The 121033-nt window shown below is 41.3% G+C and overlaps 3 protein-coding genes across 4 annotated transcripts; 1 reads left to right on the forward strand and 2 right to left on the reverse strand.

Annotated features, from left to right (window-relative positions):
* Positions 1-15410: 15410 nt before the first annotated feature.
* anapc10 (anaphase promoting complex subunit 10) lies at positions 15411-42832 on the reverse strand. Of its 2 annotated transcripts, none has more exons than XM_007899174.2 (5): positions 42530-42832; positions 34937-35084; positions 34225-34315; positions 28158-28278; positions 15411-16123 (listed from the first exon to the last, which is right to left on the reverse strand). In XM_007899174.2, exons 2-5 carry the CDS (start codon positions 35049-35051, stop codon positions 15893-15895), a joined length of 558 nt encoding a protein of 185 aa, XP_007897365.1. In that variant the 5' UTR covers positions 35052-35084; positions 42530-42832; the 3' UTR covers positions 15411-15892. The 2 variants fall into 2 exon arrangements, with proteins under 2 accessions (XP_007897365.1, XP_042197210.1); XM_042341276.1 differs by lacking the exon at positions 42530-42832 and adding an exon at positions 37819-37900.
* A 264-nt stretch (positions 42833-43096) lies between these two features.
* On the forward strand, positions 43097-64121 carry abce1 (ATP-binding cassette, sub-family E (OABP), member 1). Its single transcript, XM_042338064.1, has 18 exons — positions 43097-43460; positions 46346-46510; positions 49377-49462; positions 49674-49771; positions 50802-50919; positions 51382-51519; positions 54124-54193; positions 56277-56373; positions 57014-57103; positions 58379-58500; positions 58622-58843; positions 59136-59195; positions 59303-59361; positions 60314-60424; positions 61032-61174; positions 61269-61391; positions 62394-62505; positions 63646-64121. The coding sequence occupies exons 2-18, from the start codon at positions 46408-46410 to the stop codon at positions 63691-63693; spliced, it is 1800 nt and encodes a 599-aa protein (XP_042193998.1). The 5' UTR covers positions 43097-43460; positions 46346-46407; the 3' UTR covers positions 63694-64121.
* Positions 64122-69675: 5554 nt separating this feature from the next.
* Positions 69676-95965, reverse strand: otud4 (OTU deubiquitinase 4). The gene is given in 22 exon segments (XM_042339961.1): positions 69676-71574; positions 73147-73187; positions 73543-73815; positions 74132-74153; positions 74528-74731; positions 76506-76561; positions 77081-77195; positions 79213-79345; positions 80112-80310; positions 81546-81661; positions 83978-84075; positions 84615-84679; positions 84791-84911; positions 85787-85844; positions 87794-87854; positions 87857-87946; positions 88890-88971; positions 89359-89431; positions 91170-91216; positions 92219-92269; positions 92987-93070; positions 95737-95965. Coding segments are annotated over 22 exon segments (3576 nt in total). The 5' UTR covers positions 95944-95965; the 3' UTR covers positions 69676-70194.
* Between the last annotated feature and the right edge of the window lie 25068 nt (positions 95966-121033).

A 121033-nucleotide genomic window follows, 5' to 3' on the forward strand; every position in this document is an offset into this window, starting at 1 on the left:
CAAACAGTCATGGATTGAAAATTACCAATTTATTATTTTTTTGGAAGGATTATTATTAGGCGTGTGGAGTAAGGAAACTTGCCCAAGGTTTCGCCCTCTGCCTGGAATTGAACTCAGGTCTCTCACTTGCAAAGCAAGTGCTCTAACCACTGAGCTACAGGACAACTCTCCATCTGAAACTCTGTAGTTGTGTGGCACATCACACCTCTGTAATAGGGTCATACCAGATCTTGCATTTGACACAGTACCTTCATGTCAGAAGGACGTTTCAAAGCGCTACACAGGATTTACTGTAAAGTGTAATAACTGTGAAAGCAGCAAATAATTTACGCACAGCAAAGTCCACAAACAGCCATGAAGTGACTGACTAATTTAATCTGGCCGATTGTTGGACAGGACACTGGGATAAATTCCCATCTCTTTTTAAATAGTGTCATGGGATCTCTAACATGCACCTGAACAGGCAGATAGGACTTTGATTTAATGTTTCATCAGTTGGATGATACCTCTGATAATGCAGCACAGCCTCAAGTACTGCATTAGAGTGTTAGCTTAGACTGTGAATTCAAGTACTGACGTGCTGCTTGAATCCACAGCCTTCTGACTCAGAGACAAGCGTTCTACCAACTGAGCCAGGTTGACACGTGGCATCTTTAAAAGGTGAAATTAAATAAAGACTCATTTTTCCTCTAAATGCTGGAGGTTGTAAAATGAAACAAATGCTCACTACGAGGTCCTGTATTAAAAAGTCATGTGATTGCTTTATTTTAAGATATAAATGAATGTGGGCTGATTCCCAGACTCTGTTCCCAACGCTGCATGAACACACATGGAGCCTATCGCTGCTATTGCCGTTATGGTTACCAGATGAGTCCTGATGGGAAGACCTGCTCCAGTAAGCTGACATTTCTTTGGTTAATAGTTCCTATTTCTATGTAACAATAATAAAATAATCCTGATAATCTTTGCATTTAATACAGCAACTTTTACATCAGGAGGTCTCCTCAGAGCATTTTAAAGGATTCACTGTGAAGTGTAGTGACTGTGTATTTTGTGGGTGAACGCAACAACCAATTTGCTCACAAAATATCCCACGAACAGCCATAAAGTTAATGACCAATTTTTAACTGGAGGAATGTTGGCCAGGACACTGGAAGAAACTCCCCTCTCTTTTCAAGTAGTGCCATGGGATCTTTAACGTCAACTGGACAGGCAGACGGGAGCTTGGTTGAACGTTTTCATCCACAGAATAGTACCTCCAACAATGCAGTGCTCCCCCAGATCTGTGTTGGAATGTCAGCCAGAATTATGAGCTCAAAGACCTGAATTGGGTCTTGAACCCAAAACATCTAATTCAGAGATGAGAGCACTGCCAACTGAGCCAGGTTGATAAATTTCCTCTTCCCAGCTTCAGTCTGCTGCCCTGGGGGCATCTGCTAGTGAAAGGGTGCAAAAGGGGGAAGAGACGGGAACTTCTTCCAGAAGAACATCAATGCCTTTTGCTGTAGATAACTATCAGGAGGGGCTGGGCACTGTCCAGACATTACTACCCTCTGATTTTCCTAACCCCCTCAGCAAACCATTGCTTCACTCACACTCAGTGCAGCTCCAAACAAACCTACATTCATCCTTCACTTCGACCTGTTAAGTTAGTGTTCTATCGCCAAGTACAATCCCACGGTCCAGTGGACTGTCCGATGGAGCACTAAAACACCCTAGAATCTAAACTAAAACATCGTAGAATCTATATCAAATGCAAGGATTATCATTATTAATATAACTATGATGGCAACACTAAAGGGATGAGTGTAGGTTTGAGCAGAGTTGCACTGAGCGAAGAAATTATTTTTTACAGCTTTGGGAATTTTTTTTAATGAAAATGTTGATATTTGTTAAAAAAAAGTAGTCACAGAACATGTCGAGAGAACTGAAGCCTTGTGTTAAAAACAGGCGTTGATTTTGACATCAGATCCAAGGGCCACAAAGTAGGAGACTTTAGTGACAGCATGTGCTTGTCACACTGTGCCCTGGAGTGCTGAGGATGGATTTAAACCCTGCATTCTCAAGGAGACCACCTAGGCTCAGCCAAGCCCTGATGAAAGCAAAGGGCAAAGCTAGCGACTCCGTGCCATTCTTACAGCTCTCTGATTTGCAAAAGTCCTTTTAAGTACTTTGGAAACAAATATGCAACCACCATAGTTTTACATAAGAAAACTGGAACAACAGAAATTAAGCCCTTTGAGCCTATTCTACCAACTGGCCTTTGAGAATCATATTGTCTCATCTAAACACAGGTGCAGCATGTGGCATTCCAGCATTCTGGACATTAGCAGTGTTTGCGGTTTCCTATTCCAAAATTGTCCGAGATTCTACTGAAATATTGACGGTTGTGAATCGCTGATAGGTGGAGTGCAAAAGTAACAATATGCACAGTTCAAGTACATGGCTTTGCATGTGAGCTTGGCATCATACCAGATTTTTCAAAATACAAGTCTTTTAAGTCACACATGGATACGTTTGCGGGTGTGTTTTTTTAAGTGTGATACCCTTTCCTTGCAGAAACAAACTCATGTTCTCGAGCCTGGTGTCAGTACAGCTGCCGGCAGCTGGTGAATGGAGGAGCTCACTGCTTATGTCCCAGAGGTCTCCAGCTGGCTTCAGATGACAGAACATGTGAAGGTGAGCCTTGGACTAGTCTGTCAGCACAGTCAAGCCTAGTCAACTTCATCAAAAAAACTCCACATCCAGGAATCATCGCTGATTGTTTTCGCTAACATGAAATTTTATTCCTGGTAATCTGTTTTTACACCACAAGTTTGACTCCAGGGGCAAAACCTTAGGGAAGTTCCTTTACTCCACATGCCTGTTTACCTAGCCGTAAGTTGTTAGTCATTTGGTGGATCGCTTTTGGAGATAATAATCCCTTAATAAAAAAATAGTAATAATTTGGTCACTCAATCCATGACTGTTTGTGGGACACTGCTATGTGCAATTGACTGTGTTTCACCCACAAAAAAATATACAGTCAATTCACTTTACAGTATATTCTGTGAAGCACTTTGAGCTGTCTCTTTATCAAAGGCAAGGTTTATTATTATTATATTCTAAAATGGCCAGTTTCACCAAATTCAGATCTCTCAAAACCCCGCATTGTGCCTCATCTTCTGTTTCCTCCACACACAGGAGGTCCAACCGGGGTGTGAACAATTGCGGAGGTTGAGCAAGTTAACCTGATGATGTTCTTCATTTGCCACAGGCAATTTTCAGGAATACCAGCTCCTCTTCTGCCCAGACTTTGGGATTCCAGAACTGAAACGTACAAGTGGTTCTGTACAACCCAGTTATTGCATACCCCAATATACTGAGCTAATATGCTTGGTGAGTAAGGATGTACAGGAAGGACAGAGAAATAGAATTAAAGAATGTTCCTATAGACTTAATGGCAGAGCTTGGATGCGCACCACCTCAGTGAGCCTTGGCATGTCATAACCCACTCTGCCTTCCCCCATCTCCGCAACACCGCCCGGCTCCGCCACTGCCTCTCCCCTCAGGGCACCAAAACCCTCATCCATGCATTTAACACATCTACGTTCGACCACGCCAACTCCCTGCTTATCGGCCTTCCAAACTCTTCCCTCCATGAGCTGCAGATCAGCCAGAACTCTGCAGCTTGTGTCCTCTCCCGCACCAGGCTCCATGACCCTATCACCCCCACCTCTGCCTGGCTCTACTGGTTCCCCATCCCCCAGAGGATAGTTCAAAATCCTTGTCCTCACCTTCAAAGCCCTCCACAGGCCTTGCTCCTTTCTAAGTCTGGGGCCTGCTAACCCCATATCAACTTGTCCGCTCCCTCCACTCAGCAGGCTCCAGCCTGCTCCATTCCCCTCCCCAGACCGTCCCCACCATCAGCAATTGGGCCTTCAGCCTCCCTTCCCCCACCCTTTGGAACTCCATCCCACAGGCTCTTCGCCTTGCTCCATCCCTTGCCTCCTTCAAGGCACGGCTTAATATCCTCCTCTTCGACCGTGCCTTCGGCCATCCTCCTACCCTTCACCCCCCAAGATCCCAAACCCTGCTCAGGTCAAAATCCCTGACTGTCCAGCACCTTGGGATGTCCTTCTGACGTGAAAGACAATATACAAATGTAAATTGTTGTTTCTGTTTTTGCCCAGTAGGCCAATAATCTCTGATTGTTCCTATGTTCAGCGCTTTACATTATTGCTTGCTTTTGTCTTTTAGACATAAACGAATGTCGAAAAGGAATGGATATGTGTCCCCAAAGCAAAATCTGCAAAAATACTTTTGGAAGCTATTTGTGTGTCTGCAGGGATGGCTTTGTAATTGGAAATGAAGATGAGAAAATCAAATGTAGAGGTACAACAACAATAACTTGTATTTGTACAGCACTTTTCACATCACTTACCACATCAAAGCACTTCATAGAGTTTGCGTCAGACACGAAGGAAGATGAGTGGGGCAGGGAGGAAGAGGGGAGATGGCCGTAGTTCAAAGAGGTAGGTGTTTAGGAGGCTTTTAAGGGCAGATACAGAGGTGGTTAGGTGAAGGGATTTAGGGAATGGGTAGACGTATAAATGGTTGGGTTCCGTACAATAAAAGATTGGACCTGTAATTTTTTAGCCTGTGATCTGTTATCTATAACCTGTCACCTGTAATCTATGACCAGTAATCTATGACCTGTAGAGCTCATTTATTTATTTCTTGACTCATTGTGGATTGCAAAATGACAAGGTAACATCACAAAACAGTCTCTAATAAGTTTTATATATTTCCAAAAATCTGTATCACACAAGTCACTCTCCGAACATGCTGTTATGGACTCATCTTGAGCAGTCATGTGTTGTAAGGTGTCTTAAACTCCAATAATCCTTTGTGTAAAAAGATTTCCTTCAGCCATCCACTTTTGTCTTCTAATGATCATCCTCAATTTGCATCCACTTGCTACTGACTCACCAAACAGTGAAAATAGTCTCCCTTTTTTTATTACCACTATCAAAACCATTCCTGAGTTGGAAAAGCTATATATTACCATCCCTTCGCTCGTTATCCTTCCCTTCTCCAGTGAAATCAGTCCCAATTTTTCGAACTAGAACCACTCTCGTCATAAAGATATTTATCGTTCCATGTGGTTGGTCATCACATATCCTCTGTTTGCCTCTACTGGATACATATCTCACCTCACGTGAAGCCAAGATAAAAAAAGAAAGTGCCTTAGGTTCCATTAATCCTCCACTGGAACTAGGAGTGCTGAGATGTCTGGTTTGAGTTTAAAATCTGCGCTGCTCATTTTTTGCCTGATTTGCTTTCCAGATAAAGACGAGTGCCTCCTGGGAGCTCACAGCTGCAGCAGACACGGTCTCTGCATCAATACATATGGCTCATACACTTGCAGGTGCCAAGAAAACTTCCAAGGAGATGGATTTGTCTGTAAGAGCCAGCAAATGCCCCACACATTGCGAGCATCCCTTTTTCGCTACAGAATGTTAAAAAGAAAAAAGATTTCACGGGATCCATAAAACGTCAGTTTGAAGTCAAGTTGGAAGAGAAATTTAAAACAAATCAAACGAGGAATATTAATGGTGACAGAAAAGAATGCAAATCGCACGATCGCTGAAAGAGGTTAAGAGCGCAGTACGTATTACCCTGAAATATGCAAATCGAAATGATTATACCTTAGTGTAATAATACATTGTTTTCCAACAAAAACAACAGTTCAAACCTACTTTTTATGGGTTACAAATGTGTTGAGTCATTCCTGTGCTGACTTGTACAGCTACATGCAGAAACTCCGTAGTTCTGTTTCTGGATATTGTGAAAACAGTGAGATTAGATTGAGATTCACTGTTTGAGAAACACTGTATAATGGTATACATTATGTTGAAATGCATTAATCTCAAGGAATATACAGACTTGATTTGGAATGGCATTCCTCTGTGCAGAAAATGCTTATGTTTCCATCTTTGTTACAAAAATTACACGCAGGTCTTCAGGCTCTCATCTCGTCCCAAAGAAAGAGAAAAGTTTAGCCAACATTTTATTCACTTTAGCTTCTCTAGCCAACCTGCACTTAATACTCTCCAGATTTAGATAATCAGAGTGCGCAATCCACTCCAGACACAGGGAGATTTTCTGGTGTAGGTGGCATACATATGGCAAACTCTCAGTTTGGTTTGGATACTCTTCACTACAGTGATGAGTTGATGCATTCTTCTGACCAAAGATAAATTCACTTTAACCAGTCGTTTCCCAACACACCCTTTCTTGTCTGTTTCTGCTTTATTAGTGCTGTCATAATTAATGCTTGTTTGAATCTTGTGTTCTAATCCTTTCCAAGCTGCAAACATGCTGTCCCACATATGCTTTCTCTTGCAATGAAACCATGATTTCTCGTAGTGGAGCTTAATTTATGCCATTCACATACTTTACGGTGTAGCTTCTGTTTTGCTGTCTAATCTGCAACATTCGTAAAACAGCTAATTGCAGTTTGCAAAAGCTGTCAAAGTGAACGAAAGGCTGGAGAGTGAAAAAGCTATCACTGCATTTTGATCTCTGTCTTTTACTGTGCAGTTAGTACACTTAATAATAATAACATAATTACATTTGATATAGCTCCTTGTCACGTCGTTGAGACTGCTCAAAGTGCTTCACCAGATATACTGTAAAGTGCAGTGACTGTATTTTGTGAGGCAATGAGGCAGCCAGTTGCGCACAGCAATGTCCCACCAACAGCCATGGAGTAAGAGACTAATTTCATGTTCACATCTAGACACTGCCTGGGGGGGCAGGAAGGGGGTCAGGCTGAGCTGTTGACAAATAGCCATTATTTTTGAATATTGCAAAATAAAACAGGGGTGGGGGGATTAAAGGTGGCAATTGGCAATTCCTGTCCCTTTTCTGAATATCGCAAATTAGACCTCACTATCTCTTAACTCTAATTATAATCCTCGTATTTGATCTAGGTCTTATCACATTTTCAAGACATCTCAAAGCACTTCACAGGATTTACTTTGTGTATTTTTTGTAGCTGAACATGTAAATGGATATAATTCATCCAGGACTGCAACGCTGTAGAACCTCTTACCTCCCCTCGTCTTACCATTCTCCCAAAGCCTACAGGATTTTTTAAAATTAATTTGAAACGCCAGACAGTACTATCGATGGCAAGTTATGCGGTTTTAGCTGGTTAGACTCCAGCAGTACCTCAATGCACACTCTGGGGTCTCCAAGCTTTGCCTCTTGCCAACCTGTACCTAATACTTTTCGGAATTAGGTAAGCAGGATGCTTCCCTCCAGGGAGAGAGTCCATTCCAACAGTCTATCTCTGGGATTTCCGTGGTGGGCGGGATGCATGGAACTCTGTTCGGTTTGGATACTCTTAAGAATGGTGAAGGGCTTTCCGCATTTGTCAGACACCTGGCTGACCCCAAAAAAAGCAGCTTGGCATCAAATCATCACATATTAATGTTAATACTGGGATATGTGCATCTATTTGGAAACCTCAGTGAGAGGTGTAAACAAATGTAACATGTTTTTTATTCTGTTCCAGACTTTGTTAAAAACATTGGCCAATAAACTTCTGAGTAGGTACTAAAATGTCGTAATAAAAAAACTATTTTATGTATTTACAAAATCTGTGAATAAACTTCTGCGACAAAAGAAAGCACTGAACGTAAAATGGATTTGGCCAATGTTGAGGTAAAAGGAAACTCTGAAAGAGGTTTGAAAAATAAACCTTTCTTCCTTGTGTCTGTTAATATTTTCTCTCTGAACAGTGAATGCCGGTGTTATCACCAAGGAAACATTTGGGGGGAACCATGTCCGATAATGTGAGGGAGTTTTAATTTTGGCTGCTTCAGCCCTGGGGTTGTTATCAATTCAATTGTAAAGGTCACAGTTATAGGATACTTATTGGTAATATATTACTAGCAACATTTGCTACTAAACACAGAGCTTAATATGAGAGATGCTTTGTATGGAAGCTTTAAAAATAGGGATCTAAATTAAATTGCTAGCTGAAATATGCCTTTGCAATGGCTTGCATTAGCAACATAAATAATATTATTTTTAGCAAGCAGCGTAGATTTATATTTGATAATATCCATATTATAAGCCTGAGCAAGAACTTGGACAAAAAGTTATTTTTTGAAAAATGAAACATACTCAGGTGGAAGAAACATTATCTGCACTAGCCCTGGGCCAGAGAAGCACATCTCCTGTTGGGTAATCACAGATAACAGCCAAAGCCAAGTTGCTCCACCCACAGTGAACGGCAGATTGGGGCCCAAAGGAGCAAAATGAGAGGGGAAGAAACTAAACACAACAAATGTTACATTTATTTCAGTCTGGTCATGAGGTTGAAGTATTTTGAGTGAATTTAGCCGACACCACGACAGCTGCTTATTAAGGAAAGCAGATCCTTTTTATTCACCTCATAAAAATTACACTGCAGTGTTCGATCTGAGTGTGACATGTTTGAGAGGATTGATTGTTGAGGCATTTTAGGAAGACGGACTGGTGTGGCATTGGGGAGGGGAATGATTCAAGTTATTATTTCTAGGGCTGTTATACAAAAGTAATTTGTTGCTGCTGTTGGTGTTATTGAGATGTGGCTATGCAAACTTGCAAATTAGAACAATGACCACCAGCATGAAGGACTCACTGCTTGGTTCATTGGGATATCAGGATTTCATAAGAAATTCCACTCAAATAAAGCTCAAAACATCTCTGCCTCAATCAATCTGTTCAATCCCCCTCCCTCCCCCCAAAAAAAATCACACTCTCCTCCTTAGAGGATTATGGTGTTCAGTTGTTTCTCAATACATCCCTTTGGGAATTTGGTACTGATTTGCACTTACACTTCTGTTATTTCAAACGGGCACGGTCATTTGGTTTAGACAGGCCACATGCTCACCACATGAGATTATATGGCATAGAAATGTAAGAGCCACAGCAACCAGCCCTAGGCAGTACAGCGTAAATTACACAGGAGGCATTCAGATCATCAAGTAACATTTCACAAATATCAATATCAGTATTAAATTCAGAACAAATCTACGCAAACGCTATTTCAGTGAGCTAATAGTGAACCTGTGGAACAGGCTCCCTAGGGAGACGGTTGTAGCGGGAAGTGTTGATACTTGCCAACACTTACATCTAGTTGTGGAGTCCTGTAACTCAGTGGTTAGAGCACTCGCTTTGCAAGTGAGAGACCTGAGTTCAATCCCAGGCAGAGGGCGAAACCTTGGGCAAGTTTCTTTACTCCACACAGAGCCTAATAATAATCCCTCCAAAACCAAAAACAATAATAAATTGGTCATTTTCAATCTACGACTGTTTGTGGGACATTGCTGTGTGCAATTGGCTGCCGCGTTCGCCTACAAACATACAGTCAATTCACTTTACAGTATATTCTGTGAAGCGCTTTGGGACGCCTAGAAGACGTGAAAAGCGCTATATCAAATGCAAGGATTATTATTATTATTATACGTGCATGCGATTGCCAGGAAGGTGGAAGACGAACTAGATGGACTTTAGTCTTTTTTTCATCTAGCATTTCTTATGTTATATAATAAGTTCCTCTTTGGCAAGCCTCACCCTTCTCTGATGCTGTTCCTAAACACTGCAGTCAAGATGCAGCAATCTTAGCCATTTTTTTGGACAGCCGGGTATCTGACACATGTGGAAACCCATCACCATGCTTAAAGAGTATCGAAACAAAGCTGAGAATTCCATGCATCCCACCTACACATGGAAATTCCACCAATTTATTGCTGGAATGCAATGCGCACTCTCTCCCTGGAGGGACACATCCTTACACACCCAATTTCTGAAAGTATTAGGGCTCAGGTTGGCAAGAGCCAAGGCTTAGGGACCCCAGTGTGCGCGTTGGGGTACAGCTGGAGTCTAACCAACTAAAAGCACATAGGTTAAATATAAAATCTTCCTCGGAATTCTGTCCCTGTATACCCACACCTCTCGTTCATTCATCCCCTTTCTCATCTGACAAGATGTTGGCGGCTACAAAGAGTAAGGATGATCCCAGTTCACTCAAGCTCCCCAGGGCTTTGTGGATTCTCCATCCAGTGAACATGAACCTTCAGTTGTATTTGACAGGCAAAGCATGTGCTGGCAGGGTCAGTGTGAGGAAATTTGGATTCAGCCAGCAATTAATGAGCACACTTGGAGTTTTGCTCACAGCCTTGGAAAAGGGATTTCAATCGCTGAAATCTATGTAGGAAACTGAATGTGTGACAGCACTGGAAATAATAACTTGAATCATTTCCCTCTTCCCTCCCATATCACAGCACATTAGAAGCTCATTACAATGAGTGTTTATCAGATCTGAAGTTCAAAATATTCCAGTCAATGCCGCAATTAAATAGACCTGTAGACTCAACCCAGTAATTTAAAAGTATTTTTCTGGATCCAGTGTTCCCAAGATAGTCAGCCCATTTGCTCTGGTTAACATAATATTCCAATTACAGCTGGCGGTGACGGTATGTAATGTAATCTTCCGAGTGATTAGTACAAGGAAAGAAATGTGCNAAAAAAAAGGGATTTCAAAGCATTTCCCCCACATGAGCATTGAAAACCTGGCACACAAACCCAATCTGTGACATCTTGTCATCGCACGGGGAGAAACCAGCCAGAAATTATAAAAGAATTGAAATGTTCGCAAAGCTTCTTTCATACTATACTCTAGGGGGGGAAACACTTCCCAATGAAAAGTGAAAGGGGTAGATGATCCATTGTTTTCCTATGAATTTGATATCACTTAATATAATGCTACAGGTAAATCTAGTGGACAAGCATCAGGAGTTTTTACACGTGTGTGTAAAAAAAAATCTATCAAAAGCACAGCCTCTCTTCTGTTGCATCTGTTATGTGAGATTGAACAAAGGGCATCACTTGGGAGTTCGGTGGCTCCAGCTGCTGTGTGAATGGTGTGAACACTGGTGTGTACCAATTCCCACTCTAATGTGGTGAACACCATATAATAACACCCTAATTGATTAATTAGGGCATGAAACAATGCACTGAGCAAACCTAAACACCAGCAATCACCACTTGCCAAAATACCTCCAACTCACTATGCTTTGGGGATTGCAGAAGAATTTATGGTTTTGTGTGCTTGCCAAATTCTCTCTTTTCTACCTTACTTTCCCTGCTAAAGGCACTGAATCTGCTGGGCAGCGACTCAACATGGATCAGCAGCCTCCAGTACCTCCTGCAAATGGCCATCCTTCACCTGTGATCCTGGACAGTTGCTTTGGGCTGGCTATTTGACCACAGCTGGCGTGACACAAAGTGACACAGACACACTGAGCCCCAAAGTGACTGATATCACTCTAACACAAACGCTCTAAGGCTATGTCTAGTGCCAGGCAGATATCTACTAACGCAACACAAACTGGTGATTGAACTTGCGACCTACTGGTCTATATAGCTTAATGCTTTACCAGACTATGTTTTAACCCTCTCCCCCCATATTTTCTCTACCCTAAATTGAACCGTGGGAAATTACAGAATATATTTAATGTCAGAGTTTGTTAGTGCATTGGTACTGTGTGTGATATTGTGATGGAACACAGGCTCATATTTTATAGCTCCTGATCTCAGGTACTGGCTTCAATATGAAGCCAAGGCAACACAGAAAGGCATAGAGGGGGGGAAAAAAAATCACTCCCATCCATCTCAGAGGTAGCTCAAAAAATGAACTGATGTAGGCTTCAAGCAGGTTATCTGCCCAACCTTTTCTCCAGGAATGATTTAAAAGGGAGAAAGGAGATAAAATGATTCAGGAGAGCTTATGTATAATGCCCTGTCCAGTCAAATGACAAACCAGTAAATACTCAAGAGTTCCTGTAGCTTAGTGGTTAGAGCATTCGCCTCGCAAGCGAAAGGAGCTGGGTTTGATTCCTGGGCAAGACAAAATGTTTGGTAAGTTTCTCTATTTATCTCTATTACCTAGCAGTAAGTAGGAATGGTTGTTAGTCAATTGGCAGATCAAAAAATTAGTAACTGAATTTTCAAAGTATATTCCGTGGAGGGCTTTGAGTTGTCCCAAAAAGATGTGATAAGGCACTATATTCAAAGATTATTATTACTCAGTCATACGAATAATTGCCACTTGGGCAAGATACTAATGGCATGTGTGGACCATATCCTAGTGCAAGAAAAAAAAATCTAGCTCATTAGGAGAGAAAAATAATGGTGGTGGTGGGGAAATCTTAATTTTATAGCATCATTTCAAAAAAGCTAAAATGTCCTTTTTTAATGTAATGGTTAAGAATCCTACTGAACTCCATGATTTAATGGTAAAGACAACTGCCAAGGCTCCATCGTTATACAACAACTTCGATTTATATAGTGTCCTTCATGTGGGGTGGCGTCTCTGACCGTTTAAAGGGCAGAAAGTTTCAGGTTTGAATCCTATGCTGGGTTGAGTTAGCTGATTTTTGCAGACACTAAATCAGAAAAGCTGCATTTTTTAATGAATTGCCAAAGAACCCTCAGTACTTGGAAACATATGCTTGTGGCTAGGTAAGTATTAAAATAAGGAAACACTAGAACGCCAGTGAACTACGGAATTCATCTCTTCCCTTGCTTCTCCCAGTCATTAAATTCTGAAGATTGTTTCTCAAATGAAATAGGGCAGCTTTATTTGAGCAAAACCGTTAAAGTGAACAGCTAGTGATTTTTGAGTATGACGAGCTAGTGTATAAGTTGTCACTAAGGGTGTTTTGGGCCTGTCTTGTGCTAATTTTTTTTTGCTGTGGAGCCTCTTACCTACAGCGTATTATGATGTATAATTGTGTGTCGGCAACCAAAAGTAAACAATCAGTACACAAGAGGTTTGGATGAAAAAGGTTCTTCAGCCCATTTGATCTCATCCTTCCAGATCATCCATCATACTGTCCTCCCATGACAGCATCAAGCTGTTTCTTAAACAAGTCATTCAAGCACCCTTCCAGGTAACCTGTTCCAGTCATTATTTACCCACTAGGTAGAGGCGTCTTGTTCTGAAATTGCTCTTTGCAACCCTCAACATATGCCCTCTTGTTCTGCTGTATATCTGAAAGCTCCAGCATTATCACATTCAGTCAAGGAAATGCTTCATCCATTCTGTCTATAATTTCACTTGCCAATGTAGCAGACAATTACCACTTCCATGTCCCTTTCTTTCAATCAGATGAAGGTGTAGAAATGTATGACACAGTAGGAGGCAGTTCAGCCCTTATTTCATGTCAGTGTTTACTCCTCCAAGAAGCCACCTATCCTAATCCAAATTCCCCACTCGTTCCCCCTACCTTAAAAAGAGATGCAAGCTCTGCAGTACTTATTGTATTTTCTTTTGGTTACAAAGATCTTATAAATATAGCCAGATAAACATTTTTTGACATTCCGTTTATTCTGAAAAACAGTGCATTGTTTGTATCTCCAAAAATAAGGCAATAAATAACTGATTTAAAGGTCACAAGCAGTCAACATGTTTAAACTAAATTTGAATTCTGGGTCCACAAATTTCTGAGTTGAAGCTTAGGAAACTCTGTAAAGATGTAATCATTAAATCGAATGCAAATGTTACAGAGCAAGAGTTCAGGGGAGAAGAATCAAGTCTGGATGGAACTACTGGATTCATTTTAAAGTTAGACATAGGCTTAGTGATGAGAGATGTGTAAGGAATATTAAGCAGAAAGTACCCTTATTAAGTTGGTAGTATCCTTGCCTCTGAATCAGAAGGTTGTGAGTTCAAAGCCCTTCATCAGAACTCTGAACTCCTAGTCATGGTGAGTGCAGTGGAACTTTCTCCTGGATTCCATGACGCTATTCAAAATATTATTTTTTTTAAAAAGGCACCTTCATAGATGAAAGCAACAAAACTGTATGATTTTTTTCACATCAACAAAGGATATGCGATGCAATGTGCAATGTGGTGTGTGCACTCTAAAACCTGCACTGCTGGTTACAGGAATGCATGCATAACAACACACTGTAACAAGGTGGATTTCCAATACTCATCTGGAACAATAATAATAAAAAATAAAACCAATAATAAATTGGTCATTTCAATCCACGATTGTTTGTGGGACACTGCTGTGCACAATTGGCTGCCGCATTTCGCCCACAAATATAGTCAATTAACTTTACAGTCTATTCTACGAAGCGCTTTAAGACATCTAGAAGATGTGAAAAGCGCTATATCAAATGCAAGGATTCTTACTCGCAATGCACGCACCCCTCACTATCGCCAAATACACATTTGATATCTATAAATTAATTTAGCCCAAAAATATTTTTTTTACAGATGGATTTTTGCTTCGAACTGGTATTTATCTGTGAAAAAAGGTAGGAAACTATTTTGGGACCTTAGAAATGCACTACTATAAGGTCAGTATTTTAGCAATATAACCAGTTTACATTTATTGTCCATCCCATTTTGTGTTATTTTGGAGAACAAGGCTGGGGATATGAAAAGACAGAAAGCAAAATCTAACTAGAGGAAACCACAATTGAAATTGGCAGAGCTCATTTACAGTGTATGTGTTTAATATTAAAGAGGAATTTAAAGCAAGTTTTCAATTCATATGACAAGCCTCAAGCAGGAACATAAAAACATGAATACCCAGCCAAATAAGTCCGTTCTTTTTATTGGATCAAGGCATTCCATTTCCTTTAAGATCCTTACTTTTATCCATTTAAATATACTAATTACTTCTCTATCTTCAATGGCATTGAATTCCACCTTTTCGTAGCCTGTTGTGTGAACATTTTACTGAGGTTTTAAATATATAGCTCTAGCTTAACAAGTGGTTTGGTTTTGAATCAACCAAATTTTGATTTTGAATGACTGGTGCTATTTAGTTGTTGGGCTGAGTGGTATGAAAATGTCATGTATATGAACAGTGGGTGGAAGTTGGCAGAACTATTTGAAATGAAAGGAGTATGACTGCATTGGGATAATTTGAGTCCAACAACATTCCTCTCAGAATGTCAAATGCAGTTTTGAGTCCTATAAATTGTGCATTTGTCAATACCTAGCCGAATTATTGGACATTGTGCACATATTCAGAAACCCCAAATGGAAGTTTAGTGGAGACATTTTGCATCAACTATTCCGTTCTGGGGTTTCTTTTCCAATTCGCATCTTTCATTTGCAACAACTTAATTCTGTGTTGTTTTTGTTAGTGATCATTGTGGCTGTTGTGGGGAAAATTCCCCTTGCAAAGCTGGATGCGTTTTCCTTTGAAATAGCTCACAAGACTAAATATAGGAGACACACATTAAAGGATTTCATTCACTGTAATCCTAAAACTCTTGGCAGGATCTATCTACTGTAGTTATGATTTCCACTAACATTTGGAAATGAGAAGTTCAATGCTAACCAAACATTTTCTTAGCATTTGCTTTTATTGATATCATAATATCTCCCCCCAAAGTAGGTTTGTGTACCAAATTTGATTCAGGCTTACCTTATTTAGATGATACAAGACATCCCAGAAGAACTCTGGGGCTATCTAAAAACAGCATAGTGGCAATGTGTGGCATTCCAATTTAAATTCTCTTTAACTTGCACAGCATTTATTCCATTAACCATGGCATTGATTGGTAATTATTATAATCAAGAGTAGTTTTATTTTTTTTAATAAAAACATCTGTATTTGCAGAAGGTTAACTCAATCTCCAAATTAGCGACCCCAGGTGCAATAATTCTGATCAGACATTAAACCAATACATTATAAAAGATTTTATAGGTGTAACTAAACCATTTTCAAACTACGTGATATGTACACTAAAAAAATTCAAGCCACATTGAACAGCTTGTAACGTTTCAAAACAATGTACTGTCCAATGCATTCAATGTGATTTTCAGTCACCTAATGCAGCGGTACATCATGAAATCTATTGTGGTACATCTGGGAAATTTGCCGATTGAACTTTCTTCCACTGGAGTATAGACTTTAATTTGTCTCATGTGAGTGTCTCTTCCATTCTGATGATTGGCCAGCACAGCAATCTGTATCATAAAGGTGCGGATGGGCTTCTTGTTAACATCAGCAAGAGGAATGTGAATCCAGCCACTGGGCTCAACCAGTTCTAGTTGCTGTAAATTAAAAGAAAATAAACTATCAAAAATGTGTTGTCATTTGTTCTCAACATAAACCGCAATTTACTATAATAAGCCATAATACATTATCTGTAACAGCTTCTTGAAATAAGGGGAAATTAATCTTTCAAATTATCTTTTTGATAGTTTCCACTCTCACACCTACTACATTTTTGGCAAGGTTTTGAGTCCACCTTTCAGATGAGTTGTGAAACCAAGGGCCCAGGCATTGCTCAAAAAGAAAAGGGAGCTTCTGCTAGTGTCCTGGGCAACAATTCCCCAGATAAAGAATACAATGGATTGGTCGCTTCATGGCCGTTTGTGGGGCACCGTTGTGCGCATTGGTTGCCGCATTCACCTACAAAATACAGTCTCACTGCATTCTACAGAAATGACTGAGGCGTTTTGAGAGGTTTTGATGTGATAAGATGCCATATCAATTGCAAGTAATATTACTACCATAAGAACAGTTACAATCTCATGCGCAATAAGAACACTGGATAGCTCTCTTTGTCCCGTAGACAATAACACACAAATGATGAGTTGGAAATGATCTTTATAAATTTATTGCACATAGATTGCGTGATATAGCTCATGCTAAATCTTAGCAACTTGTTCTTCCACTCAGTGCCCTGAAACACAATCAGAGGCTCCCCCATCCTCATTGAGTAAACAAGCAATCTAAGTGAAGCCAAACACAATACTTTGTGAAATGATGTATGGACACCACATGTAAACAAAATTGTATTATAGATGAAAAGCACCATAAATATAATACATCTGCCTTTAATTTATATAAATTTAACAACACAGTAAAACCAGGAGTTTGTTTCCAGAGTAAATTTAGTTGTTTTATTTGAAACTAATAGTTGACAAATTCACTTTGAGGAACAAGAGACACTATTAATCAATCGATAATCAAAAAAAATGTCTTTCGAGTTAATCTGAAGATCAGTTGCTACACTGCCAGGGCTGTCCTTAGCCTGATTTGTCTTTGTCCAACTGAAAATAGATGGTGCAACTCACTGAAGCACTAACATATGCCACAAAGTGGGAGCAGAACATAAATATCTGCAGCCATTCCCGTGTCGTGAGATACTGAAGTCAGCAATATTATCACTGCACAAAAAGAACAATCATCCTAACACTCTCCTGTATCTACCAACAAAGACCTGTGGGCTATTCTTATCTGGAGATATACATTTATATGGCACTTTTCACATTTGGAGGACGTCCCAAAGAGCTGGACAATTAAAGGTTTGCACCCAAGCTGTGCGGTACGGGAGGATGGCTGAAAGCACAGTCAAGGAGGAAGGTTTTGAGGTAGAGCTCGAAGGAAGTGAGAGAAGGGGTGAGGCAAGGGATTCCCAGATGGAGTTCCAGAATGCGGCAGATGTGCTGAAAGCCTGAATGCAGATGGTGGGAAAGATGAAGCATGCCAGTACCCGCTGACCAGAGGGAGCTAGCAAGTTAGTTGGGTCTGAGAGCATGAAGAGATTTAAAGGTTAGGATAAGAATCTTGAACTTGATCCACTGGGGGATGGGGAGCCAATACAGCCGGACGAGGATGAAGGTGATATGCTCGCTGAGTCTAGAGTGGGAAAGGATACGAGCTGCAGAATTCTGTATAGTCTACAGCTTTTGAAGGGCAGGTAATCCAGCCTGGATGTCATAAATACATGGACAAGGGTCGTGGGTGGCCAGAGGGGAGATAATAATAATAATCATCCTCGCATTTAATATAGCACCTTATCACATCTTCGAGACATCACAAAGTGCTTCGCAGGATATATTGTAAAGTGAATTGACTGTATGTTTTGTGAGCAAAACACAGTTGCCAACTGCTCAGTGTCCCACAAACAGTCATGGATACAGTGACCAATTCATTATTTTTTTTTGAAAACATTTTTAAGGAATTATTAAGGTGGTGGCGGATTAAGGCAATGGTACAGAGATGGGCAAAACCTGAGAGATTTAAGACTAGAGTCGGAAAAAACACCTAGGTTCCTCACAGGCTCAGCGAGGTGGAGTATTCATCTGTTTTGAACTCCCCCCCCCCCCCCCCCCATACTTTTCTTCTGCTGATGCTCTCCTGTTACTGACTACAGTGTAAATAGACTCTCTACATTTATCCCATTAAATCTATATCATCAGATTTCCACCTTTCTCAGCTTCAACAAACAGTCAAAACTTTGAGATCTCCAGGTGACTATAACTTCTCACCCCTGGTACTATTGTGAATCTCCATTGTACCCTCTCCATTACTGTGTCGACCCTTCTAAAATGAGGTACCTAAAACAACAATAGTCCAATTGCAGTTTAACCAATGATCTGTACAAACTAAATATTTATGCACAAACTTAAAATGACCTTTCTTTTATATCCTAAAGATGCCATAGCTATTGTTGGAAGAAACATAGAAGAAAAAAAAAGTCACAGGGACTTTAGGATTAATAAATTCAAAATCTTAAAGAGTTAAATGTTTTAAAACTTTTTCCCAAAATTCTAGTTGTTTCCAACAAAAACAGAGTAGACTTGTATTTTTCTATTAGAAAAGAGGGGAGTGCATTGTGTGTATATAGTGTTCAAGTACAGCATACATTCACTGGGCTAACATCCCATGAGTCTCCAACAAAAACTAAATGCATGGCACGGAATTAAAAATTGTTTAGCTTGGCTGCATGGACTTTTGACTGTTTTGAACTATAATAAATCACCATGCACCAGGCTGACTATGGAAAATATTCCAAGCAATATTGCCATTATATCCTATTTACATATTCACCTCAATCTTTAATTCAGATTGGAGTAATTTAATATCAACCCAAGGTGTTTGAGGAAGAAAAACTAATAGGTCTCTCGAAAGTATAAAATTTGAATGTGCATTCAGGCTTTACTATTATCTAAGATTTGGTATTTCCTCTGATTCAGGCATGAAAGCATGATGCCAAGTAAAAGTTGCATTTTATTCTTAGTTACTTAAAGAATAGTAAACATGCAGAAAACATTAGAAAAATGAAATGCAAATTTAGATGTATGCAACTTACATAGTTTTCCAAGGTCATTTGGGAATGCTAAATTGAACTGAGCTTTCACAATGCAGACAATAGTAACATTTTCCAAGTGGTTGAACACTTACTCTAAAATTGTGGAGAGCCAACAGCAACCTATTATGCACCAGCATAACCTGCCACCCACATCGCTGAGGAAACAGCTTTCAAACACATGCATTAGGCTCAGAACTTACTAAATCCTTTAACACCCATTCAAATTTTTACAACACTTCATTTAGTTGAAAATGCTAAAAAAAACTTAGCTTTCAGTTGTTCCTGCAATGAACCTACTGTTGATGGATCAATTGTGAACTCAGCTGCTATCTAAGATATGCAACCAAAAAATGATTTTAAAACAAAAGTGCCTAGTGCATTATATTCTTCGCCACAATTGTGAAACACATTGAGCGATAAAAACTGTTGGAGAAGTTCCCAGTGTGCATACAGTATTCATTAATCTTAAAATGTAATATATTGTTGTGCAACATAGAATTAGAACCTTTTCTTTTCAGCATTTTTCTCCAAGATTCTGTAAGCTAAGTCCAAAACACCAAGTAGACAAAACAGTAAACCCCATGACAAATACACACTCTGATAAATGTACAGAGAAATTGGGTAAATTAATAATGCACTATATTATGAATCAATTACCATATAGCTGGCCACTTCAAAAGAAAATTGTGAGACATCCCATCTCAGAATTCTCGGAGAAACTTGCAAAAAACCATGCAACAACCTGCTGTCAGATCAGAGAGCATCAACCTCTGCAGGGAAATTGATTTCACTACATGCAATGATATGAAGTGAACATCTTAACTGCGACAGGGTCATTCCTCAGAACAAAAAGAACCTTTAATTAGTATACATTATGGTATTCCTGAGCGGGGGGGGGGAAGGAGAGAAGATCGGTGGTGAAGATACACAGCAAGAATTGTCACACACACAATAAAGGCTGTGAAATGTTGTTGAAGATGTGGAAGTTTCTCAAGCTCAATAATGTCAGAAATATGGAGAAGCCATTTTGCATAAATTGTTAATTTGTACATCCTGAAAACTACAAAGGGATTAAGTTGTTGGGTCCAAAGAACAAAATCTTGCAAACACTCCTATAATGTTTCTGAGCTCCAAATAAACCACATACATTTAGAATCTGAATTTGACATTCAGTCAATACAAAGAATGTAATTTTTGCACAATGCAACTAATCTAAAATAAAAATAAAATTCACAAGTATTAGTTGTGAACAGATTTGTAAATACAGCAGCACAAAATTAAAATATAGTTCATTAACTTAGCTACTCTGGATGTTGTACTTCAAACAAATAAAATACACAAATGTACTTGAAATTTTACTGCTCCGTAATTAAGTTTTGAAGAAACATTGTTTAATATTGAGTAAACAAATGAAAATACAGGAATTTCAAAAGAAAATACTGTAACAAGATGTAGGTTTTGCACTGACGTTGTAATTATAGTTGTATGGTGGTAATTTTACAGTATGTTGAGAATTACAAAGTGCTATTGAAAGCAGATGCGAGAAAAAGTTAATGTATTACAAAAATATATAGAAAAGCACATACACTCCCTGCTGGTAGATAAAATAAATGGGATTTACAAATGGATTTCAAGGGTTACTTCAAATATTAAATTCTTGTTTTTTTTCCCCACTTCAACACCTGTTAGAATAATTTCTGCAGAAGTCTAATCTTACTTTGCTTATTTTTAAACTTTATATATTAAGGTAAAATGTGAAATCAATTGGTTATTAATGGCAACATCCAGCTTCATTACCATATCTATGGCAAAGCTCCCTTCTTCAAGCTCGTCCTGAACAGCTCATTTTGCAATTTTTACAGCTGCAATTGGATGCTTAAATAGAAGTTTAAGCTAATATAGAAATTGCTGAAATATATTGCTTTTGAAACATTAAATAGCATCAGGATGTGGTACCATTCTATATATAGTTATAAGATTTTACTAAAACAAGAATTTATTCATTCACCATACCAAAGCATGCTAGTTGAGTAAAAAGGGTGAGGTACCAGAGGTAATGCTCCATCTTTTTAGCAAGCATACAACTTATTTGATGCTACTATGCTATAATAAAGAATCTTTAGATTTTAGATAGCGCATTGACATTTAAGCATAGTGGTTTTATGCTTTTGTGGGTGAACAGCTAAGCCGTGCACAGAAGTCTCCTACACTCATGAAGTGAATGCCCAATTTTATGTGGAGTATTGCTGGCCAGGTCACCAGGAGAAACTCCCTTCTGTCTTCAAATAGTACCACAGGATCTTTAACTTTCACCTCAACAAGCAGACAGGAATTCAGTTTAATGGTCAAAGGACAGCAATTCTGACAATGCAACACTTCCCCAGGCACTGCATTGAAACGTCAGCCTAGATGCTCAAAGCCCTATTGTAGGGCTTGAACCACCGATCTTCTGATTCAGAGGCAAACATGCTGCAAACTAAGCCAGGCTGTTGGCTAATATTTGCTGCCTATCTCCTTCATAAGCCTTGTTTTGGTGGTGTGAAAAAGAGAACACCAACTTGTCCAGTTGAAGCCACAGATATAATAGACAGACACCTTTTCTATACTATAAAACAAATATTTATCTTCATGCCTACGATGCCTAAATTCTAGAAATTAAGGGGACCTATTAGAGGTATTTATTCTAAATGGGGCTGAAAAAGCAAACCAGAACAATTCTTTACAATGCACCAAGTCAGTAGAACAAGAGGTAATACGTTTAGAGTTGCAAAGGCCAATCAGGAGATACCAAGAAGTATTTCTTTAACCAGAGTAATTCATGACTACAACAGGGTGCCAGGAATGGTGGTTGAGGTCAGGATGCTGGACTCCTTTTAAAGAACAGTTTGAAGCTGTGATGGGAAGATTGCAGGGTGGGTATTCTGGAAGGATGAGATCAAATGGTCTGAAGGGCCATTCCTCATCTAAACCAATTTTATGAACTAGCATACTTAGCACAGTGCAGATTAAAGTCTAGAAATCGTCAGTGGGGAACAAGGAAGCTGAAAGAAATCTAGGGATGCTGGCTTGTCAAACTAGTTGAGCTTAAATCTCCAAAGGTTATACTCAAGCTGTACAATGCTCTGGACGGGCCACACCTGGAGCACTGTATACAAAGGGAAACTGCCAAGGCCCTAGATGCAGTGCAGAGGAGAGCAGGAGAATGTGTTTCATCACCAGCATCACAGGAATGAGCTATGAGCAATGATTAGATGAAATAATAAGAATCCTTGCATTTATGTAGCGCCTTAGCACGTAGCTGAGACGTCTCAAAGCACTTCACAGGATATATTGTAAAATGGATTGACTGGACTGTAGATTCCCTAAACAGAAGCATACATGATTCTAAGAAAACAAACCCAGAACAATACTTTCAGACATGCAAAGACAGCAGAGCAAGAAGTCCCAGGTCCAGGTTTGCAAAAATAGCAATTTTAGGACAGAGATCAGAAAGTATTTATTTACTTAGAGGATAATTAGTGACTGGAATGGGTTACCAGGAAGGATATTTGCAAAAGCTGGACTCGTTCAACAGCTTAATGCTGTAATGGAAGGATGGTAGGCTGAGTGTTGTAGAGGTAAGAGATCAAATGGGCCTTCTTCATCTAAACCCCTCTGATGATTTTGGGAACCTTAGCCTCATTATTGGTAAATTTTGTCTCTTAGCAATTCATAGTTGGTTTCAAACAACTGTAGCTTCAAGGTTTCTTTCTCCGGGTATTATACAGACAATGTTTTTTTTAAAAGAAACAGTTTTTTTTAAAAAATTCGCTGAGGGAACTCAAGTGTATGATAGAGATGAGACACTACACTGAGAAAGCATTAGAGATCTGCTCAGCTAATGTCTGCCTTTTTGTATTGAACAAGAGTTTCATAACTACACTCTCAAATAGCAGGCAACCTACTAAGGTAAATTTTATGAGAGGATATTATGGCTTACATTATCCAGAGCCCAAAAGAAGACTCTTTACATATACATTTCAAGAGGTTCCTTTTACTGAAATTTCATTTTGCAAAACAAGCATCTATCACGTAAATACTACTTTATGGAACAATGCTGAAAGAATTATATTGACACTTTTAGCGGATTATATTTATACAATGGACTGGACTACTTTATGAAGAAAGAAAAATCCTGCACATGTTAAATCTAGCTATGATCATGAGTTGCATCGGTACGGTTAGCACAAAACCAAACAGTGAGATGTTGTTTATGTAATAAAAGTGGTAAGTAATATTTGTAATGAAATTTTAGTACTAATTTTCACTCACATGACATTGTCTGCCATTCCTCATTGCTAAGGTGTTTAAACAGGCTTCCTGACCCTGTGAGATCTTGTATTGCTGGTTATTATAAATAATCTATTGTACGAGTAACTGGTTGCTATTAATAAAAAAAACTAATAAACTTTGAGTAAGTAATTTATAAAATGCATAAATACAGAAAATGTAAATACATTTGGCAGATACAGCCTGCCCAGAGCAATTTACAGCTTGAACATGCCTTCTAGGGATCTAAACTCAACTTGTTGGACAATTATAGCCAGCATCCTATTTGCCCTATTTATTGCTGCCTCACACGATTGATACCACCAACCCTAGATCTTTTAGCCACAAAATGGAAGGAAGAAAATGGCACTTTACAAGAAAGTAAATATCCCTTATATTTATCATTGGCTTTAATATTCATAAGTGTAACCAACAAAAATGATGTTTTATGTGTATACCACCTACACAATGCCTCCTCATACCAACAATCTGATAAATGTACTTAGCCTGAGGGAGAGTAGGCTTGTCCATGTGACAAAATACCAAAGCAATGCAAAAATCTACCTACATATGGGAACATAGGAACAGAAGTAGGCCATTCAGCCCCTCAAGCCCGTTCCACAATTCTATAAGATCATGACTGATCTATACCTCAACTCCAATTACCGACCCTTCCCCATATTCCTCGATACCCTAACCTAACCCACTTCAGTCTTGACAATTTGAATTTGATCCAGCGTCCACAGCCTTTTGGGGGAAGAGAGTTCCAGATTTCCACTACACTTCAAATGAATAACTGCCTCCTGATTTCACACCTAAATGGCCTAGCTCTAATTTTAAGATTATGTCCCCTTGTTATGGACTCCCCCACCGAGGAAATACTTTCTCTGTATCGACCATATTGAATCCCTATATTAGTTTAAAAACCTAAATTAGATCTAAACTCAATGGAATACAGACCATGTTTATGCAACCTGTCCTCTTAATGTAACTCTTTAAGCCCTGGTATCATTCTGGTAAAACTGCACTGCAACCACCTCCAGAGTCAATATATCCTTCAGCGCCTTGGGACGTCCTCCTGACGTGAAAGGCGCTTTATAAATGGAATCTTGTTGTTGTTGTTGTTCCTGAGGTGTGGTGTCCAAAACTGAACTTAGTACTCCAGATGGGATCTGACCAAGGCTCTATACAGTTGAACCATTATTTCCTCTACTTTATATTCCATGGGCCTTAAGATAAAGGCCAACATCCCATTGGCCCTTTTGATAACTTTTTGTACCCGTGAGCTTGCTTTTAGTGATTTGTATAGGTGCTCCTCACAGTTCTTAGTTACTCACCATTTAGAAAATTCCATCAGCCACAGTTTTGCCCCTCATTTAATCTGTCTAAGTCCCTTTGTAACTTCCTGCTCCCATCTACAGAATTTATTGTGCCTCCTAACTTTGTGTCATCTGCAAATCTTGATACAAAACTCTATTCCTTCATCCAAGTTATTTATATACATTGATGAAAAGCTGAGGCCCCAGTACAGACCCCTGGGGAACACCATTTGTCACGTACCAGCAATCAGAGAATGTTCCTTTATCCGTACTCTCTGTTTCCTGCTCCATAATCAATTACCAAGTCACGTCACAAGGTTTCCTCCGATTCCATGCACTTCCAGCTATGTATGAAAGGAGGGAATTCCCACATGGCTCCCATTCTTATGCAATGGAATAGGATTTGGTCAAAAACATAAAGGGGAAGGAAAGTTTGAGGTCGGAGGAATACTTTCTGTTCAAATTACCGAGATACTTGTGAAAATTACATACACCTTACAGCGCAAAACAGACCATTTGGCCTAACTAGTCCATATCAGTGTTTATATTCAACATAAGCTTTCATTCATCCTAATCCCCTCTCCTAATAGCCCAACTGTCAAGGATCAAGTCTTGAGAGAAGACATCTCAGGGGGACCTAATATGTGTATAATTATTTTTTTTAAAAATGGGATTGAAAAAATAAACCCAGATCAATGCTTAAGAATGCACCAAGACAGTAGAACAGGAAGACATAGGTTTAGAGTTGCAAGGGCAATTTCAGAACAGATCCCAGAAGTTTTTTTTAACCTAGACATAACTACAGACATAACAGTAATAACTACAACAGGTTGCCAGGAAGAGTGGATGAGACCAATTAAGAAAACAGCTTAATGCTGTGATGGCAGGATGGCTATTCTGGAAGGATAAGATCAGAATGTGCAAAGGGTCTTCTTCATCCAAACCGAACTTGTGATCTTGTGGAGTCACCATTTTATACCGGTAGAATTTGTTTAATAAAACAGATAAATAGGGAATATCTCCACTTTAAAAGACTGGGGACTGCCTCGTCACAAGTCACTCACTCTAGAAAAAAAAAAATCAGAAGTGGACATCATGCAACACTTTTCTGAAACTAAAATAAATTCTAACTTTGTGAAGTAATCCCTCCAAAACAAAAAACAATAATAAATTGGTCATTTTCAATCCACGACTGTTTGTGGGACATTGCTGTGCGCAATTGGCTGCCGCGTTTCGCCCACAAATATACAGTCAATTCACTTTACAGTGTGTTCTGTGAAGCGCTTTGGGGGGTCCTCCCGACGTGAAAAGCGCTACATCAAATGCAAGGATTATTATTATCATTATACGATCAATTCACTTTACAGTCTATTCTGTGAAGCACTTTGAGACGTCAAAAAGACGTGAAAAGCGTTATATCAAATGCAAGGATTATTATTAAGTGTAAGAATTTATGTTAGAACAGTGACGCCTAGTGGTCATTTAAAGTCAACACCCAAACTCAAATGGCTTATGTTACAAAATTATTGGCAAATCACCAATTAAAAAATTAACTTCAGTATACCAAGGCGCCACCCACAAACTATGTTCGCTGATAAAACATTGGGTTGTAAAAAGGTATAGAGTTGTAAAAGGACAAAAAAAACACATATGTTTAAGGGAAAAGATACTTGTACACATACATTGAAAGCGACAATTCATGATACACAGGTAACACTCCCTCACTCATTGTTTTCTAGAGTGAGGAATTTGTGACCAGGTAGTTCCCAGTCTTTTAAAGTGGAGATATTCCCCATTTATCTGTTTTATTTTAAAAAATTCTACCGGTCTAAAATGGTGACTCCACAAGATCACAAGTTTGGTTTGGATGAAGAAGATCCTTTGCACATTCTGCTCTTATCCTTCCAGGATTAAGCACCAAGAGAGTCCTTTACCAACAAGGCCTAAATAAAGTGTGAAATCATTTAAGAAATATTGCAAATTAAACCACGGTATTAATATTTGTCAATTTTTAAAGTTACCAGAAAGTTCAACAACAATTTGCATTTATATAGTGCCCCTCACCCAGGGTAGCGCCCCAGTGTGCTTGACAGTAGAGGAGTATAGCGCCTAGCGGGGGAAGTGACTGTTGGCACTGTCGAAGCGGAAGATCTTCAGGCGCAACCTGAAGGAGGGGGTAAGGCAGAGAGACAGGAAGAGTGTTCGAGAATATCAAGGCGTAGCGCTGAAAGCGTGGCCGCTGATGGTGGCGTGGAGGGCAGAAACCAGTGGTTTGTTGGACGTAAAGGGTTTCCATTTAAGAAAAATCCACGAAACAGTAAATCATGTTAATTTTGAAGTGAATTATAGACTAATTGACCTTTATGTACATCTTTCAAAAATGTAAACGTCTGCATTAATTAGTTGGCCATAAACTCCCAGTTAAGATATCAGCCACTGTCACAAGTTTAAATTCTGAGGCTTACATTTTTTCTTCTTGGAAATTAATAGTTGAAGTACCATTCCTTTAATATTCCATGCTTGACAAATATATAAAAAGAGTCAGTCATTCAATAGATTCTGAAGACAGTGTGGCTAGTTTCTTGCAATAAGAGCGAAAGGAACATTATAAGACAGGGTCTTGGGACTACACCTACAGGAGCAACATTTTTGGCTTAACTTTATAATCTAAAATGCTGCATCAAAAGTTATACTTTAATTCTCACCTGGACTTTGAGTATCGAAAGGAAACTGCAAAAGAAGTGTCCTTTATTTAAAAGGGAGCAATTTCCCTAGTTAACGAGTGAACATAGGATGCTGTTGGATTCAAATACTCCTGGGTAGTTTGCAGAATGCAGCACTAGCTACCAAGAAATCGGAGAATTTCTAAAACTTAATTCTTTGAGTACATGCCAATACTTTTGTAAAGTTATTCTAAAGTGCTTTGCTTGATTCGCTTGAATCTACAATTACTCTATGTTCTTGTGTTGTAAATTTAAACAAAATTATTTAAAACATCTCTGTGCGATAAATCTACATCTTATTCAATTAGCTAAAGCCTGTCACTAAAGTAAAACTGTCTGCTTACCGAAAGAAATGGAGGCGTTGAATGCCCATGTGCCACTATATTAAATATTAAAGAGTTGTGTTGCTGGAAATTGCCATTAAGTAAGATTGCATCACCCAAGAGAGGCACAGTTCTAGGTCATAGGAGACTCGGTCTGCTTAGGTAAGCTGTGAACATATTCATTTAATATTGTTACAGAATTACAGTTATAGAAATCCTTTGCAATACGTCACACCATTACAAATGCTTTACAAGCACATATTTGCTGAATCTAAGTTAATATTTGCCAGAAAGATGCTATAAATTCATACCCGCATTTCTTTTAGGTCATGAAAGTTGTTTCCCACTCTGACAGAGACTTTACTTGGAGTGTAGCTTTCATCAGATTTGTAGTCGGCATATATACACAAGGTCTTCACGGTTGTTTTTCGTCTATTAAAACAAGCAAAATAATCCTAGTAACTGAGATTATCAGAAATATATGACATTAGCAGCTCATTGCTGCATATAATGGGAATAGTTGTATTTTTTCTTTTCAATGAAACCTATCAAAAGCAAACTAAAATCCACTCATGTGGCACACTTGAGAAAATTACTATCATCTCTATATACTGCTATATATTTGCCAATCTCTTATACTTGAACAAGTTCATAGTTGGACTCATTACCACTTGATAGAACAATCTTACTCTATAATTCCCTTCATGCCCTAGAAGCTTCCCAACTTTCTAATCTTCCACTACCCCTCTGCTCACCTCCTCCGCTCAGCTAACTTAGGCCTGCCACACATCCCCCACCGCCTCTGCACTGGTGGCCAAGCCTTCAGATGTTACCCTCCCTCTACCATTCTATGTCTCCCTTTTCTTTCGTGAAAGGCGTTACATAAATTTGTTGTTGTTCAAACCTGCCTCTTTAGCCACGGATGGGTATGTTCATCTGCCCTTCCCCTTGCTTGGTGTCCGACCCCATCTTTGTAAAACTCTCCAAAATTTGGAGAGCTTTACAAAGATGGGGTCGGACACCGAGCAAAGGGATTCAAAAGGCGCTTTAAAACTGTTGATGTTAATAAACTGTTCAGTGTAAATGTAAATATCAGGTAAACTTAAAATTCACAGGGCAGCAGACATACCAGGTTTACCTTCCTCCCCAAGTCTGCCACGTACATACTGTTTTTCTTTTAAAATGAAATGACTGTACAGCCCCATAGACTGCTATCTCCAATTCCAGAGCCTGTTTTTTTTTCTATTTTAGCAACAGTTCTCATTCTGAATTAAATACATGGCACACAAATTCCTATTTATCAGTGTATACCCTATTTATGAAATTGCTCTAAAAGTCAAAAGTACATAATTGTAAAGGGGCCCACAATTGAAAGGCTGGATCTTATTTTGAGAAACTGGGTGGTCTGTGGCAATTTTCAGTACCTGAAGCATTCATTACTAAACTGACAAATTATGACTGATAACATTGACCTCCAGCCCCACCCACTCCTGTAACTTGCTGAGAATCAAATTGAATTTTCTTTCCATAAAATCAATACTCCTAAAACTGGGCTGCAGACTAAATACATATCCTTAAACCCGCCACATTACAGCATGGGAAAACAGGATTATGTAGCAACTAATGTTACCAGTAATTTTAGACTGAATATACATTGACATCATTGGAATCCTGTTAACACTTACCACACTGAAATTTTTTACAATTTTTTTCAGCTGGATATATTTTTAGGTACTGTCCCGCACTCGAAGAAGGTCTCAATTAATAAATGTGATGTTTATTAAGAGAACTATAACCCACAGAACAAATACTGAACAAATAGTCATGACATACAGAAAAGGAAATGAATAACTTGAGAATTTGTAAGGTCATCAAGGCAAAAGTAGAAAATAGACATGCAATTATCCCAACAATAAAATGCACCAAGGGAGTACGATAATTACAGGAAATTTTAATTGCACTAAATTAAAAGAGGGAAAAGAGGGAAAAGATCTTTGAAAAAGTCAGTTCACAAAGCTAATTCATAACTGCTTCTTAACAAGATTTTGTGCGTTGGGGAGCAGAGAATGGAGTAAGAGACCATATTTGATCTTATATTTAGTATTGACAGAAAGAGTGGTTGGACTCCTTAAACATAGTTTGATGTATTGATAGGAAGACTGCCGGGTGAATATTCTGGAAGGATGAGATCAAATGAGTTAAAGGTCCTTCTTCACCTAAACCAATTTTCTGATTAGTGCAAGCCTTCATCTTCTGCCATCACCTCTCATGGAAGGTGTGATGTGAAAGAAATTATTTGAATGCAAATTGCTGTTGTGCTTGAGGATATCTTTATTAAAAACAATCTTATCCTTTGAACCTTCCCTTAATATTCTGGTATGAAATGAAACAACTTGATTTTTTCCCTCCCCAAGCACTGGAGGTAACTTTACTTATGAAGCCTTATACCACTAGGACAACCAAAAAATGCCTACCTTTATAAGCAAATCACATTTCTTTACTTTTAGAGGTCATGCATATTAGTATAAATCCAAGTACAAAATGCAGGGTATAATCATAAAATAAGACTTGTCGGGTAACCAATCTATGTAGTCTAAACATTGATAGTGCAGTGTAGCAGTTCCAAAGGAAAATAACATTTTAGGATGTCGGTGAGCTCATACATTTTTGAGTACCGTGTTCAATTGCAGCTACTGTAGGTGTGAAAATATGAAGGTAGTGGAAAAGATTTAGACGGCAACTCAACTCTTCTGGCTTATGGAAAGTGGCTAAAGGAAGGCATGTCTATTTTAATTTTAAAAAATGTTTTTGCATGTAAAGTAGAACCACAGAAATTAACAGAACAGAAAGTTTAAATGATAGGATTAGAATAGTGAGATAACATACCAAAAAAACAAAAAAAACTGCAGACATGAACATAAGCTAAAGAAACTTTCATTTAGCTTGCCGCAATAATAAAATAATCCTTGCATTTAATATAGAACTTTCATATTTGCAATGAACTTGTGGCATAGACTGCCACCTAGTGAATTAAATACCAACTCGGCTTAAGAGCTGTACTGTAATGGAAAGTGGATCATTCCCAACTCAACAATGACTAGAAGGAATTCAGGGCAGGAAAAAGTCCACTTGGATCCTAATGGTGTTGACCCATTTCCAACGGTGAGAGGAAAACCTAGTTCTCTCATTCCCTCCAAGAATCAGAGATGTAAATACCCGCATGATTGAAGACCTTATTAGATAAGCAATCCCTTTTCATTCTAGGCATCTTCCACATAACACTGAAGTATATTTAACCAGTGGCTGTGAAGGCAAAGTATGGGTTCTTACCAAGAATCGACAAGCTAAATGCAACAATAGACCTACCAAAATGTACATTATATGGGGCTGCTACATCTGAATAATAAAAGTACGAGTTACAGACGTTATAGCTTCACAAATATTGGGGTTGAAAAAGGGAAATGGTAGCCAAATTGACATACTGCTTCTCCTGCAAAGTGCCCACTGCTTATCACACAAAGCTATAAGAAATTGGCTCCAACTTCAGGCACATATGTTCCACATATGCTGCGGAGAAATGATTGGCGCTCATATTTAAAAGTGGGGAGATGTGGGGTTGAGAGAATCCTCTGCAATTTCTGCTCGATTAACTATGGAATTTAGGAAGCCTCCATGATGTTTCCCTCAGGTTGGGATAAAGTCTGTGACGCGCCACATGATCAGACATTCTAATGAAAGTACTTCAAATAAAAATGTAAAGTAGAACTACAGAAATTAACAGCTCCGAAAGTGGCCATAGGGCCATTATGTCTGTGCTGGATGCTTGAAAGAGCAATCCATTCAGTCCAATTTATCCACCTTAACAACAACAACTTGGAGTTATACAGCGCCCTCCATGCTGGACAGCATCTCAGAGTGCTTCACAGTACCTTATCTACCACCTTACCTCTGAAAATTGAATATCTTTTTAAGATATCTATCAGGTTCTCTCTTGAAAATACAACTGCGGAACAACAAATTATCAAATTAACCGAATTACAACACGACAACAACAAATTATTTATATAGCTCCTTTCACAGCAGGAGAACGTCCCGTTGCAGGATTTGGACCTGAGCTAGGGGCGGAGGCAGGAGGGTAGGGTTAGGAGAATGACCGAAGACGCGGTCAAAGAGGAGGGTCTTGAAACTAGCCTTGAAGAAAGCAAGGGAGGGAGTGAGGCGAAGGGATTGTGGAATGAAGTTGCAAATGGTAGGAGCATTAAATTCAAGAACAGAAATAATGTCACAAAGGGTCACTACTTTTATAAAATACTGGAGTGGATATTCCCCTCATGATTCCCTCCCCCCTCATTTGATTCCCTGAGAATACTGTGTGGAATATAGCTGGAATAAGAAAGAATGGCCATAACCGGAAAATAGGAATAGGACTATAGAAAACACTATTTTGTATCCTGAAATTCAAACAATTGGAAAAAAGAATTTCAGGTGCTGTTGACTATACTTTTACTATGCCTCATATTCAATGTCTCCAATCATGCCAAGTCTTCCATGAACTTCCACAGATAGGAGCTAGGTAATGCTATTCACCCTCCCTAATTGTATGAAAATACTCTTATTAATTACACAGCAAAACAGCATTTCCATCATAATAGAAAACATAGCTTTCCTTCTAAACTTGTTCTTGTTGAGACGCTTCACTGCTTTGAGGAAGGAAGAAAATCAGAAGCAGACACATACCATCCTGGCAGGCAAGTGCTCCAAGAACTCCGTATAAACACTATCTGGGTGGCCAGGCACACAGGCACCACAAATGTCAAGTTCTGGAGACTATATTTTTAGTACTTTTTTTTAATTTAGAAGGGGAAAACTTGATGACAGAGTTTCTCGTTGGAGCCAGAATGTGCGAGAGCATTAAACACCAGGACAGTCACTGACCCAGGATAAGTCCTACAATTCAGATCCCTCAAACTCAGTGACCCGATGACCAGAAAAGAGGCTATTGTTTCACGAGGAAAGTCAGCTAGAGATGAGTGGTATACCGCACATCCATTACAGCAGTCACCCATATTAGACCCACATTATAAGCAGATATTCAGATCAGGTGTAACTTATAACAGGATAGCCCTGTAGCTGCAAAAAGGTTAATACCTCAATTATTTTGATATCTATACAATACAGGACTTGGAACCCCTTACATTTTTCACATTCGTTTTCAAATGTTCATCTTTCAAATTTAAAAAAAGCAAGTACATTTCATTGCAATTGTTTGTGCATTCAGTGTACACCCACAATAGAATGAAGTGTAAAACTTCAGGCTTCAATGATCTTGGAGGAACACAAGTTTAATTAGTTTGAGCTGGTACTCCCCCACATTTTGCACCAAATGCACCCAAGGGTAGACAAGCAACCTACTCTCATCCGGGTACTCTTTTGAGGTGGACACCTGTACATTTTCTTGGCTTGAGGCTTCAGAGCAAGCAGCCTTTTGAGACTTTCATGCCATAAAATTGCAATAATAAAACTTGCATTTGTTATATCGCCTAGAACACTGAAATGTCAAGTGTGTCATAAGGAATTGTAAGTGAAGGAAATGGGCAAACAACAGTAAATTTACATTCATCAAGGTCCCAAAAATGGTATTGAAATGAATGGACCATTTCTCAATGATGGTCAGTGAACCAGAAGATCCCCCACTTCTCTTTTTGAATTGCATTGTGGGATATTTAACATTCACGTCAACAGTTGGCTGAGATCTTGGTCTAACAGTTCATTCAAAGAGCAACATCTTCAAAAAGGCAGCACTTCCCAACACTGCACTGGAGTTGGTCTTGATTACGAGCTCAAGTCCAGTTATAGGGCTTAAATCGACTACCTGATCCAGAGATGACATTGCGACCTTTACATAATGTTCCGTGACTGCTGCTGCTACTACGTACGATGAAGCAGTGATTAACACACATCAGTCATTTGATAAGCGTCTCATTGGGATATTTTCAAATGAGTTGGAACATATTGTATACCGTCAATCACATGTTCACATACTATAATAATCTATTACATTTGATATAGGGCCTTATCATGCTGTTGAGACGTCTCAAAAGCACTTCACAGAAGTGTAGTGACTTTGGTCCGTGAAACCCTTCAGCCAATTGTGCACAGAACTACTAACTGTAATTGCTTTAAAAATGAAATGGAGGAATACGAAAATGTTAGTTTTCTCTAAAAAAGCTGCTTTCAAATATTGACTTCCTCAGAATGATGGGAGCATATTTTTGAAAAACAATTTATAGGAAACACAAAACACACAGGTTGACATGAAGACAAACTACATCAGATTTAAGTGAAAGCTTAGATTTTACCCAACTTATACACTCATACCTGAATTGAATGTTGACAAGATGAGGCTGAGACCCATCTGACTGCCAATAGGTTTCCAGATTATCATCACGCAACTGATCCACACCAAATCCTGATGAATTAAAAATTATAACTCCATTATTTTTGTGAAGTATATAGTTTAATAGCCAATCCTTGTTAGCATTACTAGTGAATCCCGGATTTGTACTGAAAAAAAAAAAAAATTAATTACATTTGATATAGCACTGTTCATGTTAGGAGGATATTTCGAAGCACTAACCAGGATATACACGAAAAACCTGCCTGGCCAGACCAATGGGGTCGGGGTGGGGGAAGAGGTTGGAAAACAGAGAAAGAGAAAGAATTCCCAGCTAAGTGCAATTGCATTGCCAGTACCATCTTTCTTCGGTTCCGGCTTTTTTCGTTGCTGCCAGTACCAGCATAGCAATTGTTAGCGAATAAGCCATCTTCTGCTCACGGGATTAAATCGGGTCACAGTCAATATCCCTGGACACTGAAGACTAAGGATGGTGATGCAGGGGTGGTGTGACCACATGGTGGTCTAAGCTAGTCAGGTGCTCTCAACGTTATCAGTGATTCATACTAGTATGCTGCAAAGTTATCATCATTGCTCATTTATCAGATCATAAATTCATGAGTTGAATCAAAGTTAAGATTAGAGATGAAAACTCAAAATGATTTCACAAACTAGACAATTGATCTGCAAGCATACCCGGTTTACAAGAGGAAAGGGACCAAACCGCCTGAGAGCCTATTTCTCGCACTGTGCCAGTTCTTTCCAACTGCTTTGGATCTTCACCGGGTGGAGTCTTACTTGGGGTGGTCATCTTTCTTCTGCGTTTCCAATGTGTAGTAGATGTCTACACAAAATTGAAACAAAAAATTTAAAAAGTCAAAAGCGTCTATAAGAGTCACCTTTTCTTAAAATCATCACAGTAGAATTAGGAAATAATGAATAAGAAATATATGTTGGTTCACCAGCCCACTAACGGTTTTGGCAAAGAAAAATGTGGTAATATACATACACCTCTTTCGCATTATACTGTACTGACATTCAGCAATTGCATCCTATACCCGTGATTTCTCCCGCACCAGGGTCCCTGACCCTATCACCCCCATCCTTGCCCAACTCCACTGGCTTCCCATCACACAGAGGATACAGTTCAAGATCCTGGTCCTCACCTTCAAAGCCCTCCATGGCCTTGCTCCCCCCTACCTCTGCGACCTCCTAACCCCCTACCAACCGGACCACTCCCTCCGTTCAGCAGGCTCCAGCCTGCTTCACATCCCCCACCTCGCCCACCGCACCATTGACAGATGAGCCTTCAGCCATTCTGCCCGCACCCTCTGGAACTCCATCCCGCAGTCCCTCCGCCTCGTCCTGTCCCTTGCCTCCTTCAAGACCCATCTCAAGACCCTTCTGTTCAACTGTGCCTTCGATTACTCTCCTTTCCCCCACCCCTACCCTCCTGCTTCCTCCCCGATCCCAACCCCCAGCTCAGGTCTGAAAACTGACTGTCCAACACCTTGGGAAGTCCGCCCGACATGCAAGGCACTATACAAATGTAATTTTGTTGTTGCTATAGATGTTAGTTATTTTAAAACCAACATTTTAAACTTGGCTACAGTTCACAACATAATAGATAACACTATGGAAACTTAGAAAGGGTAGCTAGTCTACAGTTACTTACTCTACACTTACTTACTCTATACGCCTGATAATAATCCCTGAAGAAGAAAAAAATAATAAATTGGTCACTTCAATCCACGACTGTTTGTGGGACACTGTTGTGCGCAATTGGCTGCTTCATTTCACCCATAAATATACAGTCAATTCACTTTACAGTATATTCTGTGAAGCGCTTTGAGACGTCTAGAAGACGTGAAAAGCACTACATCAAATGCAAGGATTATTATTATTGTTATTAACAACAAATAAAATCTTTGTGCAGTCATGTTCGGACACAGGTTACATCCTGAAAGCATCAACATGCCAAGTATTTTACAATTCAATAGCCAGTGTGGAGGGAATTCACAACCGAGACTACAGCGCCACCTATTGTCCATCTAAAACTGCAAAACAAAATTCAAGAATTGGCTAAACCTTCCAGGTATTCAAAATTTGAACGTAGCAGGACTGGGCGCGAAACAAAAAAATTAAAACAAATTTCCATTGACCAAAAATTTCCACAGGCCACATGTAGACCTTCACTGGCATTCTCCTAGTCACACTGGCAACATCACGCTTGCTGCCCTTTACGGAGCCAAGGATATAAACTTTGACTCAGAGTTTTTGAATCCCTTGAATCCGCAATCAGAAGATAACGTATTTGATACCTTCTGCTGGTAGAATTCAAACAATTACAATTCGGGTACAGGCTCACTCCCACCCCCAATTAGTCTGGCTATAGTCCCTAATAAGTGTACTGTATTTATATCACATTAGTAGAAACACCAAGACATGGACCGATTGGGCTGAGTGGCCGTTTCGGTGCTGTACGTTCTTTGTAAATTCATTCTAACCCAAAAGTTAGATAGCTAATATAACAATGCAAACTTTATCCATAATTCCTGAGGAAAGCACAAAAATTACACTTGAGGACAATTTTGTGAGTTTTCCTACAATTTCTTTTAACTTTTACATAGTCTGTACAGTGCAGAAACAGGCCATTCAGCCCAATTAATCCTTGCTGACACTTTTACTCCAATAGTCTCCACCCACTCCTTACTCCCTTACATATTCTTGTATTTCCTTTTAATTGCACCTAATCTTTCCTCCATATTCCAGAGTTCTATATCCTTATGAACCTATGAGAAAGAAGTTCCTTCTAAATTCTCTTTTAGATCTCAAGTCGCTATTTACTTGGGTTCCCTGGTTACAGAGTTATCAACAACTGGGAACAGCCTATTTATGCTAAACTTACTGAACCCTTTTATAATTTTAATGACTTCTCGGAGTTTCATGCAACTTTAGTAATCAACCAAGAAATAGCATTAGATCGTCAACTCGACTACCTTGAATACACTTGGTGTAATTTAGTTTTCCATGTTAACTATCGGCCATTTTCTTTTTAAAAAACTATCCCCTTCTTAAGCAAATTTTTATTTTATTTTTTGACCTCTATTACAGGGAAGGTAGTTGCTGAGGGACAACTGAGGAAGAACCATTTTGACAGGCATCTTATATACAAAAACAAGGTAAGGGGACTCTTGCCTAAGACATTTTTTATTTATCCTTTAAACTCATATATTTCCAACAAAATTTGCCTCTTGCTAAGATAATACTCTGAAGTTTGATGCAGACAAACTTATAAGGCCAAGTGGACTATAGGTGATTGTTTTTCTATTGTATAATATTGAAATTATCCAAATGAGGAATGAGATCTGGAACTGAACTACAAATCACAGAGTACATTCGAGCAGTAATAGTCTTAAGTGGAAGTGCCATCTAGATCTCGTGAGATTGATGAGGTCAATGGACCCTGTCTGAATATATTTGTGAACCTCCAGTCTATGCCTCTCACAATTTTAAAGGCTTGGATTATATTCCTCCTCAAACTACTTTTCCAGTGAAAAAATAGAATGTGTATGAACCTCTCTTCATAATTTGTAACTGTGTTCCAGAATTATTATTGCTGGTCTTCTCCAAACCTTCTCATTCACTTCAGTATCTTTTTGAAGGCAAGATGTACAAAAGTGCAGCCAGCATTCCAAATGCAACTTCAACATCAATCTAAATGGGCTGGAATAAATGCTTTTGATAGTCACATACGCTGAAGATTCAACCTGTTATTCAATTAATTTTGTTGATTCCAACTTCACGTTGTCTCAAAACCTAAGGAATAAGAAATAACCACATAAACAATCTTGCTTGGCTCCTGTAATTGCTTAACTTGCAAAGCTGAAGAGTGAATGAAGCTGAACAATTCAAGTTCAAAATGTCCCAGGTTTGATCTCTGCAGACAATTAGCTGATGTAAGGCAGGAGAGGCATTAGAGGGTACCAGTTACCACTGGAACCATATTCCATTATAAAATCAGAATAAGGGGGTAAAATTTGGGGATAGAGTGGGGTGGGGGAAGAAAATTCTCTCTTGTAGACATTTTCTTTCCACAAAGCTGCAGCTCAAACCAACATCAGGCAATGCTACTGTGTGTGTCAGCCTGGCTCAGTGGTAGCACTCTCTGAGTCAGAAGGTTGTGTGTTCAAGCCCCCACATGAGACTTGGAATCACAGGCTTCGCTGACACTCCAAGGCAGGAGTATCACGTCTTCATAATGTTGAACAACAAAATTACATTTGCATAGTACCTTTCACGTCGAGAGGACGTCCCAAGGTGCTGGACAGATAGTTTCAGACCCAAGCTGGGGGTCAGGATCGGGGAGGGTAGCGGGCGCGGGGGGGGGGAAGCAGGGTGATCGAAAGCACGGTCTAAGAGGGTCTTGAAGGAGGCAAGGGAAGGGGGCTAGTTTGAGGGACTGCCAAATGGAGTTCCAGAGGGTGGGGGTCGGGTGGCAGAAGGCCTGCCTGCCAATAGTGGGGCGAGTGAGGCGGGGGATGCGAAGCAGGCCGGAGCCCCCTGAGCCAAGGGAGTGAGCAGGACGATAGGGTGTTAGTAGGTCACAGAGGTAGGGGGAAGCAAGACCATGGAGGGCTTTGCAGACGAGGACCAGGATCTTAAACTGTATCCTCTGTGTGATGGGAAGCCACTGGAGTCGGGCGAGGATGGAGGTGATAGGGTCACGAAGTTTGGTGCGGGAGAGGACACCGGCTGCAGAGTTCTGGATGATCTGCAGCCTGTGGAGGGAGGAGTTGGGGAGGCTGACAAGCAATGAGTTTGCGTAGTGAAGCCTCGATGTAATGAAGGCGTGTATGAGTGTTTCGGCGGCCTGCGGCGTGAGACAGTGGCGGAGCCGGGCGATGTTGCAGAGGTGGGGTAAGGCAGAGCGGGTCAAGACGCAGATGTGGCGTGGGGTAGAAAGGATAGTTGAGGGACAAACAAGGTGACAAGGTTCTGGACTGGCTTAGCAAGGTGGAGTGTGCAACCATGGATGGTGATGCTGTCAGCGCCTGAGGTGAGGAGGCGCTGACAGGAGTCAATCAGGAGCCTCGGTCTTGTTGACGTTCAACTGAAGAAACTTTGCTCTCATCCAGGACTTGATGTCCAACAGACATTCTGTTGAAAACCTAGCTTTGCATTAAAGACTAGGGATTTCTAAATTAATAGCAAATATGCTAGTGTTAAAAGTTGTAAGCAAAGTTCATTTATAAATACAATTTATAAAAACGTCCTGAGAGCAATTGAAATGGTAGCCCTTAACTAAAGATCGTTTTGTGTGTGCATGCATTAGTCGAGTACTGTCAGCCTAGTTCAGCAGTATATTGTCAGAGGTGCTGTCCTTCAGATTAAACTGATATCCTGTCCGTTTGTTCAGATGGACATTAAAGATCCCATTGCACTGTATGCTTCTCCTGGTGTCCCGGCCAACATCAGACATAAAATTGATTATTCATTTCATGGCTGTTTGTGCAACAATGCTGTGCATAAATTGGCAGCCACATTCACCTACTAATACTGTAACAAATGCAAGGATTATTATATTATTATAATTTCACCCACAAAATATACAATCATTTCAATTTACAGTATATTCTGTGACGCGCTTAGAGATGTCTCGAAGATGTGATAAGGTGCTATATCAAATGCAAGGTTTATTATAATACATATTCACTGCAAGTTCCAGTAAATTCTGTGAAATTTGCACTGTGAAATATTTTAACATGATAAGGAGCTATATCGAATGCAAGGATTGATTTACAGTAAACTCCTGATAGATAACTCGTCACTTCAAAGGGAAAGAGATCAACAACGAGGCCCATAAAGGGATGGTGTAGCTGGTGTGGGCACTCAGTAGAGGATGGGATCGCATGCTCTGATGCATCGCACAGACAGCTAGTCTATCTGAGAGCCAATTGTACAGTAAAACTTGCACAAGTCTTATGTTTATAAATCGCATAAACACCTAAATCACACATTCACCCAAGTGACATTCAGTTTCCTATCAAAACCACTTAGATTTCTTTACATTACTCATATTACTCACCTCCTAAGTTGCAACAACACTTCACTGCTCTCAATTATTGGAGCCCTTGAATCGCTGAAATTACCCATCAATGCATGTGCACTTACTAGCCAGTGGATAGCAGCATTGAATCGCAGAAAGCATTGACTTGATCAGTCAACACATGCACAGAAGAAATTCATTTTCTGCAATTTAATGCAAATCTAATGTTTGCTGGTAAGTGCGCATGCGATGACGGGTCAAGACGCATTGAATCAGGGAAATGTAGTCTTAACCCTTCCAACCTGCCCACTCCCTACGTTCCCTAGGCGGCTCCCTTACATTCAGCGGGCTCCGGCCTGCTCCACATCTCCCGCCCGACCATCGGTGGCCGGGCTTTCAGCCTTTCTGTCCCCACACTCTGGAACTCCATCCCATGTTCCCTTCGCCTCGCTTCCTCCCTTGCCTCCTTCAATAATAATAATCCTTGCATTTGATATAGCGCTTTTCACGTCGGGAGGACGTCCCAAAGCGCTTCACAGAACACACTGTAAAGTGAATTGACTATATTTGTGGGCGAACGCGGCAGCCAATTGCGCACAGCAATGTCCCACAAACAGTCGTAGATTGAAAATGACCAATTTATTTTTATTATTGTTTTTGGTTTTGGAGGGATTATTATTAGGCTCTGTGTGGAGTAAGGAAACTTGCCCAAGGTTTCGCCCTCTGCCTGGGATTGAACTCAGGTCTCTCACTTGCAAAGCGAGTGCTCTAACCACTGAGCTACAAGACTCCTCAGGCCTGTCTCAAGGCCGGTCTCAAGACCCTTCTCTTCGACCGTGCCTTTGGTCGCCCTCCCACACCCTTAAGCCACCCCTCCTCCGACGCCTGACAATTCAGGACGCTTTGGGACATCCTCCCGACGTGACAGGCGCTCTCTATAGATGTAATTTCGTTGTTGTTGTTGTTAACCCGTCAGTGAATGCGCACTTGCCATGACGGATTACAACAACAACAAGATTTCATTTATAGAGCAGAGCGCCTTTCACGTCGGGAGGACGTCCCAAGGCGCTGTACAGTTGGGTCAGGACCCGAGCAGGGGGGGACATGGTCAGGGTGAGGGGAGGGAAGGGAGGGAGCGAGGAGGGGGGAAATGGTCAGGGTGAGGGGAGGGAAGGGAGGGAGCGAGGAGGGGGTAGAGAGTCGAGAGGGGAGCTGAAAGCAGTCAAAGAGAAAGTTCTTGAGACCGGCCTTGAAGGAGGAAAGGGAGGAGGCGGCGAAGGCACTGGGGGATAGAGTTCCAGAGCCTCGGTGCTGAGAGGCTGAAGGCCCGACCACCGATGGTAGGGCGGTTGGGGCGGGGGACGTGGAGCAGACCGGAGCCAGAGGAACGGAGGGTACGGGCAGGTAAGTTGGGGGATAGTAGGTCGGAGAGGTAGGAGGGAGCGAGGCCGTGAATGGCCTTGTAGCTGAGGATGAGGATCTTGAATTCGGATTACCGAGTGCGCCCTTACCGGCTACCGTTAAATTACACAAACACAACGGTCGACTGAACGCCAGTTGCCGCGGTGGTTGGACCAGGTGCCGGGAGGGCACCGCCCTCTCTGAGCCGTCGCCTCCGAGCGGGGCGATGAAGCTGCACACCTGCCCCCCCGGCAGCCCTGCGAGGCGCGGCCCCACGCCGAGGGCCGGGCGCTGGGCACATGATGCGAGTTGTTGTCATACAAGTTCAGCCTCGGAGCCTCCTCGCTCCACCCGTAGGAACGCCATCTATCTAATAATAATAATCCTTGCATTTGATATAGCGCTTTTCACGTCGGGAGGACGTCCCAAAGCGCTTCACAGAACACACTGTAAAGTGAATTGACTGTGTATTTGTGGGCGAACGCGGCAGCCAATTGCGCACAGCAATGTCCCACAAACAGTCGTAGATTGAAAATGACCAATTTATTATTGTTTTTGGTTTTGGAGGGATTATTATTAGGCTCTGTGTGGAGTAAGGAAACTTGCCCAAGGTTTCGCCCTGACCTGCCTGGAATTGAACTCAGGTCTCTCGCTTGCAAAGCGAGTGCTCTAACCACTGAGCTACAGGACTCCACGTACCCTGACTTAAGTTTGTCGATAACCGCAAACTGCTCTGAAGGGGCCGTCTGCCTCACCGCCCGTTATGAAGCAGTCGGTGTAAGGATGGGGGCGGGAGTGGAGGGGGAGGGAGGGGGGGAGGGGGAGAGGTCCTCACTCACCTCCCGTTTGTAGTCACGGCAACAGCACAGCACGAGAGGCGGCGGTTCCTCACCGCCACAACCTGCGCTCGCGGCAGCCGAACCGAACGATCATTCAGACACTTGTTGACCCCCTTTTTTTTTCCTTCCTTCCTCCCTCCTCCTTCTTCCTCCTCCTCCTCAGCTCAACGAGCAGGTACGGGAGTTAACGTCCGTTTTAAAAAGAAAGAAAGAAAAGAGCTGAGGGAAACGAAACGAAGCGCGCACCGAGAACCGTCCGCTGGCGGTCGGTTGCAGTCGGCGGCTGCGCGCGCACCCACGATTCCCCCCGGCACGGGACCGCCTCGACGGGAGCATGCGCGGTGCCTCCCCGATACCTCGACTCACGCGTGCGCACCAGCTCCAGCACCTCTTCTTCTTCTTCTTCTCCAACCAACCAACCAACCGTCTCGCTCTGGCCGAGGCGGCGCGAACGCCGCGCGTGCGCAGCCTCAACCGCCGTCAGGGTCGGAGTGACGTGCCACTGAATGCCCCCCCACTCCCTCCCACCCACCCTCCCTCCGTCCCCACCACGAGCCGGAGACCCAGCGCTCGTGTGCGTCTGCGGCGGGCGCCATCTTGGCCGTTTGCACTCCTCTTGCTTTCCCACCCTATCCGTCCGTCCGTCCCTCCGCTCTCTCTCTCTCTCTCTCTCTTTGATCCCAACACGTCGTAGGTTTTGGGGGGAGGAAAAGCGGGAAAGAAAAGAGGCGGACGGAGAGAGAACATTTTCTCGGTTTATATGTGTGTGTGTATATATATATATATATAGAGAGAGAGAGAGTGATACAGTAAAAGAAAGCGCGAGAGGGAGCCGGAGGCCCCACGGAGAGGGTGGGCGAGGGCTGGACGCCGTCGTCGTCGTCGCCGCCGCCGGTTGGAGTTGGAGGAGGTGGGGGGGCGACGAGAGCAGGTAAAAGGCACAAATGTCGTCCATCCGTCTCCCAGCACCGCCACGTCCACTAGGCCTTTCCATTCACACGGCTCCTGGGGAGGGGGTTTGCCGGGAGGGGAGGGGGAGGAGGAGGGGAGGGGGGGGAGGAGGGTGAACGTGGCTCACACTCTGTCTGAGAGGGAGGGCAAGGCTCGAGTCTTGAGAGGAGAGCCACGAGCGAGTTAACGTCCGGCTCTGGTTAGGCCTCTCCCTCCCTCCCACCCACTCACTCGCTCACTCACTCACTCTCGGGCTGTGGCGAGAGAGCCGCCGCTCCTGACCGCGAAATACACAGTCCCTCCACCTCAACTGCATGTTCTGTGAAGCGCTTTGAGACGTCTCGAAGGCGTGATGATGCGCTCTATGAAACGCAAGGCTTACAATGTGGTGAGAGGTGCCCACATGTCAGCCCGACAGCTGTGTGGCCACTCCTGCCCCCCGTAACGTCAAAGGCCCCTTCCAAAAGTTTCATAGTTTTTTTTCCTGCAACTCGTTTTTTATTTTTTGTGGGGGGGGGGGGAACCCCGCAGTGTTCATCTGTATACTGCCCTTCGGATGAGGCTTTAAACCGAAGTCTTGTCTGACTGTTCAGTTGGATGTTAAAGATCCCACGAAGCGCTTCGAGGCGTCTCGATGACATGATAAGATGCTATGTCAAGTTCAACGATTATTATTACTGGATAACTTTTTACAACGTGGTCGTTTGGTAGATTGCGCCTTTCAGCACAGTCGTGAGTGTTATCATTTGGATATTACTATATTAACATTGGGGACTTGCTGAGGGTTCGCAGTGTCTAATCGTTTTCACATCTTTTGTGGTTTCATGTGCCTTTCGGGAAGGATCTGAATGTTTCTGTTACCCAGAACAGATTTTTATTTAGGAGAAAGTATGATGATTTTTATTATTCCAGTTTGCTATCCCAGCCTGTTCTCCTGCAGTCCTTGCCATTTATTATTGAGATATCTGACCAAGTAACAGTACTGGTTGCATCTTTAATTGTTGTATGTTGTGATTGGCAGAGCTTTTGTGTATGTTTGCTGACAAAGTAAAATAGCAAAGGTACAATCAACCTCGTACAGCTGTAAATATCGTAGGTTGCATCATATTTAGCAAAGGATGGTGGTAGTGATAAAATCAATTACTCATTTTAGGTGTTAGTAATGTCTAATACCTGAAATTTATAATTGGTGATAACATTTGTGGCAGCATATTTATATTCAGTAGATAGGTTGAGGTCCTTGTGCACATATTTACCTTTTTGAAAAAAACTCCTTGTCCGGGTGAATATTTGTTATTATAATGAGTAAAATTGTAATAATTGTAGCAGATGGGAGCATTTTTGTTGCTGTATTCATAATAGCTTGGATTTTCAGTGCAATAGGTACATTTACCACATTCTGTAAACAGACAGCTTGTTTTCGTGCTAGCAGTGTAGTGGAGTTGACATCCTCTACACAGAAACACAATTGACATACCAGCAATGCTAACTAAAGGTGATCCATTTCCTGAACCTGTAAAGGAAAAAATCTGCTGATTATTGTTCTGAAAATGATGTACATGTCTGCCCCACCTTAATGTAGCTTAGTCATTGTTTAGCAAGTTAGATCATTGACATTATTCTCCAAATGAACCACCTAGTCTAATCCCATTGAGTCCTGTAGCTCTGGTTAGAGCCTCGTCTCGCAAGTGAGAGGACCTGGGTTTGATTCCTGGGCAGAGTGAAACCCTGGGCAAGTTTCCTTATTCCACATGCCTCTGTTTACCTAGCAGTAATTAGGAGCCTGTTTATTAGTCAGTTAGCAGATTGCTTTTCTGGAGGTACTAATCCCTTAGAAAAAATACATATAATTTGGTCATTTAATCCACAACTGCTGGGACACTACTGTGTGCAATTGGCTGCTGCGTTTTGCCCACAAAACAGTCCATTCACTTTACAGCATATTCTCTGAAGCGCTTTGAGACGTCTAGAAGATGTGATAAGGGTCTATATCAAATGCAAAGATTATTATTTGGCTTGGGGGTGTATGAAATTCATAAGAATACCGTACAACAGATAACGTGTTGCCCCTTAAGTAGTGTTTTTTTAAATATGTGACGTGCTACAATTGTTGCAAGCTAAATTGATTTTGTTGCCTTTCGTTTACATTAACAATGTTAATGTTGGATTAATATTGCTAAATTAAAGATGATAACAGCTCTTATTAAAATTCTAAAAATACAATCTTTTCAAAGAACTTCACATTTGATAATCTCAGTTGGATTTGAGATTAGATGATGAGAAAATAGCTCCCGCACTATGCCATATTGCTGCTTTTTTCAATTAAATAATTTCATGTGTGTCAGCCTGACTCAGATGGTAACATTCTTTGAGTCAGAAGGTTGTGGTTCAAGGCCCACATATAGTCTGGGCTGACACTCCAGTGCAGTGCTGGAGGTTTGCCACATTGTCAGAGGTACAATCCTTCAGATTAGACGTTGAATCGAGATCCATTTACCTGTCCGGGTGGATGTTAAAGATCCCACGGCAGTATTTGAAAAGGGAAGGGAGTTTCTTCTGATGTTGTGGCCAACAATCCCCTAAATAAAATGTATCACTCATTATATGGCTGTTCATGGGACATTGCTGTGCAAATATTGGCTGCCACAAAATCGCCCACGAAATATACAATTTTGGACTACTTTACAAATCATGTGAAGTTGTTTGAGAAGCCCTGATTCTTCTCAAACCCAATTATTATTATTAAAATTCTTAATGCAGTTTATCAGATTTGGTGTAATGCTGTATTATAGATATGTTTAACATGTATTGTATAATCTACTTTGTAGCTAACTAATTTTTTTCTATTTTTTTCCCTTTTTGTAGTATTGTTCAGCCAGGCACATTACAGCACGTTTTCTGCTAAGATATAAGATCGCTCAAACAATATGGCAGATAAACTAACCCGAATTGCTATCGTCAGCCATGATAAGTGTAAACCCAAGAAATGCCGCCAGGAATGCAAGAAAAGCTGTCCTGTTGTTCGGATGGGTAAGCATAGTTGTCTTTTATTCAATTGCCTTATTTAGATGCAAGAAAACAATTTTAACATTTTATCAAGATGTTTGGGAAATGTTTTTGTGAAAAGGGACTGATTATCAAAATAATGACCTTTTCAGTAACTTTGGTGAACACAGTAGCAGCCTAGTTGAGAGTATAAACTTGTATTTGGAAATTATTCATGTTTCTGCAATTGGAAAATAATGTAGCAACCGTCCTGGTGCCCCTGCATAGATTGACAATCCTAACCTTTTGAAAGTCAGTTTGGTTATCAAGCAGAAGTATGGAAAGGACTGCCAACAATCGACACTATTGCATCATTTAACCAGGCTATATATTTAAAGAGATTATTTGGTAATCTCGTTGACAGTGTTTAATTTTTTCTGTTTCTTTCCCCACAAACATTCCCAAATAGGTTGAGCAGATAAATGTCTCCTGGGTACCTGGCCACGCGACACTCAGTATAACCACTAAGTGGTGTATGAGAGCAACCTTTCAACTTTCTCTCTGTGTAGTGCTTTGCTGTGTCAGATCAGTGTTGCAGTTATATTTTGTTCCTTTGCTCATCATACTAAACGGAGATCGTACAGGTCTGTTGTAATTCAGACTGTTAAAGAAACCATGGTACTGTTTAGAAGATCAGGGAATTGTCATTCCTCAATACTCTCATACAAATTGACTGTACATAAATTGTTTATTTTTTGCTATTTGTGGAGTGACCCATGTTAGCTCCTCCCTCCATAGACTGCAGATCATCCAGAACTCTGTAGCCTGTGTCCTCTCCCGCACCAAACTCCATGACCCTATCACCCCCATCCTTGCACAACTCCGCTGGCTTCCCATCACACAGAGGATATAGTTCAAAGTCCTGGTCTTCACCTTCCGAGCCTTCCATGGTCTTGCTCTACCCCCCCCCACCCCCTTTCCTCTGTGACCTCCTACCATCCTGCCCACTCCCTCCGTTCAGCAGGATCCGGCCTGCTTTCCATCCCCCATTTCGCTTGCCCCACCATGGGCGGGCCTTCTTCCACTCTGCCCCCACCCTCTGGAACTCCATCCCGCAGTCCCTCCGCCTCACCCTCTCCCTTGCCTCCTTCAAGACCCATCTCAAGACCCTCCTCTTCGACTGCGCTTTTCAATCACCCTGCTTCATCCCCCTGCCCTCCACCCTCGCCGATCCCGACCCCCAGCTCACATCCAAAACTCTGACTGCCCAGCGCTTTGGGGCATCCACCCGATGTGAAAGGCGCTATATGAATGTAATTTTGTTGTTGGAAAGGGCTGTGAAAAACGCTAATAATCTGGCTTTTATACATAGGGGTATGGAGTACAAAAGCAAACAAATAATGCTGAGTATGCACAAATCATTGGTTAGGCGGCAACTGGAATGCTGCTTTCAATTTTGGGCATCTCAGTTCAGGAAATATGTTAAGGCCTTGAAGGAGGTTCAGAAGAGATTTGCAAGAATGTTATCAGGATTGTGGGGCTTTTGTTATGAGGATTTGTTATGAGATTGGAGAAGTTTGGTCTTTAACTGGAGCAGAGAAGGTTGAAAGGGGACCTGATAGAGCTGTACAAAAGTATGAAGAGTTTTGACAGGGTAAATAGGGAGAGGTTATTTCTGCAGGTAGGGGGTCAGTGACTAGGGTCCATAGGTGTAAAACAGTCACAAGAAGAACGAAAGGAGCGCATAGGAGAAACTTTTTTCACTCGAGTGGTTGGGATGTGGAATGTCATTTTACTTGGCAGGATATTCCATAGACTCAATGGGCCGACTAGCCTTGTGCTGTAAATTTCTGTGATTATATGAACACATTTGATGGTTGAACATAAGTAACCTGTTATAGTGAACTTTTTTTTTATTACAGCAAAAGCTTTAAAACTGCTATAAGGTAGTGAAAGTTGGGCATCTCAGTGAACCTATTGTTGACTATGTGAGTTTATGAAAACAAAGATTCTGGTCCACAGTAAAGGAGCATCTGTTTTAAAGTTGGCATCTACTATTTGTAAATGTTATTGAATCTCTTTTGAGATCACACTGAGGTCCACAATGGAGTCCTGTACCATATAGTGTATTAGTTAGAGCACTCGCCCCACAAGCGAGGGAATCCCAGGTTTCATTCCTGGGCAGGGTAATACGTTAGGCAAGTTTCCTTACTCCACATGGCTCTATTTACATAGCAGTAAGTAGGAACCCGGTTAATAATAATAATCCTTGCATTTGATATAGCGCTTTTCACGTCGGGAGGACGTCCCAAAGTGCTTCACAGAATATACTGTAAAGTGAATTGACTGTATATTTGTGGGCGAACGCGGCAGCCAATTGCGCACAGCAATGTCCCACAAACAGTCGTAGATTGAAAATGACCAATTTATTATTGTTTTGAGTTTTGGAGGGATTATTATTAGGTGTGTGGAGTAAGGAAACTTGCCCAAGGTTTCGCCCTGACCTGCCTGGAATTGAACTCGGGTCTCTCACTTGCAAAGCGAGTGCTCTAACCACTGAGCTACAGGACTCCACCTGAACTACAGACTCCGGTTGTTAGTCAGTTGGTGGATCTAGGAAGTCAGTCAGCTTCTCCCAGAAAGTTCTTCCAATAATAACTTGCGTTTTTTGTAAATGAGTGGATAATAAATCTAATATGCAATCTAATTAAATCTCGGCTTTCTAATGATCATTTTGGAGTTTGTCTGCTATTCTCTTGTACATTAATGTATTGGATCTTTATATTGGAAAAAATATGAATTTAGGTATTGGTGGAAATTGTTTTAGTATCATTTGCTTAAAAGATAGTTGATGACAGCCATCCTGGATAATTTTGAATCCTGACTGAAGTTATTTTTCTCTTCACTGCAGGAAAGCTGTGTATTGAAGTTACTGCTCAGAGTAAGATAGCCTGGATTTCAGAAACACTCTGTATTGGATGTGGTATTTGCATTAAGGTAAATGGAGTTGGGTACATTTTTGCTATCATTTGCTAATGATTAAGAAATTAAATGCATTATTTTTTCAAACACAATTTGTTTTGAAAATATTTATTCATTAAATAAATGCTTTTCTTGTAATAAATTGTTATCGTGAAATGTTAAAGCTCAGTTGTCGATTGAAACTAACAATTTTAATAATATCCTGGATTGTTGTTTCATGTTTCAGAAATGTCCTTTTGGAGCTTTGTCAATTGTTAATCTGCCAAGCAATTTAGCTAAAGAGACTACACATAGATATTGTGCAAACTCCTTCAAGCTTCACAGGTAAAGTAGGGTATGAGAAAAATCTGAATAAGTTGGGAGAGTTGTAGAACTGTTTATATGCAAGATAGTGGTTAACTTGGTCTAACAAACTCCTATTACTGCCAAGTGTATAACATGCTTAGTTATGTCCTTGATTTGCCAAAAAGGTAAATGGGTAGAGTCTGATCTCATTGTTTTTGTTTATTCTATGGGAATAGTAGATTAGATAGACACTAATTACTTATTTTCTTATGTGCTTCATGTTCTTATAATTGTTGATACTGTACTGTAAAGTCCAAACATAGCTGAGACCAATCAGTAACATTAATTTTTTTTCTTTAAAGATCACATTGGTGATAGCAACCTGAAGGGTTTAATTTTTTTTAAGAAACTTGAAATTGGGTTTGCATGCAACATGTATGACCATGCCAGTATTTCTTTTAAATCACAATTATTTGAAATTTTTAAGAAGTGCTTTTGAACTAACAACATTTGATTTAAAAAGAAGCAAGACTATTGTATGGAGAAAGAAATTTGTATAAACTGCATGATATTTGCAAGAGTAAAGCAATGTTATTCTTCCTGTCGATATTCTATAATTGCCATCCAATTATTGTTGAATCTTGATGTATGCATTCTATTTTATGTTAAAACTTTGGTATAAGTTTACCTGAGGAAATAGAATTTTTAATAAAAAAATTCTGGTGTAGAAGAGTAGATTATGCTCCCTTTCAGCCTTTTTTCACTCTTCCTTAATCTCCCAAGTGATGCAGGGTTTTAGAACAATTTAGAGAACAGCTTTTGAGCATAATACTACGCAGTACAACACTTAATTCCTGCATATTATATAGTGCTTTATTCACATTGTCTAAAACAAAGAGCTTCACAGAATTTACTGTGTATTTGTAGGCGATCGGACCAGCCAGTTTGTACACAATCATGTGTCCCACAAAGGTTGTTGTGAATGACCACTTATCTGAAGGATTATTTGCCCAAACTGTACACTAAAAATTGTGCATTTCCTTGCTTCTCCATTAATGATTTAATATAGGTTGCCTATTCCTCGTCCTGGTGAAGTTCTGGGTTTAGTGGGAACAAATGGTATTGGAAAATCTACAGCTCTGAAGATCCTAGCAGGAAAGCAAAAGCCAAACCTAGGAAAATATGATGTGAGTCTTTCGGGCCGGTAAGATATGGAGGGAGGTTCTGAACCTTAGTAAATGGTGATTTTTGTCATGTAGAAACAATCGTTGGCTTCAAAATATGGAATAGTTTTAATATGTTGTTGAGAAATTTTGCAAATGTGATTTTGATGAGCTTGATACAAATGGTACAAAAAACACCTGTGACTGATAAGTATGGTGAATTGAGGCTGTTATAATGCAGGTAATCCAGTAAATGCATTGGAGAACTTGTATCTAGCTACATACATTACTTGTGTCTTTTTGATATAGATATTACAATTGGTATAAATCTCTGTTTCTAACGTTAATGAAGAATAATGTTGATGTTTAAGAATACACGAATCACAAGTATTTGTTTTTATTGTCCAAAACCTCTCCAAAAGAAAGCTAATCTATTTTAAGTGATTATTCTTTTCATAAATTGAAATCTAGTGATTCCCATTGCAGGATCCTCCTGACTGGCAAGAGATTCTGACTTACTTCAGAGGTTCTGAGCTACAGAACTATTTTACTAAAATTCTAGAAGATGACCTGAAGGCCATTATTAAACCCCAATACGTGGACCAGATCCCAAAGGCTGTGAAGGTAATTTTTTGGGGGGCAAAGACTTTTAACATACATGTTGAACCGTAATCTAAGCAATTAAAAGAAAACAATTGCAGCTATAGCAGTTTGGCCTTCCACCCGCGGAGATCCTGAAGCAGCCGTCCAGCTGCTCCATGATCGCCTCTCACCCACTTTCAACTCCCTCGTCCCCCTAAAATCCAGGATCATCTCCAAACCCACCCGATCTCTCTGGGACAACAACCATCTCCGCCGCCAAAAAACCCAAACCCGGCTGCTCAAGCGCAGATGGTGGAAAACTGGCGTGACAGTTCATCACCAACTGTGGCTCGAGCATCTCCGCAGCTACCGCCGTTCTTTTAACGCGCAAAAACGGCCTTCTACTCCAACATCATCTTGGGGGCTAAACACAAACCCAAAATCCTTTTTTCCACCACCCACTACCTCCTCCATGCGCCCCCTCAGGCCTCTTCAATCTTCATATCAAATGCCAAGTGCAAGGAGGTCATGGATTTTTCAACTAAAATACTGAACATCTGCCAGGCAGCCTCATCCACCAGCCCTTGTCACCCACCACCACACTCTCTCTGTCCCCCTCATCATCTGCTCCTACCACCACCCCCTTTCTACACTCTTTCCTCCCCATCTCTCCCTCCTCTCACCCATCATCACCTCCATGAAGCCCACCACCTGCTGCCTCGACCCCCTCCCCACCAACTTACTGGTCACACAGCTCCCCATCCTCTGCCCACTACTGGCTGACATCAACCAGTCCCTCTCCTCCGGATCAGTTCCTGCCTCCCTCAAAACTGCTGTCATCACCCCCCTCCTAAAAAAAAAACCCTCCCTAGATCCCTCAAACCCCAGCCACTACTTCCCTATTTCTAACTTGCCCTTCCTCTCAAAAGTTCTAGAACATGTTGTTGCCAACCGACTTCACGCACATCTCTCCTCTCACTCCCTCTTTGAACCCCTCCAGTCCGATTTCCGCGCTGCCCACGGTACAGAGACTGCGCTTGTGAAAGTCACAAACGACATCCTCTCTATCTGCGACCAGGGCTCCCTCTGCCTCCTTATCCTCCTGGACCTCTCTGCCGCGTTGGACACAGTCGATCACGCCATCCTCCTCCACCACCTTTCCTCCGTCACCCACCTCAGTGGGACCGCACTCGCCTGGTTTGAGTCCTACCTCACAAACCGCCAGCAGTACATCTGCACAAACGGCTTCTCCTCCCACTCTCACCCGGTCACCTGTGGGGTACCCCAAGGATCCATCCTTGGCCTCCTCCCCTTTCCGATCTACATGCTCCCTCTTGGGGATGTCATCCGCAGTACATTTCCATGTGTATGCAGATGACACCCAACTCTACTTTTCCACCTCTCTTTGCTACCCCCAGTCCCCTGATGTTCTGTCAGCCTGCCTGTCAGATCTTGGGCTGGATGAGCGCAAATTTCCTTCAGCTGAACGTTGACAAGACGGAAGCCATACTCTTCGGCTCTCGTCAACATCTAAAATCTCACGGCTCTTACCTCCTCCACCTACCCGACCTCCCCCTAAAACTCTCCGAACCCGTACGCAACCTAGGCGTCAGGTTCGACCCCCGGTTCTCCTTCCTCCCCCACATTCGGTCCCTCACCAGCACCGCCTTCTACCACCTCCGATGCATCGCCCGTCTCCGCCAATACCTCTCCCCAAAAGCCGCTGAAAGTCTGGTTCATGCCTTTGTCACCTCCCGGCTGGACTATTCAAACACCCTCCTCGCCGGTCTCCCATCCATAAAATCCAATTATTCAGAACTCTGCCGCCCGCATTCTCACCCACACAAAACTCCGCTCCTCGATCACCCCAGTCCTTGCCAGACTACACTGGCTCCCTATATCCCAGAGAGGATCGATTTCAAGATCCTCACCCTCGTATTCAAGTCCCTGCACTCCTCTGCACCCCCCTACCTCTCTGATCTCCTCTCTCCTCAGCACAGTACCCGTTGCCTTCGTTCATCCGTTTCTGGCCTCCTCCTCGTCCCCCGAGGCCTCCGCTCCACCCTCAATGGCTGTGCCTTCAGCCACTATGCCAAGAGGTTCTGAAACTGCCTTCCTCACTCCCTTCGTCTCGCTCCCTCCCTTCCCATTTTCAGGTCTGCTGAAGACCTTTCTTTTCGACCGCGCCTTTGGTCACCTTCCCACCCCTCCCCCTGGCTCGGTCCCGGGATCCTAAACTGCAAAGCGCTCTGAGACGCCGTCCGGCGTCGAGGGCGCTATATAAATCCAAATTGTTGTTGTTGTTCTGTTGATTCTTCTGATCTTGCTAGTTGTGCGTGGATTGGCATTTGCATCAAAATTCAGCATGAGACAGTTTTGTACTGTTTTGTGTAATTAATTGCAGAACATGGCTGCAGATAACCATTGGAACAAGCAATCAAATGGAATCTCAAGTTAGCAAATCCACAAGGATAATTGATCTGGTGAATGGCAAATGTTGCAGAGTGCATCAGCTGGTGAGGTTAGAATTAAAGCCCATTGTTGGGGCAGAGAGAGAGCTTGGATATTAAGCATTTATATTTGAGGGTGAAATTATACTAAATGTGCAATTAATTAGACACTTACCTTTCCATATCATTTTGGCAGGGCACCGTGGGTTCCATTTTGGACAGAAAAGATGAGACCAATACACAGAAAACCATTTGTGCACTTCTTGGTAAGTAAAGTGCAAAAAGTTTTAGGGCATATTCATGTAAATGTCATTGCCCTTTCGCATACATAATGATGCTGTGCGTTGTCTTGATCTAAATCAATGATTGATTTAGGTTGCCTGTTCTTCACCTTGATGGAGTTCTTGGTTCAGTGGGAGCAAGAGGCAGAATTAAAGACTCTTGAAATGTCATAATTCCTCCTGTTGCACAATACAGAACAATTTTTTCAAGATGGTGATATTTTAATTAAGAGGGAGTTTTGCTCTTGGTGTCTGTTTTAAAAATCAAGTCGAGCTCAAAAAATGTTTCGCATCTATAACTGAAAGATTATTTTTGAGGCAGAATCCAAGTTCATGGAATTACTGAACAGAAATTGTCAGTGGATAATGACATAAACCTGGAGCGATTCTCTTATTCACTATTATTAATAATAAGCCTTGCATTTGGTATAGCCCCTTTCACATTAGGATGACTTCCCAAATCACTTCACAGGATGTTTACTGAAACAAATGACCAAGTTTATTTTTGACTGTTACAATCTGAGCCAGATTGGAATATCTCTTTCATCTCCATACATTAGTATGTCAGTTTGGCTCAGTTGGTGGATTGTGAGCCAAAGCCCCCTGTTGGAGCTGGATCTCAAATAGTCTATGCTGACACTCCAATGCAATTCTGCGGTTGTGCTGCATTGTCGATCAGGTGAGACATAAAACTGAGGTCCCGTCAGCTGATCAGGTGGAGACTAAAATCTCATGGCGCTATTTGAAAAGAGAAGGCAATTTGTCTCATTGTCCTGGCTGACAATTCCCCCAAATTTGCTCACTCAGATGGATGTTTTGGGAACATTGCTTTGCAAAAATCGTCTACTGCGTTCTCCCACAAAATACACACAGTCACACCACTACAGTTTGAAGCAGTTTGAGACATGCTTCCAAATTCAGATAATGTCTCTGAATGTAATTTGTCATTGCATTTGGTACAGCGTTTTAATCACATTGTCGAGATATCTCAAACCTCTTCACAGGATTTTATTATAAAGTGTAGTCACTGTATTTTATAGGCAGATGCGGCACCCAGTTTGCGCACAGCAATGCCCCACAAACAGCCATTATATCAAATTCAAGGATTATTAATTATCCAAAAGATTTTGAAAGCTAATTTTCATCTGTGCTTTTTAAGGGTTATTGCTATTGGTTGTGGTGTAATGTAAAATAGATTATTATTTGTAATGTTTTAGTGGTACAGGAGGATTTGAACGTAGTTGGGAATTGGGCAGATGAAATTCAATGTGGAGAAATGTAAAGTACTTCACATGGGGACAAAAAATCCTGGAAGGGATATTATTTGAAGGAAAATAATATGCTTGGAAAATGAAAAGGACCTGGAGGTCCTGATTGCAATAAATTGAAGCTCTCCCAACAATGCTCTGTGGCAGTGAGTAAAGCAAACCAGATGTTGGAATGTATCAAAAGATCAACAGCAAGCCAAAATAGTGGGGTAATTCTGCCATTGCATAAATCATTAGTGAGACCATACTTAAAGTACTGTGCATAGTCCTGGTCACTGGAGTACAAAAAGGATATTGGAGAAATCGAGAGGGCATCCAAAATGATTGAGGGAATGGAAGGACTGGACTATGAGGAGCAACCTAAGTAAATTGGGCATGTTCACCCTGGAAAAGAGAAGATTGAGAGGCGACATGGTTGCTGTCTAAGATTCTAAAGGGGCAAAACAATATAGATCATGACAGGCTGTTTCAACTTGTCCAGAATAGTAAAACCAGAGGTCACGGCCTGCAATTGAAGAGGGTTAAATTCAGAACAAATCCACACAAACACTATTTCAGTGAGCGAATAGTGAACCTGTAGAACAGGCTCCCTAGGTATATGGTTGAAGCAGGAAGTGTTGATTCTTTCAAACACAGATTAGATAGTTTTCTTTTAGGATATGTTATGGGATATGTACATAGGTAGTTCGAGACATATGTGCATGCGACTGCCAGGAAGGTGGAAGGCAAACTAGATAGATCTTGGTCTTTTTTCATCTAGCATTTTTGTATTTTTGGATATTGATAAATGTCCTCTACAGATCTGACTCATTTAAGGGAGAGGAATGTTGAAGACCTCTCTGGGGGAGAGCTGCAGAGATTTGCGTGTGCTGTGGTGTGCATTCAGAGAGCAGACATGTAAGTTTAAAGTACTTATTAATCTTTAGTATCTTATTTGAAGTGCTCCCAGGTTCCATCTGTGCTGCTCTTTAGCTGCAATAGGGAAATGTGCACAAAATGCCAGTGTTAATGCTCCTAATTTAATCTTTACAAAGTACTTACAGGGTGAGCTTCCTGTGAATGGGATTTTAGCCAGAGTTGGGAAATCGTCCCTTTATCTGTGACAGACCCTACTTCTTCGGCCGCTCCTTCCACTCAGCCTGTTTCATGATCCTACCTAATTTGCCCCACCATTGGTGGGAGAGCTTTCAACCATTCTGCCCCCACTCTTTGCGTTCTCTGTCTTTAAAGCCTTTTATTTTCTAATGTGCTTTCAGTCACCTTCTCTTACTGCCTTTCTTTTCACATAATACCTTATGAATTATGAACAGTATTACATAGTATAAAGAGTGAAAATAAGATTTAATTTGTTTCTATTCTTTGTCGATCTAACCATGATTATTGTAATAGTGTTTTCTAGTGTGATGGTATGTAGGCTTTTATCTCAAAGTACTATTGCTGCATTATATTGAGGCAGCAATGAATTTTTTTCCTGAAGAATGTTTTTAATTTCTGAGAGGAATTTGAGGAATTACCATGGAAACTTCTTTTCCCACAGTTTCATGTTTGACGAGCCCTCCAGTTATCTAGATGTTAAGCAGCGTTTGAAGGCTGCCATTACAATTCGCTCCCTTATAAACCCAGACAGGTAAGCTGCAAGTATCAATTGCTGTGGCAGGGAGTAACAGTGTTATAGAACTTGGCATTGAAATTATTTTGTAAGAATTTATTTCTGCAGGTATTTTAATGTTTCTATGTTTAAATATTTCTATGTTTAAATATTGAGTGGTTATCTTGATATTCAATGGTGTTGGTGAAGTTGAACTGAATGCTGTTGACAACTGGGAAAGTTAAAGGCTGTTGTGTGACAAACGGAATGGGTATTGCTGCAGCCCTGTGTTCTCTGCAAATGTGATAGAACACAAAATAAAATGAAAAATACTGCATAAAATCATTATAAAACAAACAAGGAGGCCATGCCATGGTTCCCTTTAAGACTTGACTGACTGGTTCATTGTCCAGTTGGGTGAGGATGCCCCAACAAGCAGCCTACTAGACCAGAAGTGGAGGGGTGCCCTTGAGGAATTGGACGAGGGGTTGCTTGGAGGACGAGCTGTGGTCCTTCTCACAGCTATGTTTTTTTTCCTCTCCTCCTCTTAAAAGAGGCATTCTGCACAAGGAAGCTACTCACATTGTGGGAATTTGACACATGGAATGTATATATCATTTGAGGTATTTTATCAATGTAAATTAAAAAGAAATAAAACATGTTTAATGGGTAAAACAAAATGATACAAAATTCTTGAAAAATATAATTAAAACTGTATTAAGAAAAATTATTTCATGGGGTTCTAGCTATCACTACCTGATTTGATCATAAAACAAATTGTAACAAGGTGGTCTGTGCAGCTTCACTATTAGAAAATAAACCATAAACCACATGCTTTAATTGTGTCTTAGGGTATCAGCACCATTAGAAACCAAATCTGCTACCTATCACAGAGCACTTCACCTTCTACCTTCTGAAATAGATGTTGGGAACTGAAAGAAGTAGAACAGTTAGAAAGTAGTAAAAATATATAAACTGATATCTGAGGAATTAATGAAGGACTGTATTCTTTTATGGTTTGTAGCTAGTGTGACCAATTAGTTAAATGTTGTATGATGTGGGTTTTAAATATTTGATTTGTTTGTCAACTGAGCTTTGAAAGAAATTATGTGGAATATCTTTTGAACTTATAACTATGATTTCATGAACTGAAAAATGTAGTTTGTTTGACTTTCTTGATTTGAGTGATATGATGTAAATACAAGTTATTTGAATGGTAAAGGTTTGAAAGGAAAACATAATACCTCTACAAATTTTCTTAATGAATTTAGTAATGGTTTCTTGTAAAACATAATATGTTCTTTTTGTAATTAGGTATATCATAGTAGTGGAGCATGATCTGAGTGTGCTCGACTACCTTTCTGACTTCATTTGCTGTTTGTATGGTGTGCCAAGTGCATATGGTGTTGTCACTATGCCCTTCAGCGTACGAGAAGGTAAGCCGATATGAATTTAAAAATGTCTTCTTAATAAGCTGCTCTTTACAGCTTTGTGTGTCGATTTACTAAAAGCATATTGTTTGAAGTAAGACTAAGAAGGACATGCATTTCTCAACAGGGATCAATATATTTTTGGACGGGTATGTGCCAACGGAAAACTTGAGATTTCGAGACGCTTCTCTGATTTTCAAGGTAGCTGAAACAGCCAACGAGGAAGAAATCAAGAAAATGTGCAGATACCATTATCCCCGAATGAGAAAGAAAATGGGCGAGTTTGAACTGGAGATTGCAGCTGGAGAATTCACAGATTCTGAAATCATGGTGATGCTTGGAGAAAATGGCAAGTGCTCTATCACCCGTTGTTTGGCTTTCATTATAGACAACTCTCAACACTTGATGTCTGTTGCAGAATACAACGAAACCCCGCCGTAACACGCCTCACTATTAATGAGGATTCGCATATAACACGGTTGCACTGTGGACCTTGTTTAACGCACACACGCGGAGCCTTCCTGCTCGCTAGTTGTTTTGTTTGCGCGAGAATGGCCAACCTCCAGTTCATTAGGTTGATATCCCTGCTTCTGGGTCAGTTAATTTTGATGTAAAATGTCCAATTATTGAATTTGTTACAGGGACCGGGAAGACTACATTCATCAGAATGCTAGCTGGAAGATTGAAGCCTGACGAAGGAGGTAATTCATTATTTATCTTAGCAATTGATGCTGTTGAATGGTAATATTTTCTGTTGACTCTGAACTAATGACTTTGTACTGTATAACCAATATAAATGTATTGACAGGTGAAGTGCCTGTTCTAAATGTCAGCTACAAGCCGCAGAAAATCAGCCCCAAGTCTCAAGTAAGTAGCAACGTTTTCCGATCTTTTTCCAATCTATTCATGAAAAAAGATGGAAGGGTCTTTCCAGACCCTCTGCAGGAACTGAAGTCCAGTCTAGATCAATGTGGCAAATGTTTGCGAAAAGTTGATTCTATTTAAAATACAATGCAGTTTATGTTCTAGCACTGGTAGTTTACAACACATATTGGGTCCAAGTCACTGTGCACAGCTGGCCCGATCACATCCCGCGTGCCAGCCAGCGTCCGTGCTAAAATGAGCCGACGGCCGGGTCATTGAATTGCTGCCAGTGTTGCTTCCTATTACATGCTCAGCATACAGGAAGTGACATCGGTGGGTGCCCAGACAGTCGGCCATTTGGGCTTTCCGTGCGCTAAAAACGACTGGTTTCCTGGTCATCAGGTTGTCATCAGACCCTGTGTGCTGTACCATGAGAAACACAAGAAATGACATCAGCGCCCATCTGATCATCCAAATTGGCCAAAAACAGCCAGAGTGCAGAAAGCAAGCTGGCCAGCTGCACACATGACTGAAACCAGCTATTGTGGCCTTGTTACAGACCGGTTGAGATTCTGTAGAACCCCAACTACCATCCTGTAGCAAAATACCACTGTAATTGTAACTGCTTGGCTCTGAGGCAAAGAGTTAAGTTCAGAAATGTTCCTGTATTTCATCCTGATATCCAAATGCACATTAGAGCCAGCCATTTTCTTCATGAATGCAAGCCTCAACTGAAAGTTCCTCAGGCTAGAATTTCCACTACATTGAAGTCTAAAAGTCTTATCCTGATATGCCTTTGTCATAAAATTTTCATGTTTGTCTGCTAATCTTCTTGTAGAAATCTACATATATTCATTTGAACATAAAAGCCAGTTTAAAAAAAACTCATAGGTGGTACAACCTTTGTTTACAATGTTCATGAGCGTTTAAAAAATGCCTCTACTTTACTCCCTAGGGAAGTGTTCGTCAGCTGCTCCATGAAAAGATCCGTGATGCCTACACTCATCCACAGTTTGTGACTGATGTCATGAAACCACTTCAGATTGAAAGTATAATTGATCAGGAGGTACCGTACAATTTGTAGTATAATCTAGAAAGAGCAGAATTTCTCCAGAGAGATGTTTATTTGATGATATGTGCCTTTATTGAGCCACCACCAAAGCTTTTCTATCAGATTGGAGGAATTTAATTTGATTTTAAATTGTGGGCATTCCTGTACTTATTATTTGAGTATAAGAATTTATTTTCTTTCTTGGGTCAACATCCACTATCCCAGGCAAGGGAATGAGCTGGTAACTTTGTCTCAGCAATATCACTCTGAAGTGGGTGTACAAGAATGAGGCTTGGTAAGTCTGTTCAATTACTTACTTATGGGGCAAGCATCTCCCCTGTGCTTGGTGAGTCCCCATAATTATGGCTGAAGTCAGTGTATTAGCATATAACCTAAACCTCCAAACTATCTTTGTAGCAGAGCAATTTAGCTTTGAGCATTTTACAATAACACAGTACACTTGCGCTCTGTTGAGTCTATGGGTGTAATTTACTTTCACTGCATTAGCCTTTTTTTTTCCATTTCTTTGCCTCCTTAAGTGACTTTTGGTATGAATTCTCTTTCAATTTCTCCAATGAATAAGGAAACTTTTCACAACTTTGGTTGTTTTTTGTCTAAACAGGTCCAGAATCTGTCTGGAGGTGAATTGCAACGAGTGGCACTGGCTCTTTGCCTGGGTAAACCTGCAGATGTCTACCTGATTGATGAACCATCTGCGTACTTGGACTCTGAGCAGCGTCTAATGGCTGGAAGGGTAATCAAGCGGTAAGTGTTTTATTTGGAAACTGAACTAGTCGTTACTATTATTCATACTGTTTACCCAGTTGTTTTAGTAAATGGTGCATCACTGTTCTTTCAGCTTCATCCTTCATGCTAAGAAAACTGCCTTTGTTGTTGAACATGACTTTATAATGGCGACCTATCTGGCTGACCGTGTGATCGTGTTTGATGGAGTGCCATCTCGGGACACCTTAGCTAATGCGTAAGTCATGTTTTATTGCTTTAAATGAATATTCATCTGAGCAATTAGGAATACAATTTATGTTGTATGAATGCTTGAAAAACTCATTTTATACATCTGTTAAAAGGCATATTTAAGGTAAAGATAACAAGTTGTGACATTTACTTAAGAATTTAATTTAAGCTATGAATTGATGCTTGGAGAGGTGAATCACCAAAAGATGAATTTCATGCAAGTCCTAAATTACCTAAATGAGAATTCTGGTTTGTTTTGGGGGAAAATTGTGGGTTTTTTCTAAATCTATCCACCTGGATTTGTGAGAAATTAGTAGGTTTTTTTGGCAAGCTTTAAGGAAAATATAACGGCCAGTGGCAACTCATCTGTAACAATGAGTAATTGTGACTTCTGAATCTGCACAGGAGTCACTTGAGTAATATAAAGCCTAGGCTTTTAATTCAGGTTAGGGTTAGAGAGGGATTTGAAGAATACAACGGCAGGTATTTAGAAAATCTATTTTCAGGTCAGATCCTGATGAAGACTGTAATGAAATGGTTACTTGTTGGGGAGGTTGGTTTCACCATCATGTAAAGAAAGTGTTGAGCAAGAAATTCTATCCTTGTCAACACGCACAGCATTGCTGCGTAAAGAAACTACAACTTGAAGCAAATACTGAATAAAGGATGTAATATTTATGAATATTAGGAACAATTCCAAATGTAGATGCTCAAAAAGCTGCACATAACAGTAGGTCTCCAGCTTTTTTTTCATAACGGGGGGAAAATTGAGCAGGATGAAGGTAATCAGACTTGGTTAATGAGGTGATTGTCATCTACGGTTGGGGTAGCCTAATGTTTAAGGTATGTGGTTTCTCCCACTGGATCACTAGCTTTGAGTTATACCTTTGTGTACCTGGAGACTTTCATTTGGGAAATTATGTGAATATTTATTCAGTCTGAATATTTTTTCAATTTGTGTTTAAATTATTAATCTAATTCTTTGAATTATGCTATTTTTTTTCTGCAGCCCACAGTCACTGCTTGCTGGAATGAATAAATTCTTGTCTCAGCTGGAAATCACTTTCCGAAGAGACCCAAATAATTTCAGACCGAGGATCAATAAAATGAACTCTATCAAGGTAAGCAAGCACAAATTAGACTTGCAATTATCTGAGTTGTGCTGTGCACAAAAGCTATTACACGAATGACTGTCATACAGTAGTGTTCAGTCACATCCATGTTTCAGGTTTTAAAACTTTCCAGACATGGTGAATGGAAAAAAATCTATAACTTGAATGAATTACCATATATGTGCAGGGTAAGCGTAATATACACATCCATGGCATAACATTCTGAAACTAGAATTTTAGTATGAAGTTTATAGCAGAATGCCATAGTGTAATGATTCACTTAAGCCTTTAAATGTTTACCTCTTCAAGCCTTTCTAAATATATTTTCTGTTACATTGTTAATGTCACATTTAGTGAAATAACATTTACTATCTTTATTTTAAGAGGTATCCAAGTAAAGAGTCTTGTTATATCTAGGCATCTCATTTTGGTGCAGAAATACTCCTACAGTTCGTAGAGTTCAGATTGTTGCTGATTCATGGGGAGGAGGTTCATGTTTCTTATTCTTCTTGCTGAGTTATGACCTGGGCCAAACGAAGTGTGGAAATATTTGTCAAAAAATTGCAGGGTGTTTGACAAATTTTGCAGAGGAATGTGATGGGTTTTGTGGAACATTACGGAGGGTTGATTAGTGCTATTGAGAGATGCATTTTGTGAAGCAACCCCGATTAAAACTATAGGCATATATTTCCTGAACATGTATATATACTAAATGTAAATTTGAATAGTACAGCATTTAGCAAGAATTTGTTGCAGGAGCACAGTTTAGGCTGTGCATGCCAAGCCGATTTCCTGCTCGCGCGCTTCCTTGATAACCAACATTCCCCGACCATGTGCGACCCGAGCCGCTCAGCCCACAGTAGCAGCTTCGAGCAAGCAGCACGCAGGGGCCCGAGGTCAAGTACTCTGTGTGGATTTGTAGGGGATTCCACGGAAAAAACATGGCCGCACTTTTTTTATTGGCCCAGGTAATGAGATTAGTTTGCTGAAGTACACAGAGGAAGCTATGCCCTTCCTTCCCCTTTTCATGGTTTATTGTGCATGTGGAGGGATTAAAAATTGGGGTTGAGAATAAATGCAGCAAAAGTGATTTTTTTTTGTTTATATATAAAAAAAATCCCTGTAATTTGTGTGTTCTCTTTTCCGTAGGATGTGGAGCAAAAGAAGAGCGGAAACTACTTTTTCTTGGATGACTAAATTTGTTTTTGTGAATCCGGTTTGCCACATTTATAACGAGAAGCAATTACATTGAACACTGACAGGTTACATCTTGCTTTTTCTCTGTTATAATCAACATCTACAAAACAAATGCTTTCTGTTTAACTTCATGTCACTCTGAATTTTTGTAGCTAATTGGTATAAAATGGTGAAATTGTGGCTTGTCGCAATTACATTTATTTATTCATGGCAAAAATGTGACTGCGGGAGACAAGACGTAAGTGCTACAAATGGTCAACAATAACCATGTACTGAAAACTGACCAGAGGAATTGTGGAACACTTGGGAAGAAAAAAAACAAATTCTGCTTTTATTATGTTTGTTTCATTGACAATAATTGGATTTTTGATGAGTAAACTTATTTGCAAGCAAAGCATCCTGTTACCAATATTAAATCATAAAAACAAGGGTTGCAAGTTGTGTTTTCTCATTTTCAGACTGGAAAATTAATTGTAGCTATGTGGTTTCAATGTGTTGCAGAATGAAAATAATTGAGCAGGTTCTGTATAAGTTCCCAACCAGGCCACATTAAAGTTAGTGGTTGGGGAAAATGTTTAAAACAGCTGCATGTTGGTTATATGAAAGCCTGGGGAAGAATAATGGGGTCTGGTGGTATAAATAATACTCCATTACTAACTTGAAGAAAAATAGTGCTGAGATTCAATTAAATTGGCCATACTTTGCAGTAAATGTGCTTTCCTGTGTGATTGGACTTCATACCACACATATGCCAGGTGAATTATTATGCTAGAAATAGCTGCATGGTACTCTTAACTCTTCTGCAATAAATTCACTAAAGTAGCTGTAAATCATCGAAAAGGTTGAACTGCTGAATCATGGACAAAGTTCATGATCCCAGTGTTAATATTGTTTAGTCAGTGGAATAAAAGTACAATGAGAAGATACTATATAGTAGGGTAAAACAGTCAAGTCAATAGGTTAAAATAATCCTTGCATTTGATCCAGTGATTTATTTTGACATTCACAGAATTTTACTGTATTTTTGTAGGTGAACATGGCAGCCAACTTGTGCGCAGCCATAAAGTTAATGACCCATTATATCTGGGGGAAATGTTGGTCACAATCTTTTTATAGTACCTTTATTGTCTACCTGAACAAACAAGCATAATATGTTTCACATCTCAGCTCTAACAATCCAGCACCAGCCTAGATTGTGAGCTCAAAGTCCCAACATGGGGCTTAAATCAACAAGTTTTTGACCTGAGTGCTGTTGACTCTGCCAGGATGATCATTTCCATCTATTGGGAAGTTTGTGTTCAATTTACATGTTGAACAAATCAAACATTCTGTGCATGTTGTTTCACAAAATACTCTTTATATTGTTATAAGATCTTCAGTTAACCGGCTGAATGTGATTTAAGGGAACACTTTTAATTCCATTGGCTATTGAAATGTTTCAAATGGTTGTAATTAAATCACATTTGCAACAAGGTTTATACTTCTAGATGGGAGGGTACTTTTGAACCTAATCTGGCTGCTCTTTCCACTATAAATAGGCTAATTTCAATTACATGAAACAATATCTGGTCTCAAACCTGCAAACATCCCAGCCAATATGATTTTTGTAAAATTATTACCCAATTTGATCCTGCCATTTTTGAAGTCAAATTACACTTTACAACTTTTTCTTCAGAAAAATGGTGCACTATCCATTTGGCATCCAGAATACTGTCCTGTTCTGCAAATCCTGCAAGTTGTTACTTACTTTGCCCAAAAGGCTTGTGCCCTCACTGATTTGGGGAAGAGGTAATAAATAGGAGCCATTTTCAAAATTGTTCCTTTGCAGATTATGGTGCTGGTAGGTGGTTCGATATTACAGATTTCAGTGGTGACAGCTGCACATTTAATCTGTTCCAGTTAAGCAGATGGATCATGTCTTTCCAGTGAAGCTTGTGCCAATACAAGGATGAGATTAAATCAACAATGGATGGATGGCCAATTGATTGTCTCACCATCTGAAAATCATCAGTGAGGCAGATTGATGACTTCAATAAGATGCAGTGTCAATGAGCAAATTATTTTAAAGCAGATGCAGTTGAAGATCAAGACTGCTCATGGATTCCATTCAGCACCAAACTAAGGCCAGTGCCCCAAGATTCTCCATTTAGATGGACAGTTTGTAAATTAAAGATGTTTGATTCAATTATCAAAACAAATGCAGTACAAGTAAAAAGGCATAAACAACTTGTGTCCAGGTCAGCACTCTAAAAGACTTTAATATGAAAAAGCATTTTTTTTCTTTTATTCTGTTCACAAGAACATGAAGATAATAGTGAAAAGATTTCATACCATAACCAGTGATAGTGCACAACAAAAATAGAAAATATACAAAATACAGTTCAGTAAAGTTTTAAGTTACAAAAAATAAATTTGCAGTTCAGTGTTCTGCAGACAGCTAGCTCATACTGCATTAGTTTGCATATTATGAGATTGCATTTTACAATACCACATGTGCCAAATGGAAGTAGCTGTAATGCTATTAACACATTCTTAAACACTGAAGTAAACATTAAAAGTAAAAACTCAAGCAACCACTGCATTCTTTTAAATTTCATTGAATAATTCTAATAAGACCAAATTACACACACTTCTTACAAATACTCATTTAGATGAATAAGATGTAACTGGGACAGTAGTATCCTAACTGGGAGAAAAATAAACACCATTACTACCATTGTATATAATACTTAAATAGTTATTTTGTGAAAAAAATATTCCTGATGAATTATAAAATATCTACAATACACAATTCCTATAAAGGAGATTTTTTAAAACCAAATTACAATCTTCACAGGCAGCTTTTGATGAAAGCAACAACATTCTTTGTAAACTGCATCAACTATGATGCATAATATTTTTCTAAAAAGCTTAGAATTGGTATACATACACACACACTGAAGAAGCCAAATAACTAATTCACAAAAGATGCAATTTTCATCAATTTTAAACTAATGTTTAGAATGGGTCAGACCAAGGCACATACAATTCAGCTCAGGGCTGAAAAATACCAGAGAACCTAGCTTGGTAACCTGCATTATGGGTATAACTGGAAATCCATAGTACCCTACAATTGTGTGTGAGCAATTTTGGGCAGCAGTTTGAAATCAGTAAAGCTGCATGTACAGATGAAAAGAAACAGGGAGACCTGATACCAGGAAAAGAGCTGTGAAGAGTTAAAAGTTTCATACACACCAAATAAAGTACCCTAAGTAGGCCACAGTCACGCAGGGTAAGAACTAACACAAAAACAAGATATTTAAAAAGTCGCTAGAAACAAATACACAACGGTTTTAAATATCCAGTCGGGAATTGCCAACAAAATCACAGACAAAAACCTTTTAAGAGGAAAGGTAATTTCAGCAGCCTCCTGCAGCAGTAGGTGGAAACTATTAATATTATAATTCAATTTCCAAAAAACTAACACAGGCACGATGGGCAAAATGGCCTTCCCCTGCGCTGTAATATTCTATAAGGGCAGTCAATAGACTTCTGGAATCCTGTAACTCAGTGGTTAGAGCACTCGTCTTGCAAACGAGAGACCTGCATTCAATTCCCAGCAGGGCAAAACTTTGGGCAAGTCTCCTTACTCCACAAGCCTGAAAATAATCCCTCAAAATATAAACAATAATAAATTGGTCACTTCAATCTATGACTGTTTGTGGGACACTGCTGTGTGCAATCAGCTGCCGCATTTTGCCCACAAATATACAGTCAATTCACTTTACAGTATATTCTGTGAATTGCTTTGAGACGCCTAGAAGACGTGAAAAAAGCGCTATATCAAATGCAAGGATTATTATTATATCTTCTGTATTTTGCCCTCATTACTGAGTGTAGGATTTTCGTCGCCTATTTCAAGTAGAAAGAAACATTGTGAAAAAGTGACCTGAATAGCGATTTGCTGAGAAGCCCACAAGATGCGGGTCAATTATGTTGCATACACATCTGCAGAGTTTTTTTGTGCTTCGTGCTGCAGTCTGGCACACCTGGATAAGCATTAATTGCTGAATCCTGAGGCAATCTGCACATTTTCTTTTTAAAAAAATCAGTGGAAGGAAGTAGCATCTGAGAACCACAGCTTTGCTTTATTGTAGATCAGATTAAAACCTGTTCCATGTCAAAATACCCCTGAAAGAGAGGCCTCATAACTTCAAAATCATGTGATCTCAAAGCACAGCAAGAGGTATGTAGAGTATCAGCCACTGAGAAGAATCTAAGACATCCCCCCCCCCCACCTCCGCCAAATAAAACCCAAAAACAGTGATTAACTGGAGGCCAAGGTTGAACCAACCAGTCAAACCAACTGAGGTAGATCTCAGTAAGCTAATACCAAAGAAAATGACACCAACTACAGTGAAACCTCCGATATTTCCCGAAGTCACAAGCTTTTTAAAGACTACTCATAGAGCGGCTGACAACAAACCACAATGATTTACAATGAAGAGAAGACGCACTGAAACCAAAGCTTTTTCTTGGGTGTGTGTTGACAAGAGATGGGACTGAAAAAGAAAACCAATCCCGTGCAGCAGAATTTTGCATACAACAGTGGTGATCACCCGGCCTAAAGAGGCAGTGCAATAGTACAAATTTCTCAAAGGGAAGATTGTCAAAAAGTGATTTTTTTTCTCACCTATGACAGAAAAGACATTATGAACATTTCTATTTTTTGTGAAGGTTGAACAAATGAGGAAGTTGGCCCATTATAACTGTCTAACTACTGAGCCCAAGGTGAACAAAGTTTGTATCAAGTGCATAAGTGTTTTGTCAAGACAAATGCAGATGTGTCCAAAACTCCTCGTTCTACTGACAAAAATGCACATCAATCCAGTTTAACCGACTAATAGTCATTTCAACCCAAAGCTAAAACCCATAATAAACACACATCTACAACAAGAACAACTTGCATTTGTATAGCGTCCTTTGAGCACTTATCCAGTATTGGCTAGTTATTTTAATTACAGTAATTTTAATTGTATTCCAATAGGTTACTATAAAAGCACTATCCTCAGCCCTGAGTATGGTTCTTAGGATAAAATAAACCGCAAAAAGCCTATATTCTTTTAATAACAATCTGTAACAGTTACAATCAATTTGAAATAGTATTTTCTATGATTTTTCCTTCTATTATGCATTTAAATCCTAGTCTCCCTATTTATTAAAACTTTTGTTCACATCTCACCTGAAGTATTTCAATTCCATCGCAAAAGTTTTGGTTCTCACTTGTCATTGTACTGTACATTTCAGACATGCAAGTGTGAAAAGGGACAAAATATTATACCAAGAATTTAGTGCAAAGTTCCTAAAGAATATACATTCTAAACAATGAGATACCTCAATGAAATATCTAGTTTTGAAAAATATGTTTTAACAAGCAGACTCTGATTTTCTTCTAAGGCACCTTTCTGGCAAGATGGTACTCAAGTCTACCTTCTATATTCAGTATTGAAGCTAATTTATTCCAGAGGCATCTCAAAATCACAATTTCTATATTAGTATTTTTATGTGATTACTGCTGTAACGGGAGCTGGAGACAAACCTCGCGTTTCTTCTATGAAAGGAACAAAACAAATTTAAATTCAGGTTTCATTCTCAAATTTCCAGGAATTCAAATTAATTTCTTAGCTCTGCTTTGTTTGGGAGTGAAGGGGAAAGAAAAGGAATAGAAGCGCCATTCTCTTGTCAGCATCATACATTATCTGATGCAACCACCACCGATTGCTACATTCATTGGAAACTGGTGGAAGTATATTTATTAGGATGCATCTAAATTTGTAATGTTAAATTTAGTCCACCATCCCACTCCTCACCTGGATACCTCCAAACACGAGACCACATTTGTTTCATGTAGGTGGACTGGATTTTTTTTTCCCCTAAAGCAATTATTTTGTAATTTCTCTCAAATAGACTTTGCTTTTGTTTCCTTCTCTTCCCCCTCCTCCCTTAATGTATTCAATTTAGTTTCCACTTCTTGCAATTGTTTTCGACATTTTAAAGTCTCTGCACAGACTTGGAAAAAAAATCAAAATCCTGCTGGGAACCAAATAACATAGGTCATAAAATCCACTAATTTTTTTTAAGCAGTCCAGTCCAGATTATGGTCACGTTAAATATTTGTCAAATCTGCTGTTTTTAGATTTGACTATTTCCTGCCCTATTTTAGACACCCTCTTACAGTTTTTTTTAAGTATTTCTAATGCACATTAACAAATGCTATTTGAAAGACTAATTATTACATTGATTATTTAGCAGAATGCTACTGAAATCCTGTGTTGCCAAAGCTATTATTCAGAGAACAATGAAAGAAATAGTTCTATTTCAATTAAAATTAACATTTCAATTAACATTGGGGAGGAAATTACACAAATGGATTTAGATCTTGCAGGATAACTTAAAGCAAACTGTTTAACTACAGCTCTAAACTGCAGCCCTATCAACTTCAGTTTCTCACAATTTGCCCAGTCATTGTTTTCTTATGCTAGGATTAGGTTTCCTGCTCTCTCTATACCCTTGCTTTCTAAAACCATTGTGTTTTCCGCTCTCATTTTCTACAGCTGCCTCATTCTCAAATTGTTGCACATCATTATCTTGCTCGTTCCCCAGGCCACGCTTGACATCAAATCTATTGGGACCCATATGGTGCCTTTGGATTTGTAATCTCCCCTGTACATTTTCGTGTTTGCTTTCATCTCCATCAGCACTGGCTCCACGGGGCAGCCCTGACCTCTTTGTACCTCTCTGTGTGCCCCAAGTGTTCCTGTCTTTAGTATACAACTTGCTGTCTTGCCTCTTTGGGTCAGCTGTTCGATCCCTCCCGTTAGCATAGCTATTGTACGAGGAATAGGGTTTTCTCTGCCACTTTGCCCTATCAGATACATCCCTCTGCTTAGGAACATAGGTCATTTGATGATGCAATGGCCTCTTAGGTGGGCAACCTTGTTTTGAGTCATCCCTATTTTCTCCCCACCCCTGATTATAAAAATAAATAGGTCTACCACCAGGTGCTGTGGTGGACATCTCATTATGAACCTCAGAACGTCCACTCATCGAGGTCACTGCTGTAGTACATGGTACAGACTTGACCTTAGCTCCATCAGTGGTTTGAAAAGTCTGAGCACTTTGGGATTCTGACTCATCGAGTGGGGCACCAGCGATTCCTGAATTTTCTCTGCAAGTGCCAGTTATTTTGGGGGACTCAACGTTCTCCCCGACTATATCAGATCCTGGGAGACTTGCGTCAGGGACAAGGTTTTGCTCCTCCGACTGTAGCTGCTGAACACAAGGGTCCGATGAGCAGAATGTCGGGTCATTTTGATAAGCCAGGTGTTCAGGGGAAACCTGGCATGGTAACCCACTACCCAATGCAGCCACGTACATGGGATGAATACTGAAAGGATGCACGTATGGGCTCCGGCCAAACAATGCCTGCGGTAGAGGTGTCCTCCAACCCACTGGTGGCTGATTACCATCTGAGCCCATGTGAGAAGGAAGGTGAGAGGGAAATGAAAGATGGAAGTTTTGATGCAAAGCCTCTAGGTTCAGAGCAGATTCATTTTTCTGAGCTAAATGTGACATCATTGGCTGTGCTGGTGACAAATGGTCTCTATTGATACTCTCTTCCAATTGAACAGACTGACTGGGATTGTGGGTCTCAGGAGGACTAGGGATCAGTGGTGGGGTTGCAGTATTAGCACTCTGGATGTAATCAACTGTTGCCTGGAGCCAAGGATTAATCGGAAGAACTGGCGCAGGACCTCTTGGGTACATCGCACAGGTTTTTGTGTAAGCCTGGTTCAGTGCGTACAGATAGGAATACGGCGTCCACAAAGGGAAACTAAAAGCCTGGGAATAAAAACAAATATACATTAAAATATGAAATTATGAATGTTTGAAAACACCATTACAGTTATTTGCTATTAGTACAAGTGGAACCAAAACAAACCTCTACAGGACACAATAATATGTGCAGAGAACAATATTACGTCAGATCGTGTTCCTGTTCATGACCCAATATTGTTGAAAAAAAAACCTCAACTTTATAAACACCTTCATGATGGGTTTTTCATCAAAACAACAGAGGAAGATCAGGAAACTGATTAACAGTGGGCATCTCCAATGGAGAAACTAGAATTGAAGGCTAAACGCTCTTTCTCTGCTGTAATTTTTACGATTCATAGGTTTCACTCAGGGCCTCACAAATCTTTAAAGTAGCTCGCTCCAGGTCGAGATGTAATCAAGTTAATGAGCCAACCCATTGAGTCACTCGGTGTAACTGACCCGAGAGACAGAGTTTGCTGACAGTGAGAAATATTGATATTGGTTCAATATCAAATTTTCCTTTTTTTTAAAAAAAAAGAAAATCCACCTCCGAAGGAGTATATAAATCACTTCTCGGCCTTTTAGCTAAAATCAAGAGGAGTTTCAACCGCGTTTGTTACAGATGTTGATTTATATTGAGATAGTCATAGGCTATGATTTATGACCTGCACTGCCCTTTGGTGAGTTGAGCTGCTGTATTTTGTGATAATGTATCTTTCAGGGGTTTTTGGATTCAGTTTGCGAAGCTGGGTTAAGACACTGTTCATTTTTCAAATATAAAGGTGTTCTAGGTATGTGCAAAAAATGTAAAGTCAATTTGTTTCAAAATGGGTAAATGTATTATCTAGTATTGTAATGAATCACAGATCAGGATTCAATTTCAGATGTAATCCATGGTGTATGCCGAATCGTCTGGGAGTACTACTGTTGGGGCTACAATGAGCCTCAGTGTCCCAGGCTAAGAGAGGGGGACAGAAAGGGTTTCAAAAAGAAGTCAGGATTCTCCCTTTTGATAAATGCAATAGGCGAGGATAAAATGGGTCCAATTGTTCATTAATCATCTTATTGTTCAGGGCTCAAAGATAATGGACACAGGCCTCAATCAATACCTGGGGACCTGTATTGTTAGCACAAGTGACTTGAAAGCAAGCTTCAGGATGGGGGGTTGGTGGAGAGATAAACGATGAGAGAGATGAGGAGCAAACAAAAATGAAATAAACATTTGTCCAGTTGTAGGAGTCACGGAAAGAGCAACAATGCAGTTGTTCAAAGATAAACATAAAAACAGTAGTTGGAAGTAAAGGTCCTGTCTGGTCACAAAATAATAACTATATTTCTAATCGTTCTATTTGATAGAACACCTCATCACCTTGTTGAAATGACTCAAAGCACTTCACAGGATTTTACTATAAAGTGTAGTGACTGTGTATTTAAAACTGCTAAGTGAACAAAAATAACTTTAAAAAATAAATCTGAACATTGAGGATTATATATGAATCTTTGTCTGCAGTAAAGCAGGAAAACAAATACGTTTCCTGGTGGTAATGAACTTATAATATTTTGATTGAAAAAATTTGACAAGACAAACTGACCTACCTTTACACCAAGGTTGTAGAAAAAGCGAAGGATGCTTTTATCTGTTTGAGGAAATAAGAGAGGGTTAGAAGATATGATTTCCTCTAAAGCCTTAAGAACACATCAAATTTTATTGCATCATGGCAATTCTCAGTACAATTTACACAGCCCTTAAAGCACAGATATGGTTCATCATGCTTCGGAATAACGTTTGCCTATAAAATACACAGTAAATCAGGGTTTCTGTTAACCCTGTGAAGTGCTTTGAGACTTCCTCCTGACGTGAAAGGCGCTATTCAATTTAAGTGTTATTATTATCTAAATCATATTTCAAACAGAAGCACATGTTCCTCCCCCTAGGTCCTGGCACCTCTCACCACAAATGGCCTAAAAATTTATCAAAAAATGAGTTCTTACCTTCTGGAAGATCTCGCCCACTTTTGTCATATGAATAAGCTGGGGATGTGTTGAGATATTCTCCCTTTTCATTCACAGGGAACCCAGGATACAAGAGATCCTGGTAAGGGTTTGGAATCTGAGGAACGTGCACAGCCGGAAGATTGCCAGGGGGCAAAGGAACACAAAGTGGGGTGACCGCAGGTGACATGACCTGAGCAGTGTGTGACGCAGGCGGGCTGCAGGTCACAGGTGATGGAGTTTCAGGTGGAATAGCCATCTCTGGTGGAGTACCTGTCGATCAAAGAGAGACAATAGTTTGCAGATTTCCCCAGTGAAAACATCAAATGACCCCTGTAGACAACGAGGGTCAAATATGCAGTCTGAATGAAGAGATTCCTTAATAACCAATCTGAATTACCCTGATGCAATGGGGATAAACCGCACTCTCCCTCAACCAATATCCTCAGACACCATTCTCAATCCCTACATCCTGAAGCCACATCGTCCATTTGACACTTATAAATCGTTAATCTTTTTTTGAAAGCTCAGTCCACACCCCAGTCAATGAATTCCTCTCAGGTTACTGGAATTTGGTATATGATAAGACCTGCAGTAAAGAGTTTGCTTTGCTACAATTAAGGAATCAGGAAAACAATTTGGACAGATGTACACGTTATCACACCGTTTGCAGAGATAACATACAAAAAAAACACAAAGGTTTGCAAATGTAAAAGAGCAGCTGCATTACAGAGCAAAAATAAATGTCAGAGCCTCTCATGTTTTGTCGCTCTCTTTCCGAGATGCAAAAGCAGTATAATAGGCCTTTAAAACTTTTAACACTCGTGCTTTACTGAGGTGAAACATGATCTGATCTCTCCTGCCACCACAAATAAGGTTACAACTTTGCAGCTCACTCCTGGGTATCCTTTATTTGAATATATAAACTGTAGAAGTGTGAATAATTATCAAGGCAATTAGTCCAAGTCAGATTTGATTACATTACCTGCTGGTTGGCAAGCGATCGACCCGGATGGTAATGGGGCACAGCAGCGGGTATAGAAGGCACTGATGGAGTCACTGGGGCTGCTGTATGACAAGGCTGTGGCTCTCTCGGGTATGATGGTGGGATAAGCTCTGTGCCTGAGGTCACAGGGGTCGGGGGCACCTCTGACGCATTCTTGAAGGGTTTTGCAAGTTCTTTATGAACCTGGTACAACAGCATATAATGAATTATATTTCTCAAGTCAAAATCCCGCTGCAAGAATTGTACCGGGCCAATATCTCTCCGAACAACTTAACCTCGCTGGAACATTTATAGCTTTGTCACACCAAGGTATCATTCTAATACGCATCCAATCCCATTTCCAATGTTGTATCGTGATGCAAAAAAGATGCATTGTAAGGTTTAATAATATGCACTAAAATAATGGCTTCAAATAGTTGAGAAAAACTATCTATTGCATTGTGACTGTTAATAGTAAGAGCAAAGATTTATAAAGAATGAACAGCATGGAAACAGGCCACTCAGCCTAACCAGTCAGTGATCATATTTACACTTCCCACGAGTGTTCACCCATTTCTTACTCTATCCCACACCCTTCTATTCCCCTTTTCCTCATGTGAAGGTCCCGCTTCCACTTGAATGCATCCAGATTATCTGAATTACCACTTCAGGCAGCGAGTTTCCCAAGCTCATTACACTCTACTTGAAGTAGTTCCTCCTAAATTCTCTTTTACAGTATATCCTGTGAAGCGCTTTGAGACATCTCAACAACATGCTATATCAAATGCAAGGATTATTATTATTTTAGATTCCCTATTCTCTATCTTATACTGATGTCCCCTGGTTATGGACTATCCAAAACAAGTGAAAACAAGTTTATTTATGTCAATCTTATCAATCCCTTTTATAATTTTAAAAACCTCTATTAGGTTCCCCCTTAAACGTCTCTAACAAAAAAAATCTAACCTCTCCAGTCTCTCCTGATAGCAGTAACCTGCCATCCCTGGGATCATCTTCGTAGGCCTACACTAAATTTTTTCCATCAATGCTGTATCCTCACCCCAATGTAAACCACTCGGGTCTCGGTCCTTCAACACCCAGCGGGACACTGTGCCAGTCCCTCCTGCCAGCCATTCCATCCATCCTTCGGATGAGACATTAAACCATGGCATCCTATAGCTCAGTGGTTAGCGCACTCGACTCACAAGCGAGAGGACCTGGGTTAGATTCCCAGGCAGGGCGAAACGTTGGGTAAGTTTCCTTACTCCACACACATCTGTTTACCAAGCAGTAAGTAGGAACCCAGTTGTTAGTCGATTGGTAGATCACTTTTTCGGGGGTAATAATCCCTTCAAAATAAATGATTAAAATATAATAATAATTTGGTAACTAAATCCACGACTGTTGGTGGGACACTGCTGTTAGCAACTGGCTGCCGCATTTCACCCACAAAACAGTCACCCACGTTACAGTATATGTTGTGAAGCACATTAAGACATCTCGAAGATGTGATAACGCGCTGTATATCAAATGTAAGCATTATTATCCTTCTTATAGTGTGGAAACCCAAATTGGTCACAATACTCCAAACGTGGTCTAACCAAGGTTTGGTATAAATTCATCATTACTTCCTCACTTTTAAATTCTATCCCTCGCATTTAAAGCTCAAGACCCCATTGGCCTTTTTTTCTCTTTTTTTAAAAACACTTTTCTCAAATTCACATAATAAACTCCTGTGTATTTTTCCGATACAATCGTAGTCTATGCCCAAGGTTCCCTCCAAGGACGTCACATGGGGGAGGAATGTCCACCCAACCCAGCCTGCTCTGCACAGACATTACTATCTACATTTTATCTATCGCCAACCTTGAAAAAAATTTACCACTGGCATATTTTCCTAGCTTCTCTCCAGGAAATAATAGTCGTTAAAAAAACAACTATAGTTTCTGTACCAATGGATCCCAGAAACCCATCTTACCACATTTGAGAAAGCTTCAGAGTTCAGCTCTTGTCCAAGGGGCTGTGTAACTGATTCTGCGGAAAAAAATTACACGGTTGATATAGAAACAATATGCATTGTCTGCGATTAGGAATAATTTCTCGGGAGTGCCACACAATAGGGTTAGACACCGAGAGAGGGAGGGGGGAAGTGACAATAGACACAGTCAAAGAGGTAAGTCTTTAAGGATTTTAAGTGAAATGCCACATTATGTAAAGTAAGAAAAATGCACAGCACAATTTCACAGACATAAACATTGGAGACCAGGGTCAGGTGAATCTGCCTGCGACACATCCAGGAAACATTCAGCACGTTACAAATTTATAACTTTTAACTGGACAGTAGAGCCCTGTGTCAGATTCTCTCCACTTTCACTGATGGTAACTTGACTAAGGGTCACCTTTCAGCTCTAAAGTATGCTAATTAACCAGAGGTAAAATCGTGACTTTTCAAAATAGGATGCAAACTTGAAATGTTTCAGTTATAATTCATTCACCTCAAGCCTAGACTTCAAAGGTTAACGTGAAACATTCCACTGACAAAATCAGACTAACCAGAATTCTTCTGTGCTTTTGTTTCTGCCTGATTCTCTCCCGGTCTCACTTTGGCCTGGATATTTGCTTTTTTGCCGCTATTCGTGCTGGCACGGGTCTGAAAACTCCAATGGCTCTAGAAGAGATAAAGGGGAGCCGAGGTCTGAGCAAGTATATTTTGTTCAAAGTATTCCAATCGGAGAGAGACAAAACCCAAACACTGCTGTAACAGAATATTTCTGCTGAACTGCAGAAGCTTCTTGTTAACACAGCACCTGGGACCTGGTTTTCATTGCACCAGGCTGACCAGATACTACACACACACACACACAGATACTGAACCTGTTCAAGGTCAACAGCAGTCCATTAACTCCCAGGTTGGTCTAAAGCTTCACCCTGGTTAAACATCGCACACCAGGCTTCCGTAGCTCCTACCCATAACATAGGTCACCAGAGCAGCCGAGTGCAGAAGGAGGTGTGTCTCAGGATTGTGCTTTAATGGTGTTATTTCAACGTACGAGGAGATGTTTCAAAACTAAGATCACTGGAAAATCTCCATTTCTAGTGGGAATAAAAAAGCACGCCCTCTGCAATTCACCTCTAACATTTCATTGAATCCTGTCAGTGGATTGTTTAATTTGCAGTAGATGAACAGAATAATACACCTGTTTTAAGCAAAGGAAAGGCAATGCAACACACCACCACCATAATGAACTCCTCATCTACGATTCCTTTAATATGTATTACAACAGACAACAGTCCAGCTCTTTTGAAACCCTGATACTGCAGGAAGATAGTAAAAGATTCATATTGTTTTACAATTAATGATAATTATAATTTATGATTCACTTTTTTTGGGGGGGGAAGGAGGCAGAGATAAGTCATCAGAAAGCAAATCAGATTTGCTGCCAAAATAAGATGATTTGCAACAATCACAAAAGTGAGCTGAAGTTCACAATGAAATTCAAACTCTTCACCCGTCCAGGCATGACCAGACTGCAGAGGATTCTTATTGATGTGCAAACCCACAACCTGTACCTTTCATTCAGCCACACATTTGTTTGGGAGGCGAGCAGCTCATACAGGTACTAATGGCCTAGGTATATTAGGATCACCGACCCAGTTAAAGGCACTATCCTGAAGTAGGAACACGAGCCAGAAAACTGGGTTACACCGTTAAGAGTGATATGGTAAGGAAACCAGCCATTCAGCCCAACAAGATGAGTCTGTGTTTATATTCACATGAGCCTCTATTCCTCCAATTCACCTCTCCTACACCCCTCTATTCCCTTCTCTCTCGTACAAGCATCATGTTTTTTCTTATATTCAATTATGTTGTATATAAGATATATGTATATAAATTTGACCGAACCTTCGGCCACCCTCCTAGCCTCCCTGCCCTCCACCCTCCCTGATCCCAAACCCCAGTTCGGGTACAAATCCAACTGTCCAGCGCCTTGGGACGACCTCCCAACATGAAAGGCGCTACTACGCAAATTTAATTTTGTATATTAATTGCTTCAACCATAGTTTCGAGCTGTGAGTTCCACGTTCTCACCACCCTCTGCGTGAAGAAGTTTCTCCTGAACTCCCTGTTAGATAATAATAATCCTTGCATTTCGAATAGCGCCTTATGTCTTTGAGACATCTAAGCCCTTCACAGAATATACTGCAAAATGAATTGACTGCACATTTTGTGGGCGAAAAGATCCACTACTAGCTGTTATATATTGACACCCTGGGGCCTGGTCAGGATTCGAGTGCAATATGGAGTTCTGCGCACTCACATCTACACAAATGCATGGAGTTCAACCAAACAAATCCAACCAGAAGCCCAAAATACCTCACGATTTCAGCCTCAAGATCAATGTCTTCAAATGTAATATCAGGTGGCTATTCTGGATCATTCTTAAATTCAATCTTAATTTGAAAGCCGGTTTTCCAGTTATTAAAAAGAGAAACTCATTCAATTTCTTTTTTGAAGCAGACAACAGTTCAAAGCATTTCAAAGCAGCCCAGTTTGTGGTAGAGGATTTGTTTTTGTGACTGAAGTTCAAAAACAGCTCATAAAGGGATTATTTCACAGGGTGTCTTTTTTATACTTGCAATTGTGCAAAATATACAAGGTGAACAAAACCCAGTGTCCTACTCACAGGGAGCGCAGGGAAGGACTGCTCATCTTTCAGCTGAATCACAAAGGGGGCCTGAGCCTCATCAGCCTCTGAAGGATCAAATCTTCTCGGGTCTTTGTTGGAGCCGTCTCCTTCCTGGCCTCGATCGCATTTTCTGCAAGATAAAGAACTCTCTTCAAATGACGTACAGAAGAAATGGATTTCGAAACATTTTTTTTCACATTTTATCTTGAAAGAAAAAGGAAAGGAACGCATTTGGAAAACAAAGCAATTGTGACCTGGATGCTTCCTTCCAGTGATTCCATTAAGACGAAACATGTGTGTTGGAAGGACCAGAAAAGAGCACGAACAATATTACCTGTATTAAAACGGTCAAAGCCAATAATACAGTAAAACGCACACAAGTCTTACTGGAGACCCTGAATCGCGGAAAATTAAGTTCTTACTCGTTACCAGCCGGCTGCATTCAATCGGAGGAATCAAAGTCTTCATCCATCAAGGCACACGCAGAAGAACTTCATTTCCTTCAATTCAATGCAATTCAACATTTGACAGTAAGTGTGCTTGTGGTGACGAGTTAAGACACATTAAATCGCAGGAAATGTCTTAGCCCGTCACTGCATGTGCACTTACCGGCTGCAATGACGAATTACACCATGTGCACTCGCTGGCTACATTGAATTACGCACGTGCAGTCTAGAATTTTGATTAAATCAGATTTTCTACGACTTCTACAGTAAGACTGCAACTCGGACTTCGCAAGTCACATTAAATGTTATGGTTCCAACTGATACTTTTGTGAGTTTCACTGTATTTGCTGAAGCGCACAATTAAGGGTAGGAGAACACTACATTCCATCCTCAACTCCTAAACATTGGCAAGTGGCACAGTTTCTTTGCACAAGTTCCTCGGTTACTCACTTTGAGACCTGCGTGAATTCTTTGCCTCGCCCCTCGTGCTCAGCGGGTAGCTGTTTGGGTTGCACAGCTGCGACCTGCTGTGGGGGATTCTGCTGTCTGCCTCCAGTCGTTTGCTGGAGACGTGGAGGTAGTGTTGTCTGCGCTCGGTTTGGTTTATTGGTAAAATTGCTAGAATTCTTCGGGCCTCTGAATTCACCCTCTGTCAATAAGATTGTACATTTTCTTCACTTTTTTTTACAATAGAACAGTGAAGCATCAATCAATTCTCAGTCCACTAAGTTTAGGAAGGGATTCCGGGATGGAATTCCAGAGGGAGAAAAGACAGCAAGATTCAGCCCCAAATGGTTAATTGGTTAATCTATACTGTCTGTTTGTGCAACTCCATCCCCACCCCACCCTGACTGTGCTGGAGAAGGGGTGAGGGGAAAAAGGAATGAAAACATCAGAACAACAATAATAACAAGAAATTGCGTTTATGTAGAGCCTTTCATGTCGGGAGGATATTCTAAGGCTCTGGACTGTCAAGGTGCACTATGCCATCCTTTAAATGAGAAAATAAACCAAGGTCCCATCTGCTGGCTCAGGTCAACTTTAAAAATCCCATGGTACTATTCCTCCTGATAAAACTGGTCATTCTCTTCATAGCTGTTGGTGGGCATTGCTGGGCACAAATTGGTTGCCAGGTTTACCTACAAAATATACAGTCACTGCGTTTTACAGTATATCCTGTGAAGCACTTTGAGATGTCCTCCTGATGTGAAAATACCAAATGTAAGGAGTTTTATTATTATAAATCTGCTTCCAAATTAAGATTAAATTTAAGAATTTCCTACAATTCTGCACAATCTCAAGATGGTAAAACAAGATGGTTTTAGAAGCTTATATGGGTGGAATTTCGATCCCTACAACAACTTGCATTTATATTGCACCCCTCATGCAGGGCTAAACTGGCTTCCCCTTCCCAGCACTCGGAGGGTTGCACAATAGGATAGTTTAAGCAATGAACCATTTGGCACTGAATCTTGCTCTCTCCTCCCTTTCAAATTTAAAATTAAATTGAAAGGCTCCCAGTCAGCTTTGGGAAGCACTTTCAGATATCCTTGTCCTTTCACCTTGCTCTGATGGCCAAACAGCCCTCATAAAAATACACAGTCAATCCACTTTACAGAATATCCTGCGATACGTCTCAACAACGTGATAAGGCGCTATATCAAATGGAAGTATTATTATCTGTGGGTAAATTTCTATGATACGTCCGATGTGAAAGATGCTATATAAAGATAAATAGTTGTTCCTTCATTCCTGTCCCTCTGCTGAAAGGTGTTCCCAGAGACAAGCTCAACCCACCATGACCCAACAGATCATAACTTTCTTAAGATTCACAGTTCTCCTCTTCCCATCACTACCAAAATAACTGAAAGAAAAATCCCTTACCAGTATTGCTATTCGCTGACCAAGGCTTCCTCGCTCTTTTCCCCTGAACTCTGTTCCAACCTCCCGCAGAAGACACCTGAGTAAGTGGCCGAAGGTTCCTCAAAGGGGCACTGTGTCTGAGAAAACAATAGTTATTTAAAACCACGTAATAAATGTAAAAGCAAATTCAAATTTGTGGAGTTCTGTAGCTCAGTGGTTAGAGCACTCGCTTTGCAAGCGAGAGACCTGAGTTCAATTCCAGGCAGGTCAGGGCGAAACCTTGGGCAAGTTTCCTTACTCCACACAGAGCCCAATAATAATCCCTCCAAAACCAAAAACAATAATAAATTGGTCACTTTCAATCTACGACTGTTTGTGGGACATTGCTGTGCGCAATTGGCTGCCGCGTTCGCCCACAAATATACAGTCAATTCACTTTACAGTGTGTTCTGTGAAGCGCTTTGGGACGTGCTCCAGACGTGAAAAGCGCTATATCAAATGCAAGGATTATTATTATTATTATAAATAAAACATACTTTGTGCACTGCTTGTTTTAGTTTGTACAAAGCTCACTTTACTGTTCCGTACGTAACATTTGTCAAGTTAAAAACAGAAAATTCATCACTACAGGTGGTTGGCTGATGTTTTTGTTGCTTTAACAGGTACGGACCTCACTCAAAAACACAAGAGAGTCAAGCTGGATACAACGCTGGATTTTGTGTTAAAAATCCCAGTCACATTTATGACATTCTCTATTTTGAACACATGAGCAAAGCCTGCACAGTTTTCCTGATCATCCCATTTTAACCATTCCAGAAACAAAAAACCTGCTGCCATTGGCCATGGAGAACTCTTTTTGCACTTCAGGTCTATTGATGATGGTGCAAGTGGCAGCACCAAATAATAATAAAAATCCTTGCATTTGATATAGCGCCTTCACAGAATACGTCTTCGAGACGTCTCAAAGCGCTTCACAAAATACAACAACAGCTTGCATTTATATATCGCCCTTCACATGGGTTAGCGTCCTGGATACACTATAAGGTGAATTGACCTTATATTTTGTGGGCAAAACACGGCAGGTAAATGTACACAGCAGTGTCCCACACACAATCGTGGATTTAGTGACATAGGAACATAGGAACAGGAGGAGGCCATTCAGCCCTTTGAGCCTGTTCCACCATTTAATTGGATCATGGCTGATCTATACCTCAACTAATCCTTTCATAAAAGACAAAAGATAAAGCATCCTGGAAGCAGTACGTTGAGGGCAACCGATTTCACATTCACTAGCTGTAATGAATGGATTTCAGCACAGCCACCTCCCCAGGTGAGTCTCTAAAACTTGTGTCTACGTTAAATTTCACAGGGGGAGGATGCTATTTAGTTGATAATGCAAATAAGCTGAGAGCCTATGCACGTAGACTACTGCGTTAAATGAAGCGTCATTGAAGGAACAAACACAGGATATATTAAGTTTTGAACTATTCTCACCCTCCCACAGATGGGTATAATTTTTCTGTCACCCAAATAAGTGTGGCTCTTTGGATGGTAAAGCCCAGCTTTTCTTAGGTCTCATTTGATGGATGTTCATAGACAGTGTATATTTGCCAGTAAAAATCATCCTTTAGTCACTTGATGAGTTGCTGACATCTGGAATTTATGCAATTTGGATCATTGCGTCCAAAATATAACATTTTAAGGATAATGGTCTTAAATTTTAAGGTGGTGCACAATTTGGGGGACTTTTATTCGGAAACTAGTGCTTCTATTTCTCCCGGTATCCTGACCATCAATCAATCCCCCAAATAAAATTGCTCATTCACTTCATGGCTGTTTGTAGGACATCGTCTGGGCCAATAAAAACTTGTGGAAATATTTGCCCCAAATTGCGGGGAGATTTGCCAATTCTGCGGAAAATTGCGCAGGTCCTACTGAGGTACATTTTACTGCCAACCTACATTTTTTCACTTCATTGATGAAAACTAAAGATAAGGAAATGACACATATTAGACCCACCCACCCACCCACACTCACAAACACAGAGAGAAAGAGACTCGCAAACACACACAAACACAGAAAGTCACAACAGTGGGGCCTTCGAGTGAAGCCATTTGCCGCTTGCGCCGCACTGAGCATGCGTATCCGGAGTCGCTACACCCACAGTGACATCTTGTAACCAGCGAGCAGCCCACGGGCAAGAAACTACGTTTACAGCGGGTTTGCGGCCGACGCCGTTTATAGCAGATTCTGCAGAAAAAGTGTGACCGCACTTTTCAATTGGCCCAGGACATTGTAATGCACTACGTTACTGCCACTACATTACATGGTATACATCTGTTAAACGCTTTGAGATGTCCTCCTGAAGCAAAGCACGCTACACCAAATTCAAGGATTACTTATTATTTAAAATATCCTACAGAAAATTGACTTCAAAGACTGAAATTACTTACTTTTCTCCAAGCTCTTCCACAAAAAGCACAACCGGTCCATTGTCAGGGCTGACCTCCTGAATATGTGCATTATAGCACTTACCATTATCCAGCCGCACCTAGGGGAAGGATGGAAAAACGTTTTAAAGCTTTTAAAATGTTTTTAATATGTTTACATGTGATTTGCATTGTTAATCTATAATATGCATGTACCCAAATTAGTCTTTCACAAGACAGAGGGAATTGCATTAAATCAAACCACCAGCACCTATCAAAACCCAAATAATTTGAACCCAAGTTATTCTGTTTACAGCTGGCATCTAGTTTTTTAGTATTCAGCAATATTATTTTATGAATTTCAAGGATGCGTAATAAATACCTTACATCTTATAGTAAAATAACTATTGTATTTGGTTTGTCCACTAATAAGATGTGGATCATTTAAAATAAAGGGAAATTGGATCAACTTGATTCAATAAATCCAAATCTCACCCTGAACTAATGATTCAGTACCAATAAAAGTTTTGTTTAAGACAAAGTAAATAAATCACTCAGGTGGCAGCCTGGCTCAGTTCCTAACTCACTCACTGGAGTTGCTCCAAGTCAACGACATATTTAGAAGAAAAATAACAGCATTATTTTTGAAGGCGCTGCTTACCTTACATCTATCTCCAACTGAATATTGCATTCCAGCGGCGATGGAATAATCTCTTTTTTGTTGTGCTGAAAAATGCAGTTTAAATAGACTTCAACGTTGGAACAGGAGAAATGCACACGGAACACCAGCTCAGAAGGAAAATAAAACAAGAACCGCAAATTGTATTGGACAGTTACCTCGCTTTGATTTCAGCCAAACATCGTACTCAACATTTCTGTAAATGTTTGGGTTGAATGCTCGGAGCACCTTGCTAGGAAAGGAGATGGGAGCAGTGTTGTCATTCTTCAGCTGCTGTTTCTGTCCACGATTAGAAAGAAAACACACACGCACATGCTTGTGGCGAGTAATTCAACAGTATGCATGCAAATTAAAGACCTCTTTCATGCTTTTTTTTCCCTTTCCTTCCCCCACTCACCGCCCCCAAGCTCTGTGTCTAGCCAGCTGTATAATGCGCTATGAGAAGTCCTCCCAGCATGAAAAGTGCTACATAAATGTTTATTGTGCATATTGTAACAATGCACATAAACATTTCTGGTCACTTAATGCATTTGCTTTGCTATGAAATGCAAAATCAAATCATCACTTGTCAGCACCAGCTGCAACACTTCCCAAGTTTCCCCAACGCATTGACATCCAGCAAATGTGTTCTCCAAGTATAAGCAAGTGTGTGAGTGTGTGTTTATGGAGCGGGGGAGATCAGTACACTCCAGAACATACTCTGCTTCTGAGAGAGAAGGGGATTTCAGTATGTCAGACAAATCCCCCCCACAAAAAAACGGATGAAAGTATGGATGGGGGGAGGGGAATGCTTCTTGTTCAGTCAGGGCTAAAGGGTCACAACCAGGAATTGCACATGAGTAGCTTGTTTCTCCTTTGCCACCAGGGCAATCGATTAACTCCACAGAGAAAGCAGCGCAATTCCACAGTCCCTGAGGGGCCAGTGTTAAAATTGGCTCTGCAATTTACAGTAAGAAAAGTGAAAGGTTTAGTCAGACTCTCTCTACGTCAGTGGCAATTACAGTACTGTCAGCAACTGTGCTTGTGAGCATTTTCCTTCAAAACATTTTTTTTTAATCTGTCTGGGCCTGATCCCAAAAATGTGCGGTTGATGTGAAAAACGAAAAATGTAACGTCAAACAACTGCAGAATTAAATCGTTATCATTTTCAGTACCTTGTTACACAACTGGGACTTCAATCCATTCAGCTCACTCTCATCAGCAGCTTTACTCCTAGAGAAAACAAAGCAAGCTTTGGTGAGGGTGTGCTCGAATTTATAACTATAGAAGCAGTAAAGTGACTGATTTCAGCAATTTTTTTCTGCAAAGTAAAGCTAAAATAATAAGAAAAGTATTACAGTTATGAGACTTCATATAAAAGACAGGATCTGAAATTTGAACGGTTTAATGATTCGGCATTAAATATAAAAATAATAATCCACATTATCATGTCGTTGTGACATCTCAAAGCACTTCACAGAACGTACAGAAAGTGAATTGACTTGTGTATTTTGTGGGCGAAATGCAACAGCCAATTGCGCACGGCAGTGTCCCACAAACAGTCATGGATTAGGTGAGCAAAGTTGGGGGTTTTTTTTAAGTCACAATTTGTATAATTTGCCTAACAAAATATTTATGTTTCACCCTCACAAGTTTTAGCATCTCCACATGCTATCTTATTGAAATTGGAAAGATATTACAAAACCAATGGGAAAACCCTCAAATCATCTTTCAAATTAACATAAAAATGAAAGGTTAAAACTCTTGAAAATAAGCAAAAATACAAGCAGCCATACTGCTCAGGTTACTTTTTACATATAATTCACTCAACCGGGCAGATCGTTCACACCCTGAAGACTGAAGTGCGCCAATTCGTAATCAGAGTCGCAAATAATAACACCTGAACTGCAGCACATGGCAATCCCAAGCTTCATTCCAAAACGTGCCCAGAATTGGAGCAGTAATAACAACCCTTACATTTGATATAAGACAAAGCACTTCCAAATTTTCTGTAGTGTATTGAATGTGTATTTTTGGTAAACAGGGAAGCCAATTTGCAACCAGCAATGGCCCACATGCAGCCATGAAGTGAGTGCCAATTTTATCTGGTGCCTGTCTAGAATTATGACCTCTAAGTACCGATGTAGAGATTGAACCCACAACCTTTCAAGACAAGAGTGCTATCGACTGAGCTAAGCTGACACCTAAGTGTCTCGGGGGTCAGAGTGACACATTTCTGATTTCCAAAATGAGTGGCTAATTGCCAGCTCAAATATGTCAGACCGAAAATTTCAATGGAAAATTTCTCCGTTCAGAGATCGCATTAACACACAAAATAGCATATATTACGTAAAAAAAATCTGCCTTGTATGCACAAATTGGCTTACCATGTGTACTGGATACACAAATTAGTTTTTGCAATCCCAGTCTTATTCTTTGTTTTCTCATGTATCCAACTGTCATCAGATGATAACAGACTGACAGATCTTGAGGGTTGGACCAAAATGAAATATGCCAGTTGATTGGACCGTGTTACGCATGATCATTTAGGATGTACGTATTTTTTTTAAAAAAACTAACTGATCTCCATCAGTTAAAAAAGTATGTGGTACGTACATGTATATAATATATAATTAATAATGTATATATTTATTATATATAGAGATAGATACACATACGCACAAACTTGTATAGGAGATACTGTCCTGTATGAAGGGCACAATATGAGTGCATGTTGTAGTTGTATAATTGATGGAAAGGAGATTCTAATTTTTGATTCTATGTTTGCAGTTGAAGTGAAAACTGCTGAGAAAGCCTGGAATGCTATTTGTGTTCATAAACGTGCCTGAGTGATTGCATTATTTGTGGGTAACTACAGTATATTACAGTATAATAAGACTAAAAATTGTCATATCTAGGTCGTTGGATTAATTGCTTCTCCAATGAGGGGCAAAAGAGTCAGATGCTGCTTCTGGTTTACATGCCTAACAGGATCCCGGTTTCAAACTGGGAAATGTGCTTGACCGGAAAGAACCGCTGGGGTCCCAAACTAGAACAAAAATCGCACACATCTCTAGCTGTTACACTTCTAAAATTGATTTAAACTCCAGACCTGCTTGAAATTCCTGGATTGCTTTGCCAAACAATTGCCATTCAGATTGGATATCAATTTGACCACTTACCCGAGCAGTCCCAATTCTGTATCAGAATCAGAATTGGAATCTTCACTGGTGTTGGGATAATCTCACTTGTTTCACCGTTTGCATCCAGCACAGGAATTACTGAGCTAACATCAGTTTCAAGTACATTCTGGTACAGCATTTCATACAGAATGGCTGAAAAATAAAATACAGTTATCAATTTATACTCTGCTTGTATCCTCATCCGCACCAAACTCCGCACGCCATCACTCCATTCCTCGCCAGGCTCCATTGGTTCCCTGTCTCCAGACGGATCAACTTCAAGATCCTCACTCTCGTATACAACTCTCTTCATGCCTTAGCATCTCTCTACCTCTTTGCTCCTACCCCACTCCTCTGCCCACCCCCTCTTACTCACCTATAGACCTCTTGCATGTTTCTGGAACCCTCCGCATCACCATCATTGGCTGAGCCTTTAGCCAATATACATCCAATCTTTGCAACTCCTGCCTCACCTTCCTTGCACCCTCATCTTTTAAATCCCACCTGAAAATCTACTTCTTCATCTGGCCAAGGTCATATCCCCGCTTCCACCCCGTCACCGTACAGCGATCCAAGACATTATTTTACACAGAGGGCGTTATGTAAATTCATCTTGCTGTTGTTCCATTCTAACAATGTGCTATCAAGTAGAAAATATTTGTAAAACATATAGTGGACACTTTTAACCCTTTACAAGTCTCATAATCTTTGCCTTAAACTATGGTCTTTAAAATGTAAGAACGTTGGAGGATTTTTGAATGACGTTAGCTTGGCTAAGTTGGGAGCCATATCCCTTCCTTGCCTCCTTTAATGCCCATCTCAAGACCTTCCTGTTTGGCCTTGCCTTCAGGCACCCTCCCAGCGCCTTGTCACCCACCCCTTTTGATTCCAACCCCCAGCTTGGGTGCAGATCTTGGACTGTTCAGCACCTCAAGACATCCTCCCGACAATTTTTTTGTTTGGTGGTGGTGGCGCTGTGCATTTTGGGGGAGGGAGAACGCTTTAATTCAAAATTATCATACTAAAACTAAATGTTGATAGTCAGCTTTAAGTATTCACAACAAAACTAGAATTTCTCTTCCAAGCCGTTACTCACATTGACATAAGGCGGCATCATCAATAAAGCTTCTGGGATAGACGCTGTCGTAATGATTCCCGTTTGAAAAGCATAACAAAATCTAAGAGGGAAAAAAAGGTTTTAAAATTGGTTACACTCTAACAGCTACTGGAGCACAAGTTGGGAAGGACATTCAATGAGGATGCATATAAAACCCAATAGTACTAAAACATTTAAGGCACTTAAGCATCTACCTGGTAATGTTAATGCTGCAGTTCCCGACTGTAGCACTAGAGGTCTGTAAGACTGATATGAAAACACTTGAGGTCTCTGCAATGGCATTTCAATTTACTCAACAGGTCCTGCGTGTAATTTTCTGTCATCTTGAACCCGGAAAGTAAGTTTAATGTATGTAAGATTCAGATTTAAGGGTTTTCAAATTGATCCTTTTATACTTTGCCCCTCTTCTCTTCACTGTAACTAATCAGTCACTTTTCTATGGTCTCACCTGATCAGGAAATCCATTTTCCGTAACACTGGCAGGAGGTCGATTCGCTTCCTGATAAATTATGAAATCTCGCCTGCAAGGAAAAATAAATATTAAAACCCTTTTGATAAAACAACAACTTGTACTTATATAGCGGCCTCCATGCAGGGTAGCGTTTCAGAGCAAGTAACAGTGGCAGAGCTCGACTCCAATCCAAGGGGGAGGTGACTGTACGGACGATCGAAAAGGAACGTTTTCAGGCAGGACTTGAAAAACGGGAGAGGGAGCAAGACGGGATTGAGGGATAGTGTGTCCGGAGTTTCATGGTGTAGTGGCCGAATGCGCGACCTCCAATGGTGGAGCAAGGGACAAGCAAGAGGCCAGTCTAGCGGAGGTGTCGGATGGTGGATTGGGGAGTGAGGAGGTTCGAGAGGTAGGGAGGTGCCAGGGAGTGAATGGATTGAACATGAGTGTGAGGATTTTGAAGTCAATCCGTTCAGTGATGGGAGCCAATGCAGCCTGGCCAGAACTGGTGAGATACGGGTACGGAGTTTGGTCGGGTAAGTATGCTGACAGTAGAGTTCTGAATGAGCTGGATTTTTTCAATAGTGTAGCTGGGGAGACCGGCAAGGAGTGCATTTGAGTAATACAGCCGGGAGTTGACAAACGCATGCGTGAGGGTTTCTGCTGTTTTGGGGGTAAGGTATAGTCGAAGACGGGCAATATGGTAGAGGTGGAAGAAGGTGCTCCTGGTCAGGGACCAGTTAGGGGGAAGAAAGGACAGCTGGGAGTCAAACCAGATGCTTTGACTACACACTGGTTCAGAGAGTCTGTGGGAGAGCCCAGGGAGGTTGAGGAGTTCAGATCTGCAGGAGTGAAGACGTTGACGGGAGCCAAGGAGTATGGCTTCTGTCTTGTCCACATTCAGCTGCAGGAAATTTGCACTCATCCAGGCCCTGATGTCTACCAGACAAGCTGATAGAACATCGGCAGATGGGAGTCGCAGTTGGAGGAGGAAAAGTAGATTTGTGTATCATCCGCATACATGTGGACGTTTACCTCGTATCTGCGACTAAAAAAAAAGCAATTCCAAATTGAAACTAACAATCAAAAGTGTGATATTGTGGAGTAGTTCACTTATTGTAAGTGCATGCTAGGTTCCATATCAAAGTGACAAGAAACCCATTTCCCTCCTCTTTAAAAGGGCAGTATGCCGGTCCAAGATATTGGGGTACTAAGTGGTAAGTTGCCAACAAAACCTTGGAATCTATGTCTCACTGTCACAAAGAGTCACTGAGTATATAGAAGACATCTTTTCATAAAATCAGATCCGGAATCGTTGGTCACTCTGCCCAAATCAACAGGTGGTTATTCGAGAGCTTTGGGAAAGACCCAGAAACATGCCTCCAACCATCCTCTAAAGAGATTAGTCTTGAAATCCCTCGAAGATATTTATTAAACTGTTAAACTTTGATGGGGTGGTTTATAAAACCTGGTGTTTCAAGTTGTGTTGGCTGCAAATAGCAGTTCTGCAGTGTACAATGAACTCAGCATCAATACACAAGGACACCTATACTGAAAAATTCATGTTTGCAACATAATCATTGTCAATTTATAAGCTAATTGCTGAGGAATCCATGTATTGTGTGAAAATGGTAAGCTTTACATGACAGCACTATTTTCAAGGGTTCTCTGGTATGCATCAGAGTCACGAAGAAACAAAGGAAAAGCCTTGGGAGGATGGAACAATGTCCACCTCCATTAATCAGCCACCAAACCACTTGAAATTGATCAGCTCTGCTCAAAGCACATTAAATCAACATTGGTCTTACTTGTACATGAGTGAAAGAGCACTGATTTCCACTTGTCCAACCCATTCCTGCATTAAAGACAAACAGCGTTTCAAATTTGGGTCATCAGAAGTGAGAAAGTAAAACATTTAGATATATTGTTATTATGGGAAAGACAAGGGGATAACCTCTGTATGAAGTGCCAGGCTGACAGGAAGGCACTGGTATTCCCTAAACAGAGAATGGCTCATCATAGCTGACAATATCAAGAGTGGGCATTGAATAATAATCCTTGCATTTGATACAGGGCCTTATCACGTCTTTGAAATGTCTCAAAGCGCCTCACAGAATATACTGTAAAGGGAATTGACTATATATTTTGTGGGCGAAACGCGGCAGTCAATTGCGCACAGCAGTGTCCCAATGTCTCAGAACAGACAGAAATATCCATCTTTTTAGTCTTCCCAAGATAGTAGGGAGAAATCTAAGATAGGTCATCCTCGCACTCCAGCCAGTTCAAGAATTGCAATGCCAGAGGCTTATTACTTATTTACCCTCAAAACTCAAAGAAAAACAAAAAACATTTGTAATTTAATAACAAAAACTCAGCAAGATAATGACAAACATGTTTAATTGAAGCTAAGTTCTGAAAGTGGACACTGGACAGCACGTGAAAGGCGCTATACAAAATAAAGGTACTTGTTGTTCTGCTCTGGAATTCTAAAGTTGCTCAATGTCTTTTCACTACCACAAATCACCAACCAATTGGGACAATAAAGTCATGTCTCAAAGGTTAGACAACAACAACTTGCATTTATTTGGCACCTCTCGCACAGGGGAGTGTCCCAGAGTACTTGACTATGGCAGAACACGATGCCAAGCCAGAGGGAGATTGGGAGACAATCTCCAAAATATAGTTCTAGATTACAGAGTCGTTTTCTTTTCACTGTTGCTCAGATGTCAAAAGAACAATTACTTTTTTTCCCCTGTAAACTGTTTATAAAGACAATAATCAACCCAGATACATGCAGCACTGCTGCACTTAGTTTAACGGAACCCAAGGCAATAAAGATAAGATGCTAATTCCATACCTGTGGCTTTTCGATTTGCTTTAAATATTCATCAAACGATCCTTCAATAAACTGCAGTGATGAAAGGAAGAAAATAACCTTATGAATGATGCAACATTAAACAGGAACCCCTGTGCTTCTCTAGCTGTGACATTACAAAATGACGGCTCTCACAGGACTGACTGCTGCTGGGGAGCATATTCTGTAGCAGTGAAATGACCACACAAAATCTGACTGGACAAGAAACATACCCCTTCCCACCCCAGAAAGCATCGAGACATTATAATGTCCAAACAGCAAGCTCATTGGCAGAGTTCAACAAACAGGTTGTCTTCAGCCAGGAAATGCATAACCCCCTACCAACCTGTCCGATCCACAGGCTGCTTCACTTCCCCTGCCTTGCCTGCACTACCATTGGCGGGAGGGCCTTCAGCCTCTCTGCCCCCACCCTCTGGAACTCCATCCCACAGTCCCTCCGCCTTGCCCCTCCCTTGCCTCCTTGAAGACCCATCTCAAGACTCTCCTCTTCGACCGTGCCTTCAGTCACCCTCCTGCCCCTACTTTCCCCGCCCCCAATCCTCCCCAATCCCAACCAACAGCTCGTGTGTGAATCCGACTGTCCAGGGACTTGGGAAGTCTTCCTGACATGAAAGGCACTGTACAAATGTAATTCGTTATTTTTGTTGTGCGCAACCCACAGACAGAAGACCCAACAAAAGGGAGAAACTTAAATTGAATTTATATATTTTTTTAAAGACACAAAGGAAATGAACAAACAAACAAAGCTACCGCTTCAAATGCTTCTCGGTTCTTCCTGAGGTACGAAACGCAAGCTTTCCTGACCTCGAGGTGTCTGGACTGTGTGTGGAAAACCTGCGGAAAGGTCACAAATTCAAACATTATTGTCATTGAGTCGGTTTACTTGCAGTATTGTATGTACATTTTACAAAATCTTGACACATATACTGTAAAGTTATGGAAAGAATGAGGCATTTCGCCCACAAATATACGGTCAATTCACTTTACAGCATATTCTATGAAGCGCTTTGAGACATCTAGGTAGAAGACGTGAAATATATCAAATGCAAGTATTATTATTATAAAAGTGACTGACTATATATTTTGTGAGCGAATTTTATGTATATTATTCTTATGTGAAGACTGCTATATAAAACAATAATCCTTACATATGAATATAGCATCTTATCATGTCTTCAAGATGTCTCAAAGCGCTTCACAGAATACACTGTAAAGTGAATTGACTGTATATTTTGTGGGAGAAACATGGCAGCCAATTGTGCATAGTAGTGTCCTACAAACAGTCATGGATTGAGTGATCAATTTATTATTATTATTTGTTTTTTGAAGGAATTATTATCCCCAGAAAAGCCATCCGCCAATCGACTAACAACTATTGTTAGACTAACAGTCTAGTTGTTAGACTAACAACTATGGTTCCTATTTACTGCAGAGGCACGTGAGTAAGGAAACTTGCCCAACGTTTCGCTCGGTCAGGAATCAAACCCAGGTCTCTCACTTGTGAGGCCAGTGATCTAACCACTGAGCTACAGGACACAAAACGCCTACTTCTCATTGAAATGGAACCTCAAGCCAGCTACGATTTAGTCTATTTTTGAAAGTTGAGGTTACCATTGCCTAATCTCTTTTCAAATAAAATACAGGATCACCATTTCCACCTCGCATTTGCTTCAGTGCATTCCTGTCTTAACAGGCCATGACCATCTCCATATGATCTTGGCATTGGATCAAGCATCCATAAATAACTCAATTAAAACTGCACGCCCTCGGTTTTAGCCAAAGGGCTGAGAAGCCATCTTAACTCTTGTTTTGTCAAAATAGTTGCCAACCTTGGATAGTTACTCCAAAGTTACTGTAGTATCCAGGCAACAAGAGATGGGATGTGAAACCTGGAATAATTTTTACTGAGGGGTGGGGGGGGGGGGAAATCAGAGTCCTTAGGGCAGTGGTTCTGACTGACTCTCTCCACCTGTCTGGTACATCAATTGGATCCTTTCCCCCCTCCCTCCCTCTCTCCCTCTTGTACCACTGTTCCACGATGCAGCAATAAAAAATAATGCCGTTCTCTCCCAGTCTGGTAACAGGAGAATTGGATGCACAGAATACTTAAAAGTGGGATTATCCTGAGCCTCTCTGGCTGTGTGTGTGTTGTGTGTGTGTGTGTGTGTGTAAAAAAAAAACATCCACTGTGTGTAAAAATAATTTCAATCCAAGGTGAGGTGGAGATGGAGAGTGGGGGGGGGGGAAGTGGCACAATCTCAACAACAACAAGATTGCATTTATAGAGCGCCTTTCACGTCGGGAGGACGTCCCAAGGCGCTGTACAGTTGGGTCAGGACCCGAGCCGGGGGGGGACATGGTCAGGGTGAGGGGAGGGAAGGGAGGGAGCGAGGAGGGGGTAGAGAGTCGAGAGGGGAGCTGAAGGCACAGTCAAAGAGAAAGGTCTTGAGACCGGCGTTGAAGGAGGAAAGGGTGGAGGCAATGCGAAGACACTGGGGGATAGAGTTCCAGGGACTGCACAAGACGCACCGCCCGAGAATAATGGTGAAACTTAACAATATGTGGGACTCAGAAATAAACATTAGCATTTGTGAAACCAGTCCCCGAACCACTTCGGTCTCACACTTCCTGCTGACTGTCGTGATTGACGTTGGTGTCCGCGCAACAAGTCCATGTCTGACCCCCGGGGTTCACACTCACCGACACGGCCTCGGCTTTGCGCAAAAGTTCACTTTTACACAAACCATCAACAACAACAACAGCAACAACAGCGCCGCTCACACCGACAACACTGCGCTCCGGGTTCGCGATGTCACGGAAAAGCCAAGACACGGTCCAGAGTGCTGTCACCGGGCACCGCGCGGGGGGGGGGGGGGGGGCACCGCGGGGGGGGGGGGGGGGCACCGCGGGGGGGGGGGGGGCACCGCGGGGGGGGGGGGGGGGCACCGCGGGGGGGGGGGGGCACCGCGGGGGGGGGGGCACCGCGGGGGGGGGGGCACCGCGGGGGGGGGGGGCACCGCGGGGGGGGGGGCACCGCGGGGGGGGCACCGCGGGGGGGGGGGGGGGCACCGCGGGGGGGGGGGGGGGGGGGCACCGCGGGGGGGGGGGGCACGGGGGGGGGGGGGCACCGCGGGGGGGGGGGGGCACCGCGGGGGGGGGGGGGGCACCGCGGGGGGGGGGGGGGGGCACCGCGGGGGGGGGGGGCACCGCGGGGGGGGGGGGGGGGGGGGGGGGGGGGCACCGCGGGGGGGGGGGGGGGAGTGAAAGTAAAAAGGAGGGCAGCACAACTGCTCTCCTCCTCACCGATTACACCGACTTTACAGGAAATAATAATAATAATAATAATGATGATGATGTGATGATGATGATGAAGCAGCTGAGAGGGACCCCCTCACACCCCCCCCACACCCCCCACCCCCACAACCCCCACAAACCCCCCACACACACCCCACCCCCTCACACCCCACACCACACCCCACCCCCCACCACACCCCACACACCTGCTCGGCCACTGCCCTGAAGAGGCACGACCCGTCCTTGGCGATTCTCTTGCGGTACAGACCTCGGCTCTTCAGGAACTCGTCGAGGGGGAGCACCTCGAGCGGCTGCGCTGCGTCTTTACCGGGGCCGCCACCACCACCACTACCACCACCACCGGCGGCGGCGGCGGGGGAGCCGCGGTCTTTGGCCTCGGCGGCGGCCTGCATCCCCCTCTCCCCCTCTCCTCTATGTGCGTGTGGGGGGGGTGGCCGCCATGTTGTTGTTGTTGTTGTTGTTGCTCAGGGCCGCGGGCTCCACGACAAGCTTCAGCGCCTCGAGAGCCGATTGTCCCACAACGTCAGCCGCCTGCGTGAGTCGCGTCACGCCGTCCCGTGGAGGCTTCCGGGTAGTGTAGTTTCCCCTCGTCTCTCCAGGCTTTCTCCCCCCCTTTCCCCCCCGCGCTAATGACTACATCTCCCAGAGTGCACCGCGGAAGCCTTCACCTCCTCCTCCCCTCTCAATGGGCTGAACCTGGGGCGGGTTTCACGCCCAGTCGGCGGGTTTATGTTTTCTGTTCAGCTGTAACGTGTGTGTGTGTGTGTGTAAAAATAACACATGTTTGGGTGGATGACTCATTTTTATCATATTTTAAATGTGCAAAAGTTTTTTTTGGTGTGGGGAGGGGGGGAGGGAACACCCCCTTTTTGAAGAGCTTTTCTGCCACAGTTTCCAAAGCACTAATTGACCTGTTTACCCTTATGGGGGAGGCAACACATGATATATTGGGCTACTTTTTTTGTGGCAATAGATTTCTTTTTTTATTTTATTTTACTTATTTGCATGCACTTATCTCACAAACTTATCTCTAAACCCGTCACAGGGGGAGGGAAAAGAGAAGCGACACGTTATTTTCTCGTTACAGGACACGAGCGGACGAACAAAACGATATATATATATATATATTTATACATATATTCATTTATTTGTAGATAATATATTTGCACTTATTTCAGAAAGTATGAATATTGGGCTACTTTTGGGCTCGTAGTTGGTGGGTTTGGGGCTATTTTAATTGCTGGCCACCCCGCCTCTCTCTGTGTCTTGTCTCTGAGATCATGCTCCTCAATCGAAATTGAAAGGAAAAGTAAACCCTTGTATCGTTTTCCTCCAAACGCACATACACCCTCCCCTGACACCCACCGGCTCTTGTCTATACATAGAAAGGGTAGGAGTTTGCAGATACAAAAAAGACGATTTACTGTTTTTATTGGTAATATACTGAGGTATATTACTCTCTGTCTGCCGGACTCACCCACCTCAGCTACAATATCTACCCAATCTGGAAATCTTCACCCGAATTTTTATTGCTCTCATAAGAACATAGATAAGAACATAAGAATTAGGAGCAGGAATAGGCCATTCAATAAGATCATGGCTGATTTATTCTAACTCCACCTACCCGCCTTATTCGTGGGCGAAACACAGCAGTGAGTTACACACAACAGTGTCCCACAAACAGCCATGGAATGAGTGACCAATTTTATTTGGGGGATTATTGGCCGGAACACAGGGAGAAACTCCCTCCTCTTTTCGAATGGTCCATGGGATCTTAAAGCCTCCCAGCTTCGCTCTTTCCTCTCCTCCCTCCATGTGCCCCTCCAATTGGGTTTCCGTGCTGCCCACAGCACGGAAACTGCTCTGGTCAAGGTCACAAATGACATCATGACCATGTGTGATCAGGGCTCCCTCTGTCTCCTCGTCCTCCTCGACCTCTCCGCCGCCTTTGATGCTGTGGACCACTCAATCCTCTTCCACCGCCTCTCCTCCCACCTCAACCTTCAAGGTTCTGTCCTTGACTGGTACAGGTCCTACCTTTCACACCGCCTCCACTTCGTCTCAGCAAACGGCTTCTCCTCCAGCCCCTGCACCCTCTTGTGCGGAGTTCCTCAAGGCTCTGTCCTCGGTCCCCTCCTCTTCACCCTCTACATGCTCCCCCTTGGTGACATCATCCGCAGACATGGAGTAAATTTTCACATGTATGCAGATGACCCCCAACTCTATCTCTGCCTCCACTCTCAACTCCAGGATTACTGGCGTCCTGACCGACTGCCTGTCCGACATCAAGTCCTGGATGAGGGACAACTTTCTCCCAACATCAGCAAGACCAAGGCCTTCCTGATTGGCTCACACCAGCGCCTCCACACCTCAGGCACTGGCAGCATCAGCCTCCACGGCTGCACACTCAACCTCGCTAAGGGACGTCCTCCTGACGTGAAAGGCGCTTTATAAATGGAATCTTGTTGTTGTTGTTGTTGTTGTTGTAAGCCAGTCAGGTACCTGGGTGTCTCGTTTGATCCTGATCTGTCCTTTCTCCCCCACATCCGCGCCATGACCGGCACTGCCTACCACCACCTCTGCAACATTGCCAGACTCTGCCACTGCCTCACCCCTCAGGCTGCCGAAACCCTCACCCACGCATTCGTCACATCAAGGCTCGATTATGGAAACTCCCTCCTCATCGGCCTTCCCAACTCCTCCCTTCACAAGCTGCAGATCATCCAAAACTCTACAGCTTGTTTACTCTCACGCACCAGGCTCCGTGACCCCATCACTCCCACCCTCGCCCGACTCCACTGGCTCCCCATCCCTCAGAGGATCGAATTCAAGATCCTCGTCCTCACTTTCAAGGGCATCCATGGCCTTGCCCCCTCCTACCTCTCTGACCTGCTGACTCCCTACCAACCTGCCCGCTCCCTCCGTTCAGCGGGCTCCAGCCTGCTCCATGTCTCCTGCGCGATCCGCCGTACCATCAGGAGCCAGGCTTTCAGCCTCTCTGCCCCCACACTCTGGAACTCCATCCCACAGTCCCTTCGCCTCGCTTCCGCCCTTGCCTCCTTCAAGGCTGGTCTCAAGACCCTCCTTTTCGATCGTGCCTTAAGTCGCCCTCCCACCTCTCTGCCTTTCCTCGCCCCTACTCCACCCCTCCCCCATGCTCAAGTCCTGCGCCTTGGGACGTCCTCCTCACCTGAAAGGCACTCCATAAATGTAATTTTGTTGTTGTTGTTTATCACACACCTGAACAGGCAGATTGGACCTTGGTTTAACATCTCACCTGAAGGACAGCACCTCCGACAATGCAGCACACCCCCAGCAAGCACTGCATTGGAGTGTCACCTTAGATTCTCAGTCCCGATGTGGGGCTTGAACCCATAATCATCTGACTCAGAGGTTAATCCAATAAATGTACTGAAGACTGGATGGATGAAGTACGTTTCAATGATATAAACAGGATTTTCACTATGTTGCCGGTAGATGGTGTCACAGTGCTAGTGTCGGTATCTTTGCCAAAATTCTCGGGAACATTTTCAGCTGCTCTCCCATGGTCTTGGCCACATGAGGTCACTCAAGTACATGGTTATTCACAGCAATCACAGCAGTGCTTTGTAGAATTCCTGCTCTCCATTTTAAATAAAGAGGCTATGAGTAACAATTAAAGTTGGCCACAAAACATGCTCGTTTCTCCATCCAACAAGAGTAAACAATACTTAAATATTCCTTTTCGATCTCCTAGGGAAAGGTAGATATTGATATTAGAAATATTTAGTGAAGTCTGTTTGTGGCTCAGTGGGGAAACGCACTGCCTAGTGTGCTACGCTGAATAGGAAGGTCCTAGGCATAATCATGTAATCACTGGCCTTCCCTGAATTATATTATCCCTCAAAGGAGTGTAGGGCTACAATTGGTATTAGTTTTCCTAGCCTAGGATATCTAGAAATTAGCCAATGTTCCTACTGCTGGTCAACAAGGCTGCTCATCAGGATTAGCAGTTTAATTCGGACAACATTAGATTCATTCAAACAGGGAAGATATATACACAGGTAGCATATATTTAACAGGCTATAATAATACTCCTGCTATTTGATACAGTGCTTTTCAGATCAGGAGGATATCTCAAAGCGCTTCACGGTATTTACTATTAAGGTGTAGTGACTGTGTGTTTGTAGGCATGTACAGCTATCAATTTCCACACAGCAAAGTCCCACAAAAAGTCATGAAATGAGTGACTCAATTTATTTGAGTCATTGTTGGCCAGGGCACTTGGAAGTAACTCCTTTCCTTTTTCGAATAGTAGCTATGGGATCTTTAGCTTCCACCTGAACCAAAAGAAGGGACTTTAGTTTAACATCTCATCTGATAAACCCAGGACAACACTTTAAAATACACCAAGGTGAAGAAACCTAGGTTCAGTATTGTGAAGGACAGAGTTAGGTCAGATAACAAGTAATTATTTATCGCCCTCCTCTTGTAAATGGATTGCCTTCTTGCTGGAGTACTATTCCAGAGGCCCAAGTCACTTTTTTCAATACCGCACCCAGGTGATCACTGTCCTTCACAGTAGGTAGGGGGGGAATCAAAAATAAGGGCAGTCAGTTCTCACCTGACATCCACACTTTGCCTCTTCTAGCTGTGATCTTTGGAAACGATCAGAAGCTGGAGCCATGGCTCATTTTCCTACCCCAACTTAATTCTCAGAGTCCAATTGTAGTGCTCTAGCTGAGATAAATCCTGTAACTCAGTGGTGAAAGTACTCGCCTCGCAAGCGAGAAACCTGGGTTTGATTCCTGGCAGGGCGAAATGTTGGGGAAGTTTCCTTATTCCACACACTTCTGTTTACCTAGTAGCGAGTAGGAACCCGGTTGTTAGTCAATTGGTGGATCACTTTTCCAGGGGTAATAATTCCTTCAAAACAAATAATAAATTAGTCACTCAATCCACGACTGTTTGTACACAATTGGCTGTCGCATTTTGCCCACAAAGTATACAGTCAATTCACTTTACAGTATATTCTGTGAAGCATTCTGAGACATCTCGGATACATAATAAGGTGCTATATCAAATGCAAGGATTATTATAAGGTACTCAGGACAGAGAAGTGATTGAACCTGGACTTTCCTGTTCTGTACCATTCAGCTCGTTACTCAAAATATCAGCAAGCTATCAGAGCATCCATATATTTGTTACATTCTAAAACATATCTATGCTAATTTATAATTGCTTTACCTTTATTTGCTTACCTGTGAAATCTTATTATGAATTTGTGCACTGTGCTTGTTAATAATAATAATAATGAATTTTGCATTTGATATGGCGCTTTATCACATCTTCGAGATATCTCAAAACGCTTCACGGATTGTACTATAAAATTAATTGACTGTGTACTTTGTTGGCGAAACGCAGCAGCCAATTGGGCACAGCAGTAATTTGCTCACTGGATTGAGTGACCAAATTATTATTTTTTTTGATGGGATTGTTACCCCCGGAAAAGCGATCTGGCAATCGACTAACAACTGGGTTCCTACTTACTGCTAGGTAAACAGAGGCGTATGGAGTAAGGAACCTTAACTAAGGTTTTCGCCCCGTGTGGGAATTGAACCCAGGTCCTCTCTCTTGCGAGGTGAGTGCTCTAACCAATACGCTACAGGATTCCACAACTGTTAAGCACAGTTGGCACTGTGGCAGAAAGGATGATCTGTTTGATTGTGATATGCACGTGGAGGATTGAGAAACAGGTTCTGGCACATCACACCATTGTCTGCTTTCTGTAACGATTTATATGTTTTATATTATAATCTTCGATTGACATGCTACAAAGGATTGGCTAAGGAGTCATCACATGTGAGAAAGTAGTCCTCAGTATCACGTGCAAGTGACTGTAAGCAGGCAATTGTCTTCTGTCAGTGTGTCAACGGGCGAAGGAACAGAGACTATTGTCAGTTCTGATCACACAGCGCAGGCTACAGCCTGAGCAAACCAAGCAAAAAACAATGCTCATTTTTAAATTGATGCAAATCTCAGGGTACAACAAAAAACAAATATTGGATTCAGTTTTCAGACTACGGTGAGGTGCATCGTAGATTTTCAGGCTACGAATAAATCCATCATAAATACATCCTTTCAAACTGATTGGGTCAGACAACTAACTGCATTCCCAGAGCCACAGAAAAGAACACAGTGCATATGGAAAACTGTCCATGTTTCAATTACACTACCGATAACTGGTGAACTGCTAGCGTCCATTTGGGGAATGTCCACCTGGTGAACTGCTATTGTCCACTTCGGGAATGATAATTTTGCAAGAAACAATATAAAATAATTAACTGTTGAGTCATGAGAAATTGACTCCCCACGTCAATTCATTCAAACTCATCTATAGAATTATAGACCCAAAATTTCAGCTTGTCTTCGGATCATTTTGTCCTAAAATTTAAGGTAGCTGAGAATTGTGGAAAAATCTTAAAAATTAGCCTGAACTTGGAAGTCAGTTTTTCTGTGTTTTTTTTAAAAAGAACCAGCTTTTAAATTAAGGCTGAATTCAAGATATTTTTCCTCAATTCTGCGCGATCTTAAATTTGAAGGTAAGATGGTCTTGCAGGTTACATATGTCCAGCATCATAAGATAGAAGGCCATTGAAGGATAAAACATTTTCAAAGGAGTTATGTCTCAAAAACAACATTGCTTCTCGTATCAAGGTTACTACTGTTGAGTATTACTGTATACTGAAACCTTCCTCTTCGACCGTGCCTACGGTCACCTCCGCCTTCTCCAAACTTGGTGTCATGCTCTGCCACTGTCAAGCGCTCTGGGACGCTACCTTGCGTCCCAGAGCGCTTCAACCGTGCCTTCACCTCCCCTCTCAACTCTCTACCCCCACCTCGCTCCCTCCCTTCCCTCCCCTCACCCTGACCATTTCCCCCCTGCTCGGGTCCTGACCCAACTGTCTAGCGCCTTGGGACGTCTTCCCGACGTGAAAGGTGCTCTATAAATCCAACCTTGTTGCTGTTGTTGCATGAGTGGTACTATATAAATGCAAGTTGTTGTTGCTGCTTATCAAGCCAGGACCATCCTGCCTGACATTACTTTGGCTTTGCATGTTTAACAGCAGGCTTGTTTAAAATATAAATATTGAGGGGTGAAATTTTGCATCAGTCATGTTATAAAAGGTAACAGATGCCCGGGGGTACATCTTGGTTTGCAAGTATGGGTGTGAGCAACAACTAATTCAGTTGAGACCCCATACTTACCTGCAATTCACTAATGACCATCCTTGTGCATTGCTGTGCCGAAACCCACTTTGACCCACACAATGCATGATACTGCACAAACTATTTTGCTTTGAAAAGTGTTGACGAAAAATTCTCCAAAGGAGTTTCTTTGCACCTTGCAAAGACGTCATTCACGTGGTTCTTAAAATGTAACAGGAGCAATGTGGATCCTGGGAGCGTAAATATCATATCGCCAATTAAGAGGACTGAGGCTCAAAGGACTAGTCACCTTGCTGAATACACTCACAGGGTTAATTTCCTGAATAACATAAAGTCAGATTTTCTAAGATCAACCAGTGAAAAGCAGACGCTGTGTCAATACAGTACTGTTCCACCTTGCCTGCTGTAGCTGGAAGCAGCCGGGAAAGGTCAGGAATAATGGAACTTGGGACTAAGTTTTCTCAGGTGGAAGGGCACAGTTTGAGGTTCCAATCAGAGAGCCATTGTGTAGCTGTCTTCACCGAGGGAAGCTGAAGAGAGTCTAGACAGCTATGACCTGCAGAAGGCAGCCTTTATGAAGAGAGAGAGGTCAGACGTGATACTGAACGGATAAAGAAAACCCTCCAGGGAGCATTAAAATGAAATCCAGATTGCCCATCGGACAGCAGATTTTTTTTTACTTTAATCCCCAAATGAATTGAACTATTAGCTTGGAAGTGATGTGGGCAGCAGTAATGCACCATTATCACCAGCAGAAAAGCTGTTACAGTGACTGTCAGACCAGGCAGCAAAATAAAACAGATTATTTAAAGAGCAAATTCACCTCCTGAGCCAGAAAAACAACTAATGCAACTGACAAGGGTTACTAAATAAATATTTCACAGGGTCTCTGGTGAAAGAGGAGAAAAAGCACCTTTAAATGCAACAAAACTGTTGGTTTCTTGGATTCTTCTGCTAAGCCTTTTTTTTCTCTTCATTGTTTCCTTCTATATGACCTGGATCTTTCTTGTGAGGGACATCCTCACTCTCCGATCTTATACTTCCAACTCCTATCTTTCTCCTATCTTACTTCCAACTTTCTTATAATAATCCTTGCGTTTGATATAGTGCCTTAACAAGTCTTTGAGACGTCTCAAAGCGCTTCACAGAATATACTGTAAAGTGAATTGACTGGATATTTTCTGGGTGAAAAGTGGCAGCCAATTATGCACAGCAGTGTCCCACACACAGTCATGGATTGAATGACCAAATTATTATTAATTTTTTTGATGGGATCATTACCCCTGGAAAAGCGATCTGCCAATCGACTAACAACCAGTTTCCTACTTACTGCTATGTAAACAGGCATGTGGAGTAAGGAAACTTGCCTAATGTTTCGCCTTGCATGGGAATCAAACCCAGGACCGCTCGCTTGCGAGCAAGTGCTCTAAACATTAAATTACAGGACTCCCTCCACAACTACCACACTCACTCACACTTGTTTCCCGTATCCTCCCCTCATCTTTTTCTCTCTCTGCTTCCCTCTCAGTCACTCAAATGTGTTTCCTTTCCTCCCTCTCCTTCTCTCTTCTTCTCTACCGCCTTCATCCATTCCTTTGCCTCTCTCTCACTCCTGCTTCTTTTCTTCTTTTCTTTCCCTCTCTCTCCTCCTTCCCTTCCTCTAACTTTCTTTCCCTCCTCTCTCCCCACCCTATCAATTGTTTCCTCTTGCTCTCCCTCCCTACTTCTCTCTTTCTAATGTGTCTGTCCTTACAAAATAGGTTTTCAGTTGCATAATTTATGTGTTTTGACCCTACTGTTGTCAAGTGTCTGTCAAGTAAGGGGATAAATCCATGTGGCTTCTATTGAAATTATGATCTGCAATAATGGTATGTTTTTTTTCTATTTCTTCAGTCGGTTTTGCCCAGCAAATATTGGAAGAATATAATTGAAGCTCAATAGTGAGTGGACTGCCGCAGTGTCCCAGTGGGTGAAGGTACTACCTGGTGTAGCACTCACCATCTAGACAAGAAGGGCACAGAACATATAAAAGCATTGAATGTGAAAAGGTCATTAGCCTTTTCCTTTAATCTTCTTTTCCCACAGACCACACAAAATTGCCCAATCAATGACTTCACTGGCTCAACCTTCTTTCTAATAATGAGAACAAGTTGAACTCTTTAAGCCTCTGCTTATAATTTAGAGCCCTAAATCCTGAGCTAATGTTTTCTATTCCTCTCTGAACCCTCTCCAATGCTTTAATGTCCCTTTGAAGGTAAATTCCCCAAACTACCACACATTATTGCAAATATGCTTGAGCCACTGATCAATATAAGATTAGAATAACTTTTTAAAACTTTTTCAAAGTTTTAAAAAATATGCGGATTGCTTAATAAAAATATTTTTGAGTGTTTTTATTATACTTTTCCCAGTAAAACATCAGCACCTTCAGGAGAGAAAGAAGGAACAGAGAATGGAAGAAAATTGATGACAATAAAATCCTTCACTATGTGTGATCTCAACACAATGGAGATTTTAACATGTGCTGAATCTTCATTGAAAAGACTTTGTGACAAACATTTTATCAATCAGATTCCCTTAGACTTCCTGTCTTCACTGTTAGTTATAAACATATGATACTCTAAACACCCTCACCATTTTCAACAGATCCTCAACACAATTTGTGTAATTATAAATTGTTGCATGTAGCTTATTAATGATACTCTATATTAATAAATAATAATAATCCTTGCATTTGATATAGTGCCTTATTATGTTGTTGAGACGTCTCAAAGCTCTTCACAGCATATATTCTACTTAGTAATATATTTAACATATTCTAAACACAAAATTAACTATTTTGGAGCAAAAAGTATTATGAAGTAAAATTATTAAACGCATTCTGATCGAGGCTTTGACTTTCTTACACTTTTTGTAATTTCAAATGTAAACTTCTTCCTCTGTTTTTTTTTAAGCAGGACATTTTCTGCAAATTCAACTATTCAGTCTCCACCATGTTTAAAATGTGACAAAAAACCATTAGTAACTGGGACACGTTGGCTCCTTCCTTATTTTTTCACTATTTGCACTATTGCTATTGTTGAAATGTTTTGTAGAAATGTGTATACTTAACATTAAATATTATATTTATAATATTTTGCAGAAGAATATAGATGAATAATAATACTGCCTGCCTTCTTATCCAACACTTTCAAAGTATGTTGACCTCTGTGAATAGCAGGGTCCTGTTACATGAGAACTTTATCATTGCTGAAGGGTGGCACGTGACAAAGCTGCAGAACCAGTTCCAAATACTGTACAGCAGAAGCAGGTAATTCCGTCCTCCCTCCCCAAAGTATTACATCAAAAGAGAGTTAACTGAGAAAAAGGAACCACTGGCGATATCCAATGTGAAATCATATTTGAAGTTTTATCTTCTAGCATTCTAAGAAGATGAGTGAAATACTTACCTTATAAAATGCACAATTTCAGAGGCAACACAAACTTATTAGTGTGTTTGTGTGTGTGGGTTGTCATAAGCAGCATCTGTGTTGGCCTTTACGCTATCAAGTCTCTTTTTGAGACTGCCTGAGTAAAAGTGTGCATCAGAGAAAACTGACAACTTTTTAGCCTGGTTAAAGACAGACTGGAAGGTGTCACACCAGTTGGAGCCTGGTTTCACGTGGGATAACCTAAATGAAAAAGACAACAGAATGTACTGTTCAAGGTGGCCTTGAGTTCTGCACTCAAGCTATGGATGAAATGTACTGGGCAACAGATGGCAAGGGTGCATTAGGTTAGAAGAAATGTTATGCCTTTGTCCAATCAATAATATTGCAGGAAATTTTACCTCAACAAACCAAAGGCTCTTCCCTTTCTATGCGAAGGGTGAGTATTGCCTTGTTAGGAATATGGAAGGCAATACTTGTTCTCAACTGGTACGTCATAGACTTATTCCAGTCACCTGCTAAGGGCTTTGCTGGCATCTGCCCATCTACATGCAAAATCATTAGCCAAGTCACAGCAACAATAGTTGATTGATCAAGTTCCTATCTGCTTCCCTATGACCCCCGAGTGATAACAGAAAACGCAAAGACAATTCTTTAATTTAATGGTTTTTCAAAGGTCCTTAAGAGTAAATTGGAGTCTAACCTGTGTTGTTCACAAAATAGTGGAAAATGGCAAGTGTGACTTCTGATTTGCTGCCTGATTCATGGAATTTGCAAATCAGCTAATGGCAAAGGCTGCTAAACTGCAAAATAAAAAGGTGGAGAGTGAAACAAACCACCAGTATTGTTCTTCAACCTTTTACACACTTTGTTGGCTTTTGGAGATCGCAATAAGCCATTTTTGTGAATATGGCGATTCAGACTCAACTAATTGTATTGTATGAGACCACAGCAACATAGGAATTTATAGCACGGAATATCATGAATGGCTCTTTCAAAGAGCAATCCATTCAGTCCCATTTTACTTGCGAATGATTACTCTTTAGATACCTACCCAGTTCCTTTTTATATGATAATATGGATCCTGCCTCAATCACTGCATCTGGCAAGACATTCTACAGGTTGTTCAGAAAAGTTATGTTACCCCATTTTTTCTTACAATTTTTTTTTGTTGCAGATTAATCAAGTGTAACAATGTTTGATTCCAGTAACTTCATCTACTTCATCAAAATCCCATTTAATTTTAAAGACCTACATCAGGTCTCCCCGCAACCTTCTCTGCTCCAATGAAAATAGGTTCCTTTAGTTCCTTTAGTCTCTGTTCCATAGACAAACCACTCATCTTGGTATTATCTGAGAAATACCCCTTTTCTACCCCTTTTCTACCCCTTTTCTATGACTCTGATATTCTTCCTAAACCTCAATTAAATTGAATTGTTGTTCATGTAAGGTTAAGGTCCCATTCAATGAATGTGCAGTTCATTTGTAATGTCTCCCATGTAAGCACTTGTGCATATGTTTTTTCACAAATTCTTTAGCCTTTTGATCTGTTTCAGTGTTCCATTCACATGAGCTTTGAGATCCATACGCGATGGCAAGGAAAGATATTGAGAGGACATTATTTGGGATGAGCATTTTGGGAGTTTGGCATTTGTAATTGTATCCAAAAAGCAATTTTAGGGCTGATCACAGGAAATATTTCTTTAAAGAGAGGATACGATAAGCAACAGCTGAAATTGGTTACCAAGAAGAATGGTAAGGACCAAGACACCGGACTCTTTTAAGAAACAACTGGATCCTATAATGGAAAGACAGAAGAATAGGTACCTGAAACAATAACAACAACAAATTACATTTGTATAGTGCTTTTCATAATGTGAGGACATCCCAAGACGCTGGACAAGTCAGGGATTTGGACACCAGCTAGAGGTTGAGATCAGGAGGGGAAGAGGGCAGGGAAGGTAATGGTAAAAGGGTCACCAAAGGGGTAGGAGGGTGACTGAAAGGGCGGTCGAACATAAGGATCATGAGATGAGGCAAGGGTGGGGGCGAGGTGAAGGGACTGTCAGATTGAAAGAAATGAGAATGAGAGAATGAAAGAATGAAGAGGGATGAAAGAATGAGATCAAATGGGCAGAGAGCCTTCTTATCTGAATCACTTGTGATCTTGTGAATTTCAGATAGTTGACTGAAGTGGAGTCCTGTAGCTCAATGGTTAGAGCACTCTCTTTGCAAGCGAGAGACCTGAGTTCAATTCCAGGCAGAGGGAGAAACCTTGGGCAAGTTTCCTTACTCCACACAGAGCCTAATAATAATCCCTCCAAAAACCCCAAACAATAATAAATTGGTCATTTTCAATCTACGACTGTTTGTGGGACATTGCTGTGCGCAGTTGGCTGCCGCGTTCGCCCACAAATATACAGTCAATTAACTTTACAGTGTGTTCTGTGAAGCGCTTTGGGACGTCCTCCCGACGTGAAAAGCGCTATATCAAATGCAAGGATTATTATTATTATTATTATTATTATTATTATCTCTCAAGTGCTAAAGATTTGATGTGTTCCCAAATTACATCCAATTCTCCACAGTCCAGTGATGGTAAGTCAGCCAATCAGAGTACATCATGTTTAAAAATTCACACCAATGAGAAGATAAATTACATAAGTATCAGCTTCAGGCTCAGCATTTCAATTTAAATCGAAGTGACATTGGAGCACAAAGCCTGGTTCAATTAAATGAAACTTTGAAAAATTTATTGTTAAAAAAAAACCCCGGATCAAAACTGTTGGCGTTAGGAATAAAAGTTAGAAAAGAAAGAAGCAAAGTAGAAATATAAGCAGTGAAGAAGTACCGTTAGTGAAAGTAGCAATGTTCTGGGCAGCAGAAACGACCATTGTGACATAAACTGCATTTTTGCCTTATGTCTCAGGTGCCAGGAATGTTACCGATTTCATCAACAGCTCTTTCTCAACCCCAGAGTGCTGCTCGCTCACTACTCAATTTTCCTTTGTGCATCACCAGAGGACTGCAGTTTGCCTGGAACTGTGAATCTCTGCATTTTAGTTTCTATTTAATGAAAGTAATAATAAATCCCTCAACAAAAAATGTGGTCACTCAATCCATGACTGTTTGTGGGACACCCTTGTGAGCAATTGGCTGCCGGGTTTCGCCCACAAGATACACCCGTTACAGTATATTCTGTCATGCGCTTTGAGACATCTCAACAAAGTGATAAGGTGCTATATCAAATGCAAGGATTCTTATTAGACAGTAGTTTTCAAAACTTTGAAAAACAACAACAGCTTGGAATTATAGAGCTGCTGTCACGTAGAGTAACACCTCGGAGCTCTTCACAGTGGCGGGGTTGGATACCAAGCAAACATGCAGCATTTTAGTCAGAAGTTCCATTTCCCACGTATAATTTCACAGTGAGTTTGTGTATGATATATTGCACAATCATCATTGGATAGAAATTTCTGTGAGCATTAGGCACACCAACTTTGGCACGATTTTAATGGGAAATCCCACAAGAGGCTGATGTCACCAAACTCAATGAATGTAATGCTCAACAGAATATTTCTCATTCCTAGCAATCTTAGGCTTTCGCTAATTGCTGTTTCGGAAGAGCTTTCTGTGATTCTTTAATACAGTATTTTCTCAAACCAATAATGTGACCATTAATAAGTTACAGCTCCTGCTCTTAAATCCCTCTTACCCTTTCAGAAAACCGTAAATATCACTCAAATGACTCAGGCAAAAACAATTGAACCAGAAATAGAATTATTAAACAAAAACTAATTGAATAAATTTGAACACTTGAGCACCACATCCCATTGCTAATCATCACACCATATACAGTATTCAGATTGTCCAGTTTTAAAAAATCACAGCTCTTTAAAGTGAAGTTCTCCAACTCCCCACAATAGTTCAGCTACCAACCAAATTCTCAAGCCACTGATAAATGGAGGGTTTCCATTACCCAGGGAGCTAACCTGGGATCTGCCACTCAGGATTCAAAAATATGTGCATCAGCTAAATCTGTGCAAAGTCTCTGCATGAAAAAGAGGAAATTTACTTGAAAAAGTGAAGTATTAAAGGATATGAGGAACCAGCATGAGAACTAAAAAGGATTAGATACCTAATGTGGGGAAAAATAGCAGTAATAATAATAATCCTTGCATTTGATAAAGTCGCTTATCATGTCTTCAAGACATCTCAAAGCGCTTTGCAGAATATACTGTAAAGTGAATTGACTAGCTTGCCTTTATATATTGACCTTCACTTGGGGCACCATCTTGAAATGCTTAACAGTGGTGGAGTTTGAGCAGGGAAAGAGAGCAAGTGACTGTAGGCACAGTCAAAGAGGAAGATCTTCAAGTGTGATCTGAAGATGGGCAAGGAAGGGACAAGGTGGAGGGATTCAGCACAGACTTGTTGAGCCAAATGATATGTTGCTGTTATGCTGTAACATTTTGTGATTACACCGGCCTGCACTGCTATTGCTCTATGGAGGTGATAATAGTCAGGCGGAGTTAGTGCATTTCTGCAGCACTTCCAAAATATTTTTGTCAGTAGCAAAGCTTTCCACAAAGATGACCAGAAACCTCAGGCAAAGCATCTTCCTTCTGAGCCTGGGCTGATCTCCATCCCCAGTCCTCCTCCGGGATCATGATGCAACAGATACAAATGTGGTTTGGACAGACTGTATTGATATCTGGAGCTAAAAGCTTCCCCGCCCAGGCTGTTGTCTCTTTGCGACGGCAGGCAGACCTACATGCTCCTTAGATTACTGCGTCCTGCAGCTCTGAAGTTCCCAAAGTTTCAGAGAGGTTGTGAATGTTTTGGTATTTTTGATCCCTGAATACAGAAAACAAACAGACATTAGAGCCTACCATACATGATCTTGAACACCAGGGAATATTCAGTTACATATTTAAAACAGGATTCCCTTCCTGAACATGCAATAAAATGGTCTGTAATGTTAGTGGTTTGCACTTTTTAGACCCTGTTTAACTGTGGCTTCAGATCATATTTTCCTATTTGAAAATGAAATGCTGCCAGCATGGACTTGAACTACTACTACAGTTTGGGACCAGTTTAGATTATTAAGTGTTATGCGTTACAAACATAGGTAAAATCACATGACTGTTTTGTACCTTGAACTTGAAGAAGTCATACTTTCCAAAAGAGCAGCAGCCAATGTCAGAACACTAACTTTTTGTGATTCCTTAATATTTCCCTGACCCAATTTATGACCTAAATAAGTTACAGTGCCGGCTTTCAAATTCCTCTTACCCTTTCAGAACATCACATTGCATTTGCATAGCGCCATTCATGTTGGGAGGACATCCAAGACACTGGACAGTCAGGGAATTTGGACTTGAGCAGGGGTTTGGAATCAGGAGGTGTGGAGGGCAGGGAGAATAGAGGTAGGAGGGTGACCAAAGGCACGGTCGAAGAGGAGGGTGTTAAGATGTGCCTTGAAGGAGGCAAGGGAGGAGCGAGGTGAAGGGACTGTGAGATGGAGTTCCAAAGATTGGGGACAGAGAGGCTGAAGGCCCGACCACCGATGGTGGGTTGGGCCAGACGGGCTACGTGTAGCAGACCAGAGGCTGCTGAGCAGAGGGAGTGGACAGGTTGATATGGGGTTAGCAGGTCACAAGGGTAGGAAGGAGAAAGGCTGTGGAAGGCATTGAAGGCGAGAACAAGGATGTTAAACGCTATCCTCTGGGGGATGGCGAGCCAGTGGAGCCGGGAAGGGTGGGGGCGATGGGGTCACAAAGCCTGGTGCGGGAGAGGACACGAGCTGCAGAGTTCTGAATGATCTGCATCTTGGGGAGGGAAAAGTTGGGAAGGCCGACAAGCAGGGACTTTGCGTAGTTGAGCCTAGATGTAACAAATACATGGATGAGAGTCTCGATGGTCTGAGGGGAGAGGCAATGTTGGAGCCGGGCAATGTTGCGGAGATGAGGGAAGGCAGAACGGGTTATGGCACGGATGTGGGGAGAAAGGACAGTTGAGGATCAAACAAGACGCCTAGGTTCCAGACTGGCTCAGTGAGGTCAAATGTGTATCCGTGGATGGTGATGCTACCAGTGCTTCAGGTGTTGAAGCCCTGACAGGAGCCAATCAGGAGAACCTCAGGTCTTGTTGACATTCAATTATAGAAAGTTGTCTCTCACCCAGGACTTGATGTTTGACTGACATTCTGTCAGGACAGCAGTGGTCCTGGAGTCGAGGGTAGAGGCAGAGAGATAGAGTTGGGTGTCATTCACATACATGTGGAAGTTGACCCCATGTCTGCAGATGATATCACCAAGAGGAAGCATTTACAAGTTGAAGAGGAGAGGACCAAGGACAGAGCCCCGAGGAACACTGCACAGGACTGTGCAGGGGCTCCAGGAGAACCAGTTTGTGGAGACAAAGTGGAGTCTTTGGTTGGCAGTGTTATCTGGAGCTGAATTGGAAGAATGCCAGGCCCCAGTCTTAAGTCCTACCAACATGCTAGGCTGGCTGTTCCATTTTCAACACTTCCCAGGAGTATTACAGACTTACCTGGTTCAGGTACCCAATACCGCCACAGAAAATTGACTCAAATCCAATCTTCAATTGCTGAGCATGTCATTTTGCAGACAGTTCAGCCCCCAAAGACCCCACTGACTTCCCCACTTTCTTCACTTCCCCACCCCCAATGGAGAATAGTCATTAATTGGTCATTAGACATCTGAGTCAGTTTTGAGTCCTTGCTGGTTGAATAGTAGGAGCTAGGAATTCCTCACAAGTTGCAAGGTGAGTGGCTTAACTCAGCATAAAATACAGGTGAGCATTGCCACCATCCTCCTGACCCTTTTCCATTGAGCAGCAGTTTTACTAGTTGGAGGTGTGAAGATTCAGCAGCAGCTGTTGACCTCTTTGCATACTAATAAAGGTAGGCATCAAGCCCTGGAAATATGAGCATATGTTCACAATCCCAGACTCTAGGTAATGGATTCTAGATGCTGTCATTCCAAGCCTCAGAGCTTCAGAGTTTCCTCATCAGTTATTCAATGGACATCTGCTTTCAGTATGGTGGAAAGATCTACACAGGGCAAATTGTAACATGGCGGTCACCTTGATGTTCTAGAGGTCCATGTACAATGCTTATTGACATGTACCCAGTATGAGTCAGTACCATCTGGAGATGAAAAGAATTGTTGGTAATAGAAACTAGGACTTTCTAGTGTATTTTGCCCATACACAATCACTCCACTTTACAGTATAACCTGTGAAGCGCTTTGAGAGATCTCAAAGATATGATAAGGAGCATATCAAATTCAAGGGTTATTATTATTATTATGATGTGGCTAAGTAATATACTAGATGGTACACAAACCCATTTTTGAGAGCTATCGAAGGAGTTTTCAACCATTAATTTTAATGGAGGTTGATTAATTACACAGTGTGCTTTGTTATATGAAAGTTTCCAGCTCTGAAATTATGATATTAAGAGGCATGTATCACCATTAATTTCAACAAAGAATTGCTCTATTCTCAACAATTGGGAATAACTGTTGTGCAAAGCTTGCTGAGTATTACAGTTTGCTATAAGTGCACTCAAGGGAGCTGGCTAATTCAAAGAACTACAGTAACAACAACTTGCATTTATATAGCACCCTTCACGCAGGGCAATGTCCCAGAGTACTTCCACAATTGTGATGACCTATACTTTACTGTTCTTTATAACAACAATACAACAACTTGCATTTAGAAAGGGCCCTTCATCCCGGAAGCTTGACAGTGGCAGAGTCTGACCCCTAGCCAGGGAGAGAGAGAGAGGGGAGGTGACCATAAGCGCGATCAAAAAGGAAGTTGTTTAGGCGGGATTTGAAGATGGGGAGAGAGGAGGCAAGGTGAAGGGATTGAGAAAGAGAGTTCCAGAGTTTTGGGGCATAGGGGCTGAAGTTCACGGCAACCGATGGTGGAGTGGAGGGGACGATGGACAAACAGGACGCCGGAGCCAGCGAAGCGAAGAGTATCTTTAAATTCATCCAGTCAGTAAATGGGAGCCAGAGGAGCCTGGCAAGGACTCTGTACCCCGGTTGGTTGTGAGGTATGGACGGAGGCGGGCAATGTGACAGACATGGAAAAAAGCTATCCTGGTCGGGGAACGAATGTGGATGATAATCCTTGAGTTTGATATAGCACCTATCACGTCATTGAGACATCACAAAACACTTTACAGAATATACTGTAAAGTAAATTGACAATATATTTTGTGGGCAAAAGCCTGTGAACACTTTGAGACATCTCCAAGATGTGTAGGACCCTGTATCAAATACAAGGATTATTATTATACGTGCATCGATAAAGAGTAGTACAAGATAGCAATATTCAGTGATTGCAATATTGCTGTTCTTCTGATATATCGAACAAGAACTGTATGTAAAGAAGATACAGTCTTCTGGTTAAAATGTTGATCTATATTCAGCCATATACTACACTAAATCTATGCTGCAGAAGTAAATAGTTCCAGTTTTAACCTTTGACCTATATAGAATATATGGTTTAATATAGCTTTGCAGTTCGCTGTTCATTTACCCCTCATTTCCAAGCTACAAGCTTAAGAATCATATAAACTGTGAATTGGGTTATCATACTCTCAGGCCCTGCATTTTCTTCCCTCCTAGAATATGTAAAAGCGTTAACTTACACGATCACAAAAAAAAGCAACCTCTTTGCAAACGTCCACATTGTTAAGATGTAAAAGATGCAACAAAAAGATGGCTTTTTTAGTGATTGTTGTAAGAGAGATGCCAGTCACTGTACTGGACTGTAAGGTGGTGCTGGCAGCCATTAGTTCCTCACCCAAGTGGACCATCTTCCATATGTGAAGTCATGCAGACAGTGAGATGGTAAGTCATGCAGACAGTGAACTACAGGAGGCATCACAGTCAAACTCCAAACACATCTTTACGCAATTGTGTTGCCTTCTTTGCCTACAAATATGCAGTCTCTCCATTTACCGTAAATTCTACAAAGCACTTTGAGACATCCTTCCGACATGATAAGGCCCTAAATGCAAGGATTATTATTATTAGTGTTTAACTATCTTCCTTCAGGACTGGATTGGAATTGGCACATTATTTAAAGAAATATGTATGTCACCACTGATAAATATTGAATAATGCATGCTTCAGATAATCCTGTGACAGTTTGTACTCTTTAAAAAGATTGTTGTGTTTGTTATTTATCCTGTGGGAGGGCATGGAAGGTGCTCTGCTAATTAGCCGACTGTTGGCAGATTAACGAAGACATGCCTTCCAATTTTTATTTCCAATTTCATTCTAAAGAATTACCTAAACAGTATTCAGCATTTTCCTGAAATACCTTGGCAGAGATCGGATACTTGTTTTGCAAGGAATTCTCTGGAGGAAAATACATGTCCTGCCACTCTGCAAAACATGTTAGTACACTGCCAGCAGTTAACTTTTTGCTTTGCCCAGGATCACTTTGCTTATAGTATCACTCTGTATCACTTTCGCCCACAAAATATACAGTCAATCTACTTTACAATGTAATCTGTGAAGCGCTTTGAGACATCTCAACGATGTGATAAGGCGCTATATCAAATGCAAGGATTATAATTATTTATTACAACAACAACAAAATTACATTTGTATAGCGCCTTTCACATCGGGAGGCCGTCCCAAAGCACAATAATAATAATATTATTGAGAAAAGCAGTGCAAACAGGCTAAGAAGTTTTGCAGAGTAAGAGAGTAAAATACATACTGGAGCTTTACAAATTGACATATAACGATAAAGTTTTAAACAATCAACTCTGTTGGGGAGGGGCATATTGTAGTGTTTACGTTATTGGTCAAACAGCCTCATAATTAGGTGAAAAATTCAGCGAGGGGAGAAGAAGAGAACAATAAGTTATGATATGGTGTTCAAGCCTACAATACTCCTGGTCAGATACTGGCACAATAACAAAATAAGGGGAGCCAGGTAAGCAGAAACTTATCTGTTTCAATGAATCACTTAAGGTGCTGCAAAAGAAAGAAAAGAATTCAGTGACATCCATTTAATTTACATTAAATAACCAGATCACTTCAGGAAGATATTGAAAGACAAGAGAAAGGTTTGGGCAATTAGCAGATGCAGTTAAGTATTTAAATTATTTAAGTACACATCAATAGGGGGGAAATGAGGATAATAATTATAGACTAATGGGTAAAGCATTCAATGATGTGGAATGGCAGAGGGATACATATGAGGTACAAATACAAAAACATGATTGAGGTGTTTACGATCCTGAAGGGAATGAGAGTAGAGTGATTTTAGCAAAGCAGGTAGGAATGGCACCAGACACAATGGACCGAATGGTTGCCTTCTTTGGACTCCAGCAATACCCCCAACACACAATCTGGGGACCCCAAGCCTTGGCTCTTGCCAACCTGTGCCTATCACTTTCCATAATTAGGTAAGCAGGATGGATGCATTCCTCCAGGGAGAGAGTGTACATTCCATTCTAGCAAACTATCTCTGGGATTTCCACATGTAGATGGGATGCATGGAATTCTCAGCTTGGTCTGGATACTCTTAAGCGTGGTGATAGGTTTCCGCATGTGTCAGATACCCGGCTGACCAAAAAACAATGGTTGCCTTCTGTGTAGGAACTATCGAAGTAGGAAAAATTTAGCCCAGTCGCTTCACTGATGAGGGCAAACTTTGATGCTGTGAGCTTCGGTTGACAGGTGGGGGCGGTGGTGGGGAGAGAATTCTAAGCAATTTTCCAGCAGATAAGAAAGCAATTTTGAATTATTTGACACTTATTTTGATAGTAGGATCCTGAGACACACCAGACAAATTATACATTAAATCTTGAGAAATGTTAAAACAGGGTCAAATATTCAAGTATTAATTATCACATTGTTGAAAAGGTCAATCCTCTTGATAACTAAAAACATCAACTGGACCAGTGGTGTGACCCTCTCCCTCTCCCCCCCACCTCTCCCCTTGACACAGTGGTTGAGCCTGAAGGTGGCCTAGTTTGCAGGATGCTTTGGACTTGCTGTCCTGTGGATCACAATGAAATGCCAGTTAGCAGGACACCAGCTTAACTGAACAAAAAAATCAGAGTAAAATCAGTATCTGGCTAATTGGCTTTCCAATGCTACAATCTACAGGCCAGCAAGTCAAATCCACACGGCAAGCTGTTTTCAGGCTCAAGAATTGTGACGTAGTTGGGGAAGAATACCCACAGATCAGTCGGTGCCTGCAGTTATCGACAGGGCTGAATTTTCAATGATTTGATAATTAGCATCAGTTAGTGTTAATTAGGACCCATGTTAATTAACACATCATGAGTCGAAATTTTCTTTCTGGAGTGTATTATTTAGACATTTTGTAAAGACGAAGCGAAGATGATTTTGGAAGTTGTTTTTGGGGGTGAGCCACGTCCAGAAACCCAGCACCATGCTTTAGGGTTTTCAAACCAGACTGAGAGTGCCATGCATCCCATCTGAATGTGGCAATTCCCATGTTTGGAATGAAATGCGCACTCTCTCTACGGAGGGATGCATCCTGCTCTCCTAGATCCAGAAAGCATTAGGTGCAGTTCGGTGAGCCAAGGCGTAGGGACCCTAGGTACTGGGGCACTACTGAAGTTTAATCAGATAAAACCACATAGTTTAGTGGGAGGATTCCCTGCCCCAGTAACTAGTCTACCCTTCCAAGTCCTACAATGAGCCAACCTGGCTGAGTCTTCGATAGACCCGCGTGGCTCAGGAGCTAGACTACCGAGATCACTACAAAGGGTAGGCTCAATCCTGATATTCCATTGCCAAGCATGTCATCTTCGATCCATTTCAGCTTCAAGGGCATTTGAGGAAAGAGAATTGGGGGAAAGAGTGAAAATAGGGCAAAAAATGAATGACTTTGGGACCATAAGTAAGGTGATTGAAACATGTTATATTTATTGAAATGTTGTATGAGTTGAATTTTAGCAGTAGAATGTTCTTGTCACAGTGATAAAACAACTCCTGATATCTGAGTGCCTTTTTATTTCGGAAATGTTAGGGTTCAACTGAGGGTCACAGAGCAGAAAATCAAATTTTCCCCAAAAATGGCTAGCTCAGGGAGTTTGAAATTCTCTGGATGTTAGTGGTCTGAGCACTTGCACTGCAAAATACATATTAAATATTGACACGATGGGTGGAATGGCCCATATTTTTTCTGTGCTGTAAATTTATCCATATGCTTATGTGATTATGTCTCAGTATCTGTAAGCAACTGGAAAATATAATTTTCTTCATTTCGATTAATTGTACCATTTACCATTAATTGTACCATCAACAAAATATAGTCTGCGTATCGTTGAAAATTTCCACTTTTGTTGTTACCAAAGTTTTATGTGTATTACAGCACTTTTTATGTCAATACAACACAATATTACATTTGTAAAGTGACTTTTACGTCGGGAGGATGTCCCAAGGCACTGAACAGTCAGGGATTAAGACCTAAGCCGTGGTGGTGGGGTGGGGGAAAGGGGGGGTTGGGAATCAGGGACGGTGGAAGGCAGCGAGAGTAGGAGGGTGGCCAAAGGCACGGTCAAAGAGAAAGGTCTTGAGGGGTGCCTTGAAGGAGACAAGGGATGGAGCGAGGCAAAATGAATGCGGTTTGGAGTTCCAGAGGGTGGGGGCAGAGAGGCTGAAGGTCCGACCGCCGATGGTGGGGCGGGCCAGGTTGGGGACATGGAGCAGGCCAGAGCCTGCTGAGCGGAGGGAGCCGACAGGTTTATAAGGGGTTAGCAAGTCCTAGAGTTAGGCGGTGGCAAGGCCAAGGAGGGCCATGAAGGTGAACTCGATCCTCTGAGGGATAGGAAGTCAGTGGAGCCAGGTGAGGGTGGGTATGATAGGGGGAGAGGACACGAGCTGCAGAGTTCTGGATGATCTGGAGGGACGAGTTGGGAAGGCCGACAAGCAGGGAGTTGGCGTAGTCGAGCCTAGATGTAATGAAAGCATGCATAAGGGTTTCAGTGGACTGAGGGGAGAAGCAGTAGCAGAGTCGGGCAATATTGCGGAGGTGGGGGAAGGCAGAGCAAGTCATGGCACGGATGTGGGGGAGAAAGGACAGTTGAGGGTCAAACAAGTCGCCCAGGTTCCTGACTGGCATACATTCTGGTGGTTGATATCAATGGTGGATTCCTGTAGCGTGTTGGTTAGCGGGCTCGACTCTCAAGTGAGAGGACCCAGGTTCGATTCCTGGGCAGGGTGAAACCTTAGGCAAGTTTCCTTACTCATGCGCCTCTATCTGCTTACTTAGCATTAAGTAGGAACCGGGTTGTTAGTTGATTGGCAGATTACTTTTCCGGGGGTAATAATCCCTCAAAAAAAAATAATTTGGTCACTCAATCCACGACTGTATGTGGGACACTGCTGTATGCAATTGGCTGCCGCGTTTCGCCCACAAAATATAGTGTCAATTCACTTTACAGTATATTCTGCGAAGGGCTTTGAGGAATCTCACCGACGTGATAAGGCGCTATATCAAATGCAATGATTATTATTTTATTTGCGACATTTGTTTACACATATTTGAGGCATTATTCTAACCTACTGACCAATGTAACTCTCGGTTTCACTGGAACACCAAGGTTAAGTTGGAAAAATTATTCACCCATTTACTGATTTCAAGTTTTATTTAGAATTATCAATAATTAATTGGACATGAAATATTGAACGTCACAAATTGTTGTGTTCAGAGGAAACAGACCTGTTTTTCATTATTTATTGTGACCAACCTATCTGGATGAAGCGAAGAAGCATTGTAAAAATCATACCACTAAAAATATTTTTTTATATTATATATGGGGGTGGGGGGGTGGGAGGGAAAAGGCTTGGCTGCTTATTTTATAAAGGATTTAACCTATGGGTTAATCAGACTTTGTAGTCGAGCAGAGTTTGCAACTTAATACATGAAACGTAATACTATATTGCTGAAGAAACGACAGTAAATCCATCCCAGGATGTTGCATATTATTAGACATGAAGACTTATTTTCCCACACAACTCTTTTTTTTTTGCAATACACCTGTACAAGAGGTGGTTCGGTTGCTTGGCTCTCTATTTCCATGTGAAGTGGAACGAGCTGTCAAACCTTGGGGTACGTTTGGAGTGGAAATGTAGGATCAAAACCGGTTGCTTGCACAAGCTGCAAACTCCTTTGAACCACTTGGGAGTTTGGGTTGGATTTTCCAGAGGGAGCAACAGCAGAACAATATTATATATATATATATACATATATTTTACCCATTTAGGAACCCAAACTGAAGTTCATTCAATTGCAAATAACTTTTAAGTCTCTCCCCAGAACACTGGCACCCTCCAACATTTTTTTCCCCCCACCCACCCCCTTTCTTTTTTATTATTCTTATTAATGATGATTATGATCATCATAATCAATAAAACCCAGTGGCAAACTTCACTCGGTTGAGTTGCACGTCCAATTCTGCCAATGCACCGAATTGCACGTTGCATGTCGTTTATTCTTGGGGGTGCACTCTCTCTCTCTCTCTCTCTCTTTCTCTCTCTCCTTCCATTCGTGTCATTCATTTGCACTTGCAAAAAAAAAAGAGAGCTAAAAAAAAAAGCCTTTGCTCGTCTCGAATGTATCCCTGCGAGCCGAGCGGCACCTTTACTTGCAGTCCTGCACTTGCCCTTTGATCCTGAGATTAGTGTTAGGGTTGGAGCAAAAGCTCCGGGTAACAGCGGCTCAGCCTCACACTCACTGCCTGACTCTCAGACACAGACCGACCGACACACACACACACACACACACACACACACACACACAGCGACCG

This window comes from Callorhinchus milii, unplaced genomic scaffold (genome assembly GCF_018977255.1).
Source record: "Callorhinchus milii isolate IMCB2004 unplaced genomic scaffold, IMCB_Cmil_1.0 Scaffold1, whole genome shotgun sequence".
Taxonomy (NCBI): domain Eukaryota; kingdom Metazoa; phylum Chordata; class Chondrichthyes; order Chimaeriformes; family Callorhinchidae; genus Callorhinchus; species Callorhinchus milii.

Bases quoted from the DNA above. Each gene is read 5' to 3' on its own strand.
- anapc10 (XM_007899174.2), bottom strand. From the start codon at position 35,051: ATGACCACCCCAAGTAAGACTCCACCCGGTGAAGATCCAAAGCAGTTG. The intron at 34,316-34,936 runs GTATGCTTGCAG...TTAATTCATCAG, and splicing joins CCTTTCCTCTTGTAAACCGG to GATTTGGTGTGGATCAGTTG. The intron at 28,279-34,224 runs GTATGAGTGTAT...TTGTTTTAATAG, and splicing joins CTTGTCAACATTCAATTCAG to ACGAAAAACAACCGTGAAGA.
- abce1 (XM_042338064.1), top strand. From the start codon at position 46,408: ATGGCAGATAAACTAACCCGAATTGCTATCGTCAGCCATGATAAGTGT. The intron at 49,772-50,801 runs GTAAAGTAGGGT...GATTTAATATAG, and splicing joins AACTCCTTCAAGCTTCACAG to GTTGCCTATTCCTCGTCCTG. The intron at 58,844-59,135 runs GCAAGTGCTCTA...AATTTGTTACAG, and splicing joins GGTGATGCTTGGAGAAAATG to GGACCGGGAAGACTACATTC.